Source organism: Rattus norvegicus, chromosome 7 (genome assembly GCF_021556685.1).
Source record: "Rattus norvegicus strain SHRSP/BbbUtx chromosome 7, alternate assembly SHRSP_T2T, whole genome shotgun sequence".
In the NCBI taxonomy this organism is placed as follows: domain Eukaryota; kingdom Metazoa; phylum Chordata; class Mammalia; order Rodentia; family Muridae; genus Rattus; species Rattus norvegicus.
This window is the reverse complement of record NC_141540.1, coordinates 3,111,986-3,256,164: the sequence shown is the minus strand read 5'-3', so window position 1 is coordinate 3,256,164 and position 144,179 is coordinate 3,111,986.

The following is a 144,179-nucleotide window of genomic DNA, read 5'->3' as shown; positions in this document are numbered from 1 at the left end:
CTAGAAATTTTGATTCCGTTCGTGAAAATTTTTCTATATCCCGAACAGTCCACTTATTACTACTGCGGCCTAGTGGGAACTAACCGAATTCACCATGTTACTCAGATTCGGCTCACCAAATTTTGATAAATCTTTGAAAGTACACATAGTACAAGAGCAGGCTACTGGGAACTAACTGAATTCACAGAGAAACAGTGTTTCAGTTCGTTAAAACGTTGCTCTATCTTGAATAACAAGCTTATTACATGCGAATCCTATTGGGAACCTACTGAATTCACCATGATACTTAGATTCTGTTCCACAAAATGTTGCTCTATTTTGAAAAGCAAATTCATACAAGCATGTCCCATTGGGAACTCACCTAATTCGCCTAGAAATTTTGATTCCATTCGTGAAAATTTTTCTATATCCCGAACAGTCCACTTATTACTACTGCGGCCTACTGGGAACTAACCGAATTCACCATGTTACTCAGATTCGGCTCACCAAATTTTGATAAATCTTTAAAAGCACACATAGTACAAGAGCAGGCTACTGGGAACTAACTGAATTCACAGAGAAACAGTGTTTCAGTTAGTTAAAACGTTGCTCTATCTAGAATAACAAGCTTATTACATGCGAATCCTATTGGGAACCTACTGAATTCAACATGATACTTAGATTCCGTTCCACTAAATGTTGCTCTATATTGAAAAGCAAACTCATACAAGCATGTCCCATTGGGAACTCACTGAATTCGCCTAATAATTTTGATTCCGTTCGTGAAAATTTTTCTATATCCCGAACAGTCCACTTATTACTACTGCGGCCTACTGGGAACTAACCGAATTCACCATGTTACTCAGATTCGGCTCACCAAATTTTGATAAATCTTTAAAAGTACACATAGTACAAGAGCAGGCTACTGGGAACTAACTGAATTCACAGAGAAACAGTGTTTCAGTTCGTTAAAACGTTGCTCTATCTAGAATAACAAGCTTATTACATGCGAATCCTATTGGGAACCTACTGAATTCACCATGATACCTAGATTCCGTTCCACAAAATGTTGCTCTATATTGAAAAACAAACTCATACAAGCATGTGCCATTGGGAACTCACTGAATTCTCCTAGAAATTTTGATTCCGTTCGTGAAAATTTTTCTATATCCCGAACAGTCCACTTATTACTACTGCGGCCTACTGGGAACTAACCGAATTCACCATGTTACTCAGATTCGGCTCACAAAATTTTGATAAATCTTTAAAAGTACACATAGTACAAGAGCAGGCTACTGGGAACTAACTGAATTCACAGAGAAACAGTGTTTCAGTTCGTTAAAACGTTGCTCTATCTTGAATAACAAGCTTATTACATGCGAATCCTATTGGGAACCTACTGAATTCACCATGATACTTAGATTCCGTTCCACAAAATGTTGCTCTATATTGAAAAGCAAACTCATACAAGCATGTCCCATTGGGAACGCACTGAATTCGCCTAATAATTTTGATTCCATTCGTGAAAATTTTTCTATATCCCGAACAGTCCACTTATTACTACTGCGGCCTACTGGGAACTAACCGAATACACCATGTTACTCAGATTCGGCTCACCAAATTTTGATAAATCTTTAAAAGTACACATAGTACAAGAGCAGGCTACTGGGAACTAACTGAATTCACAGAGAAACAGTGTTTCAGTTCGTTAAAACGTTGCTCTATCTAGAATAACAAGCTTATTACATGCGAATCCTATTGGGAACCTACTGAATTCAACATGATACTTAGATTCCGTTCCACTAAATGTTGCTCTATATTGAAAAGCAAACTCATACAAGCATGTCCCATTGGGAACTCACTGAATTCTCCTAGAAATTTTGATTCCGTTCGTGAAAATTTTTCTATATCCCGAACAGTCCACTTATTACTACTGCGGCCTACTTGGAACTAACCGAATTCACCATGTTACTCAGATTCGGCTCACCAAATTTTGATAAATCTTTAAAAGTACACATAGTACAAGAGCAGGCTACTGGGAACTAACTGAATTCACAGAGAAACAGTGTTTCAGTTCGTTAAAACGTTGCTCTATCTTGAATAACAAGCTTATTACATGCGAATCCTATTGGGAACCTACTGAATTCACCATGATACTTAGATTCCGTTCCACAAAATGTTGCTCTATATTGAAAAGCAAACTCATACAAGCATGTCCCATTGGGAACGCACTGAATTCGCCTAGAAATTTTGATTCCGTTCGTGAAAATTTTTCTATATCCCGAACAGTCCACTTTTTACTACTGCGGCCTACTGGGAACTAACCGAATTCACCATGTTACTCAGATTCGGCTCACCAAATTTTGATAAATCTTTAAAAGTACACATAGTACAAGAGCAGGCTACTGGGAACTAACTGAATTCACAGAGAAACAGTGTTTCAGTTCGTTAAAACGTTGCTCTATCTGGAATAACAAGCTTATTACATGCGAATCCTATTGGGAACCTACTGAATTCACCATGATACTTAGATTCCGTTCCACAAAATGTTGCTCTATATTGAAAAGCAAACTCATACAAGCATGTCCCATTGGGAACGCACTGAATTCGCCTAGAAATTTTGATTCCGTTCGTGAAAATTTTTCTATATCCCGAACAGTCCACTTTTTACTACTGCGGCCTACTGGGAACTAACCGAATTCACCATGTTACTCAGATTCGGCTCACCAAATTTTGATAAATCTTTAAAAGTACACATAGTACAAGAGCAGGCTACTGGGAACTAACTGAATTCACAGAGAAACAGTTTCAGTTCGTTAAAACGTTGCTCTATCTGGAATAACAAGCTTATTACATGCGAATCCTATTGGGAACCTACTGAATTCACCATGATACTTAGATTTCGTTCCACAAAATGTTGCTCTATATTGAAAAGCAAACTCAGACAAGCGTGTCCCATTGAGAACTCACTGAATTCGCCTAGAAATTTTGATTCCATTCGTGAAAATTTTTCTATATCCCGAACAGTCCACTTATTACTACTGCGGCCTACTGGGAACTAACCAAATTCATCATGTTACTCAGATTCGGCTCACCAAATTTTGATAAATCTTTAAAAGTACACATAGTACAAGAGCAGGCTACTGGGAACTAACTGAATTCACAGAGAAACAGTGTTTCAGTTCGTTAAAATGTTGCTCTATCTTGAATAACAAGCTTATTACATGCGAATCCTATTGGGAACCTACTGAATTCACCATGATACTTAGATTCCGTTCCACAAAATGTTGCTCTATATTGAAAAGCAAACTCATACAAGCATGTCCCATTGGGAACTCACTGAATTCGCCTAATAATTTTGATTCCGTTCGTGAAAATTTTTCTATATCCCGAACAGTCCACTTATTACTACTGCGGCCTACTGGGAACTAACCGAATTCACCATGTTACTCAGATTCGGCTCACCAAATTTTGATAAATCTCTAAAAGTACACATAGTACAAGAGCAGACTACTGGGAACTAACTGAATTCACAGAGAAACAGTGTTTCAGTTCATTAAAACGTTGCTCTATCTTGAATAACAAGCTTATTACATGCGAATCTTATTGGGATCCTACTGAATTCACCATGATACTTAGATTCCGTTCCACAAAATGTTGCTCTATATTGAAGAGCAAACTCATACAAGCATGTCCCATTGGGAACTCACTGAATTCGCCTAGAAATTTTGATTCCATTCGTGAAAATTTTTCTATATCCCGAACAGTCCACTTGTTACTACTGTGGCCTACTGGGAACTAACCGAATTCACCATGTTACTCAGATTCGGCTCACCAAATTTTGAAAATCTTTAAAAGTACACATAGTACAAGAGCAGGCTACTGGGAACTAACTGAATTCACAGAGAAAAAGTGTTTCAGTTCGTTAAAACGTTGCTCTATCTAGAATAACAAGCTTATTACATGCGAATCCTATTGGGAACCTACTGAATTCACCATGATACTTAGATTCCGTTCCACAAAATGTTGCTCTATATTGAAAAGCAAACTCATACAAGCATGTCCCACTGGGAACTCACTGAATTCTCCTAGAAATTTTGATTCCGTTCGTGAAAATTTTTCTATATCCCGAACAGTCCACTTATTACTACTGCGGCCTACTGGGAAATAACCGAATTCACCATGTTACTCAGATTCGGCTCACCAAATTTTGATAAATCTTTAAAAGTACACATAGTACAAGAGCAGGCTACTGGGAACTAACTGAATTCACAGAGAAACAGTGTTTCAGTTCGTTAAAACTTTGCTCTATCTTGAATAACAAGCTTATTACATGCGAATCCTATTGGGAACCTACTGAATTCACCATGATACTTAGATTCCGTTCCACAAAATGTTGCTCTATATTGAAAAGCAAACTCATACAAGCATGTCCCATTGGGAACTCACTGAATTCGCCTAATAATTTTGATTCCGTTCGTGAAAATTTTTCTATATCCCGAACAGTCCACTTATTACTACTGCGGCCTACTGGGAACTAACCGAATTCACAATGTTACTCAGATTCGGCTCACCAAATTTTGATAAATCTTTAAAAGTACACATAGTACAAGAGCAGACTACTGGGAACTAACTGAATTCACAGAGAAACAGTGTTTCAGTTCGTTAAAACGTTGCTCTATCTTGAATAACAAGCTTATTACATGCGAATCTTATTGGGAACCTACTGAATTCACCATGATACTTCGATTCCGTTCCACAAAATGTTGCTCTATATTGAAGAGCAAACTCATACAAGCATGTCCCATTGGGAACTCACTGAATTCGCCTAGAAATTTTGATTCCATTCGTGAAAATTTTTCTATATCCCGAACAGTCCACTTATTACTACTGCGGCCTACTGGGAACTAACCGAATTCACCATGTTACTCAGATTCGGCTCACCAAATTTTGATAAATCTTTAAAAGTACACATAGTACAAGAGCAGGCTACTGGGAACTAACTGAATTCACAGAGAAACAGTGTTTCAGTTCGTTAAAACGTTGCTCTATCTTGAATAACAAGCTTATTACATGCGAATCCTATTGGGAACCTACTGAATTCACCATGATACTTAGATTCCGTTCCAGAAAATGTTGCTCTATATTGAAAAGCAAACTCATACAAGCATGTCCCATTGGGAACGCACTGAATTCGCCTAGAAATTTTGATTCCGTTCGTGAAAATTTTTCTATATCCCGAACAGTCCACTTTTTAATACTGCGGCCTACTGGGAACTAACCGAATTCACCATGTTACTCAGATTCCGCTCAACAAATTTTGATAAATCTTTAAAAGTACACATAGTACAAGAGCAGGCTACTGGGAACTAACTGAATTCACAGAGAAACAGTGTTTCAGTTCGTTAAAACGTTGCTCTATCTGGAATAACAAGCTTATTACATGCGAATCCTATTGGGAACCTACTGAATTCACCATGATACTTAGATTTCGTTCCACAAAATGTTGCTCTATATTGAAAAGCAAACTCAGACAAGCGTGTCCCATTGGGAACTCACTGAATTCGCCTAGAAATTTTGATTCCATTCGTGAAAATTTTTCTATATCCCGAACAGTCCACTTATTACTACTGCGGCCTACTGGGAACTAACCGAATTCACCATGTTACTCAGATTCGGCTCACCAAATTTTGATAAATCTTTAAAAAACACATAGTACAAGAGGAGGCTACTGGGAACTAACTGAATTCACAGAGAAACAGTGTTTCAGTTCGTTAAAATGTTGCTCTATCTTGAATAACAAGCTTATTACATGCGAATCCTATAGGGAACCTACTGAATTCACCATGATACTTAGATTCCGTTCCACAAAATGTTGCTCTATATTGAAAAGCAAACTCATACAAGCATGTCCCATTGGGAACTCACTGAATTCGCCTAATAATTTTGATTCCGTTCGTGAAAATTTTTCTATATCCCGAACAGTCCACTTATTACTACTGCGGCCTACTGGGAACTAACCGAATTCACCACGTTATTCAGAATCGGCTCACCAAATTTTGATAAATCTTTAAAAGTACACATAGTACAAGAGCAGACTACTGGGAACTAACTGAATTCACAGAGAAACAGTGTTTCAGTTCGTTAAAACGTTGCTCTATCTTGAATAACAAGCTTATTACATGCGAATCTTATTGGGAACCTACTGAATTCACCATGATACTTAGATTCCGTTCCACAAAATGTTGCTCTATATTGAAGAGCAAACTCATACAAGCATGTCCCATTGGGAACTCACTGAATTCGCCTAGAAATTTTGATTCCATTCGTGAAAATTTTTCTATATCCCGAACAGTCCACTTATTACTACTGTGGCCTACTGGGAACTAACTGAATTCACCATGTTACTCAGATTCGGCTCACCAAATTTTGATAAATCTTTAAAAGTACACATAGTACAAGAGCAGGCTACTGGGAACTAACTGAATTCACAGAGAAACAGTGTTTCAGTTCGTTAAAACGTTGCTCTATCTTGAATAACAAGCTTATTACATGCGAATCCTATTGGGAACCTACTGAATTCACCATGATACTTAGATTCCGTTCCACAAAATGTTGCTCTATATTGAAAAGCAAACTCATACAAGCATGTCCCATTGGGAACTCACTGAATTCTCCTAGAAATTTTGATTCCGTTCGTGAAAATTTTTCTATATCCCGAACAGTCCACTTATTACTACTGCGGCCTACTGGGAACTAACCGAATTCACCATGTTACTCAGATTCGGCTCACCAAATTTTGATAAATCTTTAAAAGTACACATAGTACAAGAGCAGGCTACTGGGAACTAACTGAATTCACAGAGAAACAGTGTTTCAGTTCGTTAAAACGTTGCTCTATCTTGAATAACAAGCTTATTACATGCGAATCCTATTGGGAACCTACTGAATTCACCATGATACTTAGATTCCGTTCCAGAAAATGTTGCTCTATATTGAAAGCAAACTCATACAAGCATGTCCCATTGGGAACGCACTGAATTCGCCTAGAAATTTTGATTCCGTTCGTGAAAATTTTTCTATATCCCGAACAGTCCACTTTTTACTACTGCGGCCTACTGGGAACTAACCGAATTCACCATGTTACTCAGATTCGGCTCAACAAATTTTGATAAATCTTTAAAAGTACACATAGTACAAGAGCAGGCTACTGGGAACTAACTGAATTCACAGAGAAACAGTGTTTCAGTTCGTTAAAACGTTGCTCTATCTGGAATAAATAGCTTATTACATGCGAATCCTATTGGGAACCTACTGAATTCACCATGATACTTAGATTTCTTTCCACAAAATGTTGCTCTATATTGAAAAGCAAACTCAGACAAGCGTGTCCCATTGGGAACTCACTGAATTCGCCTAGAAATTTTGATTCCATTCGTGAAAATTTTTCTATATCCCGAACAGTCCACTTATTACTACTGCGGCCTACTGGGAACTAACCGAATTCACCATGTTACTCAGATTCGGCTCACCAAATTTTGATAAATCTTTAAAAGTACACATAGTACAAGAGCAGGCTACTGGGAACGAACTGAATTCACAGAGAAACAGTGTTTCAGTTCGTTAAAATGTTGCTCTATCTTGAATAACAAGCTTATTACATGCGAATCCTATAGGGAACCTACTGAATTCACCATGATACTTAGATTCCGTTCCACAAAATGTTGCTCTATATTGAAAAGCAAACTCATACAAGCATGTCCCATTGGGAACTCACTGAATTCGCCTAATAATTTTGATTCCGTTCGTGAAAATTTTTCTATATCCCGAACAGTCCACTTATTACTACTGCAGCCTACTGGGAACTAACCGAATTCACCATGTTACTCAGATTCGGCTCACCAAATTTTGATAAATCTTTAAAAGTACACATAGTACAAGAGCAGACTACTGGGAACTAACTGAATTCACAGAGAAACAGTGTTTCAGTTCGTTAAAACGTTGCTCTATCTTGAATAACAAGCTTATTACATGCGAATCTTATTGGGAACCTACTGAATTCACCATGATACTTAGATTCCGTTCCACAAAATGTTGCTCTATATTGAAGAGCAAACTCATACAAGCATGTCCCATTGGGAACTCACTGAATTCGCCTAGAAATTTTGATTCCATTCGTGAAAATTTTTCTATATCCCGAACAGTCCACTTATTACTACTGTGGCCTACTGGGAACTAACCGAATTCACCATGTTACTCAGATTCGGCTCACCAAATTTTGATAAATCTTTAAAAGTACACATAGTACAAGAGCAGGCTACTGGGAACTAACTGAAATCACAGAGAAAAAGTGTTTCAGTTCGTTAAAACGTTGCTCTATCTTGAATAACAAGCTTATTACATGCGAATCCTATTGGGAACCTACTGAATTCGCCATGATACTTAGATTCCGTTCCACAAAATGTTGCTCTATATTGAAAAGCAAACTCACACAAGCATGTCCCATTGGGAACTCACCTAATTCGCCTAGAAATTTTGATTCCATTCGTGAAAATTTTTCTATATCCCGAACAGTCCACTTATTACTACTGCGGCCTACTGGGAACTAACCGAATTCACCATGTTACTCAGATTCGGCTCACCAAATTTTGATAAATCTTTAAAAGTACACATAGTACAAGAGCAGGCTACTGGGAACTAACTGAATTCACAGAGAAACAGTGTTTCAGTTCGTTAAAACTTTGCTCTATCTTGAATAACAAGCTTATTACATGCGAATCCTATTGGGAAGCTACTGAATTCACCATGATACTTAGATTCCGTTCCACAAAATGTTGCTCTATATTGAAAAGCAAACTCATACAAGCATGTCCCATTGGGAACTCACTGAATTCGCCTAGAAATTTTGATTCCATTCGTGAAAATTTTTCTATATCCCGAACAGTCCACTTATTACTACTGCGGCCTAATGGGAACTAACCGAATTCACCATGTTACTCAGATTCGGCTCACCAAATTTAGATAAATCTTTAAAAGTACACATAGTACAAGAGCAGGCTACTGGGAACTAACTGAATTCACAAAGAAACAGTGTTTCAGTTCGTTAAAACGTTGCTCTATCTTGAATAACAAGCTTAGTACATGCGAATCCTATAGGGAACCTACTGAATTCACCATGATACTTAGATTCCGTTCCTTAAAATGTTGCTGTATTTTGAAAAGCAAACACATACAAGCATGTCCCACTGGGAACTCACTGAATTCGCCTATAAATTTTGATTCCATTCCTGAAAATTTATCTATCCGGAACAGTCCACTTATTCTTACTGCGGCCTACTGGGAACTCACCGAATTCACCATGTTACTCAGATTCGGCTGACCTAATTTTGATAAATCTTTAAAAGTACACATATTACAAGAGCAGGCTACTGGGAACTAACTGAGTTCACAAAGGAACAGTGTTTTAGTTCGTTAAAACGTTGCTCTATCTTGAATAACATGCTTATTACATGCGAATCCTATTTGGAACCTACTGAATTCACCATGATACTTAGATTCCGTTCCTTAAAATGTTGCTCTATTTTGAAAAGCAAACTCATACAAGCATGTCCCATTTGGAACTCACTGAATTCGTCCAGAAATTTTGATTGCATTCGTGAAAATTTTTCTATATCCCGAACAGTCCACTTATTACTACTGCGGCCTACTGGGAACTAACCGAATTCACCATGTTACTCAGATTCGGCTCATCAAATTTTGATAAATCTTTAAAAGTACACATAGTAGAAGAGCAGGCTACTGGGAACTAACTGAATTCACAAGAAACAGTGTTTTCGTTAGTTAAAACGTTGCTCTATCTTGAATAACAAGCTTATTACATGCGAATCCTATTGGGAAACTACTGAATTCACCATGATACTTATATTCCGTTCCTTAAAATGTTGCTCTATTTTGAAAGCAAACTCATACAAGCATCTCACATTGGGAACTCACTGAATTCGCCTATAAATTTTGATTGCATTCGTGAAAATTTTTCTATATCCCGAACAGTCCACTTATTACTCCAGCGTCCTATTCGGACCTAACCGAATTCACCATGTTACTCAGATTTGGCTCACCAAATTTTGATAAATCTTTAAAAGTACACATAGTACAAGAGCAGGCTACTTGGAATTAACTGAATTCACAACGAAACAGTGTTTCAGTTCGTTAAAACGTTGCTCTATCTTGAATAACAAGCTTATTACATGAGAATCCTATTGGGAACCTACTGAATTCACCATGATACTTAGAGTCCGTTCCACAAAATGTTGCTCTATATTGAAAAGCAAACTCATACAAGCATGTCCCATTGGGAACTCACTGAATTCGCCTAATAATTTTGATTCCGTTCGAGAAAATTTTTCTATATCCCGAACAGTCCACTTATTACTACTGCGGCCTACTGGGAACTAACCGAATTCACCATGTTACTCAGATTCGGCTCACCAAATTTTGATAAATCTTTAAAAGTACACATAGTACAAGAGCAGACTACTGGGAACTAACTGAATTCACAGAGAAACAGTGTTTCAGTTCGTTAAAACGTTGCTCTATCTTGAATAACAAGCTTATTACATGCGAATCTTATTGGGAACCTACTGAATTCACCATGATACTTAGATTCCGTTCCACAAAATGTTGCTCTATATTGAAGAGCAAACTCATACAAGCATGTCCCATTGGGAACTCACTGAATTCGCCTAGAAATTTTGATTCCATTCGTGAAAATTTTTCTATATCCAGAACAGTCCACTCATTACTACTGCAGCCTACTGGGAACTAACCGAATTCACCATGTTACTCAGATTCGGATCACCAAATTTTGATAAATCTTTAAAAGTACACATAGTACAAGAGCAGGCTACTGGGAACTAACTGAATTCACAGAGAAACAGTGTTTCAGTTCGTTAAAACGTTGCTCTATCTTGAATAACAAGCTTATTACATGCGAATCCTATTGGGAACCTACTGAATTCACCATGATACTTAGATTCCGTTCCACAAAATGTTGCTCTATATTGAAAAGCAAACTCATACAAGCATGTCCCATTTGGAACTCACTGAATTCGTCCAGAATTTTTGATTGCATTCGTGAAAATTTTTCTATATCCCGAACAGTCCACTTATTACTACTGCGGCCTACTGGGAACTAACCGAATTTACCATGTTACTCAGATTCGGCTCATCAAATTTTGATAAATCTTTAAAAGTACACATAGTAGAAGAGCAGGCTACTGGGAACTAACTGAATTCACAAGAAACAGTGTTTTCGTTAGTTAAAACGTTGCTCTATCTTGAATAACAAGCTTATTACATGCGAATCCTATTGGGAAACTACTGAATTCACCATGATACTTATATTCCGTTCCTTAAAATGTTGCTCTATTTTGAAAGCAAACTCATACAAGCATCTCACATTGGGAACTCACTGAATTCGCCTAGAAATTTTGTTTCAATTCGTTAAAATTTTTGTACATCCCGAACAGTCCACTTATTACTACTGCGGCCTATTCGGACCTAACCGAATTCACCATGTTACTCAGATTTGGCTCACCAAATTTTGATAAATCTTTAAAAGTACACATAGTACAAGAGCAGGCTACTTGGAATTAACTGAATTCACAACCAAACAGTGTTTCAGTTCGTTAAAACGTTGCTCTATCTTGAATAACAAGCTTATTACATGAGAATCCTATTGGGAACCTACTGAATTCACCATGATACTTAGAGTCCGTTCCAGAAAGTGTTGCTCTATATTGAAAAGCAAACTCATACAAGCATGTCCCATTGGGAACTCACTTAATTCGCCTAGAAATTTTGATTCCATTTCTGAAAATTTTTCTATTTCCCGACCACTCCACTTATTACTACTGCGGCCTACTGGGAACTAACCGAATTCACCATGTTACTCAGATTCGGCTCACCAAATTTTGATAAATCTTTAAAAGTACACATAGTACAAGAGCAGGCTACTGGGAACTAACTGAATTCACAAAGAAACAGTGTTTCAGTTCGTTAAAACGTTGCTCTATCTTGAATAACAAGCTTAGTACATGCGAATCCTATAGGGAACCTACTGAATTCACCATGATACTTAGATTCCGTTCCTTAAAATGTTGCTGTATTTTGAAAAGCAAACACATACAAGCATGTCCCACTGGGAACTCACTGAATTCGCCTATAAATTTTGATTCCATTCCTGAAAATTTATCTATCCGGAACAGTCCACTTATTCTTACTGCGGCCTACTGGGAACTCACCGAATTCACCATGTTACTCAGATTCGGCTGACCTAATTTTGATAAATCTTTAAAAGTACACATATTACAAGAGCAGGCTACTGGGAACTAACTGAGTTCACAAAGGAACAGTGTTTTAGTTCGTTAAAACGTTGCTCTATCTTGAATAACATGCTTATTACATGCGAATCCTATTTGGAACCTACTGAATTCACCATGATACTTAGATTCCGTTCCTTAAAATGTTGCTCTATTTTGAAAAGCAAACTCATACAAGCATGTCCCATTTGGAACTCACTGAATTCGTCCAGAAATTTTGATTGCATTCGTGAAAATTTTTCTATATCCCGAACAGTCCACTTATTACTACTGCGGCCTACTGGGAACTAACCGAATTCACCATGTTACTCAGATTCGGCTCATCAAATTTTGATAAATCTTTAAAAGTACACATAGTAGAAGAGCAGGCTACTGGGAACTAACTGAATTCACAAGAAACAGTGTTTTCGTTAGTTAAAACGTTGCTCTATCTTGAATAACAAGCTTATTACATGCGAATCCTATTGGGAAACTACTGAATTCACCATGATACTTATATTCCGTTCCTTAAAATGTTGCTCTATTTTGAAAGCAAACTCATACAAGCATCTCACATTGGGAACTCACTGAATTCGCCTATAAATTTTGATTGCATTCGTGAAAATTTTTCTATATCCCGAACAGTCCACTTATTACTCCAGCGTCCTATTCGGACCTAACCGAATTCACCATGTTACTCAGATTTGGCTCACCAAATTTTGATAAATCTTTAAAAGTACACATAGTACAAGAGCAGGCTACTTGGAATTAACTGAATTCACAACGAAACAGTGTTTCAGTTCGTTAAAACGTTGCTCTATCTTGAATAACAAGCTTATTACATGAGAATCCTATTGGGAACCTACTGAATTCACCATGATACTTAGATTCCGTTCCACAAAATGTTGCTCTATATTGAAAAGCAAACTCATACAAGCATGTCCCATTGGGAACTCACTGAATTCGCCTAATAATTTTGATTCCGTTCGAGAAAATTTTTCTATATCCCGAACAGTCCACTTATTACTACTGCGGCCTACTGGGAACTAACCGAATTCACCATGTTACTCAGATTCGGCTCACCAAATTTTGATAAATCTTTAAAAGTACACATAGTACAAGAGCAGACTACTGGGAACTAACTGAATTCACAGAGAAACAGTGTTTCAGTTCGTTAAAACGTTGCTCTATCTTGAATAACAAGCTTATTACATGCGAATCTTATTGGGAACCTACTGAATTCACCATGATACTTAGATTCCGTTCCACAAAATGTTGCTCTATATTGAAGAGCAAACTCATACAAGCATGTCCCATTGGGAACTCACTGAATTCGCCTATAAATTTTGATTCCATTCCTGAAAATTTATCTATCCGGAACAGTCCACTTATTCTTACTGCGGCCTACTGGGAACTCACCGAATTCACCATGTTACTCAGATTCGGCTGACCTAATTTTGATAAATCTTTAAAAGTACACATATTACAAGAGCAGGCTACTGGGAACTAACTGAGTTCACAAAGGAACAGTGTTTTAGTTCGTTAAAACGTTGCTCTATCTTGAATAACATGCTTATTACATGCGAATCCTATTTGGAACCTACTGAATTCACGATGATACTTAGATTCCGTTCCTTAAAATGTTGCTCTATTTTGAAAAGCAAACTCATACAAGCATGTCCCATTTGGAACTCACTGAATTCGTCCAGAAATTTTGATTGCATTCGTGAAAATTTTTCTATATCCCGAACAGTCCACTTATTACTACTGCGGCCTACTGGGAACTAACCGAATTCACCATGTTACTCAGATTCGGCTCATCAAATTTTGATAAATCTTTAAAAGTACACATAGTAGAAGAGCAGGCTACTGGGAACTAACTGAATTCACAAGAAACAGTGTTTTCGTTAGTTAAAACGTTGCTCTATCTTGAATAACAAGCTTATTACATGCGAATCCTATTGGGAAACTACTGAATTCACCATGATACTTATATTCCGTTCCTTAAAATGTTGCTCTATTTTGAAAGCAAACTCATACAAGCATCTCACATTGGGAACTCACTGAATTCGCCTAGACATTTTGTTTCAATTCGTTAAAATTTTTGTACATCCCGAACAGTCCACTTATTACTACTGCGGCCTATTCGGACCTAACCGAATTCACCATGTTACTCAGATTTGGCTCACCAAATTTTGATAAATCTTTAAAAGTACACATAGTACAAGAGCAGGCTACTTGGAATTAACTGAATTCACAACCAAACAGTGTTTCAGTTCGTTAAAACGTTGCTCTATCTTGAATAACAAGCTTATTACATGAGAATCCTATTGGGAACCTACTGAATTCACCATGATACTTAGAGTCCGTTCCAGAAAGTGTTGCTCTATATTGAAAAGCAAACTCATACAAGCATGTCCCATTGGGAACTCACTGAATTCGCCTAGAAATTTTGATTCCATTTCTGAAAATTTTTCTATTTCCCGACCACTCCACTTATTACTACTGCGGCCTACTGGGAACTAACCGAATTCACCATGTTACTCAGATTCGGCTCACCAAATTTTGATAAATCTTTAAAAGTACACATAGTACAAGAGCAGGCTACTGGGAACTAACTGAATTCACAAAGAAACAGTGTTGCAGTTCGTTTAAACGTTGCTCTATCTTGAATAACAAGCTTATTACATGCGAGTCCTATTGGGAACCTACTAATTCACCATGATACTTAGATTCCGTTCGTTAAAATGTTGCTCTATTTTGAAAAGCAAACTCATACAAGCATGTCCCATTGGAAACTCACTGAATTCGCCTAGAAATTTTGATTCCATTCGTGAAAATTTTTCTATATCCCGAACACTCCAGTTATTACTACTGCGGCGTATTGGGAACTAACCCAATTCACCATGTTACTCAATTCGGCTCACCAAATTTTGATAAATCTTTAAAAGTACACATAGTACAAGAGCAGGCTACTGGGAACTAACTGAATTCAGAAAGAAACAGTGTTTCAGTTCGTTAAAACGTTGCTCTATCTTGAATAACAAGCTTATTACATGCGAATCCTATTGGGAACCTAATGAATTCACCATGATACTTAGATTCTGTTCCACACAATGTTGCTCTATTTTGAAAAGCAAACTCATACAAGCATGTCCCATTGGGAACTCACTGAATTCGCTTAGAAATTTGATTCCATTCGTGAAAATTTTTCTATAACCCCAACAGTCCACTTATTACTACTGCGGCCTACTGGGATTAACCGAATTCCCCATGTTACTCAGATTCGGCTCACCAAATTTTGATATATCTTTAAAAGTACACATAGTACAAGAGCAGGCTACTGGGAACTAACTGAATTCACAAAGAAACAGTGTTTCAGTTCGTTAAAACGTTGCTCTATCTTGAATAACAAGCTTATTACATGCGAATCCTATTGGGAACATACTAATTCACCATGATACTTAGATTCCGTTCCTAAAAATGTTGCTCTATTTTGAAAAGGAAACTCATACATGCATGTCCCATTGGGAACTCACTGAATGCGCCTAGAAATTTTGATTCCATTCCTGAAAATTTTTCTATATCCCGAACAGTCCACTTATTACTACTGCGGCCCATTTGGAACTAACCGAATTCACCATGTTACTCAGATTCGGCTGAACAAATTTTGATAAATCTTTAAAAGTACACATAGTACAAGAGCAGGCTAGTGGGAACTAACTGAATTCACAAAGAAACGGTGTTTCAGTTCGTTAAAACGTTGCTCTATCTTGAATAACAAGCTTATAACATGTGAATCCTATTTAGAACCTAATGAATTCACCATGACACTTAGATTCCGTTCCTTAATATGTTGCTCTATTTTGAAAAGCAAACTCATACTAGCATGTCCCATTGGGAACTCACTGAATCGCCAAGAAATTTTGACTCCATTCGTGAAAATGTTTCTATATCCCGAACAGTCCACTTATTACTACTGCGGCCTACTGGGAACTAACCGAATTCAACATGTTACTCAGATTGGGCTCACCAAATTTTGATAAATCTTTAAAAGTACACATAGTACAAGAGCAGGCTACTGGGAACTAACTGAATTCACAAAGAAACAGTGTTTGAGTTCGTAAAAACGTTGCTCTATCTTGAATAACAAGCTTATTACATGCGAATCCTATTGGGAACCTACTGAATTCACCATGATACTTAGATTCCGTTCCTTAAAATGTTGCTCTATTTTGAAAAGCAAACTCATACAAGCATGTCCCATTGGAAACTCACTGAATTCGCCTAGAAATTTTGATTCCATTCGTGAAAATTTTTCTATATCCGGAGCAGTCCACTTATTACTACTGCAGCCTATTGGGAACTAACCGAATTCACCATGTTACTCAGATTCGGCTCACCAAATTTTGATAAATCTTTAAAAGTACACATAGTACAAGAGCAGGCTACTGGGAACTAACTGAATTCACAAAGAAACAGTTTTTCAGTTCGTTAAAACGTTGCTCTATCTTGAATAACAAGCTTATTACATGCGAATCCTATTGGCAACCTACTGAATTCACCATGATACTTAGATTCCGTTCCACAAAATGTTGCTCTATATTGAGAAGCAAACTCATACAAGCATGTCCCACTGGGAATTCACTGAATTCGCCTAGAAATTTTGATTCCATTCGTGAAAATTTTTTCTATATCCCGAACAGTCCACTTATTACTACTGCGGCCTATTGGGAACTAACCGAATTCACCATGTTACTCAGATTCGGGTCACCAAATTTCTATAAATCTTTTAAAGTACACATAGTACAAGAGCAGGCTACTGGGAACTTACTGAATTCACAAAGAAACAGTGTTTCAGTTCGTTAAAACGTTGCTCTATCTTGAATAACAAGCTTATTACATGCGAATCCTATTGGGAACCTACTAATTCACCATGATACTTTGATTCCGTTCCTTAAAATGTTGCTCTATTTTGAAAAGCAAACTCATACAAGCATGTCCCATTGGGAACTCACTGAATTCGCCTAGAAATTTTGATTGCATTAGTGAAAATTTTTCTATATCCCGAACAGTCCACTTATTACTACTGCGGCCTATTGGGAACTAACCGAATTCACCATGTTACTCAGATTCGGGTCACCAAATTTTGATAAATCTTTAAAAGTACACATAGTACAAGAGCAGGCTACTGGGAACTAACTGAATTCACAAAGAAACAGTGTTTCAGTTCGTTAAAACGTTGCTCTATCTTGAATAACAAGCTTATTACATGCGAATCCTATTGGGAACCTACTGAATTCACCATGATACTTAGATTCCGTTCCTTAAAATGTTGCTCTATTTTGAAAAGCATACTCATACATGCATGTCCCATTGGGAACTCATTGAATTCGCCTAGAAATTTTGATTCCATTCGTGAAAATTTTTCTATATCCCGAACAGTCCACTTATTACTACTGCGGTCTACTGGGAACTAACCGAATTCAACATGTTACTCAGATTCGGCTCACCAAATTTTGATAAATCTTTAAAAGTAAACATAGTACAAGAGCAGGCTACTGGGAACTAACTGAATTCACAAAGAAACAGTGTTTCAGTTCGTTAAAACGTTGCTCTATCTTGAATAACAAGCTTATTACATGCGAATCCTATTGGGAACCTACTGAAATCACCATGATACTTAGATTCCGTTCCACAAAATGTTGCTCTATATTGAAAAGCAAACTCATACAAGCATGTCCCATTGGGAACTCACTGAATTCGCCTAGAAATTTTGATTCCCTTCGTGAAAATTTTTCTATATCCGGAACAGTCCACTTATTACTGCAGCAGCCTATTGGGAACTAACCGAATTCACCATGTTACTAAGATTCGGCTGACCTAATTTTGATAAATCTTTAAAAGTACACATAGTACAAGAGCAAGCTACTGGGAACTAACTGAATTCACAAAGAAACAGTGTTTCAGTTCGTTAAAACGTTGCTCTATCTTGAATAACAAGCTTATTACATGCGAATCCTATTGGGAACCTACTGAATTCACCATGATACTTAGATTCCGTTCCACAAAATGTTGCTCTATATTGAGAAGCAAACTCATACAAGCATGTCCCATTGGGAACTCACTGAATTCGCCTAGAAATCTTGATTGCATTCGTGAAAATTTTTCTATATCCCGAACTGTCCACTTATTACTACTGCGGCCTATTGGGAACTAAACGAATTCACCAAGTTACTCAGATTCGGCTCACCAAATATCTATAAATCTTTAAAAGTACACATAGTACAAGAGCAGGCTACTGGGAACTAACTGAATTCACAACGAAACAGTGTTTCAGTTCGTTAAAACTTTGCTCTATCTTGAATAACAAGCTTATTACATGCGAATCCTATTGGGAACCTACTGAATTCACCATGATACTTAGATTCCGTTCCACATAATGTTGCTCTATTTTGAAAAGCAAACTCATACAAGCATGTCCCATTGGGAACTCACTGAATGCGCCTAGAAATTTTGATTCCATTCCTGAAAATTTTTCTATATCCCGAACAGTCCACTTATTACTACTGCGGCCCATTGGGAACTAACCGAATTCACCATGTTACTCAGATTCGGCTGACCAAATTTTGATAAATCTTTAAAAGTACACATAGTACAAGAGCAGGCTAGTGGGAACTAACTGAATTCACAAAGAAACAGTGTTTCAGTTCGTTAAAACGTTGCTATATCTTGAATAACAAGCTTATAACATGTGAATCCTATTTAGAACCTAATGAATTCACCATGACACTTAGATTCCGTTCCTTAATATGTTGCTCTATTTTGAAAAGCAAACTCATACAAGCATGTCCCATTGGGAACTCACTGAATCGCCAAGAAATTTTGATTCCATTCGTGAAAATGTTTCGATATCCCGAACAGTCCACTTATTATTACTGCGGCCTACTGGGAACTAATCGAATTCAACATGTTACTCAGATTGGGCTCACCAAATTTTGATAAATCTTTAAAAGTACACATAGTACAAGAGCAGGCTACTGGGAACTAACTGATTTCACAAAGAAACAGTGTTTGAGTTCGTAAAAACGTTGCTCTATCTTGAATAACAAGCTTATTACATGCGAATCCTATTGGGAACCTACTGAATTCACCATGATACTTAGATTCCGTTCCACAAAATGTAGCTCTATATTGAGAAGCAAACTCATACAAGCATGTCCCATTGGGAACTCACTGAATTCGCCTAGAAATTTTGATTGCATTCCTGAAAATTTTTCTATATCCCGAACAAACCACCTATTACTACTGCGGCCTATTGGGAACTAACCGAATTCACCATTTTACTCAGATTCGGCTCACCAAATTTCTATAAATCTTTAAAAGTACACATAGTACAAGAGCAGGCTACTGGGAACTAACTGAATTCACAAAGAAACAGTGTTTCAGTTCGTTAAAACGTTGCTCTATCTTGAATAACAAGCTTATTACATGCGAATCCTATTGGGAACCTACTAATTCACCATGATACTTTGATTCCGTTTCTTAAAATGTTGCTCTATTTTGAAAAGCAAACTCATACAAGCATGTCCCATTGGGAACTCACTGAATGCGCCTAGAAATTTTGATTGCATTAGTGAAAATTTTTCTATATCCCGAACAGTCCACTTATTACTATTGCGGCTTATTGGGAACTAACCGAATTCACCATGTTACTCAGATTCGGGTCACCAAATTTTGATAAATCTTTAAAAGTACACATAGTACAAGAGCAGGCTACTGGGAACTAACTGAATTCACAAAGAAACAGTGTTTCAGTTCGTTAAAACGTTGCTCTATCTTGAATTACAAGCTTATTACATGCGAATCCTATTGGGAACCTACTGAATTCACCATGATACTTAGATTCCGTTCCTTAAAATGTTGCTCTATTTTGAAAAGCAAACTCATACATGCATGTCCCATTGGGAACTCATTGAATTCGCCTAGAAATTTTGATTCCATTCGTGAAAACTTTTCTATATCCCGAACAGTCCACTTATTACTACTGCGGCCTACTGGGAACTAACCGAATTCAAAATGTTACTCAGATTCGGCTCTCCAAATTTTGATAAATCTTTAAAAGTACACATAGTACAAGAGCAGGCTACTGGGAACTAACTGAATTCACAAAGAAACAGTGTTTCATTTCGTTAAAACGTTGCTCTATCTTGAATAACAAGCTTATTACATGCGAATCCTATTGGGAACCTAGTGAATTCACCATGATACTTAGATTCCGTTCCACATAATGTTGCTCTATATTGAAAAGCAAACTCACACAAGCATGTCCCATTGGGAACTCACTGAATTCGCCTAGAAATTTTGATTCCATTCGTGAAAATTTTTCTATATCCCGAACACTCCACTTATTACTACTGCGGCCTATTGGGAACTAAGCGAATTCACCATGTTACTCAGATTCGGCTCACCAAATTTTGATAAATCTTTAAAAGTACACATAGTACAAGAGCAGGCTACTGGGAACTAACTGAATTCACAAAGAAACAGTGTTTCAGTTCGTTAAAACGTTGCTCTACTTGAATAACAACTTATTACATCGAATCCTATTGGGAACCTACTGAAATCACCATGATATTTAGATTCCGTTCCACACAATGTTGCTGTATTTTGAAAAGCAAACTCATACAAGCATGTCCCACTGGGAACTCACTGAATTCGCCTATAAATTTTGATTCCATTCCTGAAAATTTTTCTATCCAGAACAGTCCACTTATTCTTACTGCGGCCTACTGGGAACTCACCGAATTCACCATGTTACTCAGATTCGGCTGACCTAATTTTGATAAATCTTTAAAAGTACACATTTTACAAGAGCAGGGTACTGGGAACTAACTGATTTCACAAAGGAACAGTGTTTTTGTTCTTTAAAACGTTGCTCTATCTTGAATAACAAGCTTATTACATGCGAATCCTATTTGGAACCTACTGAATTCACCATGATACTTAGATTCCGTTTCTTAAAATGTTGCTCTATTTTGACAAGCAAACTCATACAAGCATGTCCCATTTGGAACTCACTGAATTCGTCCAGAAATTTTGAATGCATTCGTGAAAATTTTTCTATATCCCAAACAGTCCACTTATTACTACTGCGGCCTACTGGGAACTAACCGAATTCACCATGTTACTCAGATTCGGCTCATCAAATTTTGATAAATCTTTAAAAGTACACATAGTACCAGAGCAGGCTACTGGGAACTAACTGAATTCACAAAGAAACAGTGTATTCGTTCGTTAAAACGTTGCTCTATCTTGAATAACAAGCTTATTACATGCGAATCCTATTGGGAAACTACTGAATTCACCATGATACTTAGATTCCGTTCCTTAAAATGTTGCTCTATTTTGAAAAGCAAACTCATACAAGCATGTCCCATTGGGAACTCACTGAATTCGCCTAGAAATTTTGATTGCATTCGTGAAAATTTTTCTATATCCCGAACAGTCCACTTATTACTACTGCGGCCTATTCGGACCTAACCGAATTCACCATGTTACTCAGATTCGGCTCACAAAATTTTGATAAATCTTTAAAAGTACACATAGTACAAGAGCAGGCTACTGGGAACTAACTGAATTCACAAAGAAACAGTGTTTCAGTTCATTAAAACGTTGCTCTATCTTTAATAACATGCTTATTACATGCGAATGCTATTGGGAACCTACTGAAATCACCATGATACTTAGATTTCGTTCCACATAATGTTGCTCTATATTGAAAAGCAAACTCATACAAGCATGTCCCATTGGGAACTCACCGAATGCGCCTAGAAATTTTGATTCCATTCCTGAAAATTTTTCTATATCCTGAACAGTCCACTTATTACTACTGCGGCCCATTGGGAACTAACCGAATTCACCATGTTACTCAGATTCGGCTGACCTAATTTTGATAAATCTTTAAAAGTACACATATTACAAGAGCAGGCTACTGGGAACTAACTGAATTCACAAAGAAACAGTGTTTGAGTTCGTTAAAACGTTGCTCTATCTTGAATAACAAGCTTATTACATGCGAATCCTATTGGTAACCTACTGAATTCACCATGATACTTAGAATCCGTTCCACAAAATGTTGCTCTATATTGAGAAGCAAACTCATACAAGCATGTCCCATTGGGAACTCACTGAATTCGCCTAGAAATTTTGATTGCATTCGTGAAAATTTTTCTATATCCCGAACAGTCCACTTATTACTCCTGCGGCCTACTGGGAACTAACCGAATTCACCATGTTACTCAGATTCGGCTAACCAAATTTCTATAAATCTTTAAAAGTACACATAGTACAAGAGCAGACTACTGGGAACTAACTGAATTCACAGAGAAACAGTGTTTCAGTTCGTTAAAACGTTGCTCTATCTTGAATAACAAGCTTATTACATGCGAAACCTATTGGGAACCTACTGAATTCACCATGATACTTAGATTCCGTTACACAAAATGTTGCTCTATATTGAGAAGCAAACTCATACAAGCATGTCCCATTGGGAACTCACTGAATTCGCCTAGAAATTTTGATTGCATTCGTGAAAATTTTTCTATATCCTGAACTGTCCACTTATTACTACTGCTGCCTATTGGGAACTAAACGAATTCACCATGTTACTCAGATTCGGCTCACCAAATTTCTATAAATCTTTAAAAGTACACATAGTACAAGAGCAGGCTACTGGGAACTAACTTAATTCACAAAGAAACCTTGTTTCAGTTCGTTAAAACTTTGCTCTATCTTGAATAACAAGCTTATTACATGCGAATCCTATTGGGAACCTACTAATTCACCATGATACTTAGATTCCGTTCCTTAAAATGTTACTCTATTTTGAAAAGCAAACTCATACAAGCATGTCCCACTGGGAATTCACTGAATTCGCCTAGAAATTTTGATTGCATTCGTGAAAATTTTTCTATATCCCGAACCGTCCACTTATTACTACTGCGGCCTATTGGGAACTAACCGAATTCACCATGTTACTCTGATTTGGGTCACCAAATTTTGATAAATCTTTAAAAGTACACATAGTACAAGAGCAGGCTACTGGGAACTAACTGAATTCACAGAGAAACAGTGTTTCAGTTCGTTAAAACGTTGCTCTATCTTGAATAACAAGCTTATTACATGCGAATCCTATTGGGAACCTACTGAATTCACCTTGATACTTAGATTCCGTTCCTTAAAATGTTGCTCTATTTTGAAAAGCAAACTCATACAAGCATGTCCCATTGGGAACTCATTGAATTCGCCTAGAAATTTTGATTCCATTCGTGAAAATTTTTCTATATCCCGAACAGTCCACTTATTACTACTGCGGCCTACTGGGAACTAACCGAATTCACACTGTTACTCAGATTCGGCTCACCAAATTTTGATAAATCTTTAAAAGTACACATAGTACAAGAGCAGGCTACTGGGAACTAACTGAATTCACAAAGAAACAGTGTTTCAGTTCGTTAAACGTTGCTCTATCTTGAATAACAAGCTTATTACATGCGAATCCTATTGGGAACCTACTGAATTCACCATGATACTTAGATTCCGTTCCTAAAAATGTTGCTCTATTTTGAAAAGCAAACTCATACATGCATGTCCCATTGGGAACTCATTGAATTCGCCTAGAAATTTTGATTCCATTCGTGAAAATTTTTCTATATCCCGAACAGTCCACTTATTACTACTGTGGCCTACTTGGAACTAACCGAATTCACCATGTTACTCAGATTCGGCTCACCAAATTTTGATAAATCTTTAAATTACACATAGTACAAGAGCAGGCTACTGGGAACTAACTGAATTCACAAAGAAACAGTGTTTCAGTTCGTTAAAACGTTGCTCTATCTTGAATAACAAGCTTATTACATGCGAATGCTATTGGGAACCTACTGAATTCACCATGATACTTAGATACCGTTCCACATAATGTTGCTCTATATTGAAAAGCAAACTCATACAAGCATGTCCCATTGGGAACTCACTGAATTCGCCTAGAAATTTTGATTCCATTCCTGAAAATTAATCTATATCCCGAACAGTCCACTTATTACTACTGCGGCCCATTGGGAACTAACCGAATTCACCATGTTACTCAGATTCGGCTGACCTAATTTTGATAAATCTTTAAAAGTACACATAGTACAAGAGCGGGCTACTGCGAACTAACTGAATTCACAAAGAAACAGTTTTTCAGTTCGTTAAAACGTTGCTCTATCTTGAATAACAAGCTTATTACATGCGAATCCTATTGGGAACCTACTGAATTCATCATGATACTTAGATTTCGTTCCACACAATGTTGCTCTATTTTGAAAAGCAAACTCATACAAGCATGTCCCATTGGGAACTCACTGAATTCGCCTAGAAATTTGATTCCATTCGTGAAAATTTTTCTATAACCCCAACAGTCCACTTATTACTACTGCGGCCTACTGGGAATTAACCGAATTACCCATGATACTCAGATTCGGCTCACCAAATTTTGATAAATCTTTAAAAGTACACATAGTACAAGAGCAGGCTACTGGGAACTAACTGAATTCACGAAGAAACAGTGTTTCAGTTCGTTAAAACGTTGCTCTATCTTGAATAACAAGCTTATTACATGCGAATCCTATTGGGAAACTACTGAATTCACCATGTTACTTAGATTCCGTTCCTTAAAATGTTACTCTATTTTGAAAAGCAAACTCATACAAGCATGTCCCATTGGGAACTCACTGAATTCGCCTAGAAATTTTGATTCCATTCGTGAAAATTTTTCTATATCCCGAACAGTCCACTTATTACTATTGCAGCCTATTGGGAACTAACCGAATTCACCATGTTACTCAGATTCGGCTCACCAAATTTTGATAAATCTTTAAAAGTACACATAGTACAAGAGCAGGCTACTGGGAACTAACTGAATTCACAAAGAAACAGTGTTTCAGTTCGTTAAAACGTTGCTCTATCTTGAATAACACGCTTATTACATGCGAATCCTATTGGGATCCTACTGAATTCACCATGATACTTAGATTCCGTTTCTTAAAATGTTGCTCTATTTTGAAAAGCAAACTCATACATGCATGTCCCATTGGGAACTCATTGAATTCGCCTAGATATTTTGATTCCATTCGTGAAAATTTTTCTATATCCCGAACAGTCCACTTATTACTACTGCGGCCTACTGGGAACTAACCGAATTCACCATGTTACTCAGATTCGGCTCACCAAATTTTGATAAATCTTTAAAAGTACACATAGTACAAGAGCAGGCTACTGGGAACTAACTGAATTCACAAAGAAACAGTGTTTCAGTTCGTTATAACGTTGCTCTATCTTGAATAACAAGCTTATTACATGCGAATCCTATTGGGAACCTACTGAATTCACCATGATACTTAGATTCCGTTCCACAAAATGTTGCTCTATATTGAGAAGCAAACTCATACAAGCATGTCCCATTGGGAACTCACTGAATTCGCCTAGAAATTTTGATTGCATTCGTGAAAATTTTTCTATATCCCGAACAGTCCACTTATTACTACTGCGGCCTACTGGGAACTAACCGAATTCACCATGTTACTCAGATTCGGCTCACCAAATTTCTATAAATCTTTAAAAGTACACATAGTACAAGAGCAGGCTACTGGGAACTAACTGAATTCACAAAGAAACAGTGTTTCAGTTCGTTAAAACGTTGCTCTCTCTTGAATAACAAGCTTATTACATGCGAATCCTATTGGGAACCTACTGAATTCACCATGATACTTAGATTCCGTTCCTAAAAATGTTGCTCTATTTTGAAAAGCAAACTCATACATGCATGTCCCATTGGGAACTCATTGAATTCGCCTAGAAATTTTGATTCCATTCGTGAAAATTTTTCTATATCCCGAACAGTCCACTTATTACTACTGTGGCCTACTTGGAACTAACCGAATTCACCATGTTACTCAGATTCGGCTCACCAAATTTTGATAAATCTTTAAATTACACATAGTACAAGAGCAGGCTACTGGGAACTAACTGAATTCACAAAGAAACAGTGTTTCAGTTCGTTAAAACGTTGCTCTATCTTTAATAACAAGCTTATTACATGCGAATGCTATTGGGAACCTACTGAATTCACCATGATACTTAGATACCGTTCCACATAATGTTGCTCTATATTGAAAAGCAAACTCATACAAGCATGTCCCATTGGGAACTCACTGAATTCGCCTAGAAATTTTGATTCCATTCCTGAAAATTTTTCTATATCCCGAACAGTCCACTTATTACTACTGCGGCCCATTGGGAACTAACCGAATTCACCATGTTACTCAGATTCGGCTGACCTAATTTTGATAAATCTTTAAAAGTACACATAGTACAAGAGCGGGCTACTGGGAACTAACTGAATTCACAAAGAAACAGTTTTTCAGTTCGTTAAAACGTTGCTCTATCTTGAATAACAAGCTTATTACATGCGAATCCTATTGGGAACCTACTGAATTCATCATGATACTTAGATTTCATTCCAAACAATGTTGCTCTATTTTGAAAAGCAAACTCATACAAGCATGTCCCATTGGGAACTCACTGAATTCGCCTAGAAATTTGATTCCATTCGTGAAAATTTTTCTATAACCCCAACAGTCCACTTATTACTACTGCGGCCTACTGGGAATTAACCGAATTACCCATGATACTCAGATTCGGCTCACCAAATTTTGATAAATCTTTAAAAGTACACATAGTACAAGAGCAGGCTACTGGGAACTAACTGAATTCACAAAGAAACAGTGTTTCAGTTCGTTAAAACGTTGCTCTATCTTGAATAACCAGCTTATTACATGCGAATCCTATTGGGAACCTACTGAATTCACCATGATACTTAGATTCCGTTCCTTAAAATGTTGCTCTATTTTGAAAAGCAAACTCATACAAGCATGTCCCATTGGGAACTGACTGAATTCGCCTAGAAATTTTGATTCCATTCGTGAAAATTTTTCTATATCCCGAACAGTCCACTTATTACTATTGCAGCCTATTGGGAACTAACCGAATTCACCATGTTACTCAGATTCGGCTCACCAAATTTTGATAAATCTTTAAAAGTACACATAGTACAAGAGCAGGCTACTGGGAACTAACGGAATTCACAAAGAAACAGTGTTTCAGTTCGTTAAAACGTTGCTCTATCTTGAATAACAAGCTTATTACATGCGAATCCTATTGGGAACCTACTGAATTCACCATGATACTTAGATTCCGTTCCACAAAATGTTGCTCTATATTGAGAAGCAAACTCATACAAGCATGTCCCATTGGGAACTCACTGAATTCGCCTAGAAATTTTGATTGCATTCGTGAAAATTTTTCTATATCCCGAACAGTCCACTTATTACTACTGCGGCCTACCGGGAACTAACCGAATTCACCATGTTACTCAGATTCGGCTCACCAAATTTCTATAAATCTTTAAAAGTACACATAGTACAAGAGCAGGCTACTGGGAACTAACTGAATTCACAAAGAAACAGTGTTTCAGTTCGTTAAAACGTTGCTATATCTTGAATAACTAGCTTATTACATGCGAATCCTTTTGGGAACCTACTAATTCACCATGATACTTAGATTCCGTTCCTTAATATGTTACTCTATTTTGAAAAGCAAACTCATACAAGCATGTCCCATTGGGAACTCACTGAATTCGCCTAGAAATTTTGATTGCATTCGTGAAAATTTTTCTATATCCCGAACAGTCCACTTATTACTACTGCGGCCTATTGGGAACTAACCGAATTCACCATGTTACTAGATTAGGGTCACCAAATTTTGATAAATCTTTAAAAGTACACATAGTACAAGAGCAGGCTACTGGGAACTAAATGAATTCACAAAGAAACAGTGTTTGAGATCGTTAAAACTTTGCTCTATCTTGAATAACAAGCTTATTACATGCGAATGCTATTGGGAACCTACTGAATTCACCATGATACTTTGATTCCGTTCCACATAATGTTGCTCTATATTGAAAAGCAAACTCATACATGCATGTCCCATTGGGAACTCATTGAATTCGCCTAGAAATTTTGATTCCATTCGTGAAAATTTTTCTATATCCCGAACAGTCCACTTATTACTACTGCGGCCTACTGGGAACTAACCGAATTCACCATGTTACTCCGGTTCGGCTCACCAAATTTTGATAAATCTTTAAATTACACATAGTACAAGAGCAGGCTACTGGGAACTAACTGAATTCACAAAGAAACAGTGTTTCAGTTCGTTAAAACGTTGCTCTATCTTGAATAACAAGCTTATTACATGCGAATCCTATTGGGAACCTACTGAATTCACCATGATACTTAGATTCCGTTCCACATAATGTTGCTCTATATTGAAAAGCAAACTCATACAAGCATGTCCCATTGGGAACTCAGTGAATTCGCCTAGAAATTTTGATTCCATTCCTGAAAATTTTTCTATATCCCGAACAGTCCACTTATTACTACTGCGGCCCATTGGGAACTAACCGAATTCACCATGTTACTCAGATTCGGCTGACCTAATTTTGATACATCTTTAAAAGTACACATAGTACAAGAGCAGGCTACTGGGAACTAACTGAATTCACAAAGGAACAGTGTTTCAGTTCGTTAAAACGTTGCTCTATCTTGAATAACAAGCTTATTACATGCGAATCCTATTGGGAACCTACTGAATTCACCATGATACTTAGATTCCGTTCCACAAAATGTTGCTCTATATTGAGAAGCAAACTCATACAAGCATGTCCCATTGGGAACTCACTGAATTCGCCTAGAAATTTTGATTCCATTCGTGAAAATTGTTCTATATCCCGAACAGTCCACTTATTACTACTGCGGCCTACTGGGAATTAACAGAATTCCCCATGATACTAAGATTCGGCTGACCAAATTTTGATAAATCTTTAAAAGTACACATAGTACAAGAGCAGGCTACTGGGAACTAACTGAATTCACAGAGAAACAGTGTTTCAGTTCGTTAAAACTTTGCTCTATCTTGAATAACAAGCTTATTACATGCGAATCCTATTGGGAACCTACTGAATTCACCATGATACTTAGATTCCGTTCCTTAAAATGTTGCTCTATTTTGAAAAGCAAACTCATACATGCATGTCCCATTGGGAACTCATTGAATTCGCCTAGAAATTTTGATTCCATACGTGAAAATTTTTCTATATCCCGAACAGTCCACTTATTACTACTGCGGCCTACTGGGAACTAACCGAATTCACCATGTTACTCAGATTCGGCTCACCAAATTTTGATAAATCTTTAAATTACACATAGTACAAGAGCAGGCTACTGGGAACTAACTGAATTCACAAAGAAACAGTGTTTCAGTTCGTTAAAACGTTGCTCTATCTTTAATAACAAGCTTATTACATGCGAATGCTATTGGGAACCTACTGAATTCACCATGATACTTAGATTCCGTTCCACATAATGTTGCTCTATATTGAAAAGCAAACTCATACAAGCATGTCCCATTGGGAACTCACTGAATTCGCCTAGAAATTTTGATTCCATTCCTTAAAATTTTTCTATATCCTGAACAATTCACTTATTGCTACTGCGGCCCATTGGGAACTAACCGAATTCACCATGTTACTCAGATTCGGATGACCTAATTTTGATAAATCTTTAAAGGTACACATAGTACAAGAGCAGGCTACTGGGAACTAACTGAATTCACAAAGAAACAGTGTTTCAGTTCGTTAAAACGTTGCTCTCTCTTGAATAACAAGCTTATTACATGCGAATCCTATTGGGAACCTACTGAATTCACCATGATACTTAGATTCCGTTCCTTAAAATGTTGCTCTATTTTGAAAAGCAAACTCATACATGCATGTCCCATTGGGAACTCATTGAATTCGCCTAGAAATTTTGATTCCATACGTGAAAATTTTTCTATATCCCGAACAGTCCACTTATTACTACTGCGGCCTACTGGGAACTAACCGAATTCACCATGTTACTCAGATTCGGCTCACCAAATTTTGATAAATCTTTAAATTACACATAGTACAAGAGCAGGCTACTGGGAACTAACTGAATTCACAAAGAAACAGTGTTTCAGTTCGTTAAAACGTTGCTCTATCTTTAATAACAAGCTTATTACATGCGAATGCTATTGGGAACCTACTGAATTCAGCATGATACTTGGATTCCGTTCCACATAATGTTGCTCTATATTGAAAAGCAAACTCATACAAGCATGTCCCATTGGGAACTCACTGAATTCGCCTAGAAATTTTGATTCCATTCCTTAAAATTTTTCTATATCCTGAACAATTCACTTATTACTACTGCGGCCCATTGGGAACTAACCGAATTCACCATGTTACTCAGATTCGGATGACCTAATTTTGATAAATCTTTAAAGGTACACATAGTACAAGAGCAGGCTACTGGGAACTAACTGAATTCACAAAGAAACAGTGTTTCAGTTCGTTAAAACTTTGCTCTATCTTGAATAACAAGGTTATTACATGCGAATCCTATTGGGAACCTACTGAATTCACCATGATACTTAGATTCCGTTCCTTAAAATGTTGCTCTATTTTGAAAAGCAAACTCATACAAGCAAGTCCAATTGGGAATTCACTGAATTCGCGTAGAAATTTTGATTCCATTCGTGAAAATTTTTCTATATTCCGAACAGTCCACTTATTACTACTGCGGCCTACTGGGAACTAACCGATTCACCATGTTACTCAGATTCGGCTCACCAAATTTTGATAAATCTTTAAAAGTACACATAGTACAAGAGCAGGCTACTGGGAACTAACTGAATTCACAAAGAAACAGTGTTTCAGTTCGTTAAAACGTTGCTCTATCTTGAATAACAAGCTTATTACATGCGAATCCTATTGGGAACCTACTGAATTCATCATGATACTTAGATTCCGTTCCACACAATGTTGCTCTATTTTGAAAAGCAAATTCATACAAGCATGTCCCATTGGGAACTCACTGAATTCGCCTAGAAATTTTGATTCCATTCGTGAAAATTTTTCTATATCCTGAACAATTCACTTATTACTACTGCGGCCCATTGGGAACTAACCGAATTCACCATGTTACTCAGATTCGGCTGACCTAATTTTGATAAATCTTTAAAAGTACACATATTACAAGAGCAGGGTACTGGGAACTAACTGAATTCACCAAGAAACAGTGTTTGAGTTCGTTAAAACGTTGCTCTATCTTGAATAACAAGCTTATTACATGCGAATCCTATTGGGAACCTACTGAATTCACCATGATACTTAGATTCCGTTCCTTAAAATGTTGCTCTATTTTGAAAAGCAAACTCATACAAGCATGTCCCATTGGGAACTCACTGAATTCGCCTAGAAATTTTGATTCCATTCGTAAAAATTTTTCTATATCCGGAACAGTCCACTTATTACTACTGCAGCCTATTGGGAACTAAACGAATTCACCATGTTACTCAGATTCGGCTCACCAAATTTGATAAATGTTTAAAAGTACACATAGTACAAGAGCAGGATACTGGGAACTAACTGAATTCACAAAGAAACAGTGTTTCAGTTCGTTAAAACGTTGCTCTATCTTGAATGACAAGCTTATTACATGCGAATCCTATTGGGAACCTACTGAATTCACCATGATACTTAGATTCCGTTCCACAAAATGTTGCTCTATATTGAGAAGCAAACTCATACAAGCATGTCCCATTGGGAACTCACTGAATTCGCCTAGAAATTTTGATTCCATTCGTGAAAATTTTTCTATATCCCGAACAGTCCACTTATTACTACTGCGGCCTACTGGGAATTAACAGAATTCCCCATGATACTAAGATTCGGCTGACCAAATTTTGATAAATCTTTAAAAGTACACATAGTACAAGAGCAGGCTACTGGGAACTAACTGAATTCACAGAGAAACAGTGTTTCAGTTCGTTAAAACTTTGCTCTATCTTGAATAACAAGCTTATTACATGCGAATCCTATTGGGAACCTACTGAATTCACCATGATACTTAGATTCCGTTCCTTAAAATGTTGCTCTATTTTGAAAAGCAAACTCATACATGCATGTCCCATTGGGAACTCATTGAATTCGCCTAGAAATTTTGATTCCATACGTGAAAATTTTTCTATATCCCGAACAGTCCACTTATTACTACTGCGGCCTACTGGGAACTAACCGAATTCACCATGTTACTCAGATTCGGCTCACCAAATTTTGATAAATCTTTAAATTACACATAGTACAAGAGCAGGCTACTGGGAACTAACTGAATTCACAAAGAAACAGTGTTTCAGTTCGTTAAAACGTTGCTCTATCTTTAATAACAAGCTTATTACATGCGAATGCTATTGGGAACCTACTGAATTCACCATGATACTTAGATTCCGTTCCACATAATGTTGCTCTATATTGAAAAGCAAACTCATACAAGCATGTCCCATTGGGAACTCACTGAATTCGCCTAGAAATTTTGATTCCATTCCTTAAAATTTTTCTATATCCTGAACAATTCACTTATTGCTACTGCGGCCCATTGGGAACTAACCGAATTCACCATGTTACTCAGATTCGGATGACCTAATTTTGATAAATCTTTAAAGGTACACATAGTACAAGAGCAGGCTACTGGGAACTACCTGAATTCACAAAGAAACAGTGTTTCAGTTCGTTAAAACTTTGCTCTATCTTGAATAACAAGCTTATTACATGCGAATCCTATTGGGAACCTACTGAATTCACCATGATACTTAGATTCCGTTCCTTAAAATGTTGCTCTATTTTGAAAAGCAAACTCATACAAGCAAGTCCAATTGGGAACTCACTGAATTCGCGTAGAAATTTTGATTCCATTCGTGAAAATTTTTCTATATTCCGAACAGTCCACTTATTACTACTGCGGCCTACTGGGAACTAACCGATTCACCATGTTACTCAGATTCGGCTCACCAAATTTTGATAAATCTTTAAAAGTACACATAGTACAAGAGCAGGCTACTGGGAACTAACTGAATTCACAAAGAAACAGTGTTTCAGTTCGTTAAAACGTTGCTCTATCTTGAATAACAAGCTTATTACATGCGAATCCTATTGGGAACCTACTGAATTCATCATGATACTTAGATTCCGTTCCACACAATGTTGCTCTATTTTGAAAAGCAAACTCATACAAGCATGTCCCATTGGGAACTCACTGAATTCGCCTAGAAATTTTGATTCCATTCGTGAAAATTTTTCTATATCCTGAACAATTCACTTATTACTACTGCGGCCCATTGGGAACTAACCGAATTCACCATGTTACTCAGATTCGGATGACCTAATTTTGATAAATCTTTAAAAGTACACATATTACAAGAGCAGGGTACTGGGAACTAACTGAATTCACAAAGAAACAGTGTTTGAGTTCGTTAAAACGTTGCTCTATCTTGAATGACAAGCTTATTACATGCGAATCCTATTGGGAACCTACTGAATTCACCATGATACTTAGATTCCGTTCCTTAAAATGTTGCTCTATTTTGAAAAGCAAACTCATACAAGCATGTCCCATTGGGAACTCACTGAATTCGCCTAGAAATTTTGATTCCATTCGTGAAAATTTTTCTATATCCGGAACAGTCCACTTATTACTACTGCAGCCTATTGGGAACTAACCGAATTCACCATGTTACTCAGATTCGGCTCACCAAATTTGATAAATGTTTAAAAGTACACATAGTACAAGAGCAGGTAACTGGGAACTAACTGAATTCACAAAGAAACAGTGTTTCAGTTCGTTAAAACGTTGCTCTATCTTGAATGACAAGCTTATTACATGCGAATCCTATTGGGAACCTACTGAATTCACCATGATACTTAGATTCCGTTCCACAAAATGTTGCTCTATATTGAGAAGCAAACTCATACAAGCATGTCCCATTGGGAACTCACTGAATTCGCCTAGAAATTTTGATTGCATTCGTGAAAATTTTTCTATATCCCGAACAGTCCACTTATTACTACTGCGGCCTACTGGGAATTAACAGAATTCCCCATGATACTAAGATTCGGCTGACCAAATTTTGATAAATCTTTAAAAGTACACATAGTACAAGAGCAGGCTACTGGGAACTAACTGAATTCACAGAGAAACAGTGTTTCAGTTCGTTAAAACGTTGCTCTATCTTGAATAACAAGCTTATTACATGCGAATCCTATTGGGAACCTACTGAATTCACCATGTTACTTAGATTCCGTTCCTAAAAATGTTGCTCTATTTTGAAAAGCAAACTCATACAGGCATGTCCCATTGGGAACTCAGTGAATTCGCCTACAAATTTTGATTCCATTCGTGAAAATTTTTCTATATCCCGAACACTCCACTTATTACTACTGCGGCCTACTGGGAACTAACCGAATTCACCATGTTACTCAGATTCGGCTCACCAAATTTTGATAAATCTTTAAATTACACATAGTACAAGAGCAGGCTACTGGGAACTAACTGAATTCACAAAGAAACAGTGTTTCAGTTCGTTAAAACGTTACTCTATCTTTAATAACAAGCTTATTACATGCGAATGCTATTGGGAACCTACTGAATTCACCATGATACTTAGAATCCGTTCCACATAATGTTGCTCTATATTGAAAAGCAACTCATACAAGCATGTCCCATTGGGAACTCACTGAATTCGCCTTGAAATTTTGATTCCATTCCTTAAAATTTTTCTATATCCTGAACAGTCCACTTATTACTACTGCGGCCCATTGGGAACTAACCGAATTCACCATGTTACTCAGATTCGGATGACCTAATTTTGATAAATCTTTAAAAGTACACATAGTACAAGAGCAGGCTACTGGGAACTAACTGAATTCATAAAGAAACAGTGTTTCAGTTCGTTAAAACTTTGCTCTATCTTGAATAACAAGCTTATTACATGCGAATCCTATTGGGAACCTACTGAATTCACCATGATACTTAGATTCCGTTCCTTAAAATGTTGCTCTATTTTGAAAAGCAAACTCATACAAGCATGTCCCATTGGGAACTCACTGAATTCGCCTAGAAATTTTGATTCCATTCGTGAAAATTTTTTATATCCCGAACAGTCCACTTATTACTATTGCAGCCTATTGGGAACTAACCGAATTCACCATGTTACTCAGATTCGGCTCACCAAATTTTGATAAATCTTTAAAAGTACACATAGTACAAGAGCAGGCTACTGGGAACTAACTGAATTCACAAAGAAACAGTGTTTCAGTTCGTTAAAACGTTGCTCTATCTTGAATAACAAGCTTATTACATGCGAATCCTATTGGGAACCTACTGAATTCACCATGATACTTAGATTCCGTTCCACAAAATGTTGCTCTATATTGAGAAGCAAACTCATACAAGCATGTCCCATTGGGAACTCACTGAATTCGCCTAGAAATTTTGATTGCATTCGTGAAAATTTTTCTATATCCCGAACAGTCCACTTATTACTACTGCGGCCTACTGGGAACTAACCGAATTCACCATGTTACTCAGATTCGGCTGACCAAATTTTGATAAATCTTTAAAAGTACACATAGTACAAGAGCAGGCTACTGGGAACTAACTGAATTCACAAAGAAACAGTGTTTCAGTTCGTTAAAACGTTGCTATATCTTGAATAACTAGCTTATTACATGCGAATCCTATTGGGAACCTACTAATTCACCATGATACTTAGATTCCGTTCCTAAAAATGTTGCTCTATTTTGAAAAGCAAACTCATACATGCATGTCCCATTGGGAACTCATTGAATTCGCCTAGAAATTTTGATTCCATTCGTGAAAATTTTTCTATATCCCGAACAGTCCACTTATTACTACTGCGGCCTACTGGGAACTAACAGAATTCACCATGTTACTCCGGTTCGGCTCACCAAATTTTGATAAATCTTTAAATTACACATAGTACAAGAGCAGGCTACTGGGAACTAACTGAATTCACAAAGAAACAGTGTTTCAGTTCGTTAAAACGTTGCTCTATCTTGAATAACAAGCTTATTACATGCGAATGCTATTGGGAACCTACTGAATTCACCATGATACTTAGATTCCGTTCCACATAATGTTGCTCTATATTGAAAAGCAAACTCATACAAGCATGTCCCATTGGGAACTCACTGAATTCGCCTAGAAATTTTGATTCCATTCCTGAAAATTTTTCTATATGCCGAACAGTCCACTTATTGCTACTGCGGCCCATTGGGAACTAACCGAATTCACCATGTTACTCAGATTCGGCTGACCTAATTTTGATACATCTTTAAAAGTACACATAGTACAAGAGCAGGCTACTGGGAAATAACTGAATTCACAAAGGAACAGTGTTTCAGTTCGTTAAAACGTTGCTCTATCTTGAATAACAAGCTTATTACATGCGAATCCTATTGGGAAACTACAGAATTCACCATGATACTTAGATTCCGTTCCTTAAAATGTTGCTCTATTTTGAAAAGCAAACTCATACAACCAAGTCCCATTGGGAACTCACTGAATTTGCCTAGAAATTTTGATTGCATTCGTGAAAATTTTTATATATCCCGAACAGTCCACTTATTACAACTGCGGCCTACTGGGAACTAACCGATTCACCATGTTACTCAGATTCGGCTCACCAAATTTTGATAAATCTTTAAAAGTACACATAGTACAAGAGCAGGCTACTGGGAACTAACTGAATTCACAAAGAAACAGTGTTTCAGTTCGTTAAAACGTTGCTCTATCTTGAATAACAAGCTTATTACATGCGAATCCTATTGGGAACCTACTGAATTCATCATGATACTTAGATTCCGTTCCACACAATGTTGCTCTATTTTGAAAAGCAAACTCATACAAGCATGTCCCATTGGGAACTCACTGAATTCGCCTAGAAATTTTGATTCCATTCGTGAAAATTTTTCTATATCCGGAACAGTCCACTTATTACTACTGCAGCCTATTGGGAACTAACCGAATTCACCATGTTACTCAGATTCGGCTCACCAAATTTGATAAATGTTTAAAAGTACACATAGTACAAGAGCAGGTAACTGGGAACTAACTGAATTCACAAAGAAACAGTGTTTCAGTTCGTTAAAACGTTGCTCTATCTTGAATGACAAGCTTATTACATGCGAATCCTATTGGGAACCTACTGAATTCACCATGATACTTAGATTCCGTTCCACAAAATGTTGCTCTATATTGAGAAGCAAACTCATACAAGCATGTCCCATTGGGAACTCACTGAATTCGCCTAGAAATTTTGATTGCATTCGTGAAAATTTTTCTATATCCCGAACAGTCCACTTATTACTACTGCGGCCTACTGGGAATTAACAGAATTCCCCATGATACTAAGATTCGGCTGACCAAATTTTGATAAATCTTTAAAAGTACACATAGTACAAGAGCAGGCTACTGGGAACTAACTGAATTCACAGAGAAACAGTGTTTCAGTTCGTTAAAACGTTGCTCTATCTTGAATAACAAGCTTATTACATGCGAATCCTATTGGGAACCTACTGAATTCACCATGTTACTTAGATTCCGTTCCTAAAAATGTTGCTCTATTTTGAAAAGCAAACTCATACAGGCATGTCCCATTGGGAACTCAGTGAATTCGCCTACAAATTTTGATTCCATTCGTGAAAATTTTTCTATATCCCGAACACTCCACTTATTACTACTGCGGCCTACTGGGAACTAACCGAATTCACCATGTTACTCAGATTCGGCTCACCAAATTTTGATAAATCTTTAAATTACACATAGTACAAGAGCAGGCTACTGGGAACTAACTGAATTCACAAAGAAACAGTGTTTCAGTTCGTTAAAACGTTACTCTATCTTTAATAACAAGCTTATTACATGCGAATGCTATTGGGAACCTACTGAATTCACCATGATACTTAGAATCCGTTCCACATAATGTTGCTCTATATTGAAAAGCAACTCATACAAGCATGTCCCATTGGGAACTCACTGAATTCGCCTTGAAATTTTGATTCCATTCCTTAAAATTTTTCTATATCCTGAACAGTCCACTTATTACTACTGCGGCCCATTGGGAACTAACCGAATTCACCATGTTACTCAGATTCGGATGACCTAATTTTGATAAATCTTTAAAAGTACACATAGTACAAGAGCAGGCTACTGGGAACTAACTGAATTCATAAAGAAACAGTGTTTCAGTTCGTTAAAACTTTGCTCTATCTTGAATAACAAGCTTATTACATGCGAATCCTATTGGGAACCTACTGAATTCACCATGATACTTAGATTCCGTTCCTTAAAATGTTGCTCTATTTTGAAAAGCAAACTCATACAAGCATGTCCCATTGGGAACTCACTGAATTCGCCTAGAAATTTTGATTCCATTCGTGAAAATTTTTTATATCCCGAACAGTCCACTTATTACTATTGCAGCCTATTGGGAACTAACCGAATTCACCATGTTACTCAGATTCGGCTCACCAAATTTTGATAAATCTTTAAAAGTACACATAGTACAAGAGCAGGCTACTGGGAACTAACTGAATTCACAAAGAAACAGTGTTTCAGTTCGTTAAAACGTTGCTCTATCTTGAATAACAAGCTTATTACATGCGAATCCTATTGGGAACCTACTGAATTCACCATGATACTTAGATTCCGTTCCACAAAATGTTGCTCTATATTGAGAAGCAAACTCATACAAGCATGTCCCATTGGGAACTCACTGAATTCGCCTAGAAATTTTGATTGCATTCGTGAAAATTTTTCTATATCCCGAACAGTCCACTTATTACTACTGCGGCCTACTGGGAACTAACCGAATTCACCATGTTACTCAGATTCGGCTCACCAAATTTCTATAAATCTTTAAAAGTACACATAGTACAAGAGCAGGCTACTGGGAACTAACTGAATTCACAAAGAAACAGTGTTTCAGTTCGTTAAAACGTTGCTATATCTTGAATAACTAGCTTATTACATGCGAATCCTATTGGGAACCTACTAATTCACCATGATACTTAGATTCCGTTCCTAAAAATGTTGCTCTATTTTGAAAAGCAAACTCATACATGCATGTCCCATTGGGAACTCATTGAATTCGCCTAGAAATTTTGATTCCATTCGTGAAAATTTTTCTATATCCCGAACAGTCCCCTTATTACTACTGCGGCCTACTGGGAACTAACAGAATTCACCATGTTACTCCGGTTCGGCTCACCAAATTTTGATAAATCTTTAAATTACACATAGTACAAGAGCAGGCTACTGGGAACTAACTGAATTCACAAAGAAACAGTGTTTCAGTTCGTTAAAACGTTGCTCTATCTTGAATTACAAGCTTATTACATGCGAATGCTATTGGGAACCTACTGAATTCACCATGATACTTAGATTCCGTTCCACATAATGTTGCTCTATATTGAAAAGCAAACTCATACAAGCATGTCCCATTGGGAACTCACTGAATTCGCCTAGAAATTTTGATTCCATTCCTGAAAATTTTTCTATATGCCGAACAGTCCACTTATTACTACTGCGGCCCATTGGGAACTAACCGAATTCACCATGTTACTCAGATTCGGCTGACCTAATTTTGATACATCTTTAAAAGTACACATAGTACAAGAGCAGGCTACTGGGAAATAACTGAATTCACAAAGGAACAGTGTTTCAGTTCGTTAAAACGTTGCTCTATCTTGAATAACAAGCTTATTACATGCGAATCCTATTGGGAAACTACAGAATTCACCATGATACTTAGATTCCGTTCCTTAAAATGTTGCTCTATTTTGAAAAGCAAACTCATACAACCAAGTCCCATTGGGAACTCACTGAATTTGCCTAGAAATTTTGATTGCATTCGTGAAAATTTTTATATATCCCGAACAGTCCACTTATTACAACTGCGGCCTACTGGGAACTAACCGATTCACCATGTTACTCAGATTCGGCTCACCAAATTTTGATAAATCTTTAAAAGTACACATAGTACAAGAGCAGGCTACTGGGAACTAACTGAATTCACAAAGAAACAGTGTTTCAGTTCGTTAAAACGTTGCTCTATCTTGAATAACAAGCTTATTACATGCGAATCCTATTGGGAAGCTACTGAATTCATCATGATACTTAGATTCCGTTCCACACAATGTTGCTCTATATTGAAAAGCAAACTCATACAAGCATGTCCCATTGGGAACTCACTAAATTCGCCTAGAAATTTTGATTCCATTCGTGAAAATTTTTCTATAACCCCAACAGTCCACTTATTACTACTGCGGCCTACTGGGAATTAACAGAATTCCCCATGATACTAAGATTCGGCTGACCAAATTTTGATAAATCTTTAAAAGTACACATAGTACAAGAGCAGGCTACTGGGAACTAACTGAATTCACAGAGAAACAGTGTTTCAGTTCGTTAAAACGTTGCTCTATCTTGAATAACAAGCTTATTACATGCGAATCCTTTGGGAACCTACTGAATTCACCATGATACTTAGATTCCGTTCCTTAAAATGTTGCTCTATTTTGAAAAGCAAACTCATACATGCATGTCCCATTGGGAACTCATTGAATTCGCCTAGAAATTTTGATTCCATACGTGAAAATTTTTCTATATCCCGAACAGTCCACTTATTACTACTGCGGCCTACTGGGAACTAACAGAATTCACCATGTTACTCAGATTCGGCTCACCAAATTTTGATAAATCTTTAAATTACACATAGTACAAGAGCAGGCTACTGGGAACTAACTGAATTCACAAAGAAACAGTGTTTCAGTTCGTTAAAACGTTGCTCTATCTTTAATAACAAGCTTATTACATGCGAATGCTATTGGAAACCTACTGAATTCACCATGTTACTTAGATTCAGTTCCACAAAATGTTGCTCTATATTGAGAAGCAAACTCATACAAGCATGTCCCATTGGGAACTCACTGAATTCGCCTAGAAATTTTGATTGCATTCGTGAAAATTTTTCTATATCCCGAACAGTCCACTTATTACTACTGCGGCCTACTGGGAACTAACCGAATTCACCATGTTACTCAGATTCGGCTCACCAAATTTCTATAAATCTTTAAAAGTACACATAGTACAAGAGCAGGCTACTGGGAACTAACTGAATTCACAAAGAAACAGTGTTTCAGTTCGTTAAAACGTTGCTATATCTTGAATAACTAGCTTATTACATGCGAATCCTATTGGGAACCTACTAATTCACCATGATACTTAGATTCCGTTCCTTAATATGTTACTCTATTTTGAAAAGCAAACTCATACAAGCATGTCCCATTGGGAACTCACTGAACTCGCCTAGAAATTTTGATTGCATTCGTGAAAATTTTTCTATATCCCGAACAGTCCACTTATTACTACTGCGGCCTATTGGGAACTAACCGAATTCACCATGTTACTCAGATTCGGGTCACCAAATTTTGATAAATCTTTAAAAGTACACATAGTACAAGAGCAGGCTACTGGGAACTAAATGAATTCACAAAGAAACAGTGTTTGAGTTCGTTAAAACGTTGCTCTATCTTGAATAACAAGCTTATTACATGCGAATCCTATTGGGAACCTACTGAATTCACCATGATACTTAGATTCCGTTCCTAAAAATGTTGCTCTATTTTGAAATGCAAACTCATACATGCATGTCCCATTGGGAACTCATTGAATTCGCCTAGAAATTTTGATTCCATTCGTGAAAATTTTTCTATATCCCGAACAGTCCACTTATTACTACTGCGGCCTACTGGGAACTAACCGAATTCACCATGTTACTCCGGTTCGGCTCACCAAATTTTGATAAATCTTTAAATTACACATAGTACAAGAGCAGGCTACTGGGAACTAACTGAAATCACAAAGAAACAGTGTTTCAGTTTGTTAAAACGTTGCTCTATCTTGAATAACAAGCTTATTACATGCGAATGCTATTGGGATCCTACTGAATTCACCATGATACTTAGATTCCGTTCCACATAATGTTGCTCTATATTGAAAAGCAAACTCATACAAGCATGTCCCATTGGGAACTCACTGAATTCGCGTAGAAATTTTGATTCCATTCCTGAAAATTTTTCTATATCCCGAACAGTCCACTTATTACTACTGCGGCCCATTGGGAACTAACCGAATTCACCATGTTACTCAGATTCGGCTGACCTAATTTTGATACATCTTTAAAAGTACACATAGTACAAGAGCAGGCTACTGGGAACTAACTGAATTCACAAAGGAACAGTTTTTCAGTTCGTTAAAACGTTGCTCTATCTTGAATAACAAGCTTATTACATGCGAATCCTATTGGGAAACTACAGAATTCACCATGATACTTAGAATCCGTTCCATTAAATGTTGCTCTATTTTGAAAAGCAAACTCATACATGCATGTCCCATTGGGAACTCATTGAATTCGCCTAGAAATTTTGATTCCATACGTGAAAATTTTTCTATATCCCGAACAGTCCACTTATTACTACTGCGGCCTACTGGGAACTAACAGAATTCACCATGTTACTCAGATTCGGCTCACCAAATTTTGATAAATCTTTAAATTACACATAGTTCAAGAGCAGGCTACTGGGAACTAACTGAACTCACAAAGAAACAGTGTTTCAGTTCGTTAAAACGTTGCTCTATCTTTAATAACAAGCTTATTACATGCGAATGCTATTGGGAACCTACTGAATTCACCATGATACTTAGATTCCGTTCCACATAATGTTGCTCTATATTGAAAAGCAAACTCATACAAGCATGTCCCATTGGGAACTCACTGAATTCGCCTAGAAATTTTGATTCCATTCCTTAAAATTTTTCTATATCCTGAACAATTCACTTATTACTACTGCGGCCCATTGGGAACTAACCGAATTCACCATGTTACTCAGATTCGGATGACCTAATTTTGATAAATCTTTAAAGGTACACATAGTACAAGAGCAGGCTACTGGGAACTAACTGAATTCACAAAGAAACAGTGTTTCAGTTCGTTAAAACTTTGCTCTATCTTGAATAACAAGCTTATTACATGCGAATCCTATTGGGAACCTACTGAATTCACCATGATACTTAGATTCCGTTCCTTAAAATGTTGCTCTATTTTGAAAAGCAAACTCATACAAGCAAGTCCAATTGGGAACTCACTGAATTCGCGTAGAAATTTTAATTCCATTCGTGAAAATTTTTCTATATTCCGAACAGTGCACTTATTACTACTGCGGCCTACTGGGAACTAACCGATTCACCATGTTACTCTGATTCGGCTCACCAAATTTTGATAAATCTTTAAAAGTACACATAGTACAAGAGCAGGCTACTGGGAACTAACTGAATTCACAAAGAAACAGTGTTTCAGTTCGTTAAAACTTTGCTCTATCTTGAATAACAAGCTTATTACATGCGAATCCTATTGGGAACCTACTGAATTCACCATGATACTTAGATTCCGTTCCTTAAAATGTTGCTCTATTTTGAAAAGCAAACTCATACAAGCAAGTCCAATTGGGAACTCACTGAATTCGCGTAGAAATTTTGGTTCCATTCGTGAAAATTTTTCTATATTCCGAACAGTCCACTTATTACTACTGCGGCCTACTGGGAACTAACCGATTCACCATGTTACTCAGATTCGGCTCACCAAATTTTGATAAATCTTTAAAAGTACACATAGTACAAGAGCAGGCTACTGGGAACTAACTGAATTCACAAAGAAACAGTGTTTCAGTTCGTTAAAACGTTGCTCTATCTTGAATAACAAGCTTATTACATGCGAATCCTATTGGGAACCTACTGAATTCATCATGATACTTAGATTCCGTTCCACACAATGTTGCTCTATTTTGAAAAGCAAACTCATACAAGCATGTCCCATTGGGAACTCACTGAATTCGCCTAGAAATTTTGATTCCATTCGTGAAAATTTTTCTATATCCTGAACAATTCACTTATTACTACTGCGGCCCATTGGGAACTAACCGAATTCACCATGTTACTCAGATTCGGCTGACCTAATTTTGATAAATCTTTAAAAGTACACATATTACAAGAGCAGGGTACTGGGAACTAATTGAATTCACAAAGAAACAGTGTTTGAGTTCGTTAAAACCTTGCTCTATCTTGAATAACAAGCTTATTACATGCGAATCCTATTGGGAACCTACTGAATTCACCATGATATTTAGATTCCGTTCCTTAAAATGTTGCTCTATTTTGAAAAGCAAACTCATACAAGCATGTCCCATTGGGAACTCACTGAATTCGCCTAGAAATTTTGATTCCATTCGTGAAAATTTTTCTATATCCGGAACAGTCCACTTATTACTACTGCAGCCTATTGGGAACTAACCGAATTCACCATGTTACTCAGATTCGGCTCACCAAATTTTGATAAATGTTTAAAAGTACACATAGTACAAGAGCAGGCTACTGGGAACTAACTGAATTCACAAAGAAACAGTGTTTCAGTTCGTTAAAACCTTGCTCTATCTTGAATGACAAGCTTATTACATGCGAATCCTATTGGGAACCTACTGAATTCACCATGATACTTAGATTCCGTTCCATAAAATGTTGCTCTATATTGAGAAGCAAACTCATACAAGCATGTCCCATTGGGAACTCACTGAATTCGCCTAGAAATTTTGATTCCATTCGTGAAAATTTTTCTATATCCCGAACAGTCCACTTATTACTACTGCGGCCTACTGGGAAATAACAGAATTCCCCATGATACTAAGATTCGGCTGACCAAATTTTGATAAATCTTTAAAAGTACACATAGTACAAGAGCAGGCTACTGGGAACTAACTGAATTCACAGAGAAACAGTGTTTCAGTTCGTTAAAACGTTGCTCTATCTTGAATAACAAGCTTATTACATGCGAATCCTATTGGGAACCTACTGAATTCACCATGATACTTAGGTTCCGTTCCTAAAAATGTTGCTCTATTTTGAAAAGCAAACTCATACAGGCATGTCCCATTGGGAACTCATTGAATTCGCCTAGAAATTTTGATTCCATTCGTGAAAATTTTTCTATATCCCGAACACTCCACTTATTACTACTGCGGCCTACTGGGAACTAACCGAATTCACCATGTTACTCAGATTCGGCTCACCAAATTTTGATAAATCTTTAAAAGTACACATAGTACAAGAGCAGGCTACTGGGAACTAACTGAATTCACAGAGAAACAGTGTTTCAGTTCGTTAAAACGTTGCTCTATCTTGAATAACAAGCTTATTACATGCGAATCCTATTGGGAACCTACTGAATTCACCATGATACTTAGATTCCGTTCCTAAAAATGTTGCTCTATTTTGAAAAGCAAACTCATACAGGCATGTCCCATTGGGAACTCATTGAATTCGCCTAGAAATTTTGATTCCATTCGTGAAAATTTTTCTATATCCCGAACACTCCACTTATTACTACTGCGGCCTACTGGGAACTAACCGAATTCACCATGTTACTCAGATTCGGCTCACCAAATTTTGATAAATCTTTAAATTACACATAGTACAAGAGCAGGCTACTGGGAACTAACTGAATTCACAAAGAAACAGTGTTTCAGTTCGTTAAAACGTTGCTCTATCTTTAATAACAAGCTTATTACATGCGAATGCTATTGGGAACCTACTGAATTCATCATGATACTTAGATTCCGTTCCACATAATGTTGCTCTATATTGAAAAGCAACTCATACAAGCATGTCCCATTGGGAACTCACTGAATTCGCCTTGAAATTTTGATTCCATTCCTTAAAATTTTTCTATATCCTGAACAGTCCACTTATTACTACTGCGGCCCATTGGGAACTAACCGAATTCACCATGTTACTCAGATTCGGATGACCTAATTTTGATAAATCTTTAAAAGTACACATAGTACAAGAGCAGGCTACTGGGAACTAACTGAATTCATAAAGAAACAGTGTTTCAGTTCGTTAAAACTTTGCTCTATCTTGAATAACAAGCTTATTACATGCGAATCCTATTGGGAACCTACTGAATTCACCATGATACTTAGATTCCGTTCCTTAAAATGTTGCTCTATTTTTAAAAGCAAACTCATACATGCATGTCCCATTGGGAACTCATTGAATTCGCCTAGAAATTTTGATTACATACGTGAAAATTTTTCTATATCCCGAACAGTCCACTTATTACTACTGCGGCCTACTGGGAACTAACCGAATTCACCATGTTACTCAGATTCGGCTCACCAAATTTTGAAAAATCTTTAAATTACACATAGTTCAAGAGCAGGCTACTGGGAACTAACTGAACTCACAAAGAAACAGTGTTTCAGTTCGTTAAAACGTTGCTCTATCTTTAATAACAAGCTTATTACATGCGAATGCTATTGGGAACCTACTGAATTCACCATGATACTTAGATTCCGTTCCACATAATGTTGCTCTATATTGAAAAGCAAACTCATACAAGCATGTCCCATTGGGAACTCACTGAATTCGCCTAGAAATTTTGATTCCATTCCTTAAAATTTTTCTATATCCTGAACAATTCACTTATTACTACTGCGGCCCATTGGGAACTAACCGAATTCACCATGTTACTCAGATTCGGATGACCTAATTTTGATAAATCTTTAAAGGTACACATAGTACATGAGCAGGCTACTGGGAACTAACTGAATTCACAAAGAAACAGTGTTTCAGTTCGTTAAAACTTTGCTCTATCTTGAATAACAAGCTTATTACATGCGAATCCTATTGGGAACCTACTGAATTCACCATGATACTTAGATTCCGTTCCTTAAAATGTTGCTCTATTTTGAAAAGCAAACTCATACAGGCATGTCCCATTGGGAACTCATTGAATTCGCCTAGAAATTTTGATTCCATTCGTGAAAATTTTTCTATATCCCGAACACTCCACTTATTACTACTGCGGCCTACTGGGAACTAACCGAATTCACCATGTTACTCAGATTCGGCTTACCAAATATTGATAAATCTTTAAATTACACACAGTACAAGAGCAGGCTACAGGGAACTAACTGAATTCACAAAGAAACAGTGTTTCAGTTCGTTAAAACGTTGCTCTATCTTTAATAACAAGCTTATTACATGCGAATGCTATTGGGAACCTACTGAATTCACCATGATACTTAGATTCCGTTCCACATAATGTTGCTCTATATTGAAAAGCAACTCATACAAGCATGTCCCATTGGGAACTCACTGTATTCGCCTTGAAATTTTGATTCCATTCCTTAAAATTTTTCTATATCCTGAACAGTCCACTTATTACTACTGCGGCCCATTTGGAACTAACCGAATTCACCATGTTACTCAGATTCGGATGACCTAATTTTGATAAATCTTTAAAAGTACACATAGTACAAGAGCAGGCTACTGGGAACTAACTGAATTCATAAAGAAACAGTGTTTCAGTTCGTTAAAACTTTGCTCTATCTTGAATAACAAGCTTATTACATGCGAATCCTATTGGGAACCTACTGAATTCACCATGATACTTAGATTCCGTTCCTTAAAATGTTGCTCTATTTTGAAAAGCAAACTCATACAAGCAAGTCCAATTGGGAACTCACTGAATTCGCGTAGAAATTTTGATTCCATTCGTGAAAATTTTTCTATATTCCGAACAGTCCACTTATTACTACTGCGGCCTACTGGGAACTAACCGATTCACCATGTTACTCAGATTCGGCTCACCAAATTTTTATAAATCTTTAAAAGTACACATAGTACAAGAGCAGGCTACTGGGAACTAACTGAATTCACAAAGAAACAGTGTTTCAGTTCGTTAAAACGTTGCTCTATCTTGAATAACAAGCTTATTACATGCGAATCCTATTGGGAACCTACTGAATTCATCATGATACTTAGATTCCGTTCCACACAATGTTGCTCTATTTTGAAAAGCAAACTCATACAAGCGTGTCCCATTGGGAACTCACTGAATTCGCCTAGAAATTTTGATTCCATTCCTTAAAATTTTTCTATATCCTGAACAATTCACTTATTACTACTGCGGCCCATTGGGAACTAACCGAATTCACCATGTTACTCAGATTCGGATGACCTAATTTTGATAAATCTTTAAAGGTACACATAGTACAAGAGCAGGCTACTGGGAACTAACTGAATTCACAAAGAAACAGTGTTTCACTTCGTTAAAACTTTGCTCTATCTTGAATAACAAGCTTATTACATGCGAATCCTATTGGGAACCTACTGAATTCACCATGATACTTAGATTCCGTTCCTTAAAATGTTGCTCTATTTTGAAAAGCAAACTCATACAAGCAAGTCCAATTGGGAACTCACTGAATTCGCGTAGAAATTTTGATTCCATTCGTGAAAATTTTTCTATATTCCGAACAGTCCACTTATTACTACTGCGGCCTACTGGGAACTAACCGAATTCACCATGTTACTCAGATTCGGCTCACCAAATTTTGATAAATCTTTAAATTACACATAGTACAAGAGCAGGCTACTGGGAACTAACTGAATTCACAAAGAAACAGTGTTTCAGTTCGTTAAAACGTTGCTCTATCTTTAATAACAAGCTTATTACATGCGAATGCTATTGGGAACCTACTGAATTCATCATGATACTTAGATTCCGTTCCACATAATGTTGCTCTATATTGAAAAGCAACTCATACAAGCATGTCCCATTGGGAACTCACTGAATTCGCCTTGAAATTTTGATTCCATTCCTTAAAATTTTTCTATATCCTGAACAGTCCACTTATTACTACTGCGGCCCATTGGGAACTAACCGAATTCACCATGTTACTCAGATTCGGATGACCTAATTTTGATAAATCTTTAAAGGTACACATAGTACAAGAGCAGGCTACTGGGAACTAACTGAATTCACAAAGAAACAGTGTTTCAGTTCGTTAAAACTTTGCTCTATCTTGAATAACAAGCTTATTACATGCGAATCCTATTGGGAACCTACTGAATTCACCATGATACTTAGATTCCGTTCCTTAAAATGTTGCTCTATTTTGAAAAGCAAACTCATACAAGCAAGTCCAATTGGGAACTCACTGAATTCGCGTAGAAATTTTGATTCCATTCGTGAAAATTTTTCTATATTCCGAACAGTCCACTTACTACTACTGCGGCCTACTGGGAACTAACCGATTCACCATGTTACTCAGATTCGGCTCACCAAATTTTGATAAATCTTTAAAAGTACACAAAGTACAAGAGCAGGCTACTGGGAACTAACTGAATTCACAAAGAAACAGTGTTTCAGTTCGTTAAAACGTTGCTCTATCTTGAATAACAAGCTTATTACATGCGAATCCTATTGGGAACCTACTGAATTCATCATGATACTTAGATTCCGTTCCACACAATGTTGCTCTATTTTGAAAAGCAAACTCATACAAGCATGTCCCATTGGGAACTCACTGAATTCGCCTAGAAATTTTGATTCCATTCCTTAAAATTTTTCTATATCCTGAACAATTCACTTATTACTACTGCGGCCCATTGGGAACTAACCGAATTCACCATGTTACTCAGATTCGGATGACCTAATTTTGATAAATCTTTAAAGGTACACATAGTACAAGAGCAGGCTACTGGGAACTAACTGAATTCACAGAGAAACAGTGTTTCAGTTCGTTAAAACGTTGCTCTATCTTGAATAACAAGCTTATTACATGCGAATCCTATTGGGAACCTACTGAATTCACCATGATACTTAGATTCCGTTCCTAAAAATGTTGCTCTATTTTGAAAAGCAAACTCATACAGGCATGTCCCATTGGGAACTCATGAATTCGCCTAGAAATTTTGATTCCATTCGTGAAAATTTTTCTATATCCCGAACACTCCACTTATTACTACTGCGGCCTACTGGGAACTAACCGAATTCACCATGTTACTCAGATTCGGCTCACCAAATTTTGATAAATCTTTAAATTACACATAGTACAAGAGCAGGCTACTGGGAACTAACTGAATTCACAAAGAAACAGTGTTTCAGTTCGTTAAAACGTTGCTCTATCTTTAATAACAAGCTTATTACATGCGAATGAGATTGGGAACCTACTGAATTCACCATGATACTTAGATTCCGTTCCACATAATGTTGCTCTATATTGAAAAGCAACTCATACAAGCATGTCACATTGGGAACTCACTGAATTCGCCTTGAAATTTTGATTCCATTCCTTAAAATTTTTCTATATTCCGAACAGTCCACTTATTACTACTGCGGCCTACTGGGAACTAACCGATTCACCATGTTACTCAGATTCGGCTCACCAAATTTTGATAAATCTTTAAAAGTACACATAGTACAAGAGCAGGCTACTGGGAACTAACTGAATTCACAAAGAAACAGTGTTTCAGTTCGTTAAAACGTTGCTCTATCTTGAATAACAAGCTTATTACATGCGAATCCTATTGGGAACCTACTGAATTCATCATGATACTTAGATTCCGTTCCACACAATGTTGCTCTATTTTGAAAAGCAAACTCATACAAGCATGTCCCATTGGGAACTCACTGAATTCGCCTAGAAATTTTGATTCCATTCGTGAAAATTTTTCTATATCCTGAACAATTCACTTATTACTACTGCGGCCCATTGGGAACTAACCGAATTCACCATGTTACTCAGATTCGGCTGACCTAATTTTGATAAATCTTTAAAAGTACACATATTACAAGAGCAGGGTACTGGGAACTAATTGAATTCACAAAGAAACAGTGTTTGAGTTCGTTAAAACCTTGCTCTATCTTGAATAACAAGCTTATTACATGCGAATCCTATTGGGAACCTACTGAATTCACCATGATATTTAGATTCCGTTCCTTAAAATGTTGCTCTATTTTGAAAAGCAAACTCATACAAGCATGTCCCATTGGGAACTCACTGAATTCGCCTAGAAATTTTGATTCCATTCGTGAAAATTTTTCTATATCCGGAACAGTCCACTTATTACTACTGCAGCCTATTGGGAACTAACCGAATTCACCATGTTACTCAGATTCGGCTCACCAAATTTTGATAAATGTTTAAAAGTACACATAGTACAAGAGCAGGCTACTGGGAACTAACTGAATTCACAAAGAAACAGTGTTTCAGTTCGTTAAAACGTTGCTCTATCTTGAATGACAAGCTTATTACATGCGAATCCTATTGGGAACCTACTGAATTCACCATGATACTTAGATTCCGTTCCATAAAATGTTGCTCTATATTGAGAAGCAAACTCATACAAGCATGTCCCATTGGGAACTCACTGAATTCGCCTAGAAATTTTGATTCCATTCGTGAAAATTTTTCTATATCCCGAACAGTCCACTTATTACTACTGCGGCCTACTGGGAAATAACAGAATTCCCCATGATACTAAGATTCGGCTGACCAAATTTTGATAAATCTTTAAAAGTACAAATAGTACAAGAGCAGGCTACTGGGAACTAACTGAATTCACAGAGAAACAGTGTTTCAGTTCGTTAAAACGTTGCTCTATCTTGAATAACAAGCTTATTACATGCGAATCCTATTGGGAACCTACTGAATTCACCATGATACTTAGGTTCCGTTCCTAAAAATGTTGCTCTATTTTGAAAAGCAAACTCATACAGGCATGTCCCATTGGGAACTCATTGAATTCGCCTAGAAATTTTGATTCCATTCGTGAAAATTTTTCTATATCCCGAACACTCCACTTATTACTACTGCGGCCTACTGGGAACTAACCGAATTCACCATGTTACTCAGATTCGGCTCACCAAATTTTGATAAATCTTTAAATTACACATAGTACAAGAGCAGGCTACTGGGAACTAACTGAATTCACAAAGAAACAGTGTTTCAGTTCGTTAAAACGTTGCTCTATCTTTAATAACAAGCTTATTACATGCGAATGAGATTGGGAACCTACTGAATTCACCATGATACTTAGATTCCGTTCCACATAATGTTGCTCTATATTGAAAAGCAACTCATACAAGCATGTCACATTGGGAACTCACTGAATTCGCCTTGAAATTTTGATTCCATTCCTTAAAATTTTTCTATATTCCGAACAGTCCACTTATTACTACTGCGGCCTACTGGGAACTAACCGATTCACCATGTTACTCAGATTCGGCTCACCAAATTTTGATAAATCTTTAAAAGTACACATAGTACAAGAGCAGGCTACTGGGAACTAACTGAATTCACAAAGAAACAGTGTTTCAGTTCGTTAAAACGTTGCTCTATCTTGAATAACAAGCTTATTACATGCGAATCCTATTGGGAACCTACTGAATTCATCATGATACTTAGATTCCGTTCCACACAATGTTGCTCTATTTTGAAAAGCAAACTCATACAAGCATGTCCCATTGGGAACTCACTGAATTCGCCTAGAAATTTTGATTCCATTCGTGAAAATTTTTCTATATCCTGAACAATTCACTTATTACTACTGCGGCCCATTGGGAACTAACCGAATTCACCATGTTACTCAGATTCGGCTGACCTAATTTTGATAAATCTTTAAAAGTACACATATTACAAGAGCAGGGTACTGGGAACTAATTGAATTCACAAAGAAACAGTGTTTGAGTTCGTTAAAACCTTGCTCTATCTTGAATAACAAGCTTATTACATGCGAATCCTATTGGGAACCTACTGAATTCACCATGATATTTAGATTCCGTTCCTTAAAATGTTGCTCTATTTTGAAAAGCAAACTCATACAAGCATGTCCCATTGGGAACTCACTGAATTCGCCTAGAAATTTTGATTCCATTCGTGAAAATTTTTCTATATCCGGAACAGTCCACTTATTACTACTGCAGCCTATTGGGAACTAACCGAATTCACCATGTTACTCAGATTCGGCTCACCAAATTTTGATAAATGTTTAAAAGTACACATAGTACAAGAGCAGGCTACTGGGAACTAACTGAATTCACAAAGAAACAGTGTTTCAGTTCGTTAAAACGTTGCTCTATCTTGAATGACAAGCTTATTACATGCGAATCCTATTGGGAACCTACTGAATTCACCATGATACTTAGATTCCGTTCCATAAAATGTTGCTCTATATTGAGAAGCAAACTCATACAAGCATGTCCCATTGGGAACTCACTGAATTCGCCTAGAAATTTTGATTCCATTCGTGAAAATTTTTCTATATCCCGAACAGTCCACTTATTACTACTGCGGCCTACTGGGAAATAACAGAATTCCCCATGATACTAAGATTCGGCTGACCAAATTTTGATAAATCTTTAAAAGTACAAATAGTACAAGAGCAGGCTACTGGGAACTAACTGAATTCACAGAGAAACAGTGTTTCAGTTCGTTAAAACGTTGCTCTATCTTGAATAACAAGCTTATTACATGCGAATCCTATTGGGAACCTACTGAATTCACCATGATACTTAGGTTCCGTTCCTAAAAATGTTGCTCTATTTTGAAAAGCAAACTCATACAGGCATGTCCCATTGGGAACTCATTGAATTCGCCTAGAAATTTTGATTCCATTCGTGAAAATTTTTCTATATCCCGAACACTCCACTTATTACTACTGCGGCCTACTGGGAACTAACCGAATTCACCATGTTACTCAGATTCGGCTCACCAAATTTTGATAAATCTTTAAAAGTACACATAGTACAAGAGCAGGCTACTGGGAACTAACTGAATTCACAGAGAAACAGTGTTTCAGTTCGTTAAAACGTTGCTCTATCTTGAATAACAAGCTTATTACATGCGAATCCTATTGGGAACCTACTGAATTCACCATGATACTTAGATTCCGTTCCACAAAATGTTGCTCTATTTTGAAAAGCAAACTCATACAGGCATGTCCCATTGGGAACTCATTGAATTCGCCTAGAAATTTTGATTCCATTCGTGAAAATTTTTCTATATCCCGAACACTCCACTTATTACTACTGCGGCCTACTGGGAACTAACCGAATTCACCATGTTACTCAGATTCGGCTCACCAAATTTTGATAAATCTTTAAATTACACATAGTACAAGAGCAGGCTACTGGGAACTAACTGAATTCACAAAGAAACAGTGTTTCAGTTCGTTAAAACGTTGCTCTATCTTTAATAACAAGCTTATTACATGCGAATGCTATTGGGAACCTACTGAATTCATCATGATACTTAGATTCCGTTCCACATAATGTTGCTCTATATTGAAAAGCAACTCATACAAGCATGTCCCATTGGGAACTCACTGAATTCGCCTTGAAATTTTGATTCCATTCCTTAAAATTTTTCTATATCCTGAACAGTCCACTTATTACTACTGCGGCCCATTGGGAACTAACCGAATTCACCATGTTACTCAGATTCGGATGACCTAATTTTGATAAATCTTTAAAAGTACACATAGTACAAGAGCAGGCTACTGGGAACTAACTGAATTCATAAAGAAACAGTGTTTCAGTTCGTTAAAACTTTGCTCTATCTTGAATAACAAGCTTATTACATGCGAATCCTATTGGGAACCTACTGAATTCACCATGATACTTAGATTCCGTTCCTTAAAATGTTGCTCTATTTTTAAAAGCAAACTCATACATGCATGTCCCATTGAGAACTCATTGAATTCGCCTAGAAATTTTGATTACATACATGAAAATTTTTCTATATCCCGAACAGTCCACTTATTACTACTGCGGCCTACTGGGAACTAACCGAATTCACCATGTTACTCAGATTCGGCTCACCAAATTTTGAAAAATCTTTAAATTACACATAGTTCAAGAGCAGGCTACTGGGAACTAACTGAACTCACAAAGAAACAGTGTTTCAGTTCGTTAAAACGTTGCTCTATCTTTAATAACAAGCTTATTACATGCGAATGCTATTGGGAACCTACTGAATTCACCATGATACTTAGATTCCGTTCCACATAATGTTGCTCTATATTGAAAAGCAAACTCATACAAGCATGTCCCATTGGGAACTCACTGAATTCGCCTAGAAATTTTGATTCCATTCCTTAAAATTTTTCTATATCCTGAACAATTCACTTATTACTACTGCGGCCCATTGGGAACTAACCGAATTCACCATGTTACTCAGATTCGGATGACCTAATTTTGATAAATCTTTAAAGGTACACATAGTACAAGAGCAGGCTACTGGGAACTAACTGAATTCACAAAGAAACAGTGTTTCAGTTCGTTAAAACTTTGCTCTATCTTGAATAACAAGCTTATTACATGCGAATCCTATTGGGAACCTACTGAATTCACCATGATACTTAGATTCCGTTCCTTAAAATGTTGCTCTATTTTGAAAAGCAAACTCATACAGGCATGTCCCATTGGGAACTCATTGAATTCGCCTAGAAATTTTGATTCCATTCGTGAAAATTTTTCTATATCCCGAACACTCCACTTATTACTACTGCGGCCTACTGGGAACTAACCGAATTCACCATGTTACTCAGATTCGGCTTACCAAATATTGATAAATCTTTAAATTACACACAGTACAAGAGCAGGCTACAGGGAACTAACTGAATTCACAAAGAAACAGTGTTTCAGTTCGTTAAAACGTTGCTCTATCTTTAATAACAAGCTTATTACATGCGAATGCTATTGGGAACCTACTGAATTCACCATGATACTTAGATTCCGTTCCACATAATGTTGCTCTATATTGAAAAGCAACTCATACAAGCATGTCCCATTGGGAACTCACTGAATTCGCCTTGAAATTTTGATTCCATTCCTTAAAATTTTTCTATATCCTGAACAGTCCACTTATTACTACTGCGGCCCATTGGGAACTAACCGAATTCACCATGTTACTCAGATTCGGATGACCTAATTTTGATAAATCTTTAAAAGTACACATAGTACAAGAGCAGGCTACTGGGAACTAACTGAATTCATAAAGAAACAGTGTTTCAGTTCGTTAAAACTTTGCTCTATCTTGAATAACAAGCTTATTACATGCGAATCCTATTGGGAACCTACTGAATTCACCATGATACTTAGATTCCGTTCCTTAAAATGTTGCTCTATTTTGAAAAGCAAACTCATACAAGCAAGTCCAATTGGGAACTCACTGAATTCGCGTAGAAATTTTGATTCCATTCGTGAAAATTTTTCTATATTCCGAACAGTCCACTTATTACTACTGCGGCCTACTGGGAACTAACCGATTCACCATGTTACTCAGATTCGGCTCACCAAATTTTTATAAATCTTTAAAAGTACACATAGTACAAGAGCAGGCTACTGGGAACTAACTGAATTCACAAAGAAACAGTGTTTCAGTTCGTTAAAACGTTGCTCTATCTTGAATAACAAGCTTATTACATGCGAATCCTATTGGGAACCTACTGAATTCATCATGATACTTAGATTCCGTTCCACACAATGTTGCTCTATTTTGAAAAGCAAACTCATACAAGCGTGTCCCATTGGGAACTCACTGAATTCGCCTAGAAATTTTGATTCCATTCCTTAAAATTTTTCTATATCCTGAACAATTCACTTATTACTACTGCGGCCCATTGGGAACTAACCGAATTCACCATGTTACTCAGATTCGGATGACCTAATTTTGATAAATCTTTAAAGGTACACATAGTACAAGAGCAGGCTACTGGGAACTAACTGAATTCACAAAGAAACAGTGTTTCACTTCGTTAAAACTTTGCTCTATCTTGAATAACAAGCTTATTACATGCGAATCCTATTGGGAACCTACTGAATTCACCATGATACTTAGATTCCGTTCCTTAAAATGTTGCTCTATTTTGAAAAGCAAACTCATACAAGCAAGTCCAATTGGGAACTCACTGAATTCGCGTAGAAATTTTGATTCCATTCGTGAAAATTTTTCTATATTCCGAACAGTCCACTTATTACTACTGCGGCCTACTGGGAACTAACCGAATTCACCATGTTACTCAGATTCGGCTCACCAAATTTTGATAAATCTTTAAATTACACATAGTACAAGAGCAGGCTACTGGGAACTAACTGAATTCACAAAGAAACAGTGTTTCAGTTCGTTAAAACGTTGCTCTATCTTTAATAACAAGCTTATTACATGCGAATGCTATTGGGAACCTACTGAATTCATCATGATACTTAGATTCCGTTCCACATAATGTTGCTCTATATTGAAAAGCAACTCATACAAGCATGTCCCATTGGGAACTCACTGAATTCGCCTTGAAATTTTGATTCCATTCCTTAAAATTTTTCTATATCCTGAACAGTCCACTTATTACTACTGCGGCCCATTGGGAACTAACCGAATTCACCATGTTACTCAGATTCGGATGACCTAATTTTGATAAATCTTTAAAGGTACACATAGTACAAGAGCAGGCTACTGGGAACTAACTGAATTCACAAAGAAACAGTGTTTCAGTTCGTTAAAACGTTGCTCTATCTTGAGTAACAGGCTTATTACCTGCGAATCCTATTGGGAACCTACTGAATTCACCATGATACTTAGATTCCGTTCCTTAAAATGTTGCTCTATTTTGAAAAGCAAACTCATACAAGCAAGTCCAATTGGGAACTCACTGAATTCGCGTAGAAATTTTGATTCCATTCGTGAAAATTTTTCTATATTCCGAACAGTCCACTTATTACTACTGCGGCCTACTGGGAACTAACCGATTCACCATGTTACTCATATTCGGCTCACCAAATTTTGATAAATCTTTAAAAGTACACAAAGTACAAGAGCAGGCTACTGGGAACTAACTGAATTCACAAAGAAACAGTGTTTCAGTTCGTTAAAACGTTGCTCTATCTTGAATAACAAGCTTATTACATGCGAATCCTATTGGGAACCTACTGAATTCATCATGATACTTAGATTCCGTTCCACACAATGTTGCTCTATTTTGAAAAGCAAACTCATACAAGCATGTCCCATTGGGAACTCACTGAATTCGCCTAGAAATTTTGATTCCATTCCTTAAAATTTTTCTATATCCTGAACAATTCACTTATTACTACTGCGGCCCATTGGGAACTAACCGAATTCACCATGTTACTCAGATTCGGATGACCTAATTTTGATAAATCTTTAAAGGTACACATAGTACAAGAGCAGGCTACTGGGAACTAACTGAATTCACAGAGAAACAGTGTTTCAGTTCGTTAAAACGTTGCTCTATCTTGAATAACAAGCTTATTACATGCGAATCCTATTGGGAACCTACTGAATTCACCATGATACTTAGATTCCGTTCCTAAAAATGTTGCTCTATTTTGAAAAGCAAACTCATACAGGCATGTCCCATTGGGAACTCATTGAATTCGCCTAGAAATTTTGATTCCATTCGTGAAAATTTTTCTATATCCCGAACACTCCACTTATTACTACTGCGGCCTACTGGGAACTAACCGAATTCACCATGTTACTCAGATTCGGCTCACCAAATTTTGATAAATCTTTAAATTACACATAGTACAAGAGCAGGCTACTGGGAACTAACTGAATTCACAAAGAAACAGTGTTTCAGTTCGTTAAAACGTTGCTCTATCTTTAATAACAAGCTTATTACATGCGAATGAGATTGGGAACCTACTGAATTCACCATGATACTTAGATTCCGTTCCACATAATGTTGCTCTATATTGAAAAGCAACTCATACAAGCATGTCACATTGGGAACTCACTGAATTCGCCTTGAAATTTTGATTCCATTCCTTAAAATTTTTCTATATCCTGAACAGTCCACTTATTACTACTGCGGCCCATTAGGAACTAACCGAATTCACCATGTTACTCAGATTCGGATGACCTAATTTTGATAAATCTTTAAAAGTACACATAGTACAAGAGCAGGCTACTGGGAACTAACTGAATTCAAAAGAAACAGTGTTTCAGTTCTTTAAAACTTTGCTCTATCTTGAATAACAAGCTTATTACATGCGAAACCTATTGGGAACCTAGTGAATTCACCATGATACTTAGATTCCGTTCCACAAAATGTTGCTCTATATTGAGAAGCAAACTCATACAAGCATGTTCCATTGGGAACTCACTGAATTCGCCTAGAAATTTTGATTGCATTCGTGAAAATTTTTCTATATCCTGAACTGTCCACTTATTACTACTGCGGCCTATAGGGAACTAAACGAATTCACCATGTTACTCAGATTCGGCTCACCAAATTTCTATAAATCTTTAAAAGTACACATAGTACAAGAGCAGGCTACTGGGAACTAACTGAATTCACAAAGAAACAGTGTTTCAGTTCGTTAAAACGTTGCTCTATCTTTAATAACAAGCTTATTACATGCGAATGAGATTGGGAACCTACTGAATTCACCATGATACTTAGATTCCGTTCCTAAAAATGTTGCTCTATTTTGAAAAGCAAACTCATACATGCATGTCCCATTGGGAAATCATTGAATTCGCCTAGAAATTTTGATTCCATTCCTGAAAATTTTTCTATATCCCGTACAGTCCACTTATTACTACTGCGGCCCATTGGGAACTAACCGAATTCACCATGTTACTCAGATTCGGCTGACCTAATTTTGATACATCTTTAAAAGTACACATAGTACAAGAGCAGGCTACTGGGAACTAACTGAATTCACAAAGGAACAGTGTTTCAGTTCGTTAAAACGTTGCTCTATCTTGAATAACAAGCTTATTACATGCGAATCCTATTGGGAAACTACAGAATTCACCATGATACTTAGATTCCGTTCCTTAAAATGTTGCTCTATTTTGAAGAGCAAACTCATACAAGCAAGTCCCATTGGGAACTCACTGAATTTGCCTAGAAATTTTGATTGCATTCGTGAAAATTTTTATATATCCCGAACAGTCCACTTATTACTACTGCGGCCTACTGGGAACTAACCGATTCACCATGTTACTCAGATTCGGCTCACCAAATTTTGATAAATCTTTAAAACTACACATAGTACAAGAGCAGGCTACTGGGAACTAACTGAATTCACAAAGAAACAGTGTTTCAGTTCGTTAAAACGTTGCTCTACCTTGAATGACAAGCTTATTACATGCGAATCCTATTGGGAACCTACTGAATTCACCATGATACTTAGATTCCGTTCCACAAAATGTTGCTCTATATTGAGAAGAAACTCATACAAGCATGTCCCATTGGGAACTCACTGAATTCGCCTAGAAATTTTGATTGCATTCGTGAAAATTTTTCTATATCCCGAACAGTCCACTTATTACTACTGCGGCCTATTGGGAACTAACCGAATTCACCATGTTACTCAGATTCGGCTCACCAAATTTCTATAAATCTTTAAAAGTACACATAGTACAAGAGCAGGCTACTGGGAACTAACTGAATTCACAAAGAAACAGTTTTTCAGTTCGTTAAAACGTTGCTATATCTTGAATAACAAGCTTATTACATGCGAATCCTATTGGGAACCTACTAATTCACCATGATACGTAGATTCCGTTCCTTAAAATGTTGCTCTATTTTGAAAAGCAAACTCATACAAGCATGTCCCATTGGGAACTCACTGAATTCGCCTGAGAATTTTGATTGCATTCGTGAAAATTTTTCTATATCCCGAACTGTCAACTTATTACTACTGCGGCCTATTGGGAACTAACCGAATTCACCATGTTACTCAGATTCGGGTCAACAAATTTTGATAAATCTTTAAAAGTACACATAGTACAAGAGCAGGCTACTGGGAACTAACTGAATTCGCAAACAAACAGTGTTTCAGTTCGTTAAAACTTTGCTCTATCTTGAATAACAAGCTTATTACATGCAAATCCTATTGGGAACCTACTGAATTCACCATGATATTTAGATTCCGTTCCTTAAAATGTTGCTCTATTTTGAAAAGCAAACTCATACATGCATGTCCCATTGGGAACTCATTGAATTCGCCTAGAAATTTTGATTCCATTCGTGAAAATTTTTCTATATCCCGAACAGTCCACTTATTACTACTGCGGCCTACTGGGAACTAACCGAATTCACCCTGTTACTCAGATTCGGCTCACCAAATTTTGATAAATCTTTAAAAGTACACATAGTACAAGAGCAGGCTACTGGGAACTAACTGAATTCACAAAGAAACAGTGTTTCAGTTCGTTAAAACATTGCTCTATCTTGAATAACAAGCTTATTACATGCGAATCCTATTGGGATCCTACTGAATTCACCATGATACTTAGATTCCGTTCCACATAATGTTGCTCTATATTGAAAAGCAAACTCATACAAGCATGTCCCATTGGGAACTCACTGAATTCGCCTAGAAATTTTGATTCCATTCCTGAAAATTTTTCTATATCCTGAACAGTCCACTTATTACTACTGCGGCCCATTGGGAACTAACCGAATTCACCAAGTTACTCAGATTCGGCTGACCTAATTTTGATAAATCTTTAAAAGTACACATATTACAAGAGCAGGCTACTGGGAACTAACTGAATTCACAAAGAAACAGTGTTTCAGTTCGTTAAAACGTTGCTCTATCGTGAATAACAAGCTTATTACATGCGAAACCTATTGGGAACCTACTGAATTAACCATGATACTTAGATTCCGTTCCACAAAATGTTGCTCTATATTGAGAAGCAAACTCATACAAGCATGTCCCATTGGGAACTCACTGAATTCGCCTAGAAATTTTGATTGCATTCGTGAAAACTTTTCTATATCCCGAACTGTCCACTTATTACTACTGCGGCCCATTGGGATCTAACCGAATTCACCATGTTACTCAGATTCGGGTCACCAAATTTTGATAAATCTTTAAAAGTACACATAGTACAAGCGCAGGCTACTGGGAACTAACTGAATTCACAGAGAAACAGTGTTTCAGTTCGTTAAAACGTTGCTCTATCTTGAATAACAAGCTTATTACATGCGAATCCTATTGGGAACCTACTGAATTCACCATGATACTTAGATTCCGTTCCACATAATGTTGCTCTATATTGAAAAGCAAACTCATACAAGCATGTCCCATTGGGAACTCACTGAATTCGCCTAGAAATTTTGATTCCATTCCTGAAAATTTTTCTATACCCTGAACAGTCCACTTATTACTACTGCGGCCCATTGGGAACTAACCGAATTCACCAAGTTACTCAGATTCGGCTGACCTAATTTTGATAAATCTTTAAAAGTACACATATTACAAGAGCAGGCTACTGGGAACTAACTGAATTCACAAAGAAACAGTGTTTCAGTTCGTTAAAACGTTGCTCTATCGTGAATAACAAGCTTATTACATGCGAAACCTATTGGGAACCTACTGAATTAACCATGATACTTAGATTCCGTTCCACAAAATGTTGCTCTATATTGAGAAGCAAACTCATACAAGCATGTCCCATTGGGAACTCACTGAATTCGCCTAGAAATTTTGATTGCATTCGTGAAAATTTTTCTATATCCCGAACTGTCCACTTATTACTACTGCGGCCCATTGGGAACTAACCGAATTCACCATGTTACTCAGATTCGGGTCACCAAATTTTGATAAATCTTTAAAAGTACACATAGTACAAGCGCAGGCTACTGGGAACTAACTGAATTCACAGAGAAACAGTGTTTCAGTTCGTTAAAACGTTGCTCTATCTTGAATAACAAGCTTATTACATGCGAATCCTATTGGGAACCTACTGAATTCACCATGATACTTAGATTCCGTTCCACATAATGTTGCTCTATATTGAAGAGCTAACTCACACAAGCATGTCCCATTGGGAACTCACTGAATTCGCCTAGAAATTTTGATTCCATTCCTGATAATTTTTCTATATCCTGAACAGTCCACTTATTACTACTGCGGCCCATTGGGAACTAATCGAATTCACCATGTTACTCAGATTCGGCTGACCTAATTTTGATAAATCTTTAAAAGTACACATATACAAGAGCAGGCTACTGGGAACTAACTGAATTCACAAAGAAACAGTGTTTCAGTTCGTTAAAACGTTGCTCTATCTTGAATAACAAGCTTATTACATGCGATCCTATTGGGAACCTACTGAATTCACCATGATACTTAGATTCCGTTCCTTAAAATGTTGCTCTATTTTGAAAAGCAAACTCATACAAGCATGTCCCATTGGGAACTCACTGAATTCGCCTAAAAATTTTGATTGCATTCGTGAAAATTTTTCTATATCCCGAACTGTCAACTTATTACTACTGCGGCCTATTGGGAACTAACCGAATTCACCATGTTACTCAGATTCGGGTCACCAAATTTTGATAAATCTTTAAAAGTACACATAGTACAAGAGCAGGCTACTGGGAACTAACTGAATTCACAAAGAAACAGTGTTTCAGTTCGTTAAAACTTTGCTCTATCTTGAATAACAAGCTTATTACATGCGAATCCTATTGGGAACCTACTGAATTCACCATGATATTTAGATTCCGTTCCTTAAAATGTTGCTCTATTTTGAAAAGCAAACTCATACATGCATGTCCCATTGGGAACTCATTGAATTCGCCTAGAAGTTTGATTCCATTCGTGAAAATTTTTCTATATCCCGAACAGTCCACTTATTACTACTGCGGCCTACGGGGAACTAACCAAATTCACCATGTTACTCAGATTCGGCTCACCAAATTTTGATAAATCTTTAAAAGTACACATAGTACAAGAGCAGGCTACTGGGAACTAACTGAATTCACAAAGAAACAGTGTTTCAGTTCGTTAAAACGTTGCTCTATCTTGAATAACAAGCTTATTACATGCGAATCCTATTGGGATCCTACTGAATTCACCATGATACTTAGATTCCGTTCCACATAATATTGCTCTATTTGAAAAATAAACTCATACAAGCATGTCCCATTGGGAACTCACTGAATTCGCCTTGAAATTTTGATTCCATTCCTTAAAATTTTTCTATATCCTGAACAGTCCACTTATTACTACTGCGGCCCATTGGGAACTAACCGAATTCACCATGTTACTCAGATTCAGATGACCTAATTTTGATAAATGTTTAAAAGTACACATAGTACAAGAGCAGGCTACTGGGAACTAACTGAATTCATAAAGAAACAGTGTTTCAGTTCGATAAAACTTTGCTCTATCTTGAATAACAAGCTTATTACATGCGAATCCTATTGGGAACCTACTGAATTCACCATGATACTTAGATTCCGTTCCTTAAAATGTTGCTCTATTTTGAAAAGCAAACTCATACAAGCAAGTCCCATAGGGAACTCACTGAATTCGCCTAGAAATTTTGATTGCATTCGTGAAAATTTTTCTATATTCCGAACAGTCCACTTATTACTACTGCGGCCTACTGGGAACTAACCGATTCACCATGTTACTCAGATTCGGCTCACCAAATTTTGATAAATCTTTAAAAGTACACATAGTACAAGAGCAGGCTACTGGGAACTAACTGAATTCACAAAGAAACAGTGTTTCAGTTCGTTAAAACGTTGCTCTATCTTGAATAAAAGCTTATTACATGCGAATCCTATTGGGAACCTACTGAATTCATCATGATACTTAGATTCCGTTCCAAACAATGTTGCTCTATTTTGAAAAGCAAACTCATACAAGCATGTCCCATTGGGAACTCACTGAATTCGCCTAGAAATTTTGATTCCATTCGTGAAAATTTTTCTATATCGTGAACAATTCACTTATTACTACTGCGGCCCATTGGGAACTTACCGAATTCACCATGTTACTCAGATTCGGCTGACCAAATTTTGATAAATCTTTAAAAGTACACATATTACAAGAGCAGGCTACTGGGAACTAACTGAATTCACAAAGAAACAGTGTTTGAGTTCGTTAAAACGTTGCTCTATCTTGAATACCAAGCTTATTACATGCGAATCCTATTGGGAACCTACTGAATTCACCATGATACTTAGATTCCGTTCCTTAAAATGTTGCTCTATTTTGAAAAGCAAACTCATACAAGCATGTCCCATTGGGAACTCACTGAATTCGCCTAGAAATTTTGATTCCATAGGTGAAAATTTTTCTATATCCGGAACAGTCCACTTATTACTACTGCAGCCTATTGGGAACTAACCGAATTCACCATGTTACTCAGATTCGGCTCACCAAATTTTGATAAATGTTTAAAAGTACACATAGTACAAGAGCAGGCTACTGGGAACTAACTGAATTCACAAAGAAACAGTGTTTCAGTTCGTTAAAACGTTGCTCTACCTTGAATGACAAGCTTATTACATGCGAATCCTATTGGGAACCTACTGAATTCACCATGATACTTAGATTCCGTTCCACAAAATGTTGCTCTATATTGAGAAGAAACTCATACAAGCATGTCCCATTGGGAACTCACTGAATTCGCCTAGAAATTTTGATTGCATTCGTGAAAAATTTTCTATATCCCGAACAGTCCACTTATTACTACTGCGGCCTATTGGGAACTAACCGAATTCACCATGTTACTCAGATTCGGCTCACCAAATTTCTATAAATCTTTAAAAGTACACATAGTACAAGAGCAGGCTACTGGGAACTAACTGAATTCACAAAGAAACAGTTTTTCAGTTCGTTAAAACGTTGCTATATCTTGAATAACAAGCTTATTACATGCGAATCCTATTGGGAACCTACTAATTCACCATGATACGTAGATTCCGTTCCTTAAAATGTTGCTCTATTTTGAAAAGCAAACTCATACAAGCATGTCCCATTGGGAACTCACTGAATTCGCCTAAGAATTTTGATTGCATTCGTGAAAATTTTTCTATATCCCGAACTGTCAACTTATTACTACTGCGGCCTATTGGGAACTAACCGAATTCACCATGTTACTCAGATTCGGGTCAACAAATTTTGATAAATCTTTAAAAGTACACATAGTACAAGAGCAGGCTACTGGGAACTAACTGAATTCGCAAAGAAACAGTGTTTCAGTTCGTTAAAACTCTGCTCTATCTTGAATAACAAGCTTATTACATGCGAATCCTATTGGGAACCTACTGAATTCACCATGATATTTAGATTCCGTTCCTTAAAATGTTGCTCTATTTTGAAAAGCAAACTCATACATGCATGTCCCATTGGGAACTCTTTGAATTCGCCTAGAAATTTTGATTCCATTCGTGAAAATTTTTCTATATCCCGAACAGTCCACTTATTACTACTGCGGCCTACTGGGAACTAACCGAATTCACCCTGTTACTCAGATTCGGCTCACCAAATTTTGATAAATCTTTAAAAGTACACATAGTACAAGAGCAGGCTACTGGGAACTAACTGAATTCACAAAGAAACAGTGTTTCAGTTCGTTAAAACGTTGCTCTATCTTGAATAACAAGCTTATTACATGCGAATCCTATTGGGATCCTACTGAATTCACCATGATACTTAGATTCCGTTCCACATAATGTTGCTCTATATTGAAAAGCAAACTCATACAAGCATGTCCCATTGGGAACTCACTGAATTCGCCTAGAAATTTTGATTCCATTCCTGAAAATTTTTCTATATCCTGAACAGTCCACTTATTACTACTGCGGCCCATTGGGAACTAACCGAATTCACCAAGTTACTCAGATTCGGCTGACCTAATTTTGATAAATCTTTAAAAGTACACATATTACAAGAGCAGGCTACTGGGAACTAACTGAATTCACAAAGAAACAGTGTTTCAGTTCGTTAAAACGTTGCTCTATCGTGAATAACAAGCTTATTACATGCGAAACCTATTGGGAACCTACTGAATTAACCATGATACTTAGATTCCGTTCCACAAAATGTTGCTCTATATTGAGAAGCAAACTCATACAAGCATGTCCCATTGGGAACTCACTGAATTCGCCTAGAAATTTTGATTGCATTCGTGAAAATTTTTCTATATCCCGAACTGTCCACTTATTACTACTGCGGCCTATTGGGAACTAACCGAATTCACCATGTTACTCAGATTCGGGTCACCAAATTTTGATAAATCTTTAAAAGTACACATAGTACAAGCGCAGGCTACTGGGAACTAACTGAATTCACAGAGAAACAGTGTTTCAGTTCGTTAAAACGTTGCTCTATCTTGAATAACAAGCTTATTACATGCGAATCCTATTGGGAACCTACTGAATTCACCATGATACTTAGATTCCGTTCCACATAATGTTGCTCTATATTGAAGAGCTAACTCACACAAGCATGTCCCATTGGGAACTCACTGAATTCGCCTAGAAATTTTGATTCCATTCCTGATAATTTTTCTATATCCTGAACAGTCCACTTATTACTACTGCGGCCCATTGGGAACTAATCGAATTCACCATGTTACTCAGATTCGGCTGACCTAATTTTGATAAATCTTTAAAAGTACACATATACAAGAGCAGGCTACTGGGAACTAACTGAATTCACAAAGAAACAGTGTTTCAGTTCGTTAAAACGTTGCTCTATCTTGAATAACAAGCTTATTACATGCGATCCTATTGGGAACCTACTGAATTCACCATGATACTTAGATTCCGTTCCTTAAAATGTTGCTCTATTTTGAAAAGCAAACTCATACAAGCATGTCCCATTGGGAACTCACTGAATTCGCCTAAAAATTTTGATTGCATTCGTGAAAATTTTTCTATATCCCGAACTGTCAACTTATTACTACTGCGGCCTATTGGGAACTAACCGAATTCACCATGTTACTCAGATTCGGGTCACCAAATTTTGATAAATCTTTAAAAGTACACATAGTACAAGAGCAGGCTACTGGGAACTAACTGAATTCACAAAGAAACAGTGTTTCAGTTCGTTAAAACTTTGCTCTATCTTGAATAACAAGCTTATTACATGCGAATCATATTGGGAACCTACTGAATTCACCATGATATTTAGATTCCGTTCCTTAAAATGTTGCTCTATTTTGAAAAGCAAACTCATACATGCATGTCCCATTGGGAACTCATTGAATTCGCCTAGAAATTTTGATTCCATTCGTGAAAATTTTTCTATATCCCGAACAGTCCACTTATTACTACTGCGGCCTACGGGGAACTAACCGAATTCACCATGTTACTCAGATTCGGCTCACCAAATTTTGATAAATCTTTAAAAGTACACATAGTACAAGAGCAGGCTACTGGGAACTAACTGAATTCACAAAGAAACAGTGTTTCAGTTCGTTAAAACGTTGCTCTATCTTGAATAACAAGCTTATTACATGCGAATCCTATTGGGATCCTACTGAATTCACCATGATACTTAGATTCCGTTCCACATAATGTTGCTCTATATTGAAAAGCAAACTCATACAAGCATGTCCCATTGGGAACTCACTGAATTCGCCTAGAAATTTTGATTCCATTCCTGAAAATTTTTCTATATCCTGAACAGTCCACTTATTACTACTGCGGCCCATTGGGAACTAACCGAATTCACCAAGTTACTCAGGTTCAGCTGACCTAATTTTGATAAATCTTTAAAAGTACACATAGTACAAGAGCAGGCTACTGGGACCTAACTGAATTCACAAAAAAACAGTGTTTCAGTTCGTTAAAACGTTGCTGTATCTTGAATAACAAGCTTATTACATGCGAAACCTATTGGGAACCTACTGAATTCACCATGATACTTAGATTCCGTTCCACAAAATGTTGCTCTATATTGAGAAGCAAACTCATACAAGCATGTCCCATTGGGAACTCACTGAATTCGCCTAGAAATTTTGATTGCATTCTGAAAATTTTTCTATATCCCGAACTGTCCACTTATTACTACTGCGGCCTATTGGGAACTAACCGAATTCACCATGTTACTCAGATTCGGCTCAACAAATTTCTATAAATCTTTAAAAGTACACATAGTACAAGAGCAGGCTACTGGGAACTAACTGAATTCACAAAGAAACAGTGTTTCAGTTCGTTAAAACGTTGCTCTATCTTGAATAACAAGCTTATTACATGCGAATCCTATTGGGATCCTACTGAATTCACCATGATACTTAGATTCCGTTCCACATGATGTTGCTCTATATTGAAAAGCAAACTCATACAAGCATGTCCCATTGGGAACTCACTGAATTCGCCTAGAAATTTTGATTCCATTCCTGAAAATTTTTCTATATCCTGAACAGTCCACTTATTACTACTGCGGCCCATTGGGAACTAACCGAATTCACCAAGTTACTCAGGTTCAGCTGACCTAATTTTGATAAATCTTTAAAAGTACACATAGTACAAGAGCAGGCTACTGGGAACTAACTGAATTCACAAAGAAACAGTGTTTCAGTTCGTTAAAACGTTGCTCTATCTTGAATAACAAGCTTATTACATGCGAATCCTATTGGGATCCTACTGAATTCACCATGATACTTAGATTCCATTCCACATGATGTTGCTCTATATTGAAAAGCAAACTCATACAAGCATGTCCCATTGGGAACTCACTGAATTCGCCTAGAAATTTTGATTCCATTCCTGAAAATTTTTCTATATCCTGAACAGTCCACTTATTACTACTGCGGCCCATTGGGAACTAACCGAATTCACCAAGTTACTCAGTTTCAGCTGACCTAATTTTGATAAATCTTTAAAAGTACACATAGTACAAGAGCAGGCTACTGGGAACTAACTGAATTCACAAAGAAACAGTGTTTCAGTTCGTTAAAACGTTGCTCTATCTTGAATAACAAGCTTATTACATGCGAAACCTATTGGGAACCTACTGAATTCACCATGATACTTAGATTCCGTTCCACAAATTGTTGCTCTATATTGAGAAGCAAACTCATACAAGCATGTCCCATTGGGAACTCACTGAATTCGCCTAGAAATTTTGATTGCATTCGTGAAAATTTTTCTATATCCCGAACTGTCCACTTATTACTACTGCGGCCTATTGGGAACTAAACGAATTCACCATGTTACTCAGATTCGGCTCACCAAATTTCTATAAATCTTTAAAAGTACACATAGTACAAGAGCAGGCTACTGGGAACTAACTGAATTCACAAAGAAACAGTGTTTCAGTTCGTTAAAACGTTGCTCTATCTTTAATAACAAGAATATTACATGCGAATGCTATTGGGAACCTACTGAATTCACCATGATACTTAGATTCCGTTCCACATAATGTTGCTCTATTTGAACAGAAAACTCATACAAGCATGTCCCATTGGGAACTCACTGAATTCGCCTAGAAATTTTGATTCCATTCCTGAAAATTTTTCTATATCCCGAACAGTCCACTTATTACTACTGCGGCCCATTTGGAACTAACCGAATTCACCATGTTACTCAGATTCGGCTGACCTAATTTTGATAAATCTTTAAAAGTACACATAGTACAAGAGCAGGCTACTGGGAACTAACTGAATTCACAAAGAAACAGTGTTTCAGTTCGTTAAAACATTGCTCTATCTTGAATAACAAGCTTATTACATGCGAATCCTATTGGGAACCTACTGAATTCACCATGAAACTTAGATTCCGTTCCTTAAAATGTTGCTCTATTTTGAAAAGCAAACTCATACAAGCATGTCCCACTGGGAACTCACTGAATTTGCCTAGAAATTTTGATTGCATTCGTGAAAGTTTTTCTATATCCCGAACAGTCCACTTATTACTACTGCGGCCTATTGGGAACTAACCGAATTCACCATGTTACTCAGATTCGGGTCACCAAATTTTGATAAATCTTTAAAAGTACACATAGTACAAGAGCAGGCTACTGGGAACTAACTGAATTCACAGAGAAACAGTGTTTCAGTTCGTTAAAACGTTGCTCTATCTTGAATAACAAGCTTATTACATGCGAATCCTATTGGGAACTTACTGAATTCACCATGATACTTAGATTCTGTTCCTTAAAATGTTGCTCTATTTTGAAAAGCAAACTCATACATGCATGTCCCATTGGGAACTCATTGAATTCGCCTAGAAATTTTGATTCCATTCGTGAAAATTTTTCTATATCCCGAACAGTCCACTTATTACTACTGCGGCCTACTGGGAACTAACCGAATTCACCATGTTACTCAGATTCGGCTCACCAAATTTTGATAAATCTTTAAAAGTACACATAGTACAAGAGCAGGCTACTGGGAACTAACTGAATTCACAAAGAAACAGTGTTTCAGTTCGTTAAAACGTTGCTCTATCTTGAATAACAAGCTTATTACATGCGAATCCTATTGGGATCCTACTGAATTCACCATGATACTTAGATTCCGTTCCACATAATGTTGCTCTATATTGAAAAGCAAACTCATACAAGCATGTCCCATTGGGAACTCACTGAATTCGCCTAGAAATTTTGATTGCATTCGTGAAAATTTTTCTATATCCTGAACAGTCCACTTATTACTACTGCGGCCCATTGGGAACTAACCGAATTCACCAATTTACTCAGGTTCAGCTGACCTAATTTTGATAAATCTTTAAAAGTACACATAGTACAAGAGCAGGCTACTGGGAACTAACTGAATTCACAAAGAAACAGTGTTTCAGTTCGTTAAAACGTTGCTCTATCTTGAATAACAAGCTTATTACATGCGAAACCTATTGGGAACCTACTGAATTCACCATGATACTTAGATTCCGTTCCACAAAATGTTGCTCTATATTGAGAAGCAAACTCATACAAGCATGTCCCATTGGGAACTCACTGAATTCGCCTAGAAATTTTGATTGCATTCGTGAAAATTTTTCTATATCCCGAACTGTCCACTTATTACTACTGCGGCCTATTGGGAACTAAACGAATTCACCATGTTACTCAGATTCGGCTCACCAAATTTCTATAAATCTTTAAAAGTACACATAGTACAAGAGCAGGCTACTGGGAACTAACTGAATTCACAAAGAAACAGTGTTTCAGTTCGTTAAAACGTTGCTCTATCTTTAATAACAAGAATATTACATGCGAATGCTATTGGGAACCTACTGAATTCACCATGATACTTAGATTCCGTTCCACATAATGTTGCTCTATTTGAAAAGAAAACTCATACAAGCATGTCCCATTGGGAACTCACTGAATTCGCCTAGAAATTTTGATTCCATTCCTGAAAATTTTTCTATATCCCGAACAGTCCACTTATTACTACTGCGGCCCATTTGGAACTAACCGAATTCACCATGTTACTCAGATTCGGCTGACCTAATTTTGATAAATCTTTAAAAGTACACATAGTACAAGAGCAGGCTACTGGGAACTAACTGAATTCACAAAGAAACAGTGTTTCAGTTCGTTAAAACGTTGCTCTATCTTGAATAACAAGCTTATTACATGCGAATCCTATTGGGAACCTACTGAATTCTCCATGATACTTAGATTCCGTTCCTTAAAATGTTGCTCTATTTTGAAAAGCAAACTCATACAAGCATGTCCCACTGGGAACTCACTGAATTCGCCTAGAAATTTTGATTGCATTCGTGAAAGTTTTTCTATATCCCGAACAGTCCACTTATTACTACTGCGGCCTACGGGGAACTAACCGAATTCACCATGTTACTCAGATTCGGCTCACCAAATTTTGATAAATCTTTAAAAGTACACATAGTACAAGAGCAGGCTACTGGGAACTAACTGAATTCACAAAGAAACAGTGTTTCAGTTCGTTAAAACGTTGCTCTATCTTGAATAACAAGCTTATTACATGCGAATCCTATTGGGATCCTACTGAATTCACCATGATACATAGATTCCGTTCCACATGATGTTGCTCTATATTGAAAAGCAAACTCATACAAGCATGTCCCATTGGGAACTCACTGAATTCGCCTAGAAATTTTGATTCCATTCCTGAAAATTTTTCTATATCCTGAACAGTCCACTTATTACTACTGCGGCCCATTGGGAACTAACCGAATTCACCAAGTTACTCAGATTCAGCTGACCTAATTTTGATAAATCTTTAAAAGTACACATAGTACAAGAGCAGGCTACTGGGAACTAACTGAATTCACAAAGAAATAGTGTTTCAGTTCGTTAAAACGTTGCTCTATCTTGAATAACAAGCTTATTACATGCGAATCCTATTGGGAACCTACTGAATTCACCATGATACTTAGATTCCGTTTCACAAAATGTTGCTCTATATTGAGAAGCAAACTCATACAAGCATGTCCCATTGGGAACTCACTGAATTCGCCTAGAAATTTTGATTGCATTCGTGAAAATTTTTCTATATCCCGAACAGTCCACTTATTACTACTGCGGCCTACTGGGAACTAACCGAATTCACCATGTTACTCAGATTCGGCTCACCAAATTTCTATAAATCTTTAAAAGTACACATAGTACAAGAGCAGGCTACTGGGAACTAACTGAATTCACAAAGGAACAGTGTTTCAGTTCGTTAAAACGTTGCTCTATCTTGAATAACAAGCTTATTACATGCGAATCCTATTGGGAACCTACTGAATTCACCATGATACTTAGATTCCGTTCCTAAAAATGTTGCTCTATTTTGAAATGCAAACTCATACATGCATGTCCCATTGGGAACTCATCGAATTCGCCTAGAAATTTTGATTCCATTCGTGAAAATTTTTCTATATCCCGAACAGTCCAGTTATTACTACTGTGGCCTACTGGGAACTAACCGAATTCACCATGTTACTCAGATTCGGCTCACCAAATTTTGATAAATCTTTAAATTACACATAGTACAAGAGCAGGCTACTGGGAACTAACTGAATTCACAAAGAAACAGTGTTTCAGTTCGTTAAAACGTTGCTCTATCTTTAATAACAAGAATATTACATGCGAATGCTATTGGGAACCTACTGAATTCACCATGATACTTAGATTCCGTTCCACATAATGTTGCTCTATTTGAAAAGAAAACTCATACAAGCATGTCCCATTGGGAACTCACTGAATTCGCCTAGAAATTTTGATTCCATTCCTGAAAATTTTTCTATATCCCGAACAGTCCACTTATTACTACTGCGGCCCATTTGGAACTAACCGAATTCACCATGTTACTCAGATTCGGCTGACCTAATTTTGATAAATCTTTAAAAGTACACATAGTACAAGAGCAGGCTACTGGGAACTAACTGAATTCACAAAGAAACAGTGTTTCAGTTCGTTAAAACGTTGCTCTATCTTGAATAACAAGCTTATTACATGCGAATCCTATTGGGAACCTACTGAATTCACCATGATACTTAGATTCCGTTCCTTAAAATGTTGCTCTATTTTGAAAAGCAAACTCATACAAGCAAGTCCCATTGGGAACTCACTGAATTCGCCTAGAAATTTTGATTGCATTCGTGAAAATTTTTCTATATCCCGAACAGTCCACTTATTACTACTGCGGCCTACTGGGAACTAACCGATTCACCATGTTACTCAGATTCGGCTCACCAAATTTTGATAAATCTTTAAAAGTACACATAGTACAAGAGCAGGCTACTGGGAACTAACTGAATTCACAAAGAAACAGTGTTTCAGTTCGTTAAAACGTTGCTCTATCTTGAATAACAAGCTTATTACATGCGAATCCTATTGGGAACCTACTGAATTCATCATGATACTTAGATTCCGTTCCACACAATGTTGCTCTATATTGAAAAGCAAACTCATACAAGCATGTCCCATTGGGAACTCACTGAATTCGCCTAGAAATTTGATTCCATTCGTGAAAATTTTTCTATAACCCCAACAGTCCACTTATTACTACTGCGGCCTACTGGGAATTAACCGAATTCCCCATGATACTCAGATTCGGCTCACCAAATTTTGATAAATCTTTAAAAGTACACATAGTACAAGAGCAGGCTACTGGGAACTAACTGAATTCACAAAGAAACAGTGTTTCAGTTCGTTAAAACGTTGCTCTATCTTGAATAACAAGCTTATTACATGCGAAACCTATTGGGAACCTACTGAATTCACCATGATACTTAGATTCCGTTCCACAAAATGTTGCTCTATATTGAGAAGCAAACTCATACAAGCATGTCCCATTGGGAACTCACTGAATTCGCCTAGAAATTTTGATTGCATTCGTGAAAATTTTTCTATATCCCGAACTGTCCACTTATTACTACTGCGGCCTATTGGGAACTAAACGAATTCACCATGTTACTCAGATTCGGCTCACCAAATTTCTATAAATCTTTAAAAGTACACATAGTACAAGAGCAGGCTACTGGGAACTAACTGAATTCACAAAGAAACAGTGTTTCAGTTCGTTAAAACGTTGCTCTATCTTTAATAACAAGAATATTACATGCGAATGCTATTGGGAACCTACTGAATTCACCATGATACTTAGATTCCGTTCCACATAATGTTGCTCTATTTGAAAAGAAAACTCATACAAGCATGTCCCATTGGGAACTCACTGAATTCGCCTAGAAATTTTGATTCCATTCCTGAAAATTTTTCTATATCCCGAACAGTCCACTTATTACTACTGCGGCCCATTTGGAACTAACCGAATTCACCATGTTACTCAGATTCGGCTGACCTAATTTTGATAAATCTTTAAAAGTACACATAGTACAAGAGCAGGCTACTGGGAACTAACTGAATTCACAAAGAAACAGTGTTTCAGTTCGTTAAAACGTTGCTCTATCTTGAATAACAAGCTTATTACATGCGAATCCTATTGGGAACCTACTGAATTCTCCATGATACTTAGATTCCGTTCCTTAAAATGTTGCTCTATTTTGAAAAGCAAACTCATACAAGCATGTCCCACTGGGAACTCACTGAATTCGCCTAGAAATTTTGATTGCATTCGTGAAAGTTTTTCTATATCCCGAACAGTCCACTTATTACTACTGCGGCCTACGGGGAACTAACCGAATTCACCATGTTACTCAGATTCGGCTCACCAAATTTTGATAAATCTTTAAAAGTACACATAGTACAAGAGCAGGCTACTGGGAACTAACTGAATTCACAAAGAAACAGTGTTTCAGTTCGTTAAAACGTTGCTCTATCTTGAATAACAAGCTTATTACATGCGAATCCTATTGGGATCCTACTGAATTCACCATGATACTTAGATTCCGTTCCACATGATGTTGCTCTATATTGAAAAGCAAACTCATACAAGCATGTCCCATTGGGAACTCACTGAATTCGCCTAGAAATTTTGATTCCATTCCTGAAAATTTTTCTATATCCTGAACAGTCCACTTATTACTACTGCGGCCCATTGGGAACTAACCGAATTCACCAAGTTACTCAGATTCAGCTGACCTAATTTTGATAAATCTTTAAAAGTACACATAGTACAAGAGCAGGCTACTGGGAACTAACTGAATTTACAAAGAAACAGTGTTTCAGTTCGTTAAAACGTTGCTCTATCTTGAATAACAAGCTTATTACATGCGAAACCTATTGGGAACCTACTGAATTCACCATGATACTTAGATTCCGTTCCACAAAATGTTGCTCTATATTGAGAAGCAAACTCATACAAGCATGTCCCATTGGGAACTCACTGAATTCGCCTAGAAATTTTGATTGCATTCGTGAAAATTTTTCTATATCCCGAACTGTCCACTTATTACTACTGCGGCCTATTGGGAACTAAACGAATTCACCATGTTACTCAGATTCGGCTCACCAAATTTCTATAAATCTTTAAAAGTACACATAGTACAAGAGCAGGCTACTGGGAACTAACTGAATTCACAAAGAAACAGTGTTTCAGTTCGTTAAAACGTTGCTCTATCTTTAATAACAAGAATATTACATGCGAATGCTATTGGGAACCTACTGAATTCACCATGATACTTAGATTCCGTTCCACATTATGTTGCTCTATTTGAACAGAAAACTCATACAAGCATGTCCCATTGGGAACTCACTGAATTCGCCTAGAAATTTTGATTCCATTCCTGAAAATTTTTCTATATCCCGAACAGTCCACTTATTACTACTGCGGCCCATTTGGAACTAACCGAATTCACCATGTTACTCAGATTCGGCTGACCTAATTTTGATAAATCTTTAAAAGTACACATAGTACAAGAGCAGGCTACTGGGAACTAACTGAATTCACAAAGAAACAGTGTTTCAGTTCGTTAAAACGTTGCTCTATCTTGAATAACAAGCTTATTACATGCGAATCCTATTGGGAACCTACTGAATTCACCATGATACTTAGATTCCGTTCCTTAAAATGTTGCTCTATTTTGAAAAGCAAACTCATACAAGCATGTCCCACTGGGAACTCACTGAATTCGCCTAGAAATTTTGATTGCATTCGTGAAAGTTTTTCTATATCCCGAACAGTCCACTCATTACTACTGCGGCCTATTGGGAACTAACCGAATTCACCATGTTACTCAGATTCGGGTCACCAAATTTTGATAAATCTTTAAAAGTACACATAGTACAAGAGCAGGCTACTGGGAACTAACTGAATTCACAGAGAAACAGTGTTTCAGTTCGTTAAAACGTTGCTCTATCTTGAATAACAAGCTTATTACATGCGAATCCTATTGGGAACCTACTGAATTCACCATGATACTTAGATTCTGTTCCTTAAAATGTTGCTCTATTTTGAAAAGCAAACTCATACATGCATGTCCCATTGGGAACTCATTGAATTCGCCTAGAAATTTTGATTGCATTCGTGAAAATTTTTCTATATCCCGAACAGTCCACTTATTACTACTGCGGCCTACTGGGAACTAACCGAATTCACCATGTTACTCTGATTCGGCTCACCAAATTTTGATAAATCTTTAAAAGTACACATAGTACAAGCGCAGGCTACTGGGAACTAACTGAATTCACAGAGAAACAGTGTTTCAGTTCGTTAAAACGTTGCTCTATCTTGAATAACAAGCTTATTACATGCGAATCCTATTGGGAACCTACTGAATTCACCATGATACTTAGATTCCGTTCCTTAAAATGTTGCTCTATTTTGAAAAGCAAACTCATACAAGCATGTCCCATTGGGAACTCACTGAATTCGCCTAGAAATTTTGATTCCATTCGTGAAAATTTTTCTATATCCGGAACAGTCCACTTATTACTATTGCAGCCTATTGGGAACTAACCGAATTCACCATGTTACTCAGATTCGGCTCACCAAATTTTGATAAATCTTTAAAAGTACACATAGTACAAGAGCAGGCTACTGGGAACTAACTGAATTCACAAAGAAATAGTGTTTCAGTTCGTTAAAACGTTGCTCTATCTTGAATAACAAGCTTATTACATGCGAATCCTATTGGGAACCTACTGAATTCACCATGATACTTAGATTCCGTTTCACAAAATGTTGCTCTATATTGAGAAGCAAACTCATACAAGCATGTCCCATTGGGAACTCACTGAATTCGCCTAGAAATTTTGATTGCATTCGTGAAAATTTTTCTATATCCCGAACAGTCCACTTATTACTACTGCGGCCTACTGGGAACTAACCGAATTCACCATGTTACTCAGATTCGGCTCACCAAATTTCTATAAATCTTTAAAAGTACACATAGTACAAGAGCAGGCTACTGGGAACTAACTGAATTCACAAAGGAACAGTGTTTCAGTTCGTTAAAACGTTGCTCTATCTTGAATAACAAGCTTATTACATGCGAATCCTATTGGGAACCTACTGAATTCACCATGATACTTAGATTCCGTTCCTAAAAATGTTGCTCTATTTTGAAATGCAAACTCATACATGCATGTCCCATTGGGAACTCATCGAATTCGCCTAGAAATTTTGATTCCATTCGTGAAAATTTTTCTATATCCCGAACAGTCCAGTTATTACTACTGTGGCCTACTGGGAACTAACCGAATTCACCATGTTACTCAGATTCGGCTCACCAAATTTTGATAAATCTTTAAATTACACATAGTACAAGAGCAGGCTACTGGGAACTAACTGAATTCACAAAGAAACAGTGTTTCAGTTCGTTAAAACGTTGCTCTATCTTTAATAACAAGAATATTACATGCGAATGCTATTGGGAACCTACTGAATTCACCATGATACTTAGATTCCGTTCCACATAATGTTGCTCTATTTGAAAAGAAAACTCATACAAGCATGTCCCATTGGGAACTCACTGAATTCGCCTAGAAATTTTGATTCCATTCCTGAAAATTTTTCTATATCCCGAACAGTCCACTTATTACTACTGCGGCCCATTTGGAACTAACCGAATTCACCATGTTACTCAGATTCGGCTGACCTAATTTTGATAAATCTTTAAAAGTACACATAGTACAAGAGCAGGCTACTGGGAACTAACTGAATTCACAAAGAAACAGTGTTTCAGTTCGTTAAAACGTTGCTCTATCTTGAATAACAAGCTTATTACATGCGAATCCTATTGGGAACCTACTGAATTCACCATGATACTTAGATTCCGTTCCTTAAAATGTTGCTCTATTTTGAAAAGCAAACTCATACAAGCAAGTCCCATTGGGAACTCACTGAATTCGCCTAGAAATTTTGATTGCATTCGTGAAAATTTTTCTATATCCCGAACAGTCCACTTATTACTACTGCGGCCTACTGGGAACTAACCGATTCACCATGTTACTCAGATTCGGCTCACCAAATTTTGATAAATCTTTAAAAGTACACATAGTACAAGAGCAGGCTACTGGGAACTAACTGAATTCACAAAGAAACAGTGTTTCAGTTCGTTAAAACGTTGCTCTATCTTGAATAACAAGCTTATTACATGCGAATCCTATTGGGAACCTACTGAATTCATCATGATACTTAGATTCCGTTCCACACAATGTTGCTCTATATTGAAAAGCAAACTCATACAAGCATGTCCCATTGGGAACTCACTGAATTCGCCTAGAAATTTGATTCCATTCGTGAAAATTTTTCTATAACCCCAACAGTCCACTTATTACTACTGCGGCCTACTGGGAATTAACCGAATTCCCCATGATACTCAGATTCGGCTCACCAAATTTTGATAAATCTTTAAAAGTACACATAGTACAAGAGCAGGCTACTGGGAACTAACTGAATTCACAAAGAAACAGTGTTTCAGTTCGTTAAAACGTTGCTCTATCTTGAATAACAAGCTTATTACATGCGAAACCTATTGGGAACCTACTGAATTCACCATGATACTTAGATTCCGTTCCACAAAATGTTGCTCTATATTGAGAAGCAAACTCATACAAGCATGTCCCATTGGGAACTCACTGAATTCGCCTAGAAATTTTGATTGCATTCGTGAAAATTTTTCTATATCCCGAACTGTCCACTTATTACTACTGCGGCCTATTGGGAACTAAACGAATTCACCATGTTACTCAGATTCGGCTCACCAAATTTCTATAAATCTTTAAAAGTACACATAGTACAAGAGCAGGCTACTGGGAACTAACTGAATTCACAAAGAAACAGTGTTTCAGTTCGTTAAAACGTTGCTCTATCTTTAATAACAAGAATATTACATGCGAATGCTATTGGGAACCTACTGAATTCACCATGATACTTAGATTCCGTTCCACATAATGTTGCTCTATTTGAAAAGAAAACTCATACAAGCATGTCCCATTGGGAACTCACTGAATTCGCCTAGAAATTTTGATTCCATTCCTGAAAATTTTTCTATATCCCGAACAGTCCACTTATTACTACTGCGGCCCATTTGGAACTAACCGAATTCACCATGTTACTCAGATTCGGCTGACCTAATTTTGATAAATCTTTAAAAGTACACATAGTACAAGAGCAGGCTACTGGGAACTAACTGAATTCACAAAGAAACAGTGTTTCAGTTCGTTAAAACGTTGCTCTATCTTGAATAACAAGCTTATTACATGCGAATCCTATTGGGAACCTACTGAATTCTCCATGATACTTAGATTCCGTTCCTTAAAATGTTGCTCTATTTTGAAAAGCAAACTCATACAAGCATGTCCCACTGGGAACTCACTGAATTCGCCTAGAAATTTTGATTGCATTCGTGAAAGTTTTTCTATATCCCGAACAGTCCACTTATTACTACTGCGGCCTACGGGGAACTAACCGAATTCACCATGTTACTCAGATTCGGCTCACCAAATTTTGATAAATCTTTAAAAGTACACATAGTACAAGAGCAGGCTACTGGGAACTAACTGAATTCACAAAGAAACAGTGTTTCAGTTCGTTAAAACGTTGCTCTATCTTGAATAACAAGCTTATTACATGCGAATCCTATTGGGATCCTACTGAATTCACCATGATACTTAGATTCCGTTCCACATGATGTTGCTCTATATTGAAAAGCAAACTCATACAAGCATGTCCCATTGGGAACTCACTGAATTCGCCTAGAAATTTTGATTCCATTCCTGAAAATTTTTCTATATCCTGAACAGTCCACTTATTACTACTGCGGCCCATTGGGAACTAACCGAATTCACCAAGTTACTCAGATTCAGCTGACCTAATTTTGATAAATCTTTAAAAGTACACATAGTACAAGAGCAGGCTACTGGGAACTAACTGAATTTACAAAGAAACAGTGTTTCAGTTCGTTAAAACGTTGCTCTATCTTGAATAACAAGCTTATTACATGCGAAACCTATTGGGAACCTACTGAATTCACCATGATACTTAGATTCCGTTCCACAAAATGTTGCTCTATATTGAGAAGCAAACTCATACAAGCATGTCCCATTGGGAACTCACTGAATTCGCCTAGAAATTTTGATTGCATTCGTGAAAATTTTTCTATATCCCGAACTGTCCACTTATTACTACTGCGGCCTATTGGGAACTAAACGAATTCACCATGTTACTCAGATTCGGCTCACCAAATTTCTATAAATCTTTAAAAGTACACATAGTACAAGAGCAGGCTACTGGGAACTAACTGAATTCACAAAGAAACAGTGTTTCAGTTCGTTAAAACGTTGCTCTATCTTTAATAACAAGAATATTACATGCGAATGCTATTGGGAACCTACTGAATTCACCATGATACTTAGATTCCGTTCCACATAATGTTGCTCTATTTGAACAGAAAACTCATACAAGCATGTCCCATTGGGAACTCACTGAATTCGCCTAGAAATTTTGATTCCATTCCTGAAAATTTTTCTATATCCCGAACAGTCCACTTATTACTACTGCGGCCCATTTGGAACTAACCGAATTCACCATGTTACTCAGATTCGGCTGACCTAATTTTGATAAATCTTTAAAAGTACACATAGTACAAGAGCAGGCTACTGGGAACTAACTGAATTCACAAAGAAACAGTGTTTCAGTTCGTTAAAACGTTGCTCTATCTTGAATAACAAGCTTATTACATGCGAATCCTATTGGGAACCTACTGAATTCACCATGATACTTAGATTCCGTTCCTTAAAATGTTGCTCTATTTTGAAAAGCAAACTCATACAAGCATGTCCCACTGGGAACTCACTGAATTCGCCTAGAAATTTTGATTGCATTCGTGAAAGTTTTTCTATATCCCGAACAGTCCACTCATTACTACTGCGGCCTATTGGGAACTAACCGAATTCACCATGTTACTCAGATTCGGGTCACCAAATTTTGATAAATCTTTAAAAGTACACATAGTACAAGAGCAGGCTACTGGGAACTAACTGAATTCACAGAGAAACAGTGTTTCAGTTCGTTAAAACGTTGCTCTATCTTGAATAACAAGCTTATTACATGCGAATCCTATTGGGAACCTACTGAATTCACCATGATACTTAGATTCTGTTCCTTAAAATGTTGCTCTATTTTGAAAAGCAAACTCATACATGCATGTCCCATTGGGAACTCATTGAATTCGCCTAGAAATTTTGATTGCATTCGTGAAAATTTTTCTATATCCCGAACAGTCCACTTATTACTACTGCGGCCTACTGGGAACTAACCGAATTCACCATGTTACTCTGATTCGGCTCACCAAATTTTGATAAATCTTTAAAAGTACACATAGTACAAGCGCAGGCTACTGGGAACTAACTGAATTCACAGAGAAACAGTGTTTCAGTTCGTTAAAACGTTGCTCTATCTTGAATAACAAGCTTATTACATGCGAATCCTATTGGGAACCTACTGAATTCACCATGATACTTAGATTCCGTTCCTTAAAATGTTGCTCTATTTTGAAAAGCAAACTCATACAAGCATGTCCCATTGGGAACTCACTGAATTCGCCTAGAAATTTTGATTCCATTCGTGAAAATTTTTCTATATCCGGAACAGTCCACTTATTACTATTGCAGCCTATTGGGAACTAACCGAATTCACCATGTTACTCAGATTCGGCTCACCAAATTTTGATAAATCTTTAAAAGTACACATAGTACAAGAGCAGGCTACTGGGAACTAACTGAATTCACAAAGAAATAGTGTTTCAGTTCGTTAAAACGTTGCTCTATCTTGAATAACAAGCTTATTACATGCGAATCCTATTGGGAACCTACTGAATTCACCATGATACTTAGATTCCGTTTCACAAAATGTTGCTCTATATTGAGAAGCAAACTCATACAAGCATGTCCCATTGGGAACTCACTGAATTCGCCTAGAAATTTTGATTGCATTCGTGAAAATTTTTCTATATCCCGAACAGTCCACTTATTACTACTGCGGCCTACTGGGAACTAACCGAATTCACCATGTTACTCAGATTCGGCTCACCAAATTTCTATAAATCTTTAAAAGTACACATAGTACAAGAGCAGGCTACTGGGAACTAACTGAATTCACAAAGGAACAGTGTTTCAGTTCGTTAAAACGTTGCTCTATCTTGAATAACAAGCTTATTACATGCGAATCCTATTGGGAACCTACTGAATTCACCATGATACTTAGATTCCGTTCCTAAAAATGTTGCTCTATTTTGAAATGCAAACTCATACATGCATGTCCCATTGGGAACTCATCGAATTCGCCTAGAAATTTTGATTCCATTCGTGAAAATTTTTCTATATCCCGAACAGTCCAGTTATTACTACTGTGGCCTACTGGGAACTAACCGAATTCACCATGTTACTCAGATTCGGCTCACCAAATTTTGATAAATCTTTAAATTACACATAGTACAAGAGCAGGCTACTGGGAACTAACTGAATTCACAAAGAAACAGTGTTTCAGTTCGTTAAAACGTTGCTCTATCTTTAATAACAAGAATATTACATGCGAATGCTATTGGGAACCTACTGAATTCACCATGATACTTAGATTCCGTTCCACATAATGTTGCTCTATTTGAAAAGAAAACTCATACAAGCATGTCCCATTGGGAACTCACTGAAATCGCCTAGAAATTTTGATTCCATTCCTGAAAATTTTTCTATATCCCGAACAGTCCACTTATTACTACTGCGGCCCATTTGGAACTAACCGAATTCACCATGTTACTCAGATTCGGCTGACCTAATTTTGATAAATCTTTAAAAGTACACATAGTACAAGAGCAGGCTACTGGGAACTAACTGAATTCACAAAGAAACAGTGTTTCAGTTCGTTAAAACGTTGCTCTATCTTGAATAACAAGCTTATTACATGCGAATCCTATTGGGAACCTACTGAATTCACCATGATACTTAGATTCCGTTCCTTAAAATGTTGCTCTATTTTGAAAAGCAAACTCATACAAGCAAGTCCCATTGGGAACTCACTGAATTCGCCTAGAAATTTTGATTGCATTCGTGAAAATTTTTCTATATCCCGAACAGTCCACTTATTACTACTGCGGCCTACTGGGAAATAACCGATTCACCATGTTACTCAGATTCGGCTCACCAAATTTTGATAAATCTTTAAAAGTACACATAGTACAAGAGCAGGCTACTGGGAACTAACTGAATTCACAAAGAAACAGTGTTTCAGTTCGTTAAAACGTTGCTCTATCTTGAATAACAAGCTTATTACATGCGAATCCTATTGGGAACCTACTGAATTCATCATGATACTTAGATTCCGTTCCACACAATGTTGCTCTATATTGAAAAGCAAACTCATACAAGCATGTCCCATTGGGAACTCACTGAATTCGCCTAGAAATTTGATTCCATTCGTGAAAATTTTTCTATAACCCCAACAGTCCACTTATTACTACTGCGGCCTACTGGGAATTAACCGAATTCCCCATGATACTCAGATTCGGCTCACCAAATTTTGATAAATCTTTAAAAGTACACATAGTACAAGAGCAGGCTACTGGTAACTAACTGAATTCACAAAGAAACAGTGTTTCAGTTCGTTAAAACGTTGCTCTATCTTGAATAACAAGCTTATTACATGCGAATCCTATTGGGAACCTACTGAATTCATCATGATACTTAGATTCCGTTCCACACAATGTTGCTCTATTTTGAAAAGCAAACTCATACAAGCATGTCCCATTGGGAACTCACTGAATTCGCCTAGAAATTTTGATTCCATTCCTGAAAATTTTTCTATATCCCGAACAGTCCACTTATTACTACTGCGGCCCATTTGGAACTAACCGAATTCACCATGTTACTCAGATTCGGCTGACCTAATTTTGATAAATCTTTAAAAGTACACATAGTACAAGAGCAGGCTACTGGGAACTAACTGAATTCACAAAGAAACAGTGTTTCAGTTCGTTAAAACGTTGCTCTATCTTGAATAACAAGCTTATTACATGCGAATCCTATTGGGAACCTACTGAATTCACCATGAAACTTAGATTCCGTTCCTTAAAATGTTGCTCTATTTTGAAAAGCAAACTCATACAAGCATGTCCCACTGGGAACTCACTGAATTTGCCTAGAAATTTTGATTGCATTCGTGAAAGTTTTTCTATATCCCGAACAGTCCACTTATTACTACTGCGGCCTATTGGGAACTAACCGAATTCACCATGTTACTCAGATTCGGGTCACCAAATTTTGATAAATCTTTAAAAGTACACATAGTACAAGAGCAGGCTACTGGGAACTAACTGAATTCACAGAGAAACAGTGTTTCAGTTCGTTAAAACGTTGCTCTATCTTGAATAACAAGCTTATTACATGCGAATCCTATTGGGAACCTACTGAATTCACCATGATACTTAGATTCTGTTCCTTAAAATGTTGCTCTATTTTGAAAAGCAAACTCATACATGCATGTCCCATTGGGAACTCATTGAATTCGCCTAGAAATTTTGATTCCATTCGTGAAAATTTTTCTATATCCCGAACAGTCCACTTATTACTACTGCGGCCTACTGGGAACTAACCGAATTCACCATGTTACTCAGATTCGGCTCACCAAATTTTGATAAATCTTTAAAAGTACACATAGTACAAGAGCAGGCTACTGGGAACTAACTGAATTCACAAAGAAACAGTGTTTCAGTTCGTTAAAACGTTGCTCTATCTTGAATAACAAGCTTATTACATGCGAATCCTATTGGGATCCTACTGAATTCACCATGATACTTAGATTCCGTTCCACATAATGTTGCTCTATATTGAAAAGCAAACTCATACAAGCATGTCCCATTGGGAACTCACTGAATTCGCCTAGAAATTTTGATTCCATTCCTGAAAATTTTTCTATATCCTGAACAGTCCACTTATTACTACTGCGGCCCATTGGGAACTAACCGAATTCACCAATTTACTCAGGTTCAGCTGACCTAATTTTGATAAATCTTTAAAAGTACACATAGTACAAGAGCAGGCTACTGGTAACTAACTGAATTCACAAAGAAACAGTGTTTCAGTTCGTTAAAACGTTGCTCTATCTTGAATAACAAGCTTATTACATGCGAAACCTATTGGGAACCTACTGAATTCACCATGATACTTAGATTCCGTTCCACAAAATGTTGCTCTATATTGAGAAGCAAACTCATACAAGCATGTCCCATTGGGAACTCACTGAATTCGCCTAGAAATTTTGATTGCATTCGTGAAAATTTTTCTATATCCCGAACTGTCCACTTATTACTACTGCGGCCTATTGGGAACTAAACGAATTCACCATGTTACTCAGATTCGGCTCACCAAATTTCTATAAATCTTTAAAAGTACACATGGTACAAGAGCAGGCTACTGGGAACTAACTGAATTCACAAAGAAACAGTGTTTCAGTTCGTTAAAACGTTGCTCTATCTTTAATAACATGAATATTACATGCGAATGCTATTGGGAACCTACTGAATTCACCATGATACTTAGATTCCGTTCCACATAATGTTGCTCTATTTGAAAAGAAAACTCATACAAGCATGTCCCATTGGGAACTCACTGAATTCGCCTAGAAATTTTGATTCCATTCCTGAAAATTTTTCTATATCCCGAACAGTCCACTTATTACTACTGCGGCCCATTTGGAACTAACCGAATTCACCATGTTACTCAGATTCGGCTGACCTAATTTTGATAAATCTTTAAAAGTACACATAGTACAAGAGCAGGCTACTGGGAACTAACTGAATTCACAAAGAAACAGTGTTTCAGTTCGTTAAAACGTTGCTCTATCTTGAATAACAAGCTTATTACATGCGAATCCTATTGGGAACCTACTGAATTCACCATGAAACTTAGATTCCGTTCCTTAAAATGTTGCTCTATTTTGAAAAGCAAACTCATACAAGCATGTCCCACTGGGAACTCACTGAATTCGCCTAGAAATTTTGATTGCATTCGTGAAAATTTTTCTATATCCCGAACAGTCCACTTATTACTACTGCGGCCTATTGGGAACTAACCGAATTCACCATGTTACTCAGATTCGGGTCACCAAATTTTGATAAATCTTTAAAAGTACACATAGTACAAGAGCAGGCTACTGGGAACTAACTGAATTCACAGAGAAACAGTGTTTCAGTTCGTTAAAACGTTGCTCTATCTTGAATAACAAGCTTATTACATGCGAATCCTATTGGGAACCTACTGAATTCACCATGATACTTAGATTCTGTTCCTTAAAATGTTGCTCTATTTTGAAAAGCAAACTCATACATGCATGTCCCATTGGGAACTCATTGAATTCGCCTAGAAATTTTGATTGCATTCGTGAAAATTTTTCTATATCCCGAACAGTCCACTTATTACTACTGCGGCCTACTGGGAACTAACCGAATTCACCATGTTACTCAGATTCGGCTCACCAAATTTTGATAAATCTTTAAAAGTACACATAGTACAAGCGCAGGCTACTGGGAACTAACTGAATTCACAGAGAAACAGTGTTTCAGTTCGTTAAAACGTTGCTCTATCTTGAATAACAAGCTTATTACATGCGAATCCTATTGGGAACCTACTGAATTCACCATGATACTTAGATTCCGTTCCTTAAAATGTTGCTCTATTTTGAAAAGCAAACTCATACAAGCATGTCCCATTGGGAACTCACTGAATTCGCCTAGAAATTTTGATTCCATTCGTGAAAATTTTTCTATATCTGGAACAGTCCACTTATTACTATTGCAGCCTATTGGGAACTAACCGAATTCACCATGTTACTCAGATTCGGCTCACCAAATTTTGATAAATCTTTAAAAGTACACATAGTACAAGAGCAGGCTACTGGGAACTAACTGAATTTACAAAGAAACAGTGTTTCAGTTCGTTAAAACGTTGCTCTATCTTGAATAACAAGCTTATTACATGCGAATCCTATTGGGAACCTACTGAATTCACCATGATACTTAGATTCCGTTTCACAAAATGTTGCTCTATATTGAGAAGCAAACTCATACAAGCATGTCCCATTGCGAACTCACTGAATTCGCCTAGAAATTTTGATTGCATTCGTGAAAATTTTTCTATATCCCGAACAGTCCACTTATTACTACTGCGGCCTACTGGGAACTAACCGAATTCACCATGTTACTCAGATTCGGCTCACCAAATTTCTATAAATCTTTAAAAGTACACATAGTACAAGAGCAGGCTACTGGGAACTAACTGAATTCACAAAGAAACAGTGTTTCAGTTCGTTAAAACGTTGCTCTATCTTGAATAACAAGCTTATTACATGCGAATCCTATTGGGAACCTACTGAATTCACCATGATACTTAGATTCCGTTCCTAAAAATGTTGCTCTATTTTGAAATGCAAACTCATACATGCATGTCCCATTGGGAACTCATCGAATTCGCCTAGAAATTTTGATTCCATTCGTGAAAATTTTTCTATATCCCGAACAGTCCACTTATTACTACTGTGGCCTACTGGGAACTAACCGAATTCACCATGTTACTCAGATTCGGCTCACCAAATTTTGATAAATCTTTAAATTACACATAGTACAAGAGCAGGCTACTGGGAACTAACTGAATTCACAAAGAAACAGTGTTTCAGTTCGTTAAAACGTTGCTCTATCTTTAATAACAAGAATATTACATGCGAATGCTATTGGGAACCTACTGAATTCACCATGATACTTAGATTCCGTTCCACATAATGTTGCTCTATTTGAAAAGAAAACTCATACAAGCATGTCCCATTGGGAACTCACTGAATTCGCCTAGAAATTTTGATTCCATTCCTGAAAATTTTTCTATATCCCGAACAGTCCACTTATTACTACTGCGGCCCATTTGGAACTAACCGAATTCACCATGTTACTCAGATTCGGCTGACCTAATTTTGATAAATCTTTAAAAGTACACATAGTACAAGAGCAGGCTACTGGGAACTAACTGAATTCACAAAGAAACAGTGTTTCAGTTCGTTAAAACGTTGCTCTATCTTGAATAACAAGCTTATTACATGCGAATCCTATTGGGAACCTACTGAATTCACCATGATACTTAGATTCCGTTCCTTAAAATGTTGCTCTATTTTGAAAAACAAACTCATACAAGCAAGTCCCATTGGGAACTCACTGAATTCGCCTAGAAATTTTGATTGCATTTGTGAAAATTTTTCTATATCCCGAACAGTCCACTTATTACTACTGCGGCCTACTGGGAACTAACCGATTCACCATGTTACTCAGATTCGGCTCCCCAAATTTTGATAAATCTTTAAAAGTACACATAGTACAAGAGCAGGCTACTGGGAACTAACTGAATTCACAAAGAAACAGTGTTTCAGTTCGTTAAAACGTTGCTCTAACTTGAATAACAAGCTTATTACATGCGAATCCTATTGGGAACCTACTGAATTCATCATGATACTTAGATTCCGTTCCACACAATGTTGCTCTATATTGAAAAGCAAACTCATACAAGCATGTCCCATTGGGAACTCACTGAATTCGCCAAGAAATTTGATTCCATTCGTGAAAATTTTTCTATAACCCCAACAGTCCACTTATTACTACTGCGGCCTACTGGGAATTAACCGAATTCCCCATGATACTCAGATTCGGCTCACCAAATTTTGATAAATCTTTAAAAGTACACATAGTACAAGAGCAGGCTACTGGTAACTAACTGAATTCACAAAGAAACAGTGTTTCAGTTCGTTAAAACGTTGCTCTATCTTGAATAACAAGCTTATTACATGCGAATCCTATTGGGAACCTACTGAATTCATCATGATACTTAGATTCCGTTCCACACAATGTTGCTCTATTTTGAAAAGCAAACTCGTACAAGCAAGTCCCATTGGGAACTCACTGAATTCGCCTAGAAATTTTGATTGCATTTGTGAAAATTTTTCTATATCCCGAACAGTCCACTTATTACTACTGCGGCCTACTGGGAACTAACCGATTCACCATGTTACTCAGATTCGGCTCCCCAAATTTTGATAAATCTTTAAAAGTACACATAGTACAAGAGCAGGCTACTGGGAACTAACTGAATTCACAAAGAAACAGTGTTTCAGTTCGTTAAAACGTTGCTCTATCTTGAATAACAAGCTTATTACATGCGAATCCTATTGGGAACCTACTGAATTCATCATGATACTTAGATTCCGTTCCACACAATGTTGCTCTATATTGAAAAGCAAACTCATACAAGCATGTCCCATTGGGAACTCACTGAATTCGCCTAGAAATTTGATTCCATTCGTGAAAATTTTTCTATAACCCCAACAGTCCACTTATTACTACTGCGGCCTACTGGGAATTAACCGAATTCCCCATGATACTCAGATTCGGCTCACCAAATTTTGATAAATCTTTAAAAGTACACATAGTACAAGAGCAGGCTACTGGTAACTAACTGAATTCACAAAGAAACAGTGTTTCAGTTCGTTAAAACGTTGCTCTATCTTGAATAACAAGCTTATTACATGCGAATCCTATTGGGAACCTACTGAATTCATCATGATACTTAGATTCCGTTCCACACAATGTTGCTCTATTTTGAAAAGCAAACTCGTACAAGCATGTCCCATTGGGAACTCACTGAATTCGCCTAGAAATTTTGATTCCATTCGTGAAAATTTTTCTATATCCTGAACAATTCACTTATTACTACTGCGGCCCATTGGGAACTAACCGAATTCACCATGTTACTCAGATTCGGCTGACCTAATTTTGATAAATCTTTAAAAGTACACATATTACAAGAGCAGGGTACTGGGAACTAACTGAATTCACAAAGAAACAGTGTTTGAGTTCGTTAAAACGTTGCTCTATCTTGAATAACAAGCTTAATACATGCGAATCCTATTGGGAACCTACTGAATTCACCATGATACTTAGATTCCGTTCCTTAAAATGTTGCTCTATTTTGAAAAGCAAACTCATACAAGCATGTCCCATTGGGAACTCACTGAATTCGCCTAGAAATTTTGATTCCATTCGTGAAAATTTTTCTATATCCGGAACAGTCCACTTATTACTACTGCAGCCTATTGGGAACTAACCGAATTCACCATGTTACTCAGATTCGGCTCACCAAATTTTGATAAATGTTTAAAAGTACACATAGTACAAGAGCAGCCTACTGGGAACTAACTGAATTCACAAAGAAACAGTGTTTCAGTTCGTTAAAACGTTGCTCTATCTTGAATGACAAGCTTATTACATGCGAATCCTATTGGGAACCTACTGAATTCACCATGATACTTAGATTACATTCCACAAAATGTTGCTCTATATTGAGAAGCAAACTCATACAAGCATGTCCTATTGGGAACTCACTGAATTCGCCTAGAAATTTTGATTGCATTCGTGAAAATTTTTCTATATCCCGAGCAGTCCACTTATTACTACTGCGGCCTATTGGGAACTAACCGAATTCACCATGTTACTCAGATTCGGCTCACCAAATTTCTATAAATCTTTAAAAGTACACATAGTACAAGAGCAGGCTACTGGGAATTAACTGAATTCACAAAGAAACAGTTTTTCAGTTCGTTAACACGTTGCTATATCTTGAATAACAAGCTTATTACATGCGAATCCTATTGGGAACCTACTAATTCACCATGATACGTATTCCGTTCCTTAAAATGTTGCTCTATTTTGAAAAGCAAACTCATACAAGCATGTCCCATTGGGAACTCACTGAATTCGCCTAAAAATTTTGATTGCATTCGTGAAAATTTTTCTATATCCCGAACTGTCAACTTATTACTACTGCGGCCTATTGGGAACTAACCGAATTCACCATGTTACTCAGATTCGGGTCACCAAATTTTGATAAATCTTTAAAAGTACACATAGTACAAGAGCAGGCTACTGGGAACTAACTGAATTCACAAAGAAACAGTGTTTCAGTTCGTTAAAACTTTGCTCTATCTTGAATAACAAGCTTATTTCATGCGAATCCTATTGGGAACCTACTGAATTCACCATGATACTTAGATTCCGTTCCTTAAAATGTTGCTCTATTTTGAAAAGCAAACTCATACATGCATGTCCCATTGGGAACTCATTGAATTCGCCTAGAAATTTTGATTCTATTCGTGAAAATTTTTCTATATCCCGAACAGTCCACTTATTACTACTGCGGCCTACTGGGAACTAACCGAATTCACCATGTTACTAAGATTCGGCTCACCAAATTTTGATAAATCTTTAAAAGTACACATAGTACAAGAGCAGGCTACTGGGAACTAACTGAATTCACAAAGAAACAGTGTTTCAGTTCGTTAAAACGTTGCTCTATCTTTAATAACAAGAATATTACATGCGAATGCTATTGGGAACCTACTGAATTCACCATGATACTTAGATTCCGTTCCACATATGTTGCTCTATTTGAAAAGAAAACTCATACAAGCATGTCCCATTGGGAACTCACTGAATTCGCCTAGAAATTTTGATTCCATTCCTGAAAATTTTTCTATATCCCGAACAGTCCACTTATTACTACTGCGGCCCATTTGGAACTAACCGAATTCACCATGTTACTCAGATTCGGCTGACCTAATTTTGATAAATCTTTAAAAGTACACATAGTACAAGAGCAGGCTACTGGGAACTAACTGAATTCACAAAGAAACAGTGTTTCAGTTCGTTAAAACGTTGCTCTATCTTGAATAACAAGCTTATTACATGCGAATCCTATTGGGAACCTACTGAATTCACCATGATACTTAGATTCCGTTCCTTAAAATGTTGCTCTATTTTGAAAAGCAAACTCATACAAGCAAGTCCCATTGGGAACTCACTGAATTCGCCTAGAAATTTTGATTGCATTCGTGAAAATTTTTCTATATCCCGAACAGTCCACTTATTACTACTGCGGCCTACTGGGAACTAACCGATTCACCATGTTACTCAGATTCGGCTCACCAAATTTTGATAAATCTTTAAAAGTACACATAGTACAAGAGCAGGCTACTGGGAACTAACTGAATTCACAAAGAAACAGTGTTTCAGTTCGTTAAAACGTTGCTCTATCTTGAATAACAAGCTTATTACATGCGAATCCTATTGGGAACCTACTGAATTCATCATGATACTTAGATTCCGTTCCACACAATGTTGCTCTATATTGAAAAGCAAACTCATACAAGCATGTCCCATTGGGAACTCACTGAATTCGCCTAGAAATTTGATTCCATTCGTGAAAATTTTTCTATAACCCCAACAGTCCACTTATTACTACTGCGCCCTACTGGGAATTAACCGAATTCCCCATGATACTCAGATTCGGCTCACCAAATTTTGATAAATCTTTAAAAGTACACATAGTACAAGAGCAGGCTACTGGGAACTAACTGAATTCACAAAGAAACAGTGTTTCAGTTCGTTAAAACGTTGCTCTATCTTGAATAACAAGCTTATTACATGCGAATCCTATTGGGAACCTACTCAATTCATCATGATACTTAGATTCCGTTCCACCCAATGTTGCTCTATTTTGAAAAGCAAACTCGTACAAGCATGTCCCATTGGGAACTCACTGAATTCGCCTAGAAATTTTGATTCCATTCGTGAAAATTTTTCTATATCCTGAACAATTCACTTATTACTACTGCGGCCCATTGGGAACTAACCGAATTCACCATGTTACTCAGATTCGGCTGACCTAATTTTGATAAATCTTTAAAAGTACACATATTACAAGAGCAGGGTACTGGGAACTAACTGAATTCACAAAGAAACAGTGTTTGAGTTCGTTAAAACGTTGCTCTATCTTGAATAACAAGCTTAATACATGCGAATCCTATTGGGAACCTACTGAATTCACCATGATACTTAGATTCCGTTCCTTAAAATGTTGCTCTATTTTGAAAAGCAAACTCATACAAGCATGTCCCATTGGGAACTCACTGAATTCGCCTAGAAATTTTGATTCCATTCGTGAAAATTTTTCTATATCCGGAACAGTCCACTTATTACTACTGCAGCCTATTGGGAACTAACCGAATTCACCATGTTACTCAGATTCGGCTCACCAAATTTTGATAAATGTTTAAAAGTACACATAGTACAAGAGCAGCCTACTGGGAACTAACTGAATTCACAAAGAAACAGTGTTTCAGTTCGTTAAAACGTTGCTCTATCTTGAATGACAAGCTTATTACATGCGAATCCTATTGGGAACCTACTGAATTCACCATGATACTTAGATTACATTCCACAAAATGTTGCTCTATATTGAGAAGCAAACTCATACAAGCATGTCCCATTGGGAACTCACTGAATTCGCCTAGAAATTTTGATTGCATTCGTGAAAATTTTTCTATATCCCGAGCAGTCCACTTATTACTACTGCGGCCTATTGGGAACTAACCGAATTCACCATGTTACTCAGATTCGGCTCACCAAATTTCTATAAATCTTTAAAAGTACACATAGTACAAGAGCAGGCTACTGGGAATTAACTGAATTCACAAAGAAACAGTTTTTCAGTTCGTTAACACGTTGCTATATCTTGAATAACAAGCTTATTACATGCGAATCCTATTGGGAACCTACTAATTCACCATGATACGTATTCCGTTCCTTAAAATGTTGCTCTATTTTGAAAAGCAAACTCATACAAGCATGTCCCATTGGGAACTCACTGAATTCGCCTAAAAATTTTGATTGCATTCGTGAAAATTTTTCTATATCCCGAACTGTCAACTTATTACTACTGCGGCCTATTGGGAACTAACCGAATTCACCATGTTACTCAGATTCGGGTCACCAAATTTTGATAAATCTTTAAAAGTACACATAGTACAAGAGCAGGCTACTGGGAACTAACTGAATTCACAAAGAAACAGTGTTTCAGTTCGTTAAAACTTTGCTCTATCTTGAATAACAAGCTTATTTCATGCGAATCCTATTGGGAACCTACTGAATTCACCATGATACTTAGATTCCGTTCCTTAAAATGTTGCTCTATTTTGAAAAGCAAACTCATACATGCATGTCCCATTGGGAACTCATTGAATTCGCCTAGAAATTTTGATTCTATTCGTGAAAATTTTTCTATATCCCGAACAGTCCACTTATTACTACTGCGGCCTACTGGGAACTAACCGAATTCACCATGTTACTAAGATTCGGCTCACCAAATTTTGATAAATCTTTAAAAGTACACATAGTACAAGAGCAGGCTACTGGGAACTAACTGAATTCACAAAGAAACAGTGTTTCAGTTCGTTAAAACGTTGCTCTATCTTTAATAACAAGAATATTACATGCGAATGCTATTGGGAACCTACTGAATTCACCATGATACTTAGATTCCGTTCCACATATGTTGCTCTATTTGAAAAGAAAACTCATACAAGCATGTCCCATTGGGAACTCACTGAATTCGCCTAGAAATTTTGATTCCATTCCTGAAAATTTTTCTATATCCCGAACAGTCCACTTATTACTACTGCGGCCCATTTGGAACTAACCGAATTCACCATGTTACTCAGATTCGGCTGACCTAATTTTGATAAATCTTTAAAAGTACACATAGTACAAGAGCAGGCTACTGGGAACTAACTGAATTCACAAAGAAACAGTGTTTCAGTTCGTTAAAACGTTGCTCTATCTTGAATAACAAGCTTATTACATGCGAATCCTATTGGGAACCTACTGAATTCACCATGATACTTAGATTCCGTTCCTTAAAATGTTGCTCTATTTTGAAAAGCAAACTCATACAAGCAAGTCCCATTGGGAACTCACTGAATTCGCCTAGAAATTTTGATTGCATTCGTGAAAATTTTTCTATATCCCGAACAGTCCACTTATTACTACTGCGGCCTACTGGGAACTAACCGATTCACCATGTTACTCAGATTCGGCTCACCAAATTTTGATAAATCTTTAAAAGTACACATAGTACAAGAGCAGGCTACTGGGAACTAACTGAATTCACAAAGAAACAGTGTTTCAGTTCGTTAAAACGTTGCTCTATCTTGAATAACAAGCTTATTACATGCGAATCCTATTGGGAACCTACTGAATTCATCATGATACTTAGATTCCGTTCCACACAATGTTGCTCTATATTGAAAAGCAAACTCATACAAGCATGTCCCATTGGGAACTCACTGAATTCGCCTAGAAATTTGATTCCATTCGTGAAAATTTTTCTATAACCCCAACAGTCCACTTATTACTACTGCGCCCTACTGGGAATTAACCGAATTCCCCATGATACTCAGATTCGGCTCACCAAATTTTGATAAATCTTTAAAAGTACACATAGTACAAGAGCAGGCTACTGGGAACTAACTGAATTCACAAAGAAACAGTGTTTCAGTTCGTTAAAACGTTGCTCTATCTTGAATAACAAGCTTATTACATGCGAATCCTATTGGGAACCTACTCAATTCATCATGATACTTAGATTCCGTTCCACCCAATGTTGCTCTATTTTGAAAAGCAAACTCATACAAGCATGTCCCATTGGGAACTCACTGAATTCGCCTAGAAATTTTGATTCCATTCGTGAAAATTTTTCTATATCCTGAACAATTCACTTATTACTACTGCGGCCCATTGGGAACTAACCGAATTCACCATGTTACTCAGATTCGGCTGACCTAATTTTGATAAATCTTTAAAAGTACACATATTACAAGAGCAGGGTACTGGGAACTAACTGAATTCACAAAGAAACAGTGTTTGAGTTCGTTAAAACGTTGCTCTATCTTGAATAACAAGCTTATTACATGCGAATCCTATTGGGAACCTACTGAATTCACCATGATACTTAGATTCCGTTCCTTAAAATGTTGCTCTATTTTGAAAAGCAAACTCATACAAGCATGTCCCATTGGGAACTCACTGAATTCGCCTAGAAATTTTGATTCCATTCGTGAAAATTTTTCTATATCCGGAACAGTCCACTTATTACTACTGCAGCCTATTGGGAACTAACCGAATTCACCATGTTACTCAGATTCGGCTCACCAAATTTTGATAAATGTTTAAAAGTACACATAGTACAAGAGCAGGCTACTGGGAACTAACTGAATTCACAAAGAAACAGTGTTTCAGTTCGTTAAAACGTTGCTCTATCTTGAATGACAAGCTTATTACATGCGAATCCTATTGGGAACCTACTGAATTCACCATGATACTTAGATTACTCTCCACAAAATGTTGCTCTATATTAAGAAGCAAACTCATACAAGCATGTCCCATTGGGAACTCACTGAATTCGCCTAGAAATTTTGATTGCATTCGTGAAAATTTTTCTATATCCCGAGCAGTCCACTTATTACTACTGCGGCCTATTGGGAACTAACCGAATTCACCATGTTACTCAGATTCGGCTCACCAAATTTCTATAAATCTTTAAAAGTACACATAGTACAAGAGCAGGCTACTGGGAATTAACTGAATTCACAAAGAAACAGTTTTTCAGTTCGTTAAAACGTTGCTATATCTTGAATAACAAGCTTATTACATGCGAATCCTATTGGGAACCTACTAATTCACCATGATACTTATATTCCGTTCCTTAAAATGTTGCTCTATTTTGAAAAGCAAACTCATACAAGCATGTCCCATTGGGAACTCACTGAATTCGCCTAAAAATTTTGATTGCATTCGTGAAAAATTTTCTATATCCCGAACTGTCAACTTATTACTACTGCGGCCTATTTGGAACTAACCGAATTCACCATGTTACTCAGATTCGGGTCACCAAATTTTGATAAATGTTTAAAAGTACACATAGTACAAGAGCAGGTTACTGGGAACTAACTGAATTCACAAAGAAACAGTGTTTCAGTTCGTTAAAACTTTGCTCTATCTTGAATAACAAGCTTATTACATGCGATCCTATTGGGAACCTACTGAATTCACCATGATATTTAGATTCCGTTCCTTAAAATGTTGCTCTATTTTGAAAAGCAAACTCATACATGCATGTCCCATTGGGAACTCATTGAATTCGCCTAGAAATTTTGATTCCATTCGTGAAAATTTTTCTATATCCCGACAGTCCACTTATTACTACTGCGGCCTACTGGGAACTAACCGAATTCACCATGTTACTAAGATTCGGCTCACCAAATTTTGATAAATCTGTAAAAGTACACATAGTACAAGAGCAGGCTACTGGGAACTAACTGAATTCACAAAGAAACAGTGTTTCAGTTCGTTAAAACGTTGCTCTATCTTGAATAACAAGCTTATTACATGCGAATCCTATTGGGAACCTACTGAATTCACCATGATACTTAGATTCCGTTCCACATAATGTTCCTCTATATTGAAAAGCAAACTCATACAAGCATGTCCCATTGGGAACTCACTGAATTCGCCTAGAAATTTTGATTACATTCCTGAAAATTTTTCTATATCCTGAACAGTCCACTTATTACTACTGCGGCCCATTGGGAACTAACCGAATTCACCAAGTTACTCAGATTCGGCTGACCTAATTTTGATAAATCTTTAAAAGTACACATAGTACAAGAGCAGGCTACTGGGAACTAACTGAATTCACAAAGAAACAGTGTTTCAGTTCGTTAAAACGTTGCTCTATCTTGAATAACAAGCTTATTACATGCGAAACCTATTGGGAACCTACTGAATTCACCATGATACTTAGATTTCGTTCCACAAAATGTTGCTATATATTGAGAAGCAAACTCATACAAGCATGTCCCATTGGGAACTCACTGAATTCGCCTAGAAATTTTGATTGCATTCGTGAAAATTTTTCTATATCCCGAACTGTCCACTTATTACTACTGCGGCCTATTGGGAACTAAACGAATTCACCATGTTACTCAGATTCGGCTCACCAAATTTCTATAAATCTTTAAAAGTACACATAGTACAAGAGCAGGCTACTGGGAACTAACTGAATTCACAAAGAAACAGTGTTTCAGTTCGTTAAAACTTTGCTCTATCTTGAATAACAAGCTTATTACATGCGAATCCTATTGGGAACCTACTAATTCACCATGATACTTAGATTCCGTTCCTTAAAATGTTACTCTATTTTGAAAAGCAAACTCATACAAGCATGTCCCACTGGGAACTCACTGAATTCGCCTAGAAATTTTGATTGCATTCGTGAAAGTTTTTCTATATCCCGAACAGTCCACTTATTACTACTGCGGCCTATTGGGAACTAACCGAATTCACCATGTTACTCAGATTCAGGTCACCAAATTTTGATAAATCTTTAAAAGTACACATAGTACAAGAGCAGGCTACTGGGAACTAACTGAATTCACAGAGAAACAGTGTTTCAGTTCGTTAAAACTTTGCTCTATCTTGAATAACAAGCTTATTACATGCGAATCCTATTAGGAACCTACTGAATTCAGCATGATACTTAGATTCCGTTCCACATAATGTTGCTCTATATTGAAAAGCAAACTCACACAAGCATGTCCCATTGGGAACTCACTGAATTCGCCTAGAAATTTTGATTCCATTCCTGAAAATTTTTCTATATCCTGAACAGTCCACTTATTACTACTGCGGCCCATTGGGAACTAACCGAATTCACCATGTTACTCAGATTCGGCTGACCTAATTTTGATAAATCTTTAAAAGTACACATATTACAAGAGCAGGCTACAGGGAACTAACTGAATTCACAAAGAAACAGTGTTTCAGTTCCTTAAAACGTTGCTCTATCTTGAATAACAAGCTATTACATGCGATCCTATTGGGAACCTACTGAATTCACCAGGATACTTTGATTCCGTTCCTTAAAATGTTGCTCTATTTTGAAAAGCAAACTCATACAAGCATGTCCCATTGGGAACTCACTGAATTCGCCTAGAAATTTTGATTCCATTCGTGAAAATTTTTCCATATCCCGAACAGTCCACTTATTACTACTGCGGCCTACTGGGAACTAACCGAATTCACCATGTTACTCAGATTCGGCTCACCAAATTTTGATAAATCTTTAAAAGTACACATAGTACAAGAGCAGGCTACTGGGAACTAACTGAATTCACAAAGAAACAGTGTTTCAGTTCGTTAAAACGTTGCTCTATCTTGAATAACAAGCTTATTACATGCGAATCCTATTGGGAACCTACTGAATTCACCATGATAAATAGATTCCGTTCCTTAATATGTTGCTCTATTTTGAAAAGCAAACTCATACAAGCATGTCCCATTGGGAACTCACTGAATTCGCCAAGAAATTTTGATTCCATTCGTGAATATGTTTCTATATCCGGAACAGTCCACTTATTACTAATCCGGCCTACTGGGAACTAAAGGAATTCACCATGTTACTCAGATTCGGGTCACCAAATTTTGATAAATCTTTAAAAGTACACATAGTAAAAGAGCAGGCTACTGGGAACTAACTGAATTCACAAAGAAACAGTGATTCCGTTCGTTAAAACGTTGCTCTATCTTGAATAACAAGCTTATTACATGCGAATCCTATTGGGAACCTACTGAATTCACCATGATACTTAGATTCCGTTCCACAAAATGTTGCTCTATATTGAAAAGCAAACTCAGACAAGCATGTCCCATTGGGAACTCACTGAATTCGCCAAGAAATTTTGATTCCATTCGTGAAAATGTTTCTATATCCCGAACAGTCCACTTATTACTACTGCGGCCTACTGGGAACTAACCGAATTCACCATGTTACTCAGATTGGGCTCACCAAATTTTGATAAATCTTTAAAAGTACATATAGTACAAGAGCAGGCTACTGGGAACTAACTGAATTCACAAAGAAACAGTGTTTGAGTTCGTTAAAACTTTGCTCTATCTTGAATAACAAGCTTATTACATGCGAATCCTATTGGGAACCAATTGAATTCACAATGATACTTAGATTCCGTTCCTTAAAATGTTGCTCTATATTGAAAAGCAAACTCATACAAGCATGTCCCATTGGGAACTCACTGAATTCGCCTAGAAATTTTGATTGCATTCTGAAAATTTTCTATATCCCGAACAGTCCACTTATTACTACTGCAGCCTATTGTGAACTAACCGAATTCACCATGTTACTCAGATTCGGCTCACCAAATTTTGATAAATCTTTAAAAGTACACATAGTACAAGAGCAGGCTACTGGGAACTAACTGAATTCACAAAGAAACAGTGTTTCAGTTCGTTAAAACGTTGCTCTATCTTGAATAACAAGCTTATTACATGCGAATCCTATTGGGATCCTACTAATTCACCATGATACTTAGAATCCGTTCCTTAAAATGTTGCTCTATTTTGAAAAGCAAACTCATACAAGCATGTCCGATTAGGAACTCACGGAATTCGCCTAGAAATTTTGATTGCATTCGTGAAAATTTTTCTATATCCCGAACAGTCCACTTATTACTACTGCGGCTTACTGGGAACTAACCGAATTCACCATGTTACTCAGATTGGGCTCACCAAATTTTGATAAATCTTTAAAAGTACACATAGTACAAGAGCAGGCTACTGGGAACTAACTGAATTCACAAAGAAACAGTGTTTCAGTTCGTTAAAACGTTGCTCTGTCTTGAATAACATGCTTATTACATGCGAATCCTATTGGGAACCTACTGAATTCATCATGATACTTAGATTCCGTTCCACACAATGTTGCTCTATTTTGAAAAGCAAACTCATACAAGCATGTCCCATTGGGAACTCACTGAATTCGCCTAGAAATTTGATTCCATTCGTGAAAATTTTTCTATAACCCCAACAGTCCACTTATTACTACTGCGGCCTACTGGGAATTAACCGAATTCTCCATGATACTCAGATTCGGCTCACCAAATTTTGATAAATCTTTAAAAGTACACGTAGTACAAGAGCAGGCTACTGGGAACTAACTGAATTCACAAAGAACCAGTGTTTCCGTTCGTTAAAACAATGCTCTATATTGAATAACAAGCTTATTACATGCGAATCCTATTGGGAACTTACTGAAGTCACCATGATATTTAGATTACGTTCATTAAACTGTTGCTCTATTTTGAAAAGCAAACTCATACAAGCATGTCCCATTGGGAACTCACTGAATTCGCCTAGAAATTTTGATTCCATTCGTGAAAATTTTTCTATATCCCGAACAGTCCACTTATTACTACTGCGGCCTACTGGGAACTAACCGAATTCACCATGTTACTCAGTTTCGGCTCACCAAATTTTGATAAATCTTTAAAAGTACACATATTACAAGAGCAGGCTACTGGGAACTAACTGAATTCACAAAGAAACAGTGTTTCAGTTCTTTAAAACGTTGCTCTATCTTGAATAACAAGCTTATTACATGCGAATCCTATGGGGAACCTACTGAAGTCACCATGATACTTAGATTCCGTTCCAGATAATGTTGCTCTATATTGAAAAGCAAACTCATACAAGCATGTCCCATTGGGAACTCACTGAATTCGCCTAGAAATTTTGATTCCATTCCTGAAAATTTTTCTATTTCCCGAACTCTCCACTTGTTACTACTGCGGCCTACTGGGAACTAACCGAATTCACCATGTTACTCAGATTCGGCTCACCAAATTTTGATAAATCTTTAAAAGTACACATAGTACAAGAGCAGGCTACTGGGAACTAACTGAATTCACAAAGAAACAGTGTTTCAGTTACTTAAAACGTTGCTCTATCTTGAATAACAAGCTTATTACATGCGAATCCTATTGGGAACCTACTGAATTCACCATGATACTTAGATTCCGTTCCTTAAAATGTTTCTCTATTTTGAAAAGCGAACTCATACAAGCATGTCCCATTGGGAACTCACTGAATTCGCCTAGAAATTTTGATTCCATTCGTGAAAATTATTCTATATCCCGAAAAGTCCACTTATTACTACTGCCGCCTATTGGGAACTAACTGAATTCACCATGTTACTCAGATTCGGCTCACCAAATTTTAATAAATCTTTAAAAGTACACATAGTACAATAGCAGGCTACTGGGAACTAACTGAATTCACAAAGAAACAGTGTTTCAGTTCGTTAAAACATTGCTCTATCTTGAATAACAAGCTTATTACATGCGAATCCTATTGGGAACCTACTGAATTCACCATGATACTTAGATTCCGTTCCTTAAAATGTTGCTCTATTTTGAAAAGCAAACTCATACAAGCATGTCCCATAGGGAACTCACTGAATTCGCCTAGAAATTTTGATTCCATTCGTGAAAATTTTTCTATATCCCGAACAGTCCACTTATTACTACTGCGGCCTGCTGGGAACTAACCGAATTCACCATGTTACTCAGATTCGGCTCACCAAATTTTGATAAATCTTTAAAAGTACATATAGTACAAGAGCAGGCTACTGGGAACTAACTGAATTCACAAAGAAACAGTGTTTCAGTTCGTTAAAACGTTGCTCTATCTTGAATAACAAGCTTATTACATGCGAATCCTATTGGGAACCTACTGAATTCACCATGATACTTAGATACCGTTCCTTAAAATGTTGCTCTATTTTGAAAAGCAAACTCATACAAGCATGTCCCATTGGGAACTCACTGAATTCGCGTAGAAATTTTGATTCCATTCCTGAAAATTTTTCTATATCCGGAACAGTCCACTTATTACTACTGCGGCCTGCTGGGAACTAACCGAATTCACCATGTTACTCAGATTCGGCTCACCAAATTTTGATAAATTTTTAAAAGTACACATAGTACAAGAGCAGGCTACTGGGAACTAACTGAATTCACAAAGAAACAGTTTTTCAGTTCGTTAAAATGTTGCTCTATCTTGAATAACAAGCTTATTACATGCGAATCCTATTGGGAACCTACTGAATTCACCATGATAAATAGATTCCGTTCCTTAAAAAGTTGCTCTATATTGAAAAGCAAACTCATACAAGCATGTCCCATTGGGAACTCACTGAATTCGCCTAGAAATTTTGATTCCATTCGTGAAAATTTTTCTATATCCGAAAAAGTCCACTAATTACTACTGCGGCCTATTGGGAACTAACCGAATTCACCATGTTACTCAGATTCGGCTCACCAAATTTTGATAAATCTTTAAAAGTACACATATTACAAGAGCAGGCTACTGGGAACTAACGGAATTCACAAAGAAACAGTGTTTCAGTTCGTTAAAACGTTGCTCTATCTTGAATAACAAGCTTATTACATGCGAATCCTATTGGGAAACTACTGAATTCACCATGATACTTAGATTCCGTTCCTTAAAATGTTGCTCTATTTTGAAAAGCAAACTCATACAAGCATTTCCCATTGGGAACTCACTGAATTCGCCTAGAAATTTTGATTGCATTCGTGAAAATTTTTCTATATCCCGAAGAGTCCACTTATTACTACTGCGGCCTATTGGAAATTAAACGAATTCACCATGTTACTCAGATTCGGCTCACCAAATTTTGATAAATGTTTAAAAGTACACATAGTACAAGAGCAGGCTACTGGGAATTAACTGAATTCACAAAGAAACAAGTGTTTCAGTTCGTTAAAACGTTGCTCTATCTTGAATAACAAGCTTATTACTTGCAAATCCTATTGGGAACCTACTGAATTCACCATGATACTTAGATTCCGTTCCAGATAATGTTGCTCTATATTGAAAAGCAAACTCATACAAGCATGTCCCATTGGGAACTCACTGAAGTCGCCTAGAAATTTTGATTCCATTCCTGAAAATTTTTCTATTTCCCGAACACTCCACTTGTTACTACTGCGGCCTACTGGGAACTAACCGAAATCACCATGTTACTCAGATTCGGCTCACCAAATTTTGATAAATCTTTAAAAGTACACATAGTACAAGAGCAGGCTACTGGGAACTAACTGAATTCACAAAGAAACAGTGTTTCAGTTCCTTAAAACGGTGCTCTATCTTGAATAACAAGCTTATTACATGCGAATCCTATTGGGAACCTACTGAATTCACCATGATACTTAGATTCCGTTCCTTAAAATGTTTCTCTATTTTGAAAAGCGAACTCATACAAGCATGTACCATTGGGAACTCACTGAATTCGCCTAGAAATTTTGATTCCATTCGTGAAAATTATTCTATATCCCGAATAGTCCACTTATTACTACTGCAGCCTATTGGGAACTAACCGAATTCACCATGTTACTCAGATTCGGCTCACCAAATTTTGATAAATCTTTAAAAGTACATATAGTACAAGAGCAGGCTACTGGGAACTACCTGAATTCACAAAGAAACAGTGTTTCAGTTCGTTAAAACGTTGCTCTATCTTGAATAACAAGCTTATTACATGCGAATCCTATTGGGAACCTACTGAATTCACCATGATACTTAGATTCCGTTCCTTAAAATGTTGCTCTATTTTGAAAAGCAAACTCATACAAGCATGTCCCATTGGGAACTCACTGAATTCGCGTAGAAATTTTGATTCCATTCCTGAAAATTTTTCTATATCCGGAACAGTCCACTTATTACTACTGCGGCCTGCAGGGAACTAACCGAATTCACCATGTTACTCAGATTCGGCTCACCAAATTTTGATAAATTTTTAAAAGTACACATAGTACAAGAGCAGGCTACTGGGAACTAACTGAATTCACAAAGAAACCGTGTTTCCGTTCGTTAAAACAATGCTCTATCTTGAATAACAAGCTTATTACATGCGAATCCTATTGGGAACCTACTGAATTCACCATGATAAATAGATTCCGTTCCGTAAAATGTTGCTCTATTTTGAAAAGCAAACTCATACAACCATGTCCCATTGGGAACTCACTGAATTCGCCTAGAAATTTTGATTCCATTCGTGAAAATTTTTCTATATCCCGAACAGTCCACTAATTACTACTGCGGCCTATTGGGAACTGACCGAATTCACCATGTTACTCAGATTCGGCTCACCAAATTTTGATAAATCTTTAAAAGTACACATATTACAAGAGCAGGCTACTGGGAACTAACTGAATTCACAAAGAAACAGTGTTTCAGTTCGTTAAAACGGTGCTCTATCTTGAATAACAAGCTTATTACATGCGAATCCTATTGGGAACCTACTGAATTCACCATGATACTTAGATTCCGTTCCTTAAAATGTTGCTCTATTTTGAAAAGCAAACTCATACAAGCAAGTCCCATTGCGAACTCACTGATTTCGCCTAGAAATTTTGATTGCATTCGTGAAAATTTTTCTATATACCGAACAGTCCACTTATTACTACTGCGGCCTACTGGGAAATAAACCGATTCACCATGTTACTCAGATTCGGCTCACCAAATTTTGAAAAATCTTTAAAAGTACACATAGTACAAGAGCAGGCTACTGGGAACTAACTGAATTCACAAGAAACAGTGTTTCAGTTCGTTAAAACTTTGCTCTATCTTGAATAACAAGCTTAGTACATGCGAATCCTATTGGGAACCTACTGAATTCACCATGAAACTTAGATTCCCTTCCACACAATGTTGCTCTATTTTGAAAAGCCAACTCATAAAAGCATGTCCCATTGGGAACTCACTGAATTCGCCTAGAAATTTGATTCCATTCGTGAAAATTTTTCTATAACCCCAACAGTCCACTTATTACTACTGCGGCCTACTGGGAATTAACCGAATTCCCCATGTTACTCAGATTCGTCTCACCAAATTTTGATAAATCTTTAAAAGTACACATAGTACAAGAGCAGGCTACTGTGAACTAACTGAATTCACAAAGAAACAGAGTTTCCGTTCGTTAAAACGTTGCTCTATCTTGAATAACAAGCTTATTACATGGGAATCCTATGGGGAACCTACTGAAGTCACCATGATATTTAGATTCCGTTCCTTAAAATGTTGCTCTATTTTGAAAAGCAAACTCATACAAGCATGTCCCATTGGGAACTCACTGAAGTCGCCTAGAAATTTTGATTCCATTCCTGAAAATTTTTCTATTTCCCGAACACTCCACTTGTTACTACTGCGGCCTACTGGGAACTAACCGAAATCACCATGTTACTCAGATTTGGCTCACCAAATTTTGATAAATCTTTAAAAGTACACATAGTACAAGAGCAGGCTACTGGGAACTAACTGAATTCACAAAGAAACAGTGTTTCAGTTCCTTAAAACGGTGCTCTATCTTGAATAACAAGCTTATTACATGCGAATCCTATTGGGAACCTACTGAATTCACCATGATACTTAGATTCCGTTCCTTAAAATGTTTCTCTATTTTGAAAAGAGAACTCATACAAGCATGTACCATTGGGAACTCACTGAATTCGCCTAGAAATTTTGATTCCATTCGTGAAAATTATTCTATATCCCGAATAGTCCACTTATTACTACTGCAGCCTATTGGGAACTAACCGAATTCACCATGTTACTCAGATTCGGCTCACCAAATTTTGATAAATCTTTAAAAGTACATATAGTACAAGAGCAGGCTACTGGGAACTAACTGAATTCACAAAGAAACAGTGTTTCAGTTCGTTAAAACGTTGCTCTATCTTGAATAACAAGCTTATTACATGCGAATCCTATTGGGAACCTACTGAATTCACCATGATACTTAGATTCCGTTCCTTAAAATGTTGCTCTATTTTGAAAAGCAAACTCATACAAGCATGTCCCATTGGGAACTCACTGAATTCGCGTAGAAATTTTGATTCCATTCCTGAAAATTTTTCTATATCCGGAACAGTCCACTTATTACTACTGCGGCCTGCTGGGAACTAACCGAATTCACCATGTTACTCAGATTCGGCTCACCAAATTATGATAAATTTTTAAAAGTACACATAGTACAAGAGCAGGCTACTGGGAACTAACTGAATTCACAAAGAAACCGTGTTTCCGTTCGTTAAAACAATGCTCTATCTTGAATAACAAGCTTATTACATGCGAATCCTATTGGGAACCTACTGAATTCACCATGATAAATAGATTCCGTTCCGTAAAATGTTGCTCTATTTTGAAAAGCAAACTCATACAACCATGTCCCATTGGGAACTCACTGAATTCGCCTAGAAATTTTGATTCCATTCGTGAAAATTTTTCTATATCCCGAACAGTCCACTAATTACTACTGCGGCCTATTGGGAACTAACCGAATTCACCATGTTACTCAGATTCGGCTCACCAAATTTTGATAAATCTTTAAAAGTACACATAGTACAAGAGCAGGCTACTGGGAACTAACTGAATTCACAAAGAAACAGTGTTTCAGTTCGTTAAAACGTTGCTCTATCTTGAATAACTAGCTTATTACATGCGAATCCTATTGGGAACCTACTGAATTCACCATGATACTTAGATTCCGTTCCTTAAAATGTTGCTCTATTTTGAAAAGCAAACTCATACAAGCAAGTCCCATTGGGAACTCACTGATTTCGCCTAGAAATTTTGATTGCATTCGTGAAAATTTTTCTATATACCGAACAGTCCACTTATTACTACTGCGGCCTACTGGGAAATAAACCGATTCACCATGTTACTCAGATTCGGCTCACCAAATTTTGAAAAATCTTTAAAAGTACACATAGTACAAGAGCAGGCTACTGGGAACTAACTGAATTCACAAGAAACAGTGTTTCAGTTCGTTAAAACTTTGCTCTATCTTGAATAACAAGCTTAGTACATGAGAATCCTATTGGGAACCTACTGAATTCACCATGAAACTTAGATTCCCTTCCACACAATGTTGCTCTATTTTGAAAAGCCAACTCATAAAAGCATGTCCCATTGGGAACTCACTGAATTCGCCTAGAAATTTGATTCCATTCGTGAAAATTTTTCTATAACCCCAACAGTCCACTTATTACTACTGCGGCCTACTGGGAATTAACCGAATTCCCCATGTTACTCAGATTCGTCTCACCAAATTTTGATAAATCTTTAAAAGTACACATAGTACAAGAGCAGGCTACTGGGAACTAAATGAATTCACAAAGAAACAGAGTTTCCGTTCGTTAAAACGTTGCTCTATCTTGAATAACAAGCTTATTACATGGGAATCCTATGGGGAACCTACTGAAGTCACCATGATATTTAGATTCCGTTCCTTAAAATGTTGCTCTATTTTGAAAAGCAAACTCATACAAGCATGTCCCATTGGGAACTCACTGAATTCGCCTAGAAATTTTGATTCCATTCGTGAAAATTTTTCTATATCCCGAACAGTCCACTTATTACTACTGCGGCCTATTGGGAAATAACGGAATTCTCCAAGTTACTCAGATTCGGCTCACCAAATTTTGATAAATCTTTAAAAGTACACATAGTACAAGAGCAGGCTACTGGGAGTTAACTGAATTCACAAAGAAACAGTGTTTCAGTTCGTTAAAACGTTGATCTATCTTGAATAACAGGCTTATTACATGCGAATCCTACTGGGAACCTTCTGAATTCACCATGATACTTAGATTCCGTTCCAGAAAATGTTGCTCTATATTGAAAAGCAAACTCATACAAGCATGTCCCATTGGGAACTCACTGAATTCGCCTAGAAATTTTGATTCCATTCGTGAAAATTTTTCTATATCCCGAACAGTCCACTAATTACTACTGCGGCCTATTGGGAACTAACCGAATTCACCATGTTACTCAGATTCGGCTCACCAAATTTTGATAAATCTTTAAAAGTACACATATTACAAGAGCAGGCTACTGGGAACTAACTGAATTCACAAAGAAACAGTGTTTCAGTTCGTTAAAACGTTGCTCTATCTTGAATAACAAGCTTATTACATGCGAATCCTATTGGGAACCTACTGAATTCACCATGATACTTAGATTCCGTTCCTTAAAATGTTGCTCTATTTTGAAAAGCAAACTCATACAAGCAAGTCCCATTGGGAACTCACTGATTTCGCCTAGAAATTTTGATTGCATTCGTGAAAATTTTTCTATATACCGAACAGTCCACTTATTACTACTGCGGCCTACTGGGAAATAAACCGATTCACCATGTTACTCAGATTCGGCTCACCAAATTTTGAAAAATCTTTAAAAGTACACATAGTACAAGAGCAGGCTACTGGGAACTAACTGAATTCACAAGAAACAGTGTTTCAGTTCGTTAAAACTTTGCTCTATCTTGAATAACAAGCTTAGTACATGCGAATCCTATTGGGAACCTACTGAATTCACCATGAAACTTAGATTCCCTTCCACACAATGTTGCTCTATTTTGAAAAGCCAACTCATAAAAGCATGTCCCATTGGGAACTCACTGAATTCGCCTAGAAATTTGATTCCATTCGTGAAAATTTTTCTATAACCCCAACAGTCCACTTATTACTACTGCGGCCTACTGGGAATTAACCGAATTCCCCATGTTACTCAGATTCGTCTCACCAAATTTTGATAAATCTTTAAAAGTACACATAGTACAAGAGCAGGCTACTGTGAACTAACTGAATTCACAAAGAAACAGAGTTTCCGTTCGTTAAAACGTTGCTCTATCTTGAATAACAAGCTTATTACATGGGAATCCTATGGGGAACCTACTGAAGTCACCATGATATTTAGATTCCGTTCCTTAAAATGTTGCTCTATTTTGAAAAGCAAACTCATACAAGCATGTCCCATTGGGAACTCACTGAAGTCGCCTAGAAATTTTGATTCCATTCCTGAAAATTTTTCTATTTCCCGAACACTCCACTTGTTACTACTGCGGCCTACTGGGAACTAACCGAAATCACCATGTTACTCAGATTTGGCTCACCAAATTTTGATAAATCTTTAAAAGTACACATAGTACAAGAGCAGGCTACTGGGAACTAACTGAATTCACAAAGAAACAGTGTTTCAGTTCCTTAAAACGGTGCTCTATCTTGAATAACAAGCTTATTACATGCGAATCCTATTGGGAACCTACTGAATTCACCATGATACTTAGATTCCGTTCCTTAAAATGTTTCTCTATTTTGAAAAGCGAACTCATACAAGCATGTACCATTGGGAACTCACTGAATTCGCCTAGAAATTTTGATTCCATTCGTGAAAATTATTCTATATCCCGAATAGTCCACTTATTACTACTGCAGCCTATTGGGAACTAACCGAATTCACCATGTTACTCAGATTCGGCTCACCAAATTTTGATAAATCTTTAAAAGTACATATAGTACAAGAGCAGGCTACTGGGAACTAACTGAATTCACAAAGAAACAGTGTTTCAGTTCGTTAAAACGTTGCTCTATCTTGAATAACAAGCTTATTACATGCGAATCCTATTGGGAACCTACTGAATTCACCATGATACTTAGATTCCGTTCCTTAAAATGTTGCTCTATTTTGAAAAGCAAACTCATACAAGCATGTCCCATTGGGAACTCACTGAATTCGCGTAGAAATTTTGATTCCATTCCTGAAAATTTTTCTATATCCGGAACAGTCCACTTATTACTACTGCGGCCTGCTGGGAACTAACCGAATTCACCATGTTACTCAGATTCGGCTCACCAAATTATGATAAATTTTTAAAAGTACACATAGTACAAGAGCAGGCTACTGGGAACTAACTGAATTCACAAAGAAACCGTGTTTCCGTTCGTTAAAACAATGCTCTATCTTGAATAACAAGCTTATTACATGCGAATCCTATTGGGAACCTACTGAATTCACCATGATAAATAGATTCCGTTCCGTAAAATGTTGCTCTATTTTGAAAAGCAAACTCATACAACCATGTCCCATTGGGAACTCACTGAATTCGCCTAGAAATTTTGATTCCATTCGTGAAAATTTTTCTATATCCCGAACAGTCCACTAATTACTACTGCGGCCTATTGGGAACTAACCGAATTCACCATGTTACTCAGATTCGGCTCACCAAATTTTGATAAATCTTTAAAAGTACACATATTACAAGAGCAGGCTACTGGGAACTAACTGAATTCACAAAGAAACAGTGTTTCAGTTCGTTAAAACGTTGCTCTATCTTGAATAACTAGCTTATTACATGCGAATCCTATTGGGAACCTACTGAATTCACCATGATACTTAGATTCCGTTCCTTAAAATGTTGCTCTATTTTGAAAAGCAAACTCATACAAGCAAGTCCCATTGGGAACTCACTGATTTCGCCTAGAAATTTTGATTGCATTCGTGAAAATTTTTCTATATACCGAACAGTCCACTTATTACTACTGCGGCCTACTGGGAAATAAACCGATTCACCATGTTACTCAGATTCGGCTCACCAAATTTTGAAAAATCTTTAAAAGTACACATAGTACAAGAGCAGGCTACTGGGAACTAACTGAATTCACAAGAAACAGTGTTTCAGTTCGTTAAAACTTTGCTCTATCTTGAATAACAAGCTTAGTACATGCGAATCCTATTGGGAACCTACTGAATTCACCATGAAACTTAGATTCCCTTCCACACAATGTTGCTCTATTTTGAAAAGCCAACTCATAAAAGCATGTCCCATTGGGAACTCACTGAATTCGCCTAGAAATTTGATTCCATTCGTGAAAATTTTTCTATAACCCCAACAGTCCACTTATTACTACTGCGGCCTACTGGGAATTAACCGAATTCCCCATGTTACTCAGATTCGTCTCACCAAATTTTGATAAATCTTTAAAAGTACACATAGTACAAGAGCAGGCTACTGGGAACTAAATGAATTCACAAAGAAACAGAGTTTCCGTTCGTTAAAACGTTGCTCTATCTTGAATAACAAGCTTATTACATGGGAATCCTATGGGGAACCTACTGAAGTCACCATGATATTTAGATTCCGTTCCTTAAAATGTTGCTCTATTTTGAAAAGCAAACTCATACAAGCATGTCCCATTGGGAACTCACTGAATTCGCCTAGAAATTTTGATTCCATTCGTGAAAATTTTTCTATATCCCGAACAGTCCACTTATTACTACTGCGGCCTATTGGGAAATAACGGAATTCTCCAAGTTACTCAGATTCGGCTCACCAAATTTTGATAAATCTTTAAAAGTACACATAGTACAAGAGCAGGCTACTGGGAATTAACTGAATTCACAAAGAAACAGTGTTTCAGTTCGTTAAAACGTTGATCTATCTTGAATAACAGGCTTATTACATGCGAATCCTACTGGGAACCTACTGAATTCACCATGATACTTAGATTCCGTTCCAGAAAATGTTGCTCTATATTGAAAAGCAAACTCATACAAGCATGTCCCATTGGGAACTCACTGAATTCGCCTAGAAATTTTGATTCCCTTCCTGAAAATTTTTCTATTTCCCGAACACTCCACTTATTACTACTGCGGCCTACTGGGAACTAACCGAATTCACCATGTTACTCAGATTCGGCTCACCAAATTTTGAAATATCTTTAAATTACACATAGTACAAGAGCAGGCTACTGGGAACTAACTGAATTCACAAAGAAACAGTGTTTCAGTTCGTTAAAACGTTGCTCTATCTTGAATAACAAGCTTATTACATGCGAATCCTATTGGGAACCTACTGAATTCACCATGATACTTAGATTCCGTTCCATAAAATGTTGCTCTATTTTGAAAAGCCAACTCATACAACCATGTCCCATTGGGAACTCACTGAATTCGCCTAGAAATTTTGATTCCATTCGTGAAAATTTTTCTATATCCCGAACAGTACACTTATTATTACTGCAGCCTATTGGGAACTAACCGAATTCACCATGTTACTCAGATTGGGCTCACCAAATTTTGATAAATCTTTAAAACTACACATAGTACAAGAGCAGGCTACTGGGAACTAACCTGAATTCACAAAGAAACAGTGTTTGAGTTCGTTAAAACGTTGCTCTATCTTGAATAACAAGCTTATTACATGCGAATCCTATTGGGAACCTACTGAATTCACCATGATACTTAGATTCCGTTCCTTAAAATGTTGCTCTATTTTGAAAAGCAAACTCATACAAGCAAGTCCCATTGGGAACTCACTGAATTCGCCTAGAAATTTTGATTGCATTCGTGAAAATTTTTCTATATCCCGAACAGTCCACTTATTACTACTGCGGCCTACTGGGAACTAAACGATTCACCATGTTACTCAGATTCGGCTCAACAAATTTTGATAAATCTTTAAAAGTACACATAGTACAAGAGCAGGCTACTGGGAACTAACTGAATTCACAAAGAAACAGTGTTTCAGTTCGTTAAAACTTTGCTCTACCTTGAATAACAAGCTTATTACATGCGAATCCTATTGGGAACCTACTGAATTCACCATGAAACTTAGATTCCCTTCCACACAATTTTGCTCTATTTTGAAAAGCCAACTCATACAAGCATGTCCCATTGGGAACTCACTGAATTCGCCTAGAAATTTGATTCCATTCGTGAAAATTATTCTATAACCCCAACAGTCCACTTATTACTACTGCGGCCTACTGGGAATTAACCGAATTCCCCATGTTACTCAGATTCGGCTCACCAAATTTTGATAAATCTTTAAAAGTACACATAGTACAAGAGCATGCTACTGGGAACTAACTGAATTCACAAAGAAACCGTGTTTCAGTTCGTTAAAACTTTGCTCTACCTTGAATAACAAGCTTATTACATGGGAATCCTATGGGGAACCTACTGAAGTCACCATGATATTTAGATTCCGTTCCTTAAAATGTTGCTCTATTTTGAAAAGCAAACTCATACAAGCATGTCCCATTGGGAACTCACTGAATTCGCCTAGAAATTTTGATTCCATTCGTGAAAATTTTTCTATATCCCGAACATTCCACTTATTACTACTGCGGCCTATTGGGAAATAACGGAATTCACCATGTTACTCAGATTCGGCTCACCAAATTTTGATAAATCTTTAAAAGTACACATAGTACAAGAGCAGGCTACTGGGAATTAACTGAATTCACAAAGAAACAGTGTTTCAGTTCGTTAAAACGTTGCTCTATCTTGAATAACAAGCTTATTACATGCGAATCCTATTGGGAACCTACTGAATTCACCATGATACTTAGATTCCGTTCCAGAAAATGTTGCTCTATATTGAAAAGCAAACTCATACAAGCATGTCCCATTGGGAACTCACTGAATTCGCCTAGAAATTTTGAATCCATTCCTGAAAATTTTCTATTTCCCGAACACTCCACTTATTACTACTGCGGCCTACTGGGAACTAACCGAATTCACCATGTTACTCAGATTCGGCTCACCAAATTTTGAAAAATCTTTAAATTACACATAGTACAAGAGCAGGCTACTGGGAACTAACTGAATTCACAAAGAAACAGTGTTTCAGTTCGTTAAAACGTTGCTCTATCTTGAATAACAAGCTTATTACATGCGAATCCTATTGGGAACCTACTGAATTCACCATGATACTTAGATTCCGTTCCTTAAAATGTTGCTCTATTTTGAAAAGCAAACTCATACAAGCATGTCCCATTGGGAACTCACTGAATTCGCGTAGAAATTTTGATTCCATTCCTGAAAATTTTTCTATATCCGGAACAGTCCACTTATTACTACTGCGGCCTGCTGGGAACTAACCGAATTCACCATCTTACTCAGATTCGGCTCACCAAATTTTGATAAATTTTTAAAAGTACACATAGTACAAGAGCAGGCTACTGGGAACTAACTGAATTCACAAAGAAACAGTTTTTCAGTTCGTTAAAACGTTGCTCTATCTTGAATAACAAGCTTATTACATGCGAATCCTATTGGGAACCTACTGAATTCACCATGATAAATAGATTCCGTTCCTTAAAAAGTTGCTCTATATTGAAAAGCAAACTCATACAAGCATGTCCCATTGGGAACTCACTGAATTCGCCTAGAAATTTTGATTCCATTCGTGAAAATTTTTCTATATCCGAAAAAGTCCACTAATTACTACTGCGGCCTATTGGGAACTAACCGAATTCACCATGTTACTCAGATTCGGCTCACCAAATTTTGATAAATCTTTAAAAGTACACATATTACAAGAGCAGGCTACTGGGAACTAACGGATTTCACAAAGAAACAGTGTTTCAGTTCGTTAAAACGTTGCTCTATCTTGAATAACAAGCTTATTACATGCGAATCCTATTGGGAAACTACTGAATTCACCATGATACTTAGATTCCGTTCCTTAAAATGTTGCTCTATTTTGAAAAGCAAACTCATACAAGCATTTCCCATTGGGAACTCACTGAATTCGCCTAGAAATTTTGATTGCATTCGTGAAAATTTTTCTATATCCCGAAGAGTCCACTTATTACTACTGCGGCCTATTGGAAACTAAACGAATTCACCATGTTACTCAGATTCGGCTCACCAAATTTTGATAAATGTTTAAAAGTACACATAGTACAAGAGCAGGCTACTGGGAATTAACTGAATTCACAAAGAAACAAGTGTTTCAGTTCGTTAAAACGTTGCTCTATCTTGAATAACAAGCTTATTACTTGCAAATCCTATTGGGAACCTACTGAATTCACCATGATACTTAGATTCCGTTCCAGATAATGTTGCTCTATATTGAAAAGCAAACTCATACAAGCATGTCCCATTGGGAACTCACTGAAGTCGCCTAGAAATTTTGATTCCATTCCTGAAAATTTTTCTATTTCCCGAACACTCCACTTGTTACTACTGCGGCCTACTGGGAACTAACCGAAATCACCATGTTACTCAGATTCGGCTCACCAAATTTTGATAAATCTTTAAAAGTACACATAGTACAAGAGCAGGCTACTGGGAACTAACTGAATTCACAAAGAAACAGTGTTTCAGTTCCTTAAAACGGTGCTCTATCTTGAATAACAAGCTTATTACATGCGAATCCTATTGGGAACCTACTGAATTCACCATGATACTTAGATTCCGTTCCTTAAAATGTTTCTCTATTTTGAAAAGCGAACTCATACAAGCATGTACCATTGGGAACTCACTGAATTCGCCTAGAAATTTTGATTCCATTCGTGAAAATTATTCTATATCCCGAATAGTCCACTTATTACTACTGCAGCCTATTGGGAACTAACCGAATTCACCATGTTACTCAGATTCGGCTCACCAAATTTTGATAAATCTTTAAAAGTACATATAGTACAAGAGCAGGCTACTGGGAACTAACTGAATTCACAAAGAAACAGTGTTTCAGTTCGTTAAAACGTTGCTCTATCTTGAATAACAAGCTTATTACATGCGAATCCTATTGGGAACCTACTGAATTCACCATGATACTTAGATTCCGTTCCTTAAAATGTTGCTCTATTTTGAAAAGCAAACTCATACAAGCATGTCCCATTGGGAACTCACTGAATTCGCGTAGAAATTTTGATTCCATTCCTGAAAATTTTTCTATATCCGGAACAGTCCACTTATTACTACTGCGGCCTGCAGGGAACTAACCGAATTCACCATGTTACTCAGATTCGGCTCACCAAATTTTGATAAATTTTTAAAAGTACACATAGTACAAGAGCAGGCTACTGGGAACTAACTGAATTCACAAAGAAACCGTGTTTCCGTTCGTTAAAACAATGCTCTATCTTGAATAACAAGCTTATTACATGCGAATCCTATTGGGAACCTACTGAATTCACCATGATAAATAGATTCCGTTCCGTAAAATGTTGCTCTATTTTGAAAAGCAAACTCATACAACCATGTCCCATTGGGAACTCACTGAATTCGCCTAGAAATTTTGATTCCATTCGTGAAAATTTTTCTATATCCCGAACAGTCCACTAATTACTACTGCGGCCTATTGGGAACTAACCGAATTCACCATGTTACTCAGATTCGGCTCACCAAATTTTGATAAATCTTTAAAAGTACACATATTACAAGAGCAGGCTACTGGGAACTAACTGAATTCACAAAGAAACAGTGTTTCAGTTCGTTAAAACGTTGCTCTATCTTGAATAACAAGCTTATTACATGCGAATCCTATTGGGAACCTACTGAATTCACCATGATACTTAGATTCCGTTCCTTAAAATGTTGCTCTATTTTGAAAAGCAAACTCATACAAGCAAGTCCCATTGGGAACTCACTGATTTCGCCTAGAAATTTTGATTGCATTCGTGAAAATTTTTCTATATACCGAACAGTCCACTTATTACTACTGCGTCCTACTGGGAAATAAACCGATTCACCATGTTACTCAGATTCGGCTCACCAAATTTTGAAAAATCTTTAAAAGTACACATAGTACAAGAGCAGGCTACTGGGAACTAACTGAATTCACAAGAAACAGTGTTTCAGTTCGTTAAAACTTTGCTCTATCTTGAATAACAAGCTTAGTACATGCGAATCCTATTGGGAACCTACTGAATTCACCATGAAACTTAGATTCCCTTCCACACAATGTTGCTCTATTTTGAAAAGCCAACTCATAAAAGCATGTCCCATTGGGAACTCACTGAATTCGCCTAGAAATTTGATTCCATTCGTGAAAATTTTTCTATAACCCCAACAGTCCACTTATTACTACTGCGGCCTACTGGGAATTAACCGAATTCCCCATGTTACTCAGATTCGTCTCACCAAATTTTGATAAATCTTTAAAAGTACACATAGTACAAGAGCAGGCTACTGTGAACTAACTGAATTCACAAAGAAACAGAGTTTCCGTTCGTTAAAACGTTGCTCTATCTTGAATAACAAGCTTCTTACATGGGAATCCTATGGGGAACCTACTGAAGTCACCATGATATTTAGATTCCGTTCCTTAAAATGTTGCTCTATTTTGAAAAGCAAACTCATACAAGCATGTCCCATTGGGAACTCACTGAAGTCGCCTAGAAATTTTGATTCCATTCCTGAAAATTTTTCTATTTCCCGAACACTCCACTTGTTACTACTGCGGCCTAATGGGAACTAACCGAAATCACCATGTTACTCAGATTTGGCTCACCAAATTTTGATAAATCTTTAAAAGTACACATAGTACAAGAGCAGGCTACTGGGAACTAACTGAATTCACAAAGAAACAGTGTTTCAGTTCCTTAAAACGTTGCTCTATCTTGAATAACAAGCTTATTACATGCGAATCCTATTGGGAACCTACTGAATTCACCATGATACTTAGATTCCGTTCCTTAAAATGTTTCTCTATTTTGAAAAGCGAACTCATACAAGCATGTACCATTGGGAACTCACTGAATTCGCCTAGAAATTTTGATTCCATTCGTGAAAATTATTCTATATCCCGAATAGTCCACTTATTACTACTGCAGCCTATTGGGAACTAACCGAATTCACCATGTTACTCAGATTCGGCTCACCAAATTTTGATAAATCTTTAAAAGTACATATAGTACAAGAGCAGGCTACTGGGAACTAACTGAATTCACAAAGAAACAGTGTTTCAGTTCGTTAAAACGTTGCTCTATCTTGAATAACAAGCTTATTACATGTGAATCCTATTGGGAACCTACTGAATTCACCATGATACTTAGATTCCGTTCCTTAAAATGTTGCTCTATTTTGAAAAGCAAACTCATACAAGCATGTCCCATTGGGAACTCACTGAATTCGCGTAGAAATTTTGATTCCATTCCTGAAAATTTTTCTATATCCGGAACAGTCCACTTATTACTACTGCGGCCTGCTGGGAACTAACCGAATTCACCATGTTACTCAGATTCGGGTCACCAAATTTTGATAAATTTTTAAAAGTACACATAGTACAAGAGCAGGCTACTGGGAACTAACTGAATTCACAAAGAAACCGTGTTTCCGTTCGTTAAAACAATGCTCTATCTTGAATAACAAGCTTATTACATGCGAATCCTATTGGGAACCTACTGAATTCACCATGATAAATAGATTCCGTTCCGTAAAATGTTGCTCTATTTTGAAAAGCAAACTCATACAACCATGTCCCATTGGGAACTCACTGAATTCGCCTAGAAATTTTGATTCCATTCGTGAAAATTTTTCTATATCCCGAACAGTCCACTAATTACTACTGCGGCCTATTGGGAACTAACCGAATTCACCATGTTACTCAGATTCGGCTCACCAAATTTTGATAAATCTTTAAAAGTACACATATTACAAGAGCAGGCTACTGGGAACTAACTGAATTCACAAAGAAACAGTGTTTCAGTTCGTTAAAACGTTGCTCTATTTGAATAACAAGCTTATTACATGCGAATCCTATTGGGAACCTACTGAATTCACCATGATACTTAGATTCCGTTCCTTAAAATGTTGCTCTATTTTGAAAAGCAAACTCATACAAGCAAGTCCCATTGGGAACTCACTGATTTCGCCTAGAAATTTTGATTGCATTCGTGAAAATTTTTTCTATATACCGAACAGTCCACTTATTACTACTGCGGCCTACTGGCAAATAAACCGATTCACCATGTTACTCAGATTCGGCTCACCAAATTTTGAAAAATCTTTAAAAGTACACATAGTACAAGAGCAGGCTACTGGGAACTAACGGAATTCACAAGAAACAGTGTTTCAGTTCGTTAAAACTTTGCTCTATCTTGAATAACAAGCTTAGTACATGCGAATCCTATTGGGAACCTACTGAATTCACCATGAAACTTAGATTCCCTTCCACACAATGTTGCTCTATTTTGAAAAGCCAACTCATAAAAGCATGTCCCATTGGGAACTCACTGAATTCGCCTAGAAATTTGATTCCATTCGTGAAAATTTTTCTATAACCCCAACAGTCCACTTATTACTACTGCGGCCTACTGGGAATTAACCGAATTCCCCATGTTACTCAGATTCGTCTCACCAAATTTTGATAAATCTTTAAAAGTACACATAGTACAAGAGCAGGCTACTGGGAACTAAATGAATTCACAAAGAAACAGAGTTTCCGTTCGTTAAAACGTTGCTCTATCTTGAATAACAAGCTTATTACATGGGAATCCTATGGGGAATCTACTGAAGTCACCATGATATTTAGATTCCGTTCCTTAAAATGTTGCTCTATTTTGAAAAGCAAACTCATACAAGCATGTCCCATTGGGAACTCACTGAATTCGCCTAGAAATTTTGATTCCATTCGTGAAAATTTTTCTATATCCCGAACAGTCCACTTATTACTACTGCGGCCTATTGGGAAATAACGGAATTCTCCATGTTACTCAGATTCGGCTCACCAAATTTTGATAAATCTTTAAAAGTACACATAGTACAAGAGCAGGCTACTGGGAATTAACTGAATTCACAAAGAAACAGTGTTTCAGTTCGTTAAAACGTTGCTCTATCTTGAATAACAGGCTTATTACATGCGAATCCTACTGGGAACCTACTGAATTCACCATGATACTTAGATTCCGTTCCAGAAAATGTTGCTCTATATTGAAAAGCAAACTCATACAAGCATGTCCCATTGGGAACTCACTGAATTCGCCTAGAAATTTTGATTCCCTTCCTGAAAATTTTTCTATTTCCCGAACACTCCACTTATTACTACTGCGGCCTACTGGGAACTAACCGAATTCACCATGTTACTCAGATTCGGCTCACCAAATTTTGAAATATCTTTAAATTACACATAGTACAAGAGCAGGCTACTGGGAACTAACTGAATTCACAAAGAAACAGTGTTTCAGTTCGTTAAAACGTTGCTCTATCTTGAATAACAAGCTTATTACATGCGAATCCTATTGGGAACCTACTGAATTCACCATGATACTTAGATTCCGTTCCATAAAATGTTGCTCTATTTTGAAAAGCCAACTCATACAACCATGTCCCATTGGGAACTCACTGAATTCGCCTAGAAATTTTGATTCCATTCGTGAAAATTTTTCTATATCCCGAACAGTACACTTATTATTACTGCAGCCTATTGGGAACTAACCGAATTCACCATGTTACTCAGATTGGGCTCACCAAATTTTGATAAATCTTTAAAACTACACATAGTACAAGAGCAGGCTACTGGGAACTAACCTGAATTCACAAAGAAACAGTGTTTGAGTTCGTTAAAACGTTTCTATCTTGAATAACAAGCTTATTACATGCGAATCCTATTGGGAACCTACTGAATTCACCATGATACTTAGATTCCGTTCCTTAAAATGTTGCTCTATTTTGAAAAGCAAACTCATACAAGCAAGTCCCATTGGGAACTCACTGAATTCGCCTAGAAATTTTGATTGCATTCGTGAAAATTTTTCTATATCCCGAACAGTCCACTTATTACTACTGCGGCCTACTGGGAACTAAACGATTCACCATGTTACTCAGATTCGGCTCAACAAATTTTGATAAATCTTTAAAAGTACACATAGTACAAGAGCAGGCTACTGGGAACTAACTGAATTCACAAAGAAACAGTGTTTCAGTTCGTTAAAACTTTGCTCTACCTTGAATAACAAGCTTATTACATGCGAATCCTATTGGGAACCTACTGAATTCACCATGAAACTTAGATTCCCTTCCACACAATGTTGCTCTATTTTGAAAAGCCAACTCATACAAGCATGTCCCATTGGGAACTCACTGAATTCGCCTAGAAATTTGATTCCATTCGTGAAAATTTTTCTATAACCCCAACAGTCCACTTATTACTACTGCGGCCTACTGGGAATTAACCGAATTCCCCATGTTACTCAGATTCGGCTCACCAAATTTTGATAAATCTTTAAAAGTACACATAGTACAAGAGCATGCTACTGGGAACTAACTGAATTCACAAAGAAACCGTGTTTCAGTTCGTTAAAACTTTGCTCTACCTTGAATAACAAGCTTATTACATGGGAATCCTATGGGGAACCTACTGAAGTCACCATGATATTTAGATTCCGTTCCTTAAAATGTTGCTCTATTTTGAAAAGCAAACTCATACAAGCATGTCCCATTGGGAACTCACTGAATTCGCCTAGAAATTTTGATTCCATTCGTGAAAATTTTTCTATATCCCGAACATTCCACTTATTACTACTGCGGCCTATTGGGAAATAACGGAATTCACCATGTTACTCAGATTCGGCTCACCAAATTTTGATAAATCTTTAAAAGTACACATAGTACAAGAGCAGGCTACTGGGAATCAACTGAATTCACAAAGAAACAGTGTTTCAGTTCGTTAAAACGTTGCTCTATCTTGAATAACAAGCTTATTACATGCGAATCCTATTGGGAACCTACTGAATTCACCATGATACTTAGATTCCGTTCCAGAAAATGTTGCTCTATATTGAAAAGCAAACTCATACAAGCATGTCCCATTGGGAACTCACTGAATTCGCCTAGAAATTTTGAATCCATTCCTGAAAATTTTCTATTTCCCGAACACTCCACTTATTACTACTGCGGCCTACTGGGAACTAACCGAATTCACCATGTTACTCAGATTCGGCTCACCAAATTTTGAAAAATCTTTAAATTACACATAGTACAAGAGCAGGCTACTGGGAACTAACTGAATTCACAAAGAAACAGTGTTTCAGTTCGTTAAAACGTTGCTCTATCTTGAATAACAAGCTTATTACATGCGAATCCTATTGGGAACCTACTGAATTCACCATGATACTTAGATTCCGTTACATAAAATGTTGCTCTATTTTGAAAAGCCAACTCATACAAGCATGTCCCATTGGGAACTCACTGAATTCGCCTAGAAATTTTGATTCCATTCGTGAAAATTTTTCTATATCCCGAACAGTCCACTTATTACTACTGCAGCCTATTGGGAACTAACCGAATTCACCATGTTACTCAGATTGGGCTCACCAAATTTTGATAAATCTTTAAAAGTACACATAGTACAAGAGCAGGCTACTGGGAACTAACTGAATTCACAAAGAAACAGTGTTTGAGTTCGTTAAAACGTTGCTCTATCTTGAATAACAAGCTTATTACATGCGAATCCTATTGGGAACCTACTGAATTCACCATGATACTTAGATTCCGTTCCTTAAAATGTTGCTCTATTTTGAAAAGCACACTCATACAAGCATGTCCCATTGGGAACTCACTGAATTCGCCTAGAAATTTTGATTGCATTCGTGAAAATTTTTCTATATCCCGAACAGTCCACTTATTACTACTGCGGCCTACTGGGAACTAACCGAATTCACCATGTTACTCAGATTCGGCTGACCTAATTTTGATAAATCTTTAAAAGTACACATATTACAAGAGCAGGCTACTGGGAACTAACTGAATTCACAAAGAAACAGTGTTTCAGTTCGTTAAAACGATGCTCTATCTTGAATAACAAGCTTATTACATGCGAATCCTATTGGGAACCTACTGAATTCACCATGATACTTAGATTCCGTTCCTTAAAATGTTGCTCTATTTTGAAAAGCAAACTCATACAAGCATGTCCCATTGGGAACTCACTGAATTCGCCTAGAAATTTTGATTCCATTCGTGAAAATTTTTCTATATCCCGAACAGTCCACTTATTACTACTGCGGCCTGCTGGGAACTAACCGAATTCACCATGTTACTCAGATTCGGCTCACCAAATTTTGATAAATCTTTAAAAGTACACATAGTACAAGAGCAGGCTAATGGGAACTAACTGAATTCACAAAGAAACAGTGTTTCAGTTCGTTAAAACGTTGCTCTATCTTGAATAACAAGCTTATTACATGCGAATCCTATTGGGAACCTACTGAATTCACCATGATACTTAGATTCCGTTCCTTAAAATGTTGCTATATTTTGAAAAGCAAACTCATACAAGCAAGTCCCATTGGAACTCACTGAATTCGCCTAGAAATTTTGATTGCATTCGTGAAAATTTTTCTATATCCCGAACAGTCCACTTATTACTACTGCGGCCTACTGGGAACTAACCGAATTCACCATGTTACTCAGATTCGGCTCACCAAATTTTGATAAATCTTTAAAAGTACACATAGTACAAGAGCAGGCTACTGGGAACTAACTGAATTCACAAAGAAACAGTGTTTCAGTTCGTTAAAACGTTGCTCTATCTTGAATAACAAGCTTATTACATGCGAATCCTATTGGGAACCTACTGAATTCACAATGATACTTAGATTCCGTTCCAAACAATGTTGCTCTATTTTGAAAAGCAAACTCATACAAGCATGTACCATTGGGAACTCACTGAATTCGCCTAGAAATTTTGATTCCATTCGTGAAAATTTTTCTATATCCCGAACAGTCCACTAATTACTACTGGGGCCTATTGGGAACTAACCGAATTCACCATGTTACTCAGATTCGGCTCACCAAATTTTGATAAATCTTTAAAAGTACACATATTACAAGAGCAGGCTACTGGGAACTAACTGAATTCACAAAGAAACAGTGTTTCAGTTCGTTAAAACGTTCCTCTATCTTGAATAACAAGCTTATTACATGCGAATCCTATTGTGAACCTACTGAATTCACCATGATTCTTAGATTCCGTTCCTTAAAATGTTGCTCTATTTTGAAAAGCAAACTCATACAAGCAAGTCCCATTGGGAACTCACTGAATTCGCCTAGAAATTTTGATTCCATTCGTGAAAATTTTTCTATATCCCGAACAGTCCACTAATTACTACTGGGGCCTATTGGGAACTAACCGAATTCACCATGTTACTCAGATTCGGCTCACCAAATTTTGATAAATCTTTAAAAGTACACATATTACAAGAGCAGGCTACTGGGAACTAACTGAATTCACAAAGAAACAGTGTTTCAGTTCGTTAAAACGTTCCTCTATCTTGAATAACAAGCTTATTACATGCGAATCCTATTGGGAACCTACTGAATTCACCATGATTCTTAGATTCCCTTCCACACAATGTTGCTCTATATTGAAAAGCAAACTCATACAAGCATGTCCCATTGGGAACTCACTGAAGTCGCCTAGAAATTTTGATTCCATTCCTGAAAATTTTTCTATTTCCCGAACACTCCACTTGTTACTACTGCGGCCTACTGGGAACTAACCGAAATCACCATGTTACTCAGATTCGGCTCACCAAATTTTGATAAATCTTTAAAAGTACACATAGTACAAGAGCAGGCTACTGGGAACTAACTGAATTCACAAAGAAACAGTGTTTCAGTTCCTTAAAACGTTGCTCTATCTTGAATAACAAGCTTATTACATGCGAATCCTATTGGGAACCTACTGAATTCACCATGATACTTAGATTCCGTTCCTTAAAATGTTTCTCTATTTTGAAAAGCGAACTCATACAAGCATGTACCATTGGGAACTCACTGAATTCGCCTAGAAATTTTGATTCCATTCGTGAAAATTATTCTATATCCCGAATAGTCCACTTATTACTACTGCAGCCTATTGGGAACTAACCGAATTCACCATGTTACTCAGATTCGGCTCACCAAATTTTGATAAATCTTTAAAAGTACATATAGTACAAGAGCAGGCTACTGGGAACTAACTGAATTCACAAAGAAACCGTGTTTCCGTTCGTTAAAACGTTGCTCTATCTTGAATAACAAGCTTATTACATGCGAATCCTATTGGGAACCTACTGAATTCACCATGATAAATAGATTCCGTTCCGTAAAATGTTGCTCTATTTTGAAAAGCAAACTCATACAACCATGTCCCATTGGGAACTCACTGAATTCGCCTAGAAATTTTGATTCCATTCGTGAAAATTTTTCTATATCCCGAACAGTCCACTAATTACTACTGCGGCCTATTGGGAACTAACCGAATTCACCATGTTACTCAGATTCGGCTCACCAAATTTTGATAAATCTTTAAAAGTACACATATTACAAGAGCAGGCTACTGGGAACTAACTGAATTCACAAAGAAACAGTGTTTCAGTTCGTTAAAACGTTGCTCTATCTTGAATAACAAGCTTATTACATGCGAATCCTATTGGGAACCTACTGAATTCACCATGATACTTAGATTCCGTTCCTTAAAATGTTGCTCTATTTTGAAAAGCAAACTCATACAAGCAAGTCCCATTGGGAACTCACTGATTTCGCCTAGAAATTTTGATTGCATTCGTGAAAATTTTTCTATATACCGAACAGTCCACTTATTACTACTGCGGCCTACTGGGAAATAAACCGATTCGCCATGTTACTCAGATTCGGCTCACCAAATTTTGAAAAATCTTTAAAGTACACATAGTACAAGAGCAACCTACTGGGAACTAACTGAATTCACAAGAAACAGTGTTTCAGTTCGTTAAAACTTTGCTCTATCTTGAATAACAAGCTTAGTACATGCGAATCCTATTGGGAACCTACTGAATTCACCATGAAACTTAGATTCCCTTCCACACAATGTTGCTCTATTTTGAAAAGCCAACTAATAAAAGCATGTCCCATTGGGAACTCACTGAATTCGCCTAGAAATTTGATTCCATTCGTGAAAATTTTTCTATAACCCCAACAGTCCACTTATTACTACTGCGGCCTACTGGGAATTAACCGAATTCCCCATGTTACTCAGATTCGTCTCACCAAATTTTGATAAATCTTTAAAAGTACACATAGTACAAGACCAGGCTACTGGGAACTAACTGAATTCACAAAGAAACAGAGTTTCCGTTCGTTAAAACGTTGCTCTATCTTGAATAACAAGCTTATTACATGGGAATCCTATGGGGAACCTACTGAAGTCACCATGATATTTAGATTCCGTTCCTTAAAATGTTGCTCTATTTTGAAAAGCAAACTCATACAAGCATGTCCCATTGGGAACTCACTGAATTCGCCTAGAAATTTTGATTCCATTCGTGAAAATTTTTCTATATCCCGAACAGTCCACTTATTACTACTGCGGCCTATTGGGAAATAACGGAATTCTCCATGTTACTCAGATTCGGCTCACCAAATTTTGATAAATCTTTAAAAGTACACATAGTACAAGAGCAGGCTACTGGGAATTAACTGAATTCACAAAGAAACAGTGTTTCAGTTCGTTAAAACGTTGCTCTATCTTGAATAACAAGCTTATTACATGCGAATCCTACTGAGAACCTACTGAATTCACCATGATACTTAGATTCCGTTCCAGAAAATGTTGCTCTATATTGAAAAGCAAACTCATACAAGCATGTCCCATTGGGAACTCACTGAATTCGCCTAGAAATTTTGATTCCATTCCTGAAAATTTTTCTATTTCCCGAACACTCCACTTATTACTACTGCGGCCTACTGGGAACTAACCGAATTCACCATGTTACTCAGATTCGGCTCACCAAATTTTGAAATATCTTTAAATTACACATAGTACAAGAGCAGGCTACTGGGAACTAACTGAATTCACAAAGAAACAGTGTTTCAGTTCGTTAAAACGTTGCTCTATCTTGAATAACAAGCTTATTACATGCGAATCCTATTGGGAACCTACTGAATTCACCATGATACTTAGATTCCGTTCCATAAAATGTTGCTCTATTTTGAAAAGCCAACTCATACAACCATGTCCCATTGGGAACTCACTGAATTCGCCTAGAAATTTTGATTCCATTCGTGAAAATTTTTCTATATCCCGAACAGTCCACTTATTACTACTGCAGCCTATTGGGAACTAACCGAATTCAACATGTTACTCAGATTGGGCTCACCAAATTTTGATAAATCTTTAAAACTACACATAGTACAAGAGCAGGCTACTGGGAACTAACTGAATTCACAAAGAAACAGTGTTTGAGTTCGTTAAAACGTTGCTCTATCTTGAATAACAAGCTTATTACATGCGAATCCTATTGGGAACCTACTGAATTCACCATGATACTTAGATTCCGTTCCTTAAAATGTTGCTCTATTTTGAAAAGCAAACTCATACAAGCAAGTCCCATTGGGAACTCACTGAATTCGCCTAGAAATTTTGATTGCATTCGCGAAAATTTTTCTATATCCCGAACAGTCCACTTATTACTACTGCGGCCTACTGGGAACTAACCGATTCACCATGTTACTCAGATTCGGCTCACCAAATTTTGATAAATCTTTAAAAGTACACATAGTACAAGAGCAGGCTACTGGAAACTAACTGAATTCACAAAGAAACAATGTTTCAGTTCGTTAAAACTTTGCTCTATCTTGAAAAACAAGCTTATTACCTGCGAATCCTATTGGGAACCTACTGAATTCACCATGAAACTTAGATTCCCTTCCACACAATGTTGCTCTATTTTGAAAAGCCAACTCATACAAGCATGTCCCATTGGGAACTCACTGAATTCGCCTAGAAATTTGATTCCATTCGTGAAAATTTTTCTATAACCCCAACAGTCCACTTATTACTACTGCGGCCTACTGGGAATTAACCGAATTCCCCATGTTACTCAGATTCAGCTCACCAAATTTTGATAAATCTTTAAAAGTACACATAGTACAAGAGCAGGCTACTGGGAACTAACTGAATTCACAAAGAAACCGTGTTTCAGTTCGTTAAAACGTTGCTCTACCTTGAATAACAAGCTTATTACATGGGAATCCTATGGGGAACCTACTGAAGTCACCATGATATTTAGATTCCGTTCCTTAAAATGTTGCTCTATTTTGAAAAGCAAACTCATACAAGCATGTCCCATTGGGAACTCACTGAATTCGCCTAGAAATTTTGATTCCATTCGTGAAAATTTTTCTATATCCCGAATATTCCACTTATTACTACTGCGGCCTATTGGGAAATAACGGAATTCACCATGTTACTCAGATTCGGCTCACCAAATTTTGATAAATCTTTAAAAGTACACATAGTACAAGAGCAGGCTACTGGGAATTAACTGAATTCACAAAGAAACAGTGTTTCAGTTCGTTAAAACGTTGCTCTATCTTGAATAACAAGCTTATTACATGCGAATCCTATTGGGAACCTACTGAATTCACCATGATACTTAGATTCCGTTCCACAAAATGTTGCTCTATATTGAAAAGCAAACTCATACAAGCATGTCCCATTGGGAACTCACTGAATTCGCCTAGAAATTTTGATTCCATTCCTGAAAATTTTCTATTTCCCGAACACTCCACTTATTACTACTGCGTCCTACTGGGAACTAACCGAATTCACCATGTTACTCAGATTCGGCTCACCAAATTTTGAAAAATCTTTAAATTACACATAGTACAAGAGCAGGCTACTGGGAACTAACTGAATTCACAAAGAAACAGTGTTTCAGTTCGTTAAAACGTTGCTCTATCTTGAATAACAAGCTTATTACATGCGAATCCTACTGGGAACCTACTGAATTCACCATGATACTTAGATTCCGTTCCTTAAAATGTTGCTCTATTTTGAAAAGCAAACTCATACAAGCAAGTCCCATTGGAACTCACTGAATTCGCCTAGAAATTTTGATTGCATTCGTGAAAATTTTTCTATATCCCGAACAGTCCACTTGTTACTACTGCGGCCAACTGGGAACTAACCGTTCACCATGTTACTCAGATTCGGCTCACCATATTTTGATAAATCTTTAAAAGTACACATAGTACAAGAGCAGGCTACTGGGAACTAACTGAATTCACAAAGAAACAGTGTTTCAGTTCGTTAAAACGTTGCTCTATCTTGAATAACAAGCTTATTACATGCGAATCCTATTGGAAACCTACTGAATTCACAATGATACTTAGATTCCGTTCCAAACAATGTTGCTCTATTTTGAAAAGCAAACTCATACAAGCATGTCCCATTGGGAACTCACTGAATTCGCCTAGAAATTTTGATTCCATTCGTGAAAATTTTTCTATATCCCGAACAGTCCACTAATTACTACTGGGGCCTATTGGGAACTAACCGAATTCACCATGTTACTCAGATTCGGCTCACCAAATTTTGATAAATCTATAAAAGTACACATATTACAAGAGCAGGCTACTGGGAACTAACTGAATTCACAAAGAAACAGTGTTTGAGTTCGTTAAAACGTTGCTCTATCTTGAATAACAAGCTTATTACATGCGAATCCTTTTGGGAACCTACTGAATTCACCATTATACTTAGATTCCGTTCCTTAAAATGTTGCTCTATTTTGAAAAGCAAACTCATACAAGCAAGTCCCATTGGGAACTCACTGAATTCGCCTAGAAATTTTGATTGCATTCGTGAAAATTTTTCTATATCCCGAACAGTCCACTTATTACTACTGCGGCCTACTGGGAACTAACCGATTCACCATGTTACTCAGATTCGGCTCACCAAATTTTGATAAATCTTTAAAAGTACACATAGTACAAGAGCAGGCTACTGGGAACTAACTGAATTCACAAAGAAACAGTGTTTCAGTTCGTTAAAACTTTGCTCTATCTTGAATAACAAGCTTAGTACATGCGAATCCTATTGGGAACCTACTGAATTCACCATGAAACTTAGATTCCCTTCCACACAATGTTGCTCTATTTTGAAAAGCCAACTCATAAAAGCATGTCCCATTGGGAACTCACTGAATTCGTTTAGAAATTTGATTCCATTCGTGAAAATTTTTCTATGACCCCAACAGTCCACTTATTACTACTGCGGCCTACTGTGAATTAAATGAATTCCCCATGTTACTCAGATTCGGCTCACCAAATTTTGATAAATCTTTAAAAGTACACATAGGACAAGAGCAGGCTACTGGGAACTAACTGAATTCACAAAGAAACAGAGTTTCCGTTCGTTAAAACGTTGCTCTATCTTGAATAACAAGCTTATTACATGGGAATCCTATGGGGAACCTACTAAAGTCACCATGATATTTAGATTCCGTTCCTTAAAATGTTGCTCTATTTTGAAAAGCATACTCATACAAGCATGTCCCATTGGGAACTCACTGAATTCGCCTAGAAATTTTGATTCCATTCGTGAAAATTTTTCTATATCCCGAACAGTCCACTTATTACTACTGCGGCCTATTGGGAAATAATGGAATTCACCATGTTACTCAGATTCGGCTCACTAAATTTTGATAAATCTTTAAAAGTACACATAGTACAAGAGCAGGCTACTGGGAATTAACTGAATACACAAAGAAACAGTGTTTCAGTTCGTTAAAACGTTGCTCTATCTTGAATAACAAGGTTATTACATGCGAATCCTACTGGGAACCTACTGAATTCACCATGATACTTAGATTCCGTTCCAGAAAATGTTGCTCTATATTGAAAAGCAAACTCATACAAGCATGTCCCATTGGGAACTCACTGAATTCGCCTAGAAATTTTGATTCCATTCCTGAAAATTTTTCTATTTCCCGAACACTCCACTTATTACTACTGCGGCCTACTGGGAACTTACCGAATTCACCATGTTACTCAGATTCGGCTCACCAAATTTTGAAAAATCTTTAAATTACACATAGTACAAGAGCAGGCTACTGGGAACTAACTGAATTCACAAAGAAACAGTGTTTCAGTTCGTTAAAACGTTGCTCTATCTTGAATAACAAGCTTATTACATGCGAATCCTATTGGGAACCTACTGAATTCACCATGATACTTAGATTCCGTTCCATAAAATGTTGCTCTATTTTGAAAAGCCAACTCATATAACCATGTCCCATTGGGAACTCACTGAATTCGCCTAGAAATTTTGATTCCATTCGTGAAAATTTTTCTATATCCCGAACAGTCCACTTATTACTACTGCAGCCTATTGGGAACTAACCGAATTCACCATGTTACTCAGATTGGGCTCACCACATTTTGATAAATCTTTAAAAGTACACATAGTACAAGAGCAGGCTACTGGGAACTAACTGAATTCACAAAGAAACAGTGTTTGAGTTCGTTAAAACGTTGCTCTATCTTGAATAACAAGCTTATTACATGCGAATCCTATTGGGAACCTACTGAATTCACCATGATACTTAGATTCCGTTCCTTAAAATGTTGCTCTATTTTGAAAAGCAAACTCAAACAAGCAAGTCCCATTGGGAACTCACTGAATTCGCCTAGAAATTTGATTGCATTCGTGAAAATTTTTCTATATCCCGAACAGTCCACTTATTACTACTGCGGCCTACTGGGAACTAACCGATTCACCATGTTACTCATATTCGGCTCACCAAATTTTGATAAATCTTTAAAAGTACACATAGTACAAGAGCAGGCTACTGGGAACTAACTGAATTCACAAAGAAACAGTGTTTCAGTTCGTTAAAACTTTGCTCTATCTTGAATAACAAGCTTAGTACATGCGAATCCTATTGGGAACCTACTGAATTCACCATGAAACTTAGATTCCCTTCCACACAATGTTGCTCTATTTTGAAAAGCCAACTCATACAAGCATGTCCCATTGGGAACTCACTGAATTCGCCTAGAAATTTGATTCCATTCGTGAAAATTTTTCTATAACCCCAACAGTCCACTTATTCCTACTGCGGCCTACTGTGAATTAACCGAATTCCCCATGTTACTCAGATTCGGCTCACCAAATTTTGATAAATCTTTAAAAGTACACATAGTACAAGAGCAGGCTACTGGGAACTAACTGAATTCACAAAGAAACCGTGTTTCCGTTCGTTAAAACGTTGCTTTATCTTGAATAACAAGCTTATTACATGGGAATCCTATGGGGAACCTACTGAAGTCACCATGATATTTAGATTCCGTTCCTTAAAATGTTGCTCTATTTTGAAAAGCAAACTCATACAAGCATGTCCCATTGGGAACTCACTGAATTCGCCTAGAAATTTTGATTTCATTCGTGAAAATTTTTCTATATCCCGAACAGTCCACTTATTACTACTGCGGCCTATTGGGAAATAACGGAATTCACCATGTTACTCAGATTCGGCTCACCAAATTTTGATAAATCTTTAAAAGTACACATAGTACAAGAGCAGGCTACTGGGAATTAACTGAATTCACAAAAAAACAGTGTTTCAGTTCGTTAAAACGTTGCTCTATCTTGAATAACAAGCTTATTACATGCGAATCCTATTGGGAACCTACTGAATTCACCATGATACTTAGATTCCGTTCCAGAAAATGTTTCTCTATATTGAAAAGCAAACTCATACAAGCATGTCCCATTGGGAACTCACTGAATTCGCCTAGAAATTTTGATTCCATTCGTGAAAATTTTTCTATTTCCCGAACACTCCACTTATTACTACTGCGGCCTACTGGGAACTAACCGAATTCACCATGTTACTCAGATTCGGCTCACCAAATTTGAAAAATCTTTAAATTACACATAGTACAAGAGCAGGCTACTGGGAACTAACTGAATTCACAAAGAAACAGTGTTTCAGTTCGTTAAAACGTTGCTCTAACTTGAATAACAAGCTTATTACATGCGAATCCTATTGGGAACCTACTGAATTCACCATGATACTTAGATTCCGTTCCATAAAATGTTGCTCTATTTTGAAAAGCCAACTCATACAACCATGTCCCATTGGGAACTCACTGAATTCGCCTAGAAATTTTGATTCCATTCGTGAAAATTTTTCTATATCCCGAACAGTCAACTTATTACTACTGCAGCCTATTGGGAACTAACCGAATTCACCATGTTACTCAGATTGGGCTCACCAAATTTTGATAAATCTTTAAAAGTACACATAGTACAAGAGCAGGCTACTGGGAACTAACTGAATTCACAAAGAAACAGTGTTTGAGTTCGTTAAAACGTTGCTCTATCTTGAATAACAAGCTTATTACATGCGAATCCTATTGGGAACCTACTGAATTCACCATGATACTTAGATTCCGTTCCTTAAAATGTTGCTCTATTTTGAAAAGCACACTCATACAAGCATGTCCCATTGGGAACTCACTGAATTCGCCTAGAAATTTTGATTGCATTCGTGAAAATTTTTCTATATCCCGAACAGTCCACTTACTACTACTGCGGCCTACTGGGAACTAACCGAATTCACCATGTTACTCAGATTCGGCTGACCTAATTTTGATAAATCTTTAAAAGTACACATATTACAAGAGCAGGCTACTGGGAACTAACTGAATTCACAAAGAAACAGTGTTTCAGTTCGTTAAAACGATGCTCTATCTTGAATAACAAGCTTATTACATGCGAATCCTATTGGGAACCTACTGAATTCACCATGATACTTAGATTCCGTTCCTTAAAATGTTGCTCTATTTTGAAAAGCAAACTCATACAAGCATGTCCCATTGGGAACTCACTGAATTCGCCTAGAAATTTTGATTCCATTCGTGAAAATTTTTCTATATCCCGAACAGTCCACTTATTACTACTGCGGCCTGCTGGGAACTAACCGAATTCACCATGTTACTCAGATTCGGCTCACCAAATTTTGATAAATCTTTAAACGTACACATAGTACAAGAGCAGGCTAATGGGAACTAACTGAATTCACAAAGAAACAGTGTTTGAGTTCGTTAAAACGTTGCTCTATCTTGAATAACAAGCTTATTACATGCGAATCCTATTGGGAACCTACTGAATTCACCATGATACTTAGATTCCGTTCCTTAAAATGTTGCTCTATTTTGAAAAGCAAACTCATACAAGCAAGTCCCATTGGGAACTCACTGATTTCGCCTAGAAATTTTGATTGCATTCGTGAAAATTTTTCTATATACCGAACAGTCCACTTATTACTACTGCGGCCTACTGGGAAATAAACCGATTCACCATGTTACTCAGATTCGGCTCACCAAATTTTGAAAAATCTTTAAAAGTACACATAGTACAAGAGCAACCTACTGGGAACTAACTGAATTCACAAGAAACAGTGTTTCAGTTCGTTAAAACTTTGCTCTATCTTGAATAACAAGCTTAGTACATGCGAATCCTATTGGGAACCTACTGAATTCACCATGAAACTTAGATTCCCTTCCACACAATGTTGCTCTATTTTGAAAAGCCAACTCATACAAGCATGTCCCATTGGGAACTCACTGAATTCGCCTAGAAATTTGATTCCATTCGTGAAAATTTTTCTATAACCCCAACAGTCCACTTATTACTACTGCGGCCTACTGGGAATTAACCGAATTCCCCATGTTACTCAGATTCGTCTCACCAAATTTTGATAAATCTTTAAAAGTACACATAGTACAAGACCAGGCTACTGGGAACTAACTGAATTCACAAAGAAACAGAGTTTCCGTTCGTTAAAACGTTGCTCTATCTTGAATAACAAGCTTATTACATGGGAATCCTATGGGGAACCTACTGAAGTCACCATGATATTTAGATTCCGTTCCTTAAAATGTTGCTCTATTTTGAAAAGCAAACTCATACAAGCATGTCCCATTGGGAACTCACTGAATTCGCATAGAAATTTTGATTCCATTCATGAAAATTTTTCTATATCCCGAACAGTCCACTTATTACTACTGCGGCCTATTGGGAAATAACGGAATTCTCCATGTTACTCAGATTCGGCTCACCAAATTTTGATAAATCTTTAAAAGTACACATAGTACAAGAGCAGGCTACTGGGAATTAACTGAATTCACAAAGAAACAGTGTTTCAGTTCGTTAAAACGTTGCTCTATCTTGAATAACAAGCTTATTACATGCGAATCCTACTGGGAACCTACTGAATTCACCATGATACTTAGATTCCGTTCCAGAAAATGTTGCTCTATATTGAAAAGCAAACTCATACAAGCATGTCCCATTGGGAACTCACTGAATTCGCCTAGAAATTTTGATTCCGTTCCTGAAAATTTTTCTATTTCCCGAACACTCCACTTATTACTACTGCGGCCTACTGGGAACTAACCGAATTCACCATGTTACTCAGATTCGGCTCACCAAATTTTGAAATATCTTTAAATTACACATAGTACAAGAGCAGGCTACTGGGAACTAAGTGAATTCACAAAGAAACAGTGTTTCAGTTCGTTAAAACGTTGCTCTATCTTGAATAACAAGCTTATTACATGCGTATCCTATTGGGAACCTACTGAATTCACCATGATACTTAGATTCCGTTCCATAAAATGTTGCTCTATTTTGAAAAGCCAACTCATACAACCATGTCCCATTGGGAACTCACTGAATTCGCCTAGAAATTTTGATTCCATTCGTGAAAATTTTTCTATATCCCGAACAGTCCACTTATTACTACTGCAGCCTATTGGGAACTAACCGAATTCAACATGTTACTCAGATTGGGCTCACCAAATTTTGATAAATCTTTAAAACTACACATAGTACAAGAGCAGGCTACTGGGAACTAACTGAATTCACAAAGAAACAGTGTTTGAGTTCGTTAAAACGTTGCTCTATCTTGAATAACAAGCTTATTACATGCGAATCCTATTGGGAACCTACTGAATTCACCATGATACTTAGATTCCGTTCCTTAAAATGTTGCTCTATTTTGAAAAGCAAACTCATACAAGCAAGTCCCATTGGGAACTCACTGAATTCGCCTAGAAATTTTGATTGCATTCGCGAAAATTTTTCTATATCCCGAACAGTCCACTGATTACTACTGCGGCCTACTGGGAACTAACCGATTCACCATGTTACTCAGATTCGGCTCACCAAATTTTGATAAATCTTTAAAAGTACACATAGTACAAGAGCAGGCTACTGGAAACTAACTGAATTCACAAAGAAACAGTGTTTCAGTTCGTTAAAACTTTGCTCTATCTTGGAAAACAAGCTTATTACATGCGAATCCTATTGGGAACCTACTGAATTCACCATGAAACTTAGATTCCCTTCCACACAATGTTGCTCTATTTTGAAAAGCCAACTCATACAAGCATGTCCCATTGGGAACTCACTGAATTCGCCTAGAAATTTGATTCCATTCGTGAAAATTTTTCTATAACCCCAACAGTCCACTTATTACTACTGCGGCCTACTGGGAATTAACCGAATTCCCCATGTTACTCAGATTCAGCTCACCAAATTTTGATAAATCTTTAAAAATACACATAGTACAAGAGCAGGCTACTGGGAACTAACTGAATTCACAAAGAAACCGTGTTTCAGTTCGTTAAAACGTTGCTCTACCTTGAATAACAAGCTTATTACATGGGAATCCTATGGGGAACCTACTGAAGTCACCATGATATTTAGATTCCGTTCCTTAAAATGTTGCTCTATTTTGAAAAGCAAACTCATACAAGCATGTCCCATTGGGAACTCACTGAATTCGCCTAGAAATTTTGATTCCATTCGTGAAAATTTTTCTATATCCCGAATATTCCACTTATTACTACTGCGGCCTATTGGGAAATAACGGAATTCACCATGTTACTCAGATTCGGCTCACCAAATTTTGATAAATCTTTAAAAGTACACATAGTACAAGAGCAGGCTACTGGGAATTAACTGAATTCACAAAGAAACAGTGTTTCAGTTCGTTAAAACGTTGCTCTATCTTGAATAACAAGCTTATTACATGCGAATCCTATTGGGAACCTACTGAATTCACCATGATACTTAGATTCCGTTCCAGAAAATGTTGCTCTATATTGAAAAGCAAACTCATACAAGCATGTCCCATTGGGAACTCACTGAATTCGCCTAGAAATTTTGATTCCATTCCTGAAAATTTTCTATTTCCCGAACACTCCACTTATTACTACTGCGGCCTACTGGGAACTAACCGAATTCACCATGTTACTCAGATTCGGCTCACCAAATTTTGAAAAATCTTTAAATTACACATAGTACAAGAGCAGGCTACTGGGAACTAACGGAATTCACAAAGAAACAGTGTTTCAGTTCGTTAAAACGTTGCTCTATCTTGAATAACAAGCTTATTACATGCGAATCCTATTGGGAACCTACTGAATTCACCATGATACTTAGGTTCCGTTACATAAAATGTTGCTCTATTTTGAAAAGCCAACTCATACAAGCATGTCCCATTGGGAACTCACTGAATTCGCCTAGAAATTTTGATTCCATTCGTGAAAATTTTTCTATATCCCGAACAGTCCACTTATTACTACTGCAGCCTATTAGGAACTAACCGTATTCACCATGTTACTCAGATTGGGCTCACCAAATTTTGATAAATCTTTAAAAGTACACATAGTACAAGAGCAGGCTACTGGGAACTAACTGAATTCACAAAGAAACAGTGTTTGAGTTCGTTAAAACGTTGCTCTATCTTGAATAACAAGCTTATTACATGCGAATCCTATTGGGAACCTACTGAATTCACCATGATACTTAGATTCCGTTCCTTAAAATGTTGCTCTATTTTGAAAAGCACACTCATACAAGCATGTCCCATTGGGAACTCACTGAATTCGCCTAGAAATTTTGATTGCATTCGTGAAAATTTTTCTATATCCCGAACAGTCCACTTATTACTACTGCGGCCTACTGGGAACTAACCGAATTCACCATGTTACTCAGATTCGGCTGACCTAATTTTGATAAATCTTTAAAAGTACACATATTACAAGAGCAGGCTACTGGGAACTAACTGAATTCACAAAGAAACAGTGTTTCAGTTCGTTAAAACGATGCTCTATCTTGAATAACAAGCTTATTACATGCGAATCCTATTGGGAACCTACTGAATTCACCATGATACTTAGATTCCGTTCCTTAAAATGTTGCTCTATTTTGAAAAGCAAACTCCTACAAGCATGTCCCATTGGGAACTCACTGAATTCGCCTAGAAATTTTGATTCCATTCGTGAAAATTTTTCTATATCCCGAACAGTCCACTTAAACTACTGCGGCCTGCTGGGAACTAACCGAATTCACCATGTTACTCAGATTCGGCTCACCAAATTTTGATAAATCTTTAAAAGTACACATAGTACAAGAGCAGGCTAATGGGAACTAACTGAATTCACAAAGAAACAGTGTTTCAGTTCGTTAAAACGTTGCTCTATCTTGAATAACATGCTTATTACATGCGAATCCTATTGGGAACCTACTGAATTCACCATGATACTTAGATTCCGTTCCTTAAAATGTTGCTCTATTTTGAAAAGCAAACTCATACAAGCAAGTCCCATTGGAACTCACTGAATTCGCCTAGAAATTTTGATTGCATTCGTGAAAATTTTTCTATATCCCGAACAGTCCACTTATTACTACTGCGGCCTACTGGGAACTAACCGTTCACCATGTTACTCAGATTCGGCTCACCATATTTTGATAAATCTTTAAAAGTACACATAGTACAAGAGCAGGCTACTGGGAACTAACTGAATTCACAAAGAAACAGTGTTTCAGTTCGTTAAAACGTTGCTCTATCTTGAATAACAAGCTTATTACATGCGAATCCTATTGGAAACCTACTGAATTCACAATGATACTTAGATTCCGTTCCAAACAATGTTGCTCTATTTTGAAAAGCAAACTCATACAAGCATGTCCCATTGGGAACTCACTGAATTCGCCTAGAAATTTTGATTCCATTCGTGAAAATTTTTCTATATCCCGAACAGTCCACTCATTACTACTGGGGCCTATTGGGAACTAACCGAATTCACCATGTTACTCAGATTCGGCTCACCAAATTTTGATAAATCTTTAAAAGTACACATATTACAAGTGCAGGCTACTGGGAACTAACTGAATTCACAAAGAAACAGTGTTTGAGTTCGTTAAAACGTTGCTCTATCTTGAATAACAAGCTTATTACATGCGAATCCTTTTGGGAACCTACTGAATTCACCATGATACTTAGATTCCGTTCCTTAAAATGTTGCTCTATTTTGAAAAGCAAACTCATACAAGCAAGTCCCATTGGGAACTCACTGAATTCGCCTAGAAATTTTGATTGCATTCGTGAAAATTTTTCTATATCCCGAACAGTCCACTTATTACTACTGCGGCCTACTGGGAACTAACCGATTCACCATGTTACTCAGATTCGGCTCACCAAATTTTGATAAATCTTTAAAAGTACACATAGTACAAGAGCAGGCTACTGGGAACTAACTGAATTCACAAAGAAACAGTGTTTCAGTTCGTTAAAACTTTGCTCTATCTTGAATAACAAGCTTAGTACATGCGAATCCTATTGGGAACCTACTGAATTCACCATGAAACTTAGATTCCCTTCCACACAATGTTGCTCTATTTTGAAAAGCCAACTCATAAAAGCATGTCCCATTGGGAACTCACTGAATTCGTTTAGAAATTTGATTCCATTCGTGAAAATTTTTCTATAACCCCAACAGTCCACTTATTACTACTGCGGCCTACTGTGAATTAACCGAATTCCCCATGTTACTCAGATTCGGCTCACCAAATTTTGATAAATCTTTAAAAGTACACATAGTACAAGAGCAGGCTACTGGGAACTAACTGAATTCACAAAGAAACAGAGTTTCCGTTCGTTAAAACTTTGCTCTATCTTGAATAACAAGCTTATTACATGGGAATCCTATGGGGAACCTACTAAAGTCACCATGATATTTAGATTCCGTTCCTTAAAATGTTGCTCTATTTTGAAAAGCAAACTCATACAAGCATGTCCCATTGGGAACTCACTGAATTCGCCTAGAAATTTTGATTCCATTCGTGAAAATTTTTCTATATCCCGAACAGTCCACTTATTACTACTGCGGCCTATTGGGAAATAATGGAATTCACCATGTTACTCAGATTCGGCTCACTAAATTTTGATAAATCTTTAAAAGTACACATAGTACAAGAGCAGGCTACTGGGAATTAACTGAATACACAAAGAAACAGTGTTTCAGTTCGTTAAAACGTTGCTCTATCTTGAATAACAAGGTTATTACATGCGAATCCTACTGGGAACCTACTGAATTCACCATGATACTTAGATTCCGTTCCACAAAATGTTGCTCTATATTGAAAAGCAAACTCATACAAGCATGTCCCATTGGGAACTCACTGAATTCGCCTAGAAATTTTGATTCCATTCCTGAAAATTTTTCTATTTCCCGAACACTCCACTTATTACTACTGCGGCCTACTGGGAACTAACCGAATTCACCATGTTACTCAGATTCGGCTCACCAAATTTTGAAAAATCTTTAAATTACACATAGTACAAGAGCAGGCTACTGGGAACTAACTGAATTCACAAAGAAACAGTGTTTCAGTTCGTTAAAACGTTGCTCTATCTTGAATAACAAGCTTATTACATGCGAATCCTATTGGGAACCTACTGAATTCACCATGATACTTAGATTCCGTTCCATAAAATGTTGCTCTATTTTGAAAAGCCAACTCATATAACCATGTCCCATTGGGAACTCACTGAATTCGCCTAGAAATTTTGATTCCATTCGTGAAAATTTTTCTATATCCCGAACAGTCCACTTATTACTACTGCAGCCTATTGGGAACTAACCGAATTCACCATGTTACTCAGATTGGGCTCACCACATTTTGATAAATCTTTAAAAGTACACATAGTACAAGAGCAGGCTACTGGGAACTAACTGAATTCACAAAGAAACAGTGTTTCAGTTCGTTAAAACGTTGCTCTATCTTGAATAACAAGCTTATTACATGCGAATCCTATTGGGAACCTACTGAATTCACCATGATACTTAGATTCCGTTCCTTAAAATGTTGCTCTATTTTGAAAAGCAAACTCATACAAGCAAGTCCCATTGGGAACTCACTGAATTCGCCTAGAAATTTGATTGCATTCGTGAAAATTTTTCTATATCCCGAACAGTCCACTTATTACTACTGCGGCCTACTGGGAACTAACCGATTCACCATGTTACTCATATTCGGCTCACCAAATTTTGATAAATCTTTAAAAGTACACATAGTACAAGAGCAGGCTACTGGGAACTAACTGAATTCACAAAAAAACAGTGTTTCAGTTCGTTAAAACGTTGCTCTATCTTGACTAACAAGCTTATTACATGCGAATCCTATAGGGAACCTACTGTATTCACCATGATACTTAGATTCCGTTCCACACAATGTTGCTCTATTTTGAAAAGCAAACTCATACAAGCATGTCCCATTGGGAACTCACTGAATTCGCCTAGAAATTTGATTCCATTCGTGAAAATTTTTCTATAACCCCAACAGTCCACTTATTACTACTGCGGCCTACTGGGAATTAACCGAATTCCCCATGTTACTCAGATTCGGCTCACCAAATTTTGATAAATCTTTAAAAGTACACATAGTACAAGAGCAGGCTACTGGGAACTAACTGAATTCACAAAGAAACAGTGTTTGAGTTCGTTAAAACGTTGCTCTATCTTGAATAACAAGCTTATTACATGCGAATCCTATTGGGAACCTACTGAATTCATCATGATACTTAGATTCCGTTCCTTAAAATGTTGCTCTATTTTGAAAAGCAAACTCATACAAGCAAGTCCCATTGGGAACTCACTGAATTCGCCTAGAAATTTGATTGCATTCGTGAAAATTTTTCTATATCCCGAACAGTCCACTTATTACTACTGCGGCCTACTGGGAACTAACCGATTCACCATG